General features: G+C 39.6%; 4 protein-coding genes across 27 annotated transcripts; 3 read left to right on the top strand and 1 right to left on the bottom strand.

The window, feature by feature from the left end:
• The first annotated feature begins 39,294 nt into the window (after window positions 1-39,294).
• trim63a (tripartite motif containing 63a) lies at window positions 39,295-40,897 on the top strand. The gene has a single exon (XM_056233593.1). The coding sequence runs from the start codon at window positions 39,407-39,409 to the stop codon at window positions 40,442-40,444; it is 1,038 nt and encodes a 345-aa protein (XP_056089568.1). The 5' UTR covers window positions 39,295-39,406; the 3' UTR covers window positions 40,445-40,897.
• A 7,645-nt stretch (window positions 40,898-48,542) lies between these two features.
• Window positions 48,543-71,786, top strand: mlpha (melanophilin a). Of its 3 annotated transcripts, XM_056233588.1 has the most exons (15): window positions 48,543-48,612; window positions 49,311-49,452; window positions 61,035-61,256; window positions 61,390-61,502; window positions 63,084-63,125; window positions 63,301-63,362; window positions 66,146-66,235; window positions 66,322-66,436; window positions 67,428-67,624; window positions 69,035-69,118; window positions 69,239-69,457; window positions 70,318-70,488; window positions 70,640-70,798; window positions 70,998-71,069; window positions 71,172-71,786. In XM_056233588.1, exons 2-15 carry the CDS (start codon window positions 49,343-49,345, stop codon window positions 71,235-71,237), a joined length of 1,722 nt encoding a protein of 573 aa, XP_056089563.1. In that variant the 5' UTR covers window positions 48,543-48,612; window positions 49,311-49,342; the 3' UTR covers window positions 71,238-71,786. The 3 variants fall into 3 exon arrangements, with proteins under 3 accessions (XP_056089563.1, XP_056089564.1, XP_056089565.1); XM_056233589.1 differs by lacking the exon at window positions 70,318-70,488; XM_056233590.1 differs by lacking the exons at window positions 70,318-70,488; window positions 71,172-71,786 and having other exon boundaries at window positions 70,998-71,081.
• On the bottom strand, window positions 59,155-60,302 carry LOC130069612 (uncharacterized). Its single transcript, XM_056233595.1, has 3 exons — window positions 60,202-60,302; window positions 59,596-59,923; window positions 59,155-59,516 (listed from the first exon to the last, which is right to left on the bottom strand). Exons 1-3 carry the CDS (start codon window positions 60,243-60,245, stop codon window positions 59,199-59,201), a joined length of 690 nt encoding a protein of 229 aa, XP_056089570.1. The 5' UTR covers window positions 60,246-60,302; the 3' UTR covers window positions 59,155-59,198.
• Window positions 71,787-84,862: 13,076 nt separating the features above from the next.
• lrrfip1b (leucine rich repeat (in FLII) interacting protein 1b) lies at window positions 84,863-135,149 on the top strand. Of its 22 annotated transcripts, XR_008803782.1 has the most exons (22): window positions 84,864-85,475; window positions 109,955-110,041; window positions 112,142-112,189; window positions 112,694-112,738; window positions 113,739-113,789; window positions 121,223-121,288; window positions 123,655-123,699; window positions 124,429-124,494; window positions 125,497-125,574; window positions 126,246-126,275; window positions 126,400-126,525; window positions 126,608-126,778; window positions 127,616-127,708; window positions 127,861-127,953; window positions 128,223-128,315; window positions 128,465-128,609; window positions 131,041-131,090; window positions 131,524-131,641; window positions 131,755-131,834; window positions 132,041-132,145; window positions 133,249-134,446; window positions 134,965-135,149. XR_008803782.1 is itself a non-coding variant. In XM_056233564.1 (21 exons), exons 1-21 carry the CDS (start codon window positions 85,386-85,388, stop codon window positions 133,357-133,359), a joined length of 1,791 nt encoding a protein of 596 aa, XP_056089539.1. In that variant the 5' UTR covers window positions 84,864-85,385; the 3' UTR covers window positions 133,360-135,149. The 22 variants fall into 22 exon arrangements, 21 of the variants coding, with proteins under 21 accessions (XP_056089553.1, XP_056089539.1, XP_056089542.1 ...); XM_056233564.1 differs by having other exon boundaries at window positions 133,249-135,149; XM_056233567.1 differs by lacking the exon at window positions 112,142-112,189 and having other exon boundaries at window positions 133,249-135,149.
• Window positions 135,150-143,358: the final 8,209 nt, after the last annotated feature.

The following is a 143,358-nucleotide window of genomic DNA, read 5'->3' as shown; positions in this document are numbered from 1 at the left end:
TTTAAGATTAATATCATGTATTAGAACTTCTCATGATACCGCCACACATTTTCCTTTCTTTTTGCATTCTTCTTAATACAATCATACATTACGTCAGAGAGAGGATTCACTGGTAATGCTGAAAAGCTCACATATTAACTTGGAACCATTCATCGGCCAAACTTTACACACATCCTCATCCGTAAATAACACTCTGTCAACTGCAAAACCCTCAGATTTCTGCTTTCACAAGCATCACAGTTATTTAAGGAGACAGGTTTAAAGTTCATATGATACTACTTATACTATTGTGTCCTTCCTGGTCTCTTACTCACTAACTGAACACTATCTTAAAGGACAAACTATTTCAAGACAGAAAGAAAAATAGGTGAAAGTTTCATACTTAATGACGCATGTAACACATTTAGTTTCTTACATATCCTCTTACAACGCTCTCTCTTGTTCAGTGTCACACAGCATTAAGGAAACATTATACCGCCAAATCTCCTATAAGGCCAGTTAAACTGGCTTATTCAGGTTCAACGGTTCTTCATTGGCATGCCACCTTTCTTAAAATCTTCTCTTACTATTCTAGTCCGCATTGTAAGAGGGGGGATGGGGGCCTTTGTCTCGATTCCACTTTGTTATCTGGGATTGTTTGTGTCCCATCAGGTTTAGCAACAGCTCAGGCTGGCTTATCAGCATTTGGCTATATGGTGAGACTCATGTTTAGAGCTGTGGGCAATTGTGATTCCATTCTGGCTATCCAGCCTCTGCCAAGTGTGCAGGATTGTATGCAATGCCATTGAGAATCGCTCTTCGCTAACTCGTTGGCACAGTGAGAGGCAGTGTGATAAGGGGACAGAGAGAGAAACAGTGTGAAAAGTGTGGGCACATTCAATTCAAAACACCATGGCATGTGAATGAAGAACAGGGTTTTGACCTTGACCTATTGCAGTCATTGCAGACTGCTTAGGAAAACTTAATAAAAGTCCACAGGGCAGGGCCACAAAAATGCTAAAGGCCCAGATATAATCACGGCGAAGTTCTTTTTCATTCTTTTTTTAGCGATAAAAAGAAGTTACAAAGAAATACCTTTGAAGCGGTATACTGTTAGCGAACATCCCGACATCCCCACGCTGCTGGAGGCGGTGTTTATATGAATATGTAAATATACGTGCTGTGCACTTTCCTCTCAATAACTAAATAAACACACAACGAAAATGACAGTGGTGAGAAAAGAGTGGTAAAGAAAGCATCTGATCATATATCGCTTTAAAGCATTTCTGCAGTATTAAACATGAAAAAACAGTGTCAGTGTCGCTTCCAATTAGAATGACAACTTTTCTACTTTAAAGCAGCTCTCCAGTGTGTTCATATCTGACCTCCACGTATGGAGAGAAGATGGAATGAACTGGAGAACATTTCCACGTCAAAGAAAGTGGAGCTTCAGAGAACACCTATTATGTAAACGCCATCGACCAATGGTATTTCAAAGGTGTTTACCAGACTTTTCTGGAAAGTCCGCTTTGGCAAGCTGTTTTGAACTCCCAAAACGAACTCCAAACAAAGTTTGTTTTGGCCTGATTTTATTAGAAATAACGTCACACCAGTTCTGTCAGGTCCATTAAGTCAAGAACACACAGACAAAATAATTAAGAATTATTTGAATAGATTGCAAACAGGTTGATGTTCCTGAATTGAAATTTGGCGGTATGGCTCTGTTCAGGGAGTCCTCTGACCTTTCATGAGCACCATGAAATAGCAGAGAGTCAGAGGACAGCAGCAGCAGCATTAGGGAACGCTCACACAGTTTTAGACTGTGAGAGCTAAAATATCCCCCTGTGAACAGAGCAGCAACATGACATAGCAAATGCCACGTTATGCATAAGGAGGAGCTGGGGAGGTGGCGGGCAGCAGAAGCGAGCAGCGAGCCAGCAGAAGCGAGCAGCGAGCCAGCAGAAGCGAGCAGCGAGCCAGCAGAAGCGAGCAGCGAGCATGTATGAGCAAGGTGAATGAGCTTTAAATAGGGCGCCTTGTTTGAGCTTTGGCCATTGAACAGCGAGGGGAGTTAACCAGCTAATGCAGCTCAGCTGGAGCAGATCAGCTGACGGGACAGTGTTGATAGCAAATAGCATAAGCAGCTGCTTGACTACCTGGCCTGCCAGAACTGACGCTGACGCTCAATTTCATTCTATGATTTAGCTTGAAGTATATCAGGGCTTAATGCTAACCAGTAAGCCTTTATGAAGAATTAGTGTTCTAAAATGTTTGAGTGATCTGTTTACAAGACAATAAAATTAACATTCCATTCCATTTCCACATCTAACACTGTAGCTACAGTAGATGCATGCTAACCTTAAAGGGATAGTTCACACAAAAATGAAAATTCTGTCATCATTTACTCATCCTCATGTTGTTCCAACTCTGTATGAATTTCTTTCTTCTGCTGAACTCAAAAGAAGATATTTTGAAGACTATGGGTATAACCAAACAGTTCCATAGTATGGGAAAAAAATTCTTTGGAAGTCAATGGGCCCCATCAACTGTTTTCTGTTTCCTTTCTCGACATTCCTCAATGAGGGTGAGTAAATGATGAAGGAATTTTCATTTTTGGGTGAACTATTCCTTTTAAACCTGCTAGCTTACCACAACATTCTTGCTATGCTAATGAATGCATTTACTGATGGACTGTTGAACCTGGTAATGAGTGACCTTGTACTAGAGACAGGACCTGCAGACTGATTCTCTAAGGAGACTACACCTCAGATCAGGTGTAAGAAATCTGTTGCCCCAAGCAATCTGTGGACATTCAACACCAAATCCCAGCACCTGGACATCTCATTCTCTCTCTTTCCTCCACTCTCGATCTTGGTTTCTATTTTTTTCCTGTTCTTCTCATGTTTAAGATCTGCCTACAGCTATGAAATGCCGCAATATCCCATCACATTCTGAAGCCCTGTTTCATTTTAGAAGACAATCGTTGACCTTTGGGATCCCACATAAAGCTTCTTGTGTTAACTTTGCATTTCAAGATTGGTATATATGTGATTTATTATGCAAATATGATCAATGCTGTAATATGAAAAATAATCATGCAATTATTGTTTTGTGTTCCCAAATTTTGTGGCACCAGTGTTGTTTTACTATTATTTATATACTATTATTGTATTTTTTAATATTTTGAATTAGCCTTTATTATGTTTTCAGTTTTCGATTTTAGTCATTTTCCTAATATTTATATTTAACTTTAATTTATTTTTATTTCAGTTTTAGTCATTTTAGTACTTCAACAAACTTTATTTCAGTTTCTAATTTTCAGTTTCAGTTTTTTTAGGTCTAAATTTTCCATCAAATATTTATATTTTATTTTATTTTAGCTTCAATTAGCCTACTGAAAATCATTTGTAATATTTTTAGAGTCAGCTTTAATTAACAATAACATCACTGTGTAGCACAAGTTCACATGTGTGTTATTGTTAACAAAAACAAAAATGAAATCTAAAACAAAAACTAAGTTAAAACATTTTTGTTCATTAAAACCTATAAAGCACTTAAAAAAGGATAGATGCTACGTCCCAATTCGCATACTATCCGTCCTAAACAGTATTCAAATTAGTGTGTCCCAAATCGTAGTATGTTGAAATACTGTAAGTATTCCAAAGATACCCGGATGGTCTACTTTTTCCTGTTAGAATTTGAAGTGCAAAACCATGCACACTCTAATTGCTATTGCCCACAACCCATTGCGAGTTAGATGAGGACTCGATTAGAACTACAAACACAAATAAAAAGTGTTAAAAAACTACAAACATGACGGATGTGAAAGTTTGACAGTTAAGTAGAGCGGTTTAGATAAAGGGGTTTGAGTGATTAATAATCAGTATCTAATCTGACGAAAATATATTTATTCAATGTTATCCAAATTATATTTAATCTGCAACACCATTGTGAACTTTTGTAAATATGCGTTTGGTCATTAACTTTTAAATGCATCATTATGCAAATTGCGAACACATGAGGAGAGGCAGATCAACATGCTATCATATTTCTCTCTGAAACAGGAGGAAATTAAATTAAATTTAATGTAGAGGATTTTAATAAGATGATTGACATGGCAGTTTAAACGGTGACAGGGTTTTTATTCTGTTGTCACCATTGTCCTGTGCATGGGTTACCAGTACCAAGTCCAAGCCTATTAATTTACACCCACAATGTAATACAAAATTTAGCATTTTAATCAACAGTACATTTTTTGTTAACCTTTTACCACGTCTTGGAATATCGGAATAATACCGTGAGTTCAGTATCGTGAATCGGTGATATGTATCAAATCGTGACATGAGGGTCTCGTTTCACCCCTATGACGAAGTATGTCCCAAAGCTTGCCTACTATTCTGCAACGCACTCAAAAGTATGCACCTTTTCTTTACAAATACAGTAGGGCATAGTATAAGTAGGCGAATTGGGACACAGTGAGAGTAAATCTAACAAACACTAAACTAAACTGAAAGAACAAACTAAAAATAATCTCTTAAATAAAACTGCAATAATCATTATATTATCGATTTGTTGTGGTCATGAATGTGCTCTACCAGGCTTGTAATGGAGTAGAAACACACTGGGATCTAAAAGGAAACTGTTAATCACACCAATGGCATAAAGGTATAAGTGAAAAGTGTGCTTGCATAAAATGCATTCCCACAAGAATTCAGTAGAACAACATTTGGTTAAACTGCATTCTGGGGTAATTCAAACAACTCTAGCCAGTTGGCACAATCTTGAAAGCTATTATTGCTTGAAAGTATGTAAGTCAGCTAAGCTCATTCAAAGCTATTGAAATAGCTTGAATAGGTTATTAAAATAACCAAATGCCAAAGCACAAACACATGCCATGTGATATGTTTTGCTTTATGGTTGTTTTTACAGTATTGGCTGACACATTCAGAGTAATGATGATTTACGTGATTGATGTGTTCCTTAAAACTCTACAGGAAAACGTATCCCTCACTTTCCACAAAAGTGAGCTCAAATGAAAAGTGTGTTCTTTCAAAAGACGAATGAATGCAAGACCTTCAGTGGCTGTACAGACCTCACCTGAGTGCTGAGAGACGGGTGGACTAACCTGGGAGGTCTGTGGTCAGGCCCAGGCTGGGTTTACTAAAGGCAGGTGTTGGATTAGTGAGGCAGGGAGCCCACACATTCCTTCGCAAGAGACGCTGAGGGTCAACTTTAAGACATGCTCCACAGCACACAAACGGCCCCATCCTCCATCCTACACGCTGAGACCCAGACTAAACGACTCCGTGGCACTGGGGTGAGAGCACATACACGTGCTCTCATGCACACACACACACACACACACACACACACACACACACACACACACACACACACACACACACACACACACACACACACACACACACACACACACACACACACACACACACACACACACACACACACACACACACACACACACACACACACACACACACACACACACACACACACACACACACACACACACACACACACACACACACACACACACACACACACACACACTTCGAGAGACAGAGCAGGGCAGAAAAAGAAACCGAGGGAGAAGACACAGACATATTTCTTTTCGCTGTCTGTTTTATTTGCTCAACGAAGTGCAAATAAATAGCTATGTCAAAGCACATTCCATGAGTTTTTATTTGTCAGTCAAGCTCCCAGTCTTTGTACTAAATAAGACTGCAAATAATCAGTTTATGTGATCAATGATGTGTTGTAATACGAATAATTTTTTTGTTTTGTGTTCTTATTGCCTCCTTGGCACATAACTTGCTTTGCATCTGTGTTATTTTAGTATTGTTTTGCAATTAGTACTTTTGTATTATTATTTTGAATTCGTCTTTATTTTTGTTAAAAATATTTATTGCTCAGTTGCTTTTCCTAAACTCATGACACTTATTTGCGATTCTTATGTATCAACAGTGTCTCAGATGTTTCTCCCAAAATTCCGTAGAAGAAATAAAAGTAGAGACAAATGAGACCTGAGAAATATCTGAGCAAAATCAAGTCAAAATTGAGAATGCGGTGGAAGAAACATAGAATTGTTTTTTATTGTTTGCTGTAATCTATTTCAAGATTACATAATATTTTATTGCTCAGAGGTTGCTCTTTCTAAGCTCAGAGTGGAGATTCTCAAATATTTCTTATTTTAGTATCAACAGTGTCTCGGATGTTTTTCCAAACATTCCTTAAGAGAAATAAAAGTAGAGACAAATGAGACGAGAAATATCTGAGGAAAAATGTGTCAAAAGTGAGAATGTTGTGGAAAAACAAACCATCTCTATTGTCTTGATGTAATCCCTTTCAAGAGGAACATTTTAACATTTTCAAAGTTGACAAAACTGAGAGTCCAAAATGAGAATGGGCTGTGATAAACATGGGGTGTCTCTTAATTGTCTTGCTGTAATCTCTTTAAAGACTGTAACTCAGAGGTTGCTCTTTCGTTTATTCTTTCTTTCTTTTTTTAAATTACAAATCAAAATAAAAAATGAAACTTCTATCTCAAATGTTTCTCCTAGACAGAAATTAGGTTACATTAACATCAAATGGAGACTTTTGCTTGAGTCTCCTGCTTCTCACACGTGTCTCCTGAGATACTATCTAACACTCTCACAATGGTCTCCTTTAAAGTTTTATCAGAGACCTCTACAACATCACACAATGTGCACAGATTTTTCTCCTGGTGATTTCACATTTGTTACCTCTAAAGTTTCAGAATAGACCTCAACAACATAACATACTGTTTAGATTTTTCTTCTGAAGACTCTAGCAAAAGCATATTAAGATACTTCCAGCTCAAATTGTTGGTTTGGAATGGTTGCGTTGAGTGAGGGATTGGCTGGCGGCCTCACCGTGCCGGTGCTCCTCTTTTAAGCTCAGTTTCATCAGGCAGCTCGGCTGTGCGGTGGCAGGAACACATCTATCAGGGTAGAAAGGAGTGCAGTGGGAGGCGACATGAGGTTCTCTCTTGCTCTTTCCTTGATGGATAAGGAAGAGTTTTAAAAGGAATCCACAATCCTGACATCACCTTCATCACTATTATTATTAAACAAGTTTATTATGGCTGAGGAGTTTTGCACTCAGACATCTGTTTCATACATAAGGCCTTTTACTGGTTGGAAAGTTCAGTCTGAGATTAAACGAGGGTATGTATAAAAGTTTGGAATAATGTTTTTGAAAAAAGTCTCTTATGCTCACCAATGCTGCATTTATTTAATCAAAATTACAGTAAAAACAGCAATATTGTGAAATATTATTACAATTTAAAAGAAGTGTTTTCTTTTCGAATATATTTTATGAATATATTTAGGCTAAATGTATTTTATTATTTTATTCGATCCTTTAGAAATCATTCTAATATGCTCATTTGGTGCTCAGTTATTATCAATAATGATTGGTGCTCAATTATAATTATCAATGTTAAATACTGCTGCCTAATTTTTTTGTGGTAACAGTGAACTTTTTTCAGGATTCTTTGATGAATAGAAAGTTCCCCGAACAGCATTGATTTGAAATATAAATCTTTTGTAACATTATACATGCCTTTTTTATGTAAATTTTGATCAATCAATGCATATTTGCTAAATAAAAGTATTAATAAAAAAAAACTTTTGAATGGTAGATATTACGGTTTACATTAAAATTTCTGAAGGATAATGTGACACTGAAGACTGGAGTAATGATGCTGAAAATTTAGCTTTGCCATCACAGGAATGAATTGCATTTTAAAATATATTCAAATAAAAAACGGTACTTTATTATTTTTTGCACTGTTGATCAAATAAATACAGACTTGGTGAGCATACGATCTTTCAAACATCTAAAAAAAATCTATTCTAAACTTGACTCTCTTTTGTCGGAAAGCAACATATTTGAAGAGTGTCTGTAGATAAGAATGTCAGTAAGAATGTCAACATTTGCAATCCTATAGAGTTGCATTGAAAAGGTCTGAATTGAGACCCAGACACTCCACAAATGCTATTATCTGAAAATCCTTCTCTATATAGTTACTTCTCAATACAATTATCATATTTCACCCTGCAGTCAGATGTGTGGTATGCTTGACACTGTTACTAAGGGAAACTGGTTAAATAGACAGAACGGCCTACACCCTACAGGGCATTTTATAGGTGGCCTGTAATATAAGAGCAAATGGAGCCTTTGAGGAGAAGGCAATGAGACTTGTTTATTCAGTGGAGTCTTTTCAGGAGGCCACAGATGGCCATAAAGCAAGAAAGAAGAGAGAAGTGCTCTCATCACCTGCTGCAGTGTTATTTTGTGTGGGAGTGAGTGTAAAGGAGAGAGAAAGAAAGACAGATATACAGAGAAAGAGGGAGAGAGAGAGAGAGCGGTTCTACTCTGAATATATACAGTTATTGATGGCTATTAAACATGACACAAGCTGACAGAAAAGCTAAGAGAGAATAATTAGAGAAAAGACGTGCAGGAGACAGAAAATGAGAAAGAAAAGGAAGCAAATGAGAACTGAAATTAAGAGAGAACTGAACAAAGAAATGTGTCGATCAAAACAGCTTGTAAATTGGGAAAATTGGGGAGACGCAGAGAGACAGAGACATTGAGATAAAGAACCCAAGAGAAAGAGAGAGAGAGCAGGGGACAACTAAAATGTGTGACAGAAAGAGAGTGATGTATGGGGGTCTGAAACACGTCACTCCACACTCCTCTTGTTCGGGGAAGCTCAATACATCAGGATTTAACCCCAGGCCTCCCCCTTTTGTGGGCTGCTGTCAAACAGAGACAAATATGCAAACATGATATGAGCCCACTGATACTGTCACCGCCTAACAAATAAGTCTTTCACCAAACCGGCTGCATGTTGACAGAGCACCGCTGAGATGTTCACATTTCCTGAGGAATAAGACAGGGGTCTGGGGATACGACAAAAGCCTTCTTTTAATCAAGGATCATTTGTGCCCTCTATACAGTGCCAGACAAGAATTATCTGGAAAATAAGAATCCAGCACAAACAGAATGCATGATTAAGACATCTCAGTGAATTTTGTATTATTCATTGAGTTTTATTCTATACAGCAGTCTATATTACTGTATTTCTTTACTCACTCAAAAGCATGTCTATCTATCTATCTATCTATCTATCTATCTATCTATCTATCTATCTATCTATCTATCTATCTATCTATCTATCTATCTATCTATCTATCTATCTATCTATCTATCTATCTATCTATCTGTCTATCTATCATCTATCTATCTATCTATCTATCTATCTATCTATCTATCTATCTATCTATCTATCTATCTATCTATCTATCTATCTATCTATCTATCTATCTATCCATCCATCCATCCATCCATCCATCCATCCATCCATCCATCCATCCATCCATCCATCCATCCATCCATCCATCCATCCATCCATCCATCCATCCATCCATCCATCCATCCATCCATCCATCCATCAAAATTATTTTAGTCTCTTAAACTCACCAAACATGCAGTTCTTTCAACAAAACTACAGTAAAACAGTAACATTGTGAAATATTTTTACAATTTAAAACAACTGTAATCTATTTTAATATATATATTTTAATATTTTTAAGTGTTTTATGTATTTCTGTGATGACAAAGTTGTATTTTCAGCAGCCATTACTCCAGTCTTCAGTGTCACATGATCCATCAGAATCACGACACGTATTATAATATGCTGATTTGATGCTCAAGTAACATTTCTTGGTAAAACTTTACAATAAGGTTTCATTAGTTAACATTAGTTACAGTTTTTCTCAGTCGCTTTGGTACATTTAGATCAGAATTGAAATTCTCAAAATTACCTGTTCAATCTTCACATCATCGTGTCACTTGTGCACATCAAAAAAGCAGTTTCTCATTTCTTTGAACAAGTTGCAAATGCTTTGGTACATCCATGCAAATGATTATGTACAATTATCTGCTGTTTCATTATCAATTGCTTATGTTGTCACAGTCTTCGTCTGCACCTGTCTGTCTTAGTCATCTTCACTACACTTCCCAGAATCCTCCTCGTCTCCACACCTGTATTCACTCCCTCACTTACCAGCCTGTCCCTCGTTATCATCATCAGTGTCACCTGTTTTCACCTTGTTATGTTTGATTCATGCTTGTATTTAGTTTGCTTCTGTTCAGTCTGTCCTTGTCGGGCGTTGTAGATGTTTTGGTGTTGCGTGAGTTATACTGCCTGTTTGTACCTGCCTGAAGTTTTATTTGTTAGTAAAAGTATTTGCATTGGAGCTCTTGCCTTTTGTCGTCTTCTGCCTGCTCCACACCGTGACAGAACGACCGACCAAACAAAAGATGGACTCGGCGGGCCATACCCTAACAGACTACCTCATCAGGATCCTGTTTGAGAGAGGTCTCCGCATCACCATCACCCCAGTGATGCCTCCAACCATCTTCGCCACGCCGTCCATTTTCACCCCGGATCCAGCTGAGCCCGCTGATCCTGCGCCAGAGCCCGCTGATCCTGCGCCAGAGCCCGCTGATCCTGCGCCAGAGCCCGCTGATCCTGCGCCAGAGCCCGCTGATCCTGCGCCAGAGCCCGCTGATCCTGCGCCAGAGCCCGCTGATCCTGCGCCAGAGCCCGCTGATCCTGCGCCAGAGCCCGCTGATCCTGCGCCAGAGCCCGCTGATCCTGCGCCAGAGCCCGCTGATCCTGCGCCAGAGCCCGCTGATCCTGCGCCAGAGCCCGCTGATCCTGCGCCAGAGCCCGCTGATCCTGCGCCAGAGCCCGCTGATCCTGCGCCAGAGCCCGCTGATCCTGCGCCAGAGCCCGCTGATCCTGCGCCAGAGCCCGCTGATCCTGCGCCAGAGCCCGCTGATCCTGCGCCAGAGCCCGCTGATCCTGCGCCAGAGCCCGCTGATCCTGCGCCAGAGCCCGCTGATCCTGCGCCAGAGCCCGCTGATCCTGCGCCAGAGCCCGCTGATCCTGCGCCAGAGCCCGCTGATCCTGCGCCAGAGCCCGCTGATCCTGCGCCAGAGCCCGCTGATCCTGCGCCAGAGCCCGCTGATCCTGCGCCAGAGCCCGCTGATCCTGCGCCAGAGCCCGCTGATCCTGCGCCAGAGCCCGCTGATCCTGCGCCAGAGCCCGCTGATCCTGCGCCAGAGCCCGCTGATCCTGCGCCAGAGCCCGCTGATCCTGCGCCAGAGCCCGCTGATCCTGCGCCAGAGCCCGCTGATCCTGCGCCAGAGCCCGCTGATCCTGCGCCAGAGCCCGCTGATCCTGCGCCAGAGCCCGCTGATCCTGCGCCAGAGCCCGCTGATCCTGCGCCAGAGCCCGCTGATCCTGCGCCAGAGCCCGCTGATCCTGCGCCAGAGCCCGCTGATCCTGCGCCAGAGCCCGCTGATCCTGCGCCAGAGCCCGCTGATCCTGCGCCAGAGCCCGCTGATCCTGCGCCAGAGCCCGCTGATCCTGCGCCAGAGCCCGCTGATCCTGCGCCAGAGCCCGCTGATCCTGCGCCAGAGCCCGCTGATCCTGCGCCAGAGCCCGCTGATCCTGCGCCAGAGCCCGCTGATCCTGCGCCAGAGCCCGCTGATCCTGCGCCAGAGCCCGCTGATCCTGCGCCAGAGCCCGCTGATCCTGCGCCAGAGCCCGCTGATCCTGCGCCAGAGACGATTCACGTCCAGCCTGCCCAGCCTGAGATGATTCATGTCATGCCTGCTCAGCCTGAGACAGATCCGTCCTGCATCAAGCCTTCGCCGCTGGTCCCGTCCAGCCCAGAGCTTCCTTTGCCGCTGGTTCCGTCCAGCCCAGAGACCCCTTCGCCGCTGGTTCCGTCCAGCCCAGAGACCCCTTCGCCGCTGGTTCCGTCCAGCCCAGAGACCCCTTCGCCGCTGGTTCCGTCCAGCCCAGAGACCCCTTCGCCGCTGGTTCCGTCCAGCCCAGAGACCCCTTCGCCGCTGGTTCCGTCCAGCCCAGAGACCCCTTCGCCGCTGGTTCCGTCCAGCCCAGAGACCCCTTCACCGCTGGTTCCGTCCAGCCCAGAGACCCCTTCACCGCTGGTTCCGTCCAGCCCAGAGACCCCTTCACCGCTGGTTCCGTCCAGCCCAGAGACCCCTTCACCGCTGGTTCTGTCCAGCCCAGAGACTAGTAATGACTCTGTCACTCTCCCCATTAAATTTTTTGGGGGGGGCCATAGGGCTCCGCCATGGCCGCCCGAAGGGCCTCCACCCCCATGGCCGCCCGAAGGGTCCGCACCGCCATGGCCGCCCGAAGGGCCTCCATCGCCATGGCCGCCCGAAGGGTCCGCACCGCCATGGCCGCCCGAAGGGTCCGCACCGCCATGGCCGCCCGAAGGGTCCGCACCGCCATGGCCGCCCGAAGGGTCTCCACCGCCCTGGCCACGCCCATGTCCTGCTCCGCCCTGGCCACGTCCTGCTCCGCCCTGGCCGCCTTCACGTCCTGCTCCGCCCTGGCCGCCTGCACGTCCTGCCCCGCCCTGGCCGCCTGCTCTTCCTGATCCGCCCTGGAGGCTTCCCGTCCCAGTTTGGCCACTCTGGCCAGCCTTCAGGGCGCCCGCCCGCCCCCCCACCCCATTGATGTTCTACGGCGAGGTCGCGCCTTGTTGAAGGGGGGCGTTCTGTCACAGTCTTCGTCTGCACCTGTCTGTCTTAGTCATCTTCACTACACTTCCCAGAATCCTCCTCGTCTCCACACCTGTATTCACTCCCTCACTTACCAGCCTGTCCCTCGTTATCATCATCAGTGTCACCTGTTTTCACCTTGTTATGTTTGATTCATGCTTGTATTTAGTTTGCTTCTGTTCAGTCTGTCCTTGTCGGTCGTTGTAGATGTTTTGGTGTTGCGTGAGTTATACTGCCTGTTTGTACCTGCCTGAAGTTTTATTTGTTAGTAAAAGTATTTGCATTGGAGCTCTTGCCTTTTGTCGTCTTCTGCCTGCTCCACACCGTGACATATGTCATGTTGATCAAAATGTATTATAATGGGTCTCTGTTGAATCGTCTCACCCCCCACAACATTTAGGCATTAGTTCATAGCATAAGTCTTTACATGCAAAATGGTTGAACAAGTTGTCTTAATCAAGCATATTTCTATACATTTCATTTAGACTTTTTTTCTAAATCTGTCCTGTTCACATTTATACATTCACATTTTTTTCTTTGTGCTTTGCAGTGCTGTCTTTTCCTTTCTGTATTTCAATGACATGGTTTGTAAACAAATTACAGTACAAACAGTAAAATAAGTCATATTTATTTTGCAAAATGTGCAAAATAAAATTTGTGATTCACATTTCACAAAATGTGAATCTTGTCCAGTCTCATGCAATCAAACTCCCACATACGCTAAGGTGTGTAACCTACAAAGCAATTTGACTTATCCGTACACAATGACACAAGGACTTGTCATTCTGATGGCACTGACATGTTCATTGACACAGATATTTACTTTTGAGAGATGAACTAAGGATTTTGAGCAAGAGACATGAATCCATGGTGTTTTGCTATTTGTACGCATTGTTTTGAGAAATGCTCTTACTGTTTTACAAAGGTCATGGATGATTCGAGAAATGTACCAAAGCAGCTGAGAAAAACTGTAACTAACGTTAACAAAGATGTACAAATACAGTAACAAATGCATTGCTCATGGTTAGTTCATGTTAGTTAATACATAAACTAATGTTATTGTAAAGTGTTACCCATTTCTTATTATCACAGTTGAAAATGGTTGTCCTGTATAATATTTTTTTTGTTTTTTGGAAAATGTGATATATTTGATCAGGACTCTTTTTACATTTTATCAGGGAAATTCTAAAGAACAGCATTTATTTGAAATATATTTTTTTGTAACAATGTAAATGTCTTTACTATCCCTTATGATAAATTGAATACATCCTTGCTGAAAATTATTAACTTAAAAAAAAATTGTACTGACCCCGAACTTTTGAACAGTAGTGCATACATTATTTTTGGACTGTACTTTTTTCTGGGCGGAAGCAAAGACAGACTAGCAAGATTTCTCCCTTAATTCTTTTCTCCACACCAACCGTAAGAATCCACTTAATCATTCTCAAATGAGTGAGCAATACTTCACTAAATCTCTTCAGTGCTGAAGCCCTGCCAAAACATCTAACGCTTGATTAGTTCTTTTCCTTACTTCTCCCTCATACCCCACAGCACAAATTCATTACTTATGTTCACAATCTAAATATATCACTCCATCTCTGCTGTTAGATGGAGCTGGATTAGATTTGATTATAATAGCCTACCATGCCCCTCTTTTGGCAGCAGTCTGCGGTCCATTGAGAGGGAGATCAAAGGTGCCTGGTAGCCAGAGCCAAAAAAGTGCCAGATAGTGAGGAGAGGGAGGCCCCATGCTTAATCTCATACACTGAGGGAAAGTGACCTGCATTCGCTTTCTCTCTGAACCTTCCATACATGTTCGCCTGGGGTTTGCCACAGGGAGATTGCTGGGCATTGTGTTCTGACTGCTGAGAAACAGAGAGCTCCTTCACCACTCTTCTGCAAGTCATCACAATCCACTCTGACTTTCTCTCATGTCTTCTAAATGCTGGAAAATGAACTGTGAGGCACCCGGCCTCCGCTTCCACTCGAGTGCTGTGAAAGAGACTTGAACCAGATCAAAAGTCTGAACCTCGGTCATTCCCACTGCTGTGACCACAATGAATTTACAGCTGTCTCTTTACCACACAATCCTTTGAAGGACAGGTATACTCTCAAGAGGCTCTCGAACATGTGGGCGAAGTGGTTGTTTCATGTCTCAAACCATGAAAACACTGTGACTCATTGGAACAGGCTCAAATGTGATGAACTGAGACATGACATGTTAACATAAGGGAAAATCATTAAAGCGCAAAAGCTTCTGGATCAAATGGCTGTGATTCTGACGATGACGTGTTGATGTGAATGAAATGTTTTCCACTGCAGGAACGACTTCCTTGAATTGTGCTACGGTTATACAATTAAGTGAAATACGCAACTCTCCACAGAACACTGACCCAGGGCAACCTAAAGCAATTTAACATATAGACGGCCAAAAACAGGGATATATAAAACATTTAAAGAAATTCAAGACTGTGTTTTGATTGCAATTGAACTGCAGACCACAACATATATTGACCTTGGCAATCTCTCTAGATATTTATGGAGTAAATTGCTCTTTAAGACACAGACAGTTTATTGGTCTAAACGATTTTATAAAAAAAAAGAAAATAAATAAAAATCACACAGTATTTATTGCACAGCAGACTCCAGGCTGGACATAATCATCTTTCTTTTTCTGGACCGGGAATAATCGAGTGAACAAAAGGTTCTGACATGGGTGTAACACCTACAGTTAAGATGTAAATGCAAAGTAAAATGAAAGTCAGGCAAGAGCTAATCCAGATGTAAAATAATCTAGACATGTTATTAGGGTCTTACACGGTGAAGTCATACATTCATTCAGTCTAGTTATGAATAGAGCCAATATTGGCATTTATTGCCATTACAAATTCAATCAACTGATTCATTCACATTCAAATAGTAACCAGAAACCATGATTCCTTAAAATACATCTTGTAATACTGTATTATTTGCCACTCCAAGAGGTTTTATCTTGCTATATATAATGACATCAAAATGCCCATGTTAAAACCTGTTAACTGTCACCCCCCTTTTTTTTTGCATAGACATAAAAATCACTATCCAAACTTAAATGGTTGTTATTCAGGAATGCTTTGGAATATAGACCTATGGCTGGTCTTGTTTTAAAGAAGACATTTTCCAGATTATTGTAGAAGTCTAGAAATTATAAAAAATGAAACAGAAAAAAAGTTATATAAGTTTGAGTTTATGAAATTGTGTAATGTAAAAATATAATGATTAATATTTTATATAAAATATATATATTACAAAACATATTTTACTCTAAAACTGCAAGAAAATTAAAGATAAAAATCTGAACAAGTTGTATTCCAAATTTTAGGTTGATATCTCAAAAAATGAGCTTTCAGTAAGATTTTATTCGGGCACAGTACCCAACTTTTTCACTAGGTGAACACCAGACTCCATTACTGCCCATATAAGAGCGCCTCCATTTTCATATGTTTTGAGTGATCTGAACCATGTATTTCCATAATTTTCATACAATTTATGAAGTAGACATCCTATTCAGAAGTAGTATGGGTGGTTTGGCAGTATTTGATTTGAATTAAACCTCTAATAAATGCATAAAGACTACGTTATAGCGTTATAGCTCGCAGCCGCATGACAAATCGAGAATCCATACATTTTTCTTTATATTTAAAACATTTTCAGACCTTTTTTTTCTAATAAAATGGAATTGGTGTTATCTTTTGAACTCATGGCATGAAAACAAACTGAGGTTTCTACCAATCTTTCATGATTTTTCATGTTTATTGTTATTTCAAAATAAAGGCCTAAATACTCCTAATGAATATGAAATATTCTTGTTGCAAATTGATAAATTTCTGCTCCTCTGTAATTTATTTTAGACAACAGCCACCAAATATGAAAACTAGAGATTTTAAGCTTTCAAATGATATATAGTTTGGCAATATTACTTTAGGTTTTTACTAAGATATTATTGTTTTAAACATGCAATGGCAAATGGCAGGTAAATAGATGTTGATCATTTCTTGTAAAACACCCAGAAAAATAAAAATAAAAAATCAAATAAAAAAACTCATTTTATATTGAACTGAATTTAATAAACTGTCATTGATTTAAGTAAATATTTATATATATATATATATATATATATATATATATATATATATATATATATATATATATATATATATATATATATATATTTTTTTTTTTGGTAATTCAGATGTACTGAACTGATAAGCACATTAAATAAATAGTAATATTTTGTAGTATTTTTATATTGTAGTATTTTATTTAAGACATTATCCCAGACACTTACGGCTTCACTTCCTCAAGTGACAAAACATTTTGTGTGGACAACTTGTGTAACTTGTAAAATATGTTTTTTTTTGTTGCATAATGTCCCTTATGAAAGCTAACACATATGTTATAACTTCTGTGGGAAATTGGTGCTGATAAGTGTTTTCCCATTTTAATATCTTTAATTTAATTTCTAATCTTATCTGCAAAAGATTGTTTTGTGTACTGGTCTGGGAACAGAAAGATCGTGGATCAAATTACAGTTGTAGCAGAGATTGGTGCTACCCTAATAACTACATTCCTCAATGACAAATTCAATGAATTCTCTCAAGTTCATTATTTTGGTCCAAAGTTCAAGTCAACCAGGAAAGTGCTTCCGTCAGCTCTGAATTTATGAGATAAAGAATTGTAGAGTATCTTACAGTTCTATTAATGTAGTGTTGTTATGTTTCATATTTCTAAACTGGTACTTTTTACCATGTGGGATATTCCAGTTAGACTTTTCTTCCTTATTTCATAACCTGTAAATCAAAGAAACCAGATTGTACAAATGATGAAGATTAAACAAGGTTATTTTTCCCAACGCAATATTCCATAAATTGCTCTCACTCATCTGTTATCATGGGCTGTAATTAATAACTCTTTGCTAATGGGGTCTTAGTCAGACCCATTCGTAACTGTCTGCTTTACCCACCAGCCCTTGCAGTGCTGTGAATCTATAAAAAGCATTTGACTTCAGGCCATGCAAACCCCATTCATCTTCACACCCACACAGACTTAGGCCTACGTATTCTATGGCATAACCTGTCCATCTCTCATCAGAAAGGAACCTGATACAGCATTGCATTTACTGAAACAACATCCCTCCCTGCGTCTCTGGGTCCAATTGCTGCACTTGCCAAAGATGATGCTGAACGACATAGCCATTTATGTAACCAAAAACACTTTTCCTAATGACACTGTAGAATATAAACATTCTCTGCTGGTTTCAGTCACACTAACCTGTCAGTTTCAGCCAAACACATTTAGCTCTATGTGTGCATTTGTGTCAGGTAGAATATGGGTTTACAGCCTGTGGATGTCTCTCAACAGTTACGATGTTTGAAGTTTTACTAGAGGTTCCTTCCTTGGTGTTCCTTCCTCTGGTAAGGTTCCAGAATTGGGTAAATATTAGGCCAAGGAGATGAAAAAGACCAGAGGCCACTTGGAACACACAAAATGGGGCCAGATCCTGGGATAAAGGCAGCTTAGCTGTCAGTATATAGAATCCTGACCTTCATTCTCTCCTCTGACATCTACTACATAGACTTCAGGCAACAAGGATGTGGAGTCCATTTCAAATAAACTCTGAGGGTGCTTTAATACTTTTGATGGACAGAGACACAGAAAACTGTCAATCATGGATGCTTTATCTGCTTCCCAAAATAAAAAGATGACCAAAACAAAACTTAAGCAGACGGAGTCCAGTTCCTTCTCTTCTGTTTTTCGAAATAGTTTTATAATACAGTTTTATTTTGCTGTGTCAATGATGGTATATTAATTCACAGTATCATTAGTTTATCACTAAGAAATAAGCATAAAAATAAATTATACAGTAATGTTTTATTTTTAGTGTAAAATGAATGAATGAATGAATCTAACCATGTTCACTGTATCTCACCATGACAGTCATTATTTAGGAATTCAAATGTGTCTCAATTTATTTTGGCAGTTTGGGTCTAAAGTGACCCCATTAACACCTCATGCACATTGGCTGATCCAGAGCAATGCTATAATTGAGCTTCAAACAGGATGAAAAAGAAATCAAAATAAATTCTCGTTGATATCGGATTTATCCAAGTTTTCCGGAGCTTGTATCTAACCCAGGTTTTCACCATGGTCAGATCACCAAATATGGATGTTAAAACCTGAGACTTCATTTAGTCTGATTTAAGTATACCTCAATACAACCTCAATAGGTTTTCTGGTAGTAACCCAGACAAAGAATGCAACATTACAAAATATTCAATTTCCTTGAGTAATGGAAATATTCAGTCTGTCATCACATGTACCATCTCAGGCGTATCAGAGAGTCTGCACTTCATAATAGAATTGACAGCATTAAATCACTGAAAAGACTCACAAGAGATCTTACATCATACTGTTGGCCAATCATTTTGTCTAAGCCTAGTTTGACAGCCAATTAATCTGTAAAGCGAGGGAGGGTTAATATTCTAATAAAATGTAATTCTATTGAAACATTAGCCAAGTGGATACAGTTTGGAAGATGTTTCTCTCCCGTTATGCTTTCCTCTAGGGCATTATTCATTTGAGGTCAAGGAAGAATTTTGTGGTACATGGAACAAAATAACATAGAGATCCATAGTGAAGATATGGTGAAATGCACACTTGTTTTTAAGCATTAAATCTTCTGTAGATTCAAGACGGAATGTTGGTTTGAGGACATTTGTGGATCACTTCTTCTGCAATCAGTAGTCTCACAAGAGTCCATATCCTTTTTGAAAGTTTGTTGGTTAATAGCTACATTCGGTTAGGGGGAAGAGTGAGGGAAGGGTCAAAGATCTCATTTCCCCCCATTGATTAATAGTTTGATTATGTGCTAAGGTGCATGCAGTATGTGCATGCATAATTGACCTGGCTTTGTTTCACAGTGCCATAAAGAGATTCCTGTCTGCTGATTGCATGAACACCATTACGGACTGTACACGTTTGTGTAATCATTGCTCACAAGAGAGCCGAGGCCTACAGTTTCAGGTAACTTTTTTCTTGTCCAAAACATGCATCGAGACAGTTCACTTAAAGGGATCCACATCCAAAATTAAAACTTTCGTCAACACACCTTCATGTCCTTCCAAACTTGGATGACTTTTTTTCTTCACAACATAACAGAATATTTTTTTATATCTGAGTGATATTGCCAAAAGTTTCTGCGTGAAACTTGCATGGATCTCTTCTTTCAGGGCTTTGCCTGGAAAACAATTTGGTTTAAGGGCAAACAAATAAATAAAGTCAAAGGAAGATTTGTTCCACTCCAAGTTTGGCTCGCTTTGTGGTTAACAGCCTTCCATGACTGTGGAAATATTCTTAATCCTATTATTATATGAACCTTGTGTAATAAAATGTAAACAAATATGCTGCCTTTGTATTTGGGACAGTGATATCATGGTTACATTCAGGGATAATTATCTCCTGTGGAATAAAGCCATTATGTGCCGTAATACAGATGGCCTTAATTCCCCTCTGTTTAGAATACCACAGACAGAGACAGATAATAGCAAACAAGTCCGGGCCTCTCTATAAAACTAGGACTTAATGAAGGCCCAGAACTCCTGTCTTTCAGACTAATGTGAGGGAGATAAACAAGGTGAAAATGCTGTGCTTCACTCCGTGGCGGCGTGTACTGGAAAAAGTGGCGTGTTTTAGACTTGAGGAAGGGATGTGGATGCATAAATACTCTCCGGTCCTTCTCCCCCACTGACCAGAAGACCATTGCCACGTCTTTGAGCAGATAAGAATCAGCAAACATATGGGCTGAGACTCAATCAGAGAGATCATAAAGCACTTCCTCACTATTATATCTAGAGTCTGGCTTTGTCCTCCCCCGACACAGTTCAAAGAGACTTGGATAGAGAAAAGACACTTCACAAATAAGCACATCTTGAGGAGAGTTTGCTTGAGGTGCATACCAGCAAAAAACCCTTGAACTATGGCTTTGGTCCACCGTCTGTGCGCTGACCTGCAGAATATGGTTTAATTGCAGCACTGTTGACCCTGCACTGACCCACTTCATTCTCAGATATAAAACATCCCAATTAGAAGAGCTACAACCTTGGAATTATCAGGGGAGGCTTTATGGTGAATAATTAAACCTCAAGCACAGTGCAGTGGTGCAGATGTTTTCGATGAAGATTAATTAGATTGGCACACCATTAATTATGTTTTGGTTGAAAGCTTCATTCTTTTACCTCATGAAATTTCCTAAAATGTTCCCAGTAGTAGCATAAGAACAATAAGTTGATGCAGTGGATTTCTTATTTTTATTTAAAAAAACAAAACAAAACATTTTTAACCCGTAAGGCACTTATCCAATTCAGTTTCGAGACATCATTAATAAATACAAGGAGACAAGCTGAGGAAATGGTGAAGTTATATTTAGTTATGCTGTGTACTGGGAATGGGAAATAAGGCACAACGCCCTCATTTTGATCTTGTGACTTAACAAATGAAACTTATGAAAGGGATTTAGTTAAAGCTGCTGTCCGTAGCTTTTTTTGGGTTAAAAATTATCCAAAATACATATTTGATAAAATACATAACCAGCCAGTGTTCAAAACTATCTGCTTGCCTTAGCTCGATGCAAAACGGTAAGCTTGTAATAATGTTTTTAATTTTAGTGGTACTGGTGGATTTCCGCGGGAGATTCGAGCATGTCTTTGCGTCATTACGTCACATCTGTACACATAAAGAAGGAGTCTCGGCTAGTATAAGCTATATTGCGTGTGAGGATGTTGGAGGTAGAGATTTATAGCCTTTTCTCACAGCACTTGATATAATTAAACTTATCAATTTGATGGCGGATCCAGAAAGGTTCAAACAACGATCATCATCAGTGACAACTAGAGACTCACCCGCTGTAACATGCAAAAGACTTCGTTCGGACTTCGGAGTGGCTACAGAAAAAAAGAGACTGCAACCGGACCCATGCGAAAACAAGGATAATATCGGAAGGACATTACATGATGTAGTCACGCAATGCTTGCTGACGTTGTTAACATTAACAATTAGAGAACATAGTATAGCTACTTTGCACGGTTTTGCGTGAAATGATAACTTATAAGCAATTGTTAGATTTAATCAGCGCGATTTACTGCAATGTCAGAACCAGAACAAAAGTGAATGTTTCTTACTAGTTCAGATGACATTTCCCGGTGAAAATTCTTATGTTGGTCATACTTCCAAAAAGAATAATCTGTGATTCTGAATGACAATATCCACATCGGCGCGGTGACTGACAGCTGCACACTCTCCTCAAACACTGTGTTCATCCGCGCTGTGCCGTGTCGAGGGTGTTGAACTACAACCCACGTAAAGTTGATAATTCCGCGAATGACTGCAATTGCAGATTTCGAACAGAGATGGCGACAAAGAGGAAAAATGCCGGACTGCAGCTTTAAGAGAGAGGAATTTTACCACCTGAAAGAGGTTATCTTTGGCATGGACTCTTCTTAAAACAACATCTCACCGACGCTCAATCTGAGATGGGAGCTCTTGGATTAGAAGCAAGCTTAAAGACAAAAGAAAAGCAAATAAACGTGAAGCATATTTGTCTCATACCTATTTTGACCTGTATTGTGGCTAGCTGGACCTGTTCCAGATTCAATTAGAGATTAACTGGGTCCCTAAGCCTCTGCCATGGATCCCTGAATCCATCTAAGGGAGCTGACCAGGGTAAAGCAACATAGAGGTCGAGCTACACTCTGGGTAATTTTATGGCTATTTGGGGAAAATCAAACTCTACAGCTGTCCCTCAGAGCAGAGCTCATGTTCTTTTAGACAGCCATGGGAAAAGTACACTGGTGGATAATCCGAACCACACTTTGATAAACCATATGATTGTTATAAATTAAAAACATCACTATATTTCAGTTGTTAGAGTTCCTTGAGTTAAATTTCAAGCATCAAAATCAAAACAGACTAATCTCTTTTCTTCATCTAAAATATTTCACTGTAGAGCAAAATACTATTTATGGAATTTAATATGGAAAAGTATGGAATAGAAAAAAATTTGGCGTTTGTAGTGTTCTGATCCAACCCTGATCACAGTCCAACAGCACTTCACTTTTTGTACCCCTTTCAACATAAAGTCTTTACTAGTAAATTACCTATAAAGAGATTATGCATGAACCTTTTCAAAAATACCAGTAAATCAGTTCTGGCAATTTCCTGGCATAGTGTGTGAACAAAGAATGAAGATTACATTCATGAACATGTACGAGGCTAGAAAGCTCTGACGTAAGAACTTTACTTTGGGCCAATCATAAAGCTCTGTCAGAGGTGTTTACTGTAAGCTCTGCTGCATTTAATTGTTTTCTATGTAAATATGCGCTAAACATCTGACCATTGCGCTGTTTCTCATGTTTTTAAGAAACGAGTACTGTGTGATCATCCCCTTATGCCTGTCCCTCAGAAGTAAAAAAAAAAACAACAACAAAAAAACAACAAAAAAAAATATAGCTGCGAGCAGCGATTACGGGCCCAAGCCGGTGGCACCGCAACCCCGGTGCCTTTAGTTACCTAAAGGCACCGGGGTGGCGGTACCACCGGCTTTGGCCCTTCATCGCTGCTCGCAGCTATATTTATATATATATATATATATATATATATATAAAGCCGGTGGCACCGCCACCCTGGTGCCTTTAGGGTTATTGTGCACGACGTGCAAAAACGTAACCCTGCTTTGACTGTCGAAAAGAAGTGTGCTGTAGAGCTTGTATCAGTGTGGGCTCTGCAAAAGTGTGCATTGAGGGCACATGTCAACCACAAAGTATGCGAGAGCAACCTTCTGAAAGGTCAGGTCTACATCCAGGTCTACATCTGCCGTGTGTTTACATCATAGTAGTGAAGTTTGAAGCAATCAGGTGATTTCAAAGCTTTTTGAAAGTGACAGACTTCCTGCTGCCAGTTGGTGGCGCTATAACCGGGGTGGCGGTGCTGCCGGCTTTGGCCCTTTCACGCTGCTCGCAGCTTTATTTATATATATATATACACACACACACACACACATATATATATATATATATATATATACATAAATATATATATATTGTTTTTTTAAGAGACAAGACAGAATATTACTTGCCTGATCTGATTAGAAAAATAGTGTTTGTGTGTGTGTGTGTGTGTGTGTGGCGTAATTGAACAATGTAGACATAAAGACATACTCCGTCCTTTTGTTCATACAGGACATTATTCAAACTGCAAAGTGTTTACTTATATTTGTGTACACTCGCAATAAAACACAACATTGTGCTTTTGTCAAACTATAAACTCTTGTCAAACTGTAAACTACAACTGTCACCCAACCAAAATCTCTTACACACACACACACACACACAGTTTAAAAGCAAAAAATATCAAACAATCCTATTTAAAAACAGTCTGTGGGAGCCATCTTTTGGACATTCATCATATCGCATTGGTTTTCATTTCTTGTCATCAAACAGAGCCCTAATCTGTTTATTTTTTCAGTTACACATTCTACATTGATTAAAAAAGAAAAATCAAAGGTGTTTTTATTTTATACAGAAATAAATAATCTATCATTCAGATGAGAATAAAGTTAGTGTTAGTTCAAATTTTAAGGAAAACAAATATATGATCTGAAATATAGCACATTCATGTAAAATTCATTTAGGTTCGATTACCAAACATACAATCTTAATGTAATTTTTAAGCAAACAATACATTTAAAATATATGGGTTGTATGACTATTTTTGAATATAAAAAGATATATATCCAAAAAGACAAGGTCTAAAGTTTAACAAGGGTTAAACTCTTATCACTGTAACAGACACAATCACACACACAATCACACACACACACACAAGTCAAATCACTTACATTTTAGATGCAATATTGACTTTTTTTCTGTTTCAGCAGCGAAAATAGTTAAACAAAGATCACAGCAGAACCATCGCGCATCTCACAGCAACGCGTTCTCATTACTGAATGATTCAGCATTTTGAACGAATCGGTTGACTCAAAGATTCAATGACCAATCAATCCATAAACATCTATCTCATAAGTGTTTACTTATATTTGTGAACAATCGCAATAAAACACAACATTGTGCTTTTGTCAAACTGTAAACTACAACTGTCACCCAACCAAAATCTCTTTTTTATTTTATACAGAAATAAATAATCTATCATTCAGATGAGAATAAAGTTAGTGTTAGGTCAAATTTTAAGGAAAACTCTGAAATATAGCACATTCATTTAAAATTCATTCAGGTTCAATTACCAAACATACAAATCTTAATGTAATTTAAAGCAAACAATACATTTAAAATATATGGGTTGTATGCCTATTTTTTTTTATATAAAAAGATATATATCCAAAAAGTAACAGACACAATCATACACACACACACACACACACACACACACACACACACACACACACACACACACACACACACACACACACACACACACACACACAGACACACACACAAGTCAAATCACTTACATTTTATATGCAATATTGACTTTTTTCTGTTTCAGCAGTGAAACTAGTTAAACAAAGATCACAGCAGAACCATCGAGCATCTCACAGCAACGTGTTTTCTCATTACTGAATGATTCAGCATTTTGAACGAATCGGTTGACTCAAAGATTCAATGACCAATCCATAATCTGTCTCATTCATGAATGACTCAGCCGTTCGAACGAATCGTTCGAACAAATGAATCAATGACTCGCTCATTAAGACGGTCGCCTGGCGACACCTAATGACGGCTTAGTGATATGTTTAAAAGTATCATTCTTTCAAACGATTGTTAATTAACTCATATTTGAAACATAAGCTATATATATATATATACACACATATATACACACAAAAATAAAATAAAAACACATTTGAAGCGTGTTTGCTTACTAAATTGTGAGCAGAACGAAAGTTGCAGCAAATATCAGCAACAGGAGTCAAATTTCATTAATCACGAGAGTGAAGAGCTGACTGAAAAGATGATGACGGAATAGGCTATTTTATGTAAAAGCGCCTATTTAAGCGAATCTATCATTGTACTCTTTTGTTGTTGTGTTTTCCGTGAAAAATAATAGACTATTGAACTCACAATTCAAGCAATTGGCCCCCGATATTGCACTAATTTTAAAGTGACACTAAAAAGTATGCGGCTGCAGTGGCATTCATTACGGTGCGCGTCCATGGCGACAAGCGAGCAAAACAGAGCGAACGTTTTTTCATTTCTACTTCCATAGGAATTCATTCGAGCGCACTGTGAGCGCCACCACTATAAATGTCCTTACTTTACTTTCACTTTTAACTTAGCGATATAAAAGCCCCCGGTGTTACACGTCAAATAACCGGTGAGAAAAAATTCTCGGAGTCACATAGCAGCTACCTATATTTAAATACAACAGGCCTACCTGATTTTGAACACAAGAGGGCAGTATAGCCCTATGTATTATTTGATATATTTATTTTTTAACTGAATAGTGCATCCTGGCTGTTTTTAAACTTGTACATTATTCTTAAATTGAAAACAAGAATAAAATGGGTTTAGTTCTGATATTTGTATAATTTTATCTAGAAATAAATGGTGTATAATTAAATTTTTAGAAGATATGAGGCTTTTAGTGTTTATTTTTTTTTACATGACTTTAATCCCTCGCCATAGCAAAACAATTAGAGATATTCAATAGATATTCACAATTATGCTTCTTTAATGTATTTTCATCATGTTGAAAAAGTTTGGTGGGAATAAAATAAACCACTTAAGAGGAGTGGGTAAAAATGTAGAGCCTGGTTTTGCAAAACATCCACATTAAGACCAAAATAGCCCACTTCCTGTTGGGCTGGCTTAAAGTTGTTTGGCCCGATGAGATCTATATGTGTACAGAGTTTCATAATATTACATGCAAGTGTGTTTGATTTATGGACCAAATTTTCTGACCAAGTTAATTTAATTAATAAACTAATTATATAAAACTATTTTCAATGCACTACAATTCAACTGGTTATATGCCTTTACTTATTAATACAACTTATTTAAAAAATACAAGGCGTAAGACATTTTTTTTTCTTTTTTAATGCAGGCCAAACCACACAGCAGTCAAATGGTTAATCTAGCCCCCCTCCCCCTCCCCACACTCACAGACACACACACACACACATAGACGTAGGCTCAGAGAGAGAGAGACATAAAATGACAATTTTCAAACCAAAATATCTGACTTCCTGTTGGTTGGAGCTATTGAGTGTAAATTAGAAAGTTGTCTGGCTGGAGGAGAACAATACACATACCGATTTTTATTACTGTAGATAAAATCAATCCCCCCACTTTTGACAAAAGGTGGCGCTACTGAGCCCCTCACCACGCCCGTTTCTGAAACTCTGCACATGTCTACTGTCTAATAAATGTGATGTGTCTGTCGGGTTTCATGCAATTTCAAGTATGTTAAGAGTCTCAAAAGCATCAACAAAGAATAATAAAGTTTGATGCGTTGCCACGGCAACAGTATCTAAGATATCAATAATCCTTTCTCAGGTCTACATCTGCCGTGTGTCTACATTATACACATAAAGTTTGAAGCAAATTGGGTAAAAATAAGAGGGTGATTTCAAAGCCTTTAGGAAGTGACACACTTCCTGCTGCCAGTTGGTGGCGCTATAACTTTGACTCACAATAGTCACATCCATGTGATCGGACTCTTACAGCGAACACACTGCTGAAGTTTCATCAAGATCAGTTAATGTATGCAGAAGTTATAACACACTTCCTGTTTCCTTTATTCGCCATAAATTCGTTTCCTCACCACGGCCAAACCGTTCGAGATATCAAAAATCCCCTGGCAACTTTTCATCCTCAATGTCTTGACTTCATGCTGACCGAGTTTCGTGGCGATTGGTTGAATTCTCTAGGAGGAGTATATCGAATTCCAGGGGCATACGCTTCCAAACAAACCATAATAGCCGACTTCCTGTTGGGCTGGGGTAAAAAGTAAAAGTACAAAGGATATATGAATCGATGAGATCTATATGTGTACCGAGTTTCATATTATTACATTCAAGCGTGTTTGATTTATGGACCAAGTTTTCGGACCCTGTTCCAGGGGGCGCTGTCGAGCCCCCCTGCCACGCCCGGGTACCAGCTTCAGCCCGGCCCTGATGGCCGCGGGTTCTGACCCGTGTGCAAAGTTTCAAGAGTTTTTGAGCATGTTAAGGGCCCCAAAAGTGCGCTGAGAGTCTCAAAAGTATCCAAAAAGAATATTAAAGTTTGATGCGTTGTCACGGCAACAGCATCTAAGATATCAACAATCCTTTCACAGGTCTACATCTGGCGTGTGTCTACATTATACACATCAAGTTTGAAGCAAATCGGGTAAAGCCTGTTTGATTTATGGACCAAGTTTTCGGACCCCGTTCCAGGGGGCGCTGTCGAGCCCCCCTGCCACGCCCGGGTACCAGCTTCAGCCCGGCCCTGATGGCCGCGGTTTCTGACCCGTGTGCAAAGTTTCAAGAGTTTTTGAGCATGTTAAGGGCCCCAAAAGTGCGCTAAGAATCTCAAAAGTATCCAAAAAGAATATTAAAGTTTGATGCGTTGTCACGGCAACAGCATCTAAGATATCAACAATCCTTTCACAGGTCTACATCTGGCTTGTGTCTACATTATACACATCAAGTTTGAAGCAAATAGGGTAAAGCGTGTTGGATATATGGACCAAATTGTCTGACCCGTTCAAGGGGGCGCTGTCGAGCCCCCCTGCCACGCCCGGGTACCAGCTTCAGCCTGGCCCTGATGGCCGCGGGTTTTGTCCCGTGTGCAAAGTTTCAAGAGTTTTCGAGCACGTTAAGAACCCCAAAAGTGCCCGAAAGCATAAAAAAGCATGAAAAAGCTTAAAAAAAGGAATATTAATGTTTGATGCATTGCCATGGCAACAGTATCTAAGATATCAATAATCCTTTCACAGGTCTACATCTGGCGTGTGTCTACATTATGCACATGAAGTTTGAAGCAAATCGGGTAAAAATAAGAGGGTGATTTAAAAGCATTTTGAAAGTGACACACTTCCTGCTGCCAGTTGGTGGCGCTATAACTTTGACTCACAATAGTCACATCCATGTGATCGGGCTCTTACAACGAACACACTGCTGAAGTTTCATCAAGATTAGTTAATGTATGCAGTAGTTATAACACACTTCCTGTTTCACGTTTCTCGCCATAATTTCGTTTACTCGCCACGGCCAAACCGTTCGAGATATCAAAAATCCCCTGGCAATTTTTCATCCTCAGTGTCTTGACTTCATGCTGACCGAGTTTCGTGCCGTGTGTTTGAATTCTCTAGGAGGAGTATTTCACATTCCATTGCATGTGTTTTCCAAACAACCCTTAATAGCCGACTTCCTGTTGGGCTGGGGTAAAAAGTAAGAGCATGAAGTATATATGAACCGATGAGATCTATATGTGTACTGAGTTTCATATTATTACATGCAAGCGTGTTTGATTTATGGACCAAGTGTTCAAACCACGTTCCAGGGGGCGCTGTCGAGCCCCCCTGCCACGCCCGGGTACCAGCTTCAGCCCGGCCCTGATGGCCACGGGTTCTGAGATGTGTGCAAAGTTTCAAGAGTTTTCGAGCACGTTAAGGCCCCCAAAAGTGCCCAAAAGGTAGTAAAATAATAATAATAATAATAATAATAATAATAATAATAAATAATAATCCTTAGGAAAACAATAGGGCCTTCGCCTTTTCAAGGCTTGGGCCCTAACTAAAATGAAACTAAAGTGCTTTCTCTCATGGTGGATGAAGAACGCGGCTCAGCGTTTAAAGGTCATATCCGATGATTGACATTAGAGAGCTTTCCGGTATTTTGGTACCGATGTGTGAATGGTGTCTTACTGGGAAAAAAGACAGAACGATGTTGCTAGTGTGAACAGCACATTTGTGCATTTTAAGGTATTTTTATGGTAATTTACCAGGACTGCTGTGTGAAAGGGAATACTGTCTTTGTGAGTGAGTGAGTGAGTCAAGACATTGAATAGTTGTCTACTGCATAGTCTAATGTGCACATTGAGGGTGCATAACTGTCACAAATGGGGTTAACATTAGCACCACAAATCAGAAATGGTACACCCTGTGGCGCGTGTCAAACTCCGCTCCTACAGGGGTCACTGTCCTGCACAGTTTAGCTTCAACCAGCTCCAAAACACCTGCTTAGAGGTTTAATACTGAAGACCTTGATTAGCTGGTTCAGGTGTGTTTGATTAGGGTTGGAGTTATGGTGCGTTCAAGTCCTCCTGGGAAGTTCGTACGTACGAGGTGGGAAGTCGTGTTTACGACGGCAGTGCGTTCAAGTCACTTTCGTCGGAGTAAGATGGCGGAGTACTTTCTCTTAATTAATTACACAAAAATACAGTAAGGTTCTTAAACTCTTGTTCTAGAAAATGAAGAACAAATAAATTGGCATCAGATGTACTCTGTTTTTTAATGTTTTTAATTAATTTACGAAGCCACTGCCAACTTTATCGTTACATGTTGCATTGTTATATTATAATGCAATCATATTCTGTGCAAGCGATTAGCTTAACTGCGCTGTAAATAGAAAACCTTGACAATATCACTGCATAATATTTAAGTATTGTGGTATTCCGCCATGTTTCTCAGTGACACGCCCACAACTCGGAAAGATCGGGGCTCAGAGAAAATACCGAGCTCCCAACTGGTATTTACGACATTGTGGTGGCGTTCAAGTGCATTCAACTCGTAAATACGATCTATATACGAGATGACTTGAACGCACCATTAAACTCTGCAGGACAGTGGCCCTTCAGGAACTAAGTTTGACACCCCGTAAGGTCTTTTGGATTTCAAAGGGATGAGCATGTCATGGCCAATATGGTTTTGTACTTCTTCATTCTTCTCTCAAGGGTAAACAAGTTCAAAATAACTGAGCAACAGTATAGGCCTACTGTTTGCGGACATTCCAACCACCACCATGCTGCTGTGTGCGGTGTTTAGATGAGTATTTAAATATGCTGTGGGTAATACTTTCAGCGTGGGATTTGCTAGATTATATTTTTATTTGTATTTTTTCTTATTTGATTGGTTTGTGTGTGTGTTTTTGCTGCTGTAACACCTTCATTTCCCTTTCAGGGATTAATAAAGTCGTGTTGTATTGTAATAACACAAAATACAAATGATTAAAATGACAAAAAAAGCAGTCCTGAAAGCATTTGATCATGGATGTGAATGTTTGTACTAGCTCTGCATTTCAATTCGTGTCGGACTGAGTGAAGAAATGAACCTGATTTCCACGTCAAAGAACGTGGTGCCCCAGTGCATACCCACCTATCATGTAATCGTCATGGACCAATAGCAGTTTGACAGTGTTTAACAGCTGGTGTTTATTTCTAAAACTCGTATGGCCATGTTCATGAAAATGAACACTTTTTACAAGTCAGAATAGAAGTTACAGTAACATGACGTGACATGAACGTAAGTTTCATTTGGAACTATTTTTATTGGCAGAGCAAAATTAGACAGCATAACTGGCAATATTCTGTATTAAATGTATGATCCTCATTAAGTTCTTGTTTATGGACATAAATGATTGCTAAAGCAATATAACACTCACAATATAGCCTTAGTGGTCTGAATATAACAACAGTTATAATTACCTGCGATAAAATGCCGCTGTAATCACAATCATTCTCATAGTAACAACAGATCTTGTGCTCATGTAATATTGCTAATTTATATTCAGTTGTAAATGTTATGCTTTTTTGATAACAGGCCAAATTACACTGATCAATCTTGTAAAGGAATTAAGTTTTAATGTGTCTGGGTTGTGAAAAATGTGTTTTGCAAAAGCATGGCTAAGCTCCAAATGCTCTTGATCTGATGAAGACCACATATCTCACAAGGCTGTGTGACATAACTCTGGTTTCCAGTGACATCATAAACCAATAATGTCTGTCACTACAGCACCTCTTTGTATCAGAAAAAGCCCAAAACCTTTTAAAAGTTAAGTCACACCACCACCAAATGTCACAGAGAATGTATTAAGGCTCCAAATGAAACCAAGAAAAAGAAAAGAAGACCACTAGGAGCCCTTAATCCATCTAGCAAATACTTCTAAGAACAATAGTAAGCCCAAAGCCAAGCAGATACTGTTAGAGTGTACCGTCACAGGATTGTGTACACTACATCAATGTATACCTCATCCTGGACATTAAATATGGTAAAAGACCTGGAAATTTGCATTAGGTAGGCAAACAGAACTTTTATTTACAATACAATGGTGTTTGGTGAATAATGCCTTTAGCCCAAGATACTGCATGCAAGAATAATCTTTTGTTTACACCGGTGTGCCTTTCTCTTGCTGAGGGGGCACAGAAACTTCAGTAATCTGCATTTAATCTGACCACATCTTCCTGTTTGGAAAGACAGTCTTCCACTCTCCCATTCTGTGGTGAATGATGTTGGTGGATATGATCTTTCTCTTTCTTATCCTCCCTCACTGTCCTCTTCGTTCGACCCATTTCCTCTTCCACATATAGAAATTCCTTTAACTCTATTGGCCATTTCTAAATGATTATGTTCTGCTGTTATCGTATACTCGATTAAAAAAAGTCAAGCACCACTTTGTGGGACTGTGGGAAAGAAACTATTCTCAGACTGAAATATCTGTTTTTTTATTGTGGCAGTGCTGCTTAGGGTTAGACTTAAATACAGCCTGTATGTTTATTAATAATTTAACAATTTGAATGAAGTAATAGACTCAAATGTATACTCATTGTGTCCTTCTGTTTTTACTTTTAATGTAAACCTTCTGGAAACTATTTTGGAAGTCAGAAATGAAGAAATGACTGGCACTTTGAAATCACACTCCACCCATGACCTCAAAAAAAAAAAAAAAAAAAAAAAAAAAACTATTTTAGGTACATGCTGGGCGAATATGTCGAAACTAGCCACATCTGTATGGATGCCAGCATCCAAACAAAGCCTGTCTATGGTCACTCCTAATGCTGGTGTTAAAATGGGCAGTGGGCTTCTAAAACAGAGGTTAGGGATCAAACATAGGGAAATTATGGCAACGAACAATACCACCCTGCTCCTTCATTTTCTCACGCACTTCAACTGGGCGCACTGCAGCTAAACAGAGACACGGCTCAACTGGGAATTCCTGCCTCATTGTCCTTGGCAATCTTTTCAGTAAAGAAACCCTTTAGTTGAACAAATAAACATGAAAAAAAGTCTCAGAGATCAAAGTTTTTGATATGAGGACTTGACCATCAGGTACTGTGTAATTGGATGGAAAGCATATGCCCCAATGCAGGGGGTTTCAAACTTGGGACCACCAAATAGGTCGGTGCCCTTATGAGGGACCTCTTTCTTAAGATATACAAGTTGTTATATATTTTACATATACTGTATAACCGGTCACTGGTATTGATACAAAATCCTGTTTATACTGTGTATAGCAAGCGTTATTTAAGTTATTTGAAAAAAAAAACCCCCCAAAACATTAAATAAGTGACTTTTATATTATTATTGTACTTAAGCCAAAAGGAATTATTAAAATGACATCTGGAAACCATTTACTTTATAGTAAGTTAATGGCGTATCTGTTCAGTTTGTTTGCCTGCAAGCACCTGTGACAGATGACCGGACCACCAAGTGTATATGAAGCGAGGTTTGCTGCTGTGGCTCAAGAGAACCATGACTTTTTTACTTACACGAACAGTTTTGTCATCTTGCCATCACCTCTCCCTTCTATGACAAGACCCTGAAGTTGTTTTTCTGGATCGGGGACAACTACCACCACCCTATAGACAGACCTGCAACACCAGTGGCCGAGGGAACAGAAACATAGGACTGGCTGATAGACTTAAGTGAGGAGGTATTGATTCTCACCCTATCCCACCCAGTACCTGATTCATCATCGCTGTTTAAAGACAGCACGGAGAACTTTATAGGCTGCAATTTTTCTGTTAAGCCTTCATCATCGGTGCTTCCAGACAACATTAAGGACTACATGGAATGAGTTTAGGTTTCATGTTACCACCATCACCGCAAACTTCAGCCAGTCCTCTAGCCCAGTCACTGCCGGAGGTTTACAGCCCAGTGCAAGACGATCCTTCGGCTCTGCCTCCGGCCTCTGATCCCTTCGCTCCATCTCGGCCTGTAGACCTGTCAGCTCCGCCTTGGCTCCTCTCACCTTCGGCTCCACCAGAGACCATCGGCCTTGCGGCTCCACCGGGTTCCCTTGTCCCACCGGCTTCCCCTTGGTCAGTCATCACTCTACTTCCATCACAGACTTACAGGCTGCCCACCCCTATGGCTGCAGCAGGTTCCTCCTTCCCTTCGGCATCACCTCTGTCCTCTGTCACAACGGCTCCGCATCATCCCTCGGGTACTCTGGCTCCGCCTCCTACGCTCGTTGCCGCGGCATCGCCTGGGTCTCTAATGTCAGCGATGTCGCTCAGTTCCATCAGCCCTCCGTCTGCCCCCATGGATCCATCGGCCTCATCTCCTGCGGTCGTCCCTCAGATGTCGGCAGCCACACCAACATCTTGGCTCCTCCCTCCCTTGACTTCTCCGTGGGCTGTCGGCACTGGTGAGCTCTGGGTCTGTGCCATCGGACTACCTCCATCTTCACCACCAGGGGATTGTCGTCGTCCACTTTCCACAATCCCTTCAACACATCCTCTTGCCATCCCTTCGCCACCTCATCGGCCACCTCCAAAGCCCCCACCTTCCCTCCCTTGTCTGCTGTTGCGGCGCGAGGTCACGCCTTTTCGGAGGTGGCGTAATGTCACAGTTATGTTCAGTTTGTTTTATTTTTCATGGACATTCAGTTTGTTTTCATTAATCACATGTCTTCCTTTGTTTGATTTTTCCCGCCACTCTTTTGTTACCATGGTCACATCATTATGAGTTTTTTGTTTCACCTGTATAGCGTTAATTACCTTTAATAGTGTCAGTACTTAAGTTCCTCCTTTTCCTCTGTTTGTTGTCTGGTCACTCTTACATTTAATGTGTGTTGCTCTACCTGTTTGTCTGTTATTTTGGATTCTTATTATTAAAACTTCGTGTTGGAACTATCTTCTACATCTTCGTTTGTTTGCCTGTAACCACCGTGACAGTTTCATTTTTATGCTTTTATTATATAGTACTTTTAGGCCTGGTTTTACAGACAGGGCTTAGATTAAGCCAGGTTTAGGCCTAAGAATTTAAGTAGCTTTAAAAAACAAAAAAAACAAATACAGGTGTGCATCTTGAGACAAAACAATGGGACTGATATATTTTAAGATCTGTCAGTGCAAGTAGCTTTCAGTTAAAACAGCTCAAACATGCATTTTAGTCTGGCTTAAGCCTTGTCTGTGAAACTGGGGGTTATACATGTAAACTCAAAGAGAAACGCTTTCGGTTCATTTCTATTAATTTGTATAACACTTTTCACAATAAATATTGTTCCAAAGCAGCTTTAGAAGAAAGCATCTTACAAAGATAGAGCGTAAGTACAAACTATTCTTGACAGTATGTATATTGAAAGGTGTATTTTTTTTTACAAAAAAATATGCAGAATTTTTTTGCTGTTAACAAATTATTGTAAATAGAAAAAGGGATTTTTGTTTTTTATTATAAGTAATAAAAAAAAATAAAAAAAGTGATTGTAACTGCAAATACCAGATTTCTTCCAACCCAGTTTTATTCACTAAAAGACAAGTATAGACTTGAACACCTGCAGATTTTTATGTGGCCCACACTGGCATGTCTTGTCAGGGTCTTTTGCTTTCAACTCTATCTGGAAGAAACCTAACAGTTCTAGTCCCAGAAGGTTCTCATTAGTCTATATTCCAGCGGGAAGATTTGAGTATATAGGTGATGAAAGAAGCCTGCATGTGTTCCGTCTGCCTGTGGAAACCATAAGAACAATGATTAATCTAGACAGAGATTTATAGAGTGTACAACCAAGGTCCCTGTCTGGACATCTTCCCTCACACATTCCTCCATTCTGTGACTCCCGACACATGTCTTTTCTCAGGAGCACGAAAAAGTATAGCTTTAATTATTTTTTATCTCTGACAAATTTGTGGTCGTTCAGAGTGGAGGCGGTCAGAGACATAGTCGCATGGCACCAGAATAGTGTGATTTAAAGCATGTATAGGGCTCCAGTAAGTTTTCTCAGAACAACAATGAAGATTTTGACTTCAGAGAATTTGATGTACAATGTTAAAATGTGTCATATTTTTCTTTAACTTTATAAGATCAAATTGTAGCAGAATTTTGGGCTAAAAGTTCACTGATCAACAGCTGTCAGGAGGTGAGAGAAAATCTTAGCAGCAATAGGAAGCTGACCTTTGCTGACCTGGTCTGAACTTAGTGAGATAACACTTAACCCTCTCCTTGCCAAAATGAGTAGATCACCAGCTTTGAGAAACTGTCGGAATAACATAACCTAAACTGTACAATTTTCCATGAGTATTTTTCTATTTCATCACACTAAACAAGCAGCTTGTATCATATCACTCATATCAAGCAGCTCATTCAAGTAAAGAAACCATTAGAATAGCTTCTTGTTTTGGAATTATTTTTAGGTTTCATGTCTTGCCAGTTACGAGAAGGATCACATTACATTTTATAAGTGCGCTAGTTATTAATAATGTTTTTGCTGGCATTTCAATTTCTTAAAGCGTGGGAAAATTTCTATCAGCGTTGTTGTTGATTGTGCTATTGTACCTAACACACTGCTGTATTTATGGCCATTTGACATCCTCTGAGTGGCGGAAGTTAAACACACGGTCAAGAACAGGAATGTCGTCTGCACGCCACGTCGTATCTGACATGGCACGGAATTCTGCACAACAGCCTTACAGAGTGAATCACGTCAGCATTGGCTTGCTACAAGTCATTCAAATCATTGTGTCTCTCGTACACACAGCCACAATGAACTCGTATTGTAGACTTGTGGACACAAAGATGGTTCTGTTGATAGGGGTCAAACTGGCTCCAGTCAGGAAATGTACATTCATCTGTTATCTTTGATTGTGGACCCAAAACAAATAATTGGTCTCCAGTGATCACATACACTGTAGGAAACACTTTTGTTGGAGAGGCGACGCATTCTCACAGACATAAGAACTGCGTGCATTATGGTTGCGACTTTAAGTCTGCTCACTCACATAACATAGACTGAACCAATAACTTAAAATTTGAACTAAAGCAAAAGTGAAAAGAGCTTGAGACAGCTTGTAAATGAGGTGTTGAAAAAAATTGGTATATTCTGCCACCTAGTGGATACTTTTTAGTCTATAAAATACAGATAAAACTTAGTGCCTTTTCACATTACATTTTCACTAGTTTTTTTTATTTGTCAGCTAAATATGTTAGTAATAGTAACAAATGGATATTAATGTAAATTAAAACACATGAATGTATTTATACGTACATGTATATTTAAATATATATATATTCATATTTACTTTATATTTGATCTCTTTCCTCACATTGTGCTAATTGTATGGATTGTGATAACACAGATGTCTCTTTGAAGATTTTTTAGAATATCCCATGACAAGAAAATGATCTGGTGATTTGATCCAGCCTCTGTCATTTATACCTCACGTTGAACCAAGACAGTGTGTTCTAGGAACATGCTTCACTGCCAAAACACACACAAAATATTAAAACAACCCACAAACATCTATTTGAAGTCATTTGAACAGTATAAGTACATCTTTTAAAATTCACTTTTAAGAGTTGTGTCCATGAGTTGCATAAGTGCCTCTGCATGAGAATGCGTTGGGCTCCCACACTTGTTTATATTTACATGGATCATATACATGGTGACAGGGCCAACAAACTGTCCTCGATTACTTTTCATAAAGGTTACACAAAGCTCTAGATTTGGGATATCAGACTCAGTTACTGACCAATTTGCTGTCCTATTTACCTGATGCTCTTTGCATCTCAGCCAATTCCACCACTGATCATTGTGTTGTTCACTTATACAGACACTGCATAGCTTTATTTCTTGATATATAATATAGGTTGTATCTAAATATATACTATATAATATATATATATATCTCCACCAAATTATTTAAATTTTAAATGATCTTTTATTTAATTTCAGTTTAAGTTTTTGTATTTTTGTTTTGTTATGTGCTTTTGTCAATTTTATTAGTCATTTTAAAAAAATATTTCCTTTTAGATTTTTAGCTATTTTTATTTAAGTTTAAAATAATATTCTAACTTTTTATTTCAGGTAGTTGCCAAGATAATATTTCAAAGTTTTTCTTTTAGATTTTATTTAATGTTATCAATTAGCAAAAACAATTTTTAACAATGTTAGTTTTAATGAACAACAACAAGAACAAGAACAACAACCACAACAACACTGATTTGTTTACATGTTGTTTGCACCACAGGAATTTTGTTGGTCATTTCACATGATGTTGATTTGGTGGACAAAGGTTTTCAAATAATAATGCCAGGACACACTTAAGGACTAGCTGAAACATTCTAAGACTGAACTGAACACATTTACTGTTTCCAATGACTGGAGCAGATTTTAAACACAGACTGAACGCAACTGTCTCTGACTCGGTGAGTTTGGGCATGGTCAGTCTTAAGTATCAAATTACATTCATAATCGGCCTTACAGTCGTTAAATGTGTCCCCGGCTTAATAAGCAGTGAAGCATACAGTTGAAAATACATTGACCGCTTAGAATAATTAAACACTTAACATACTGTATACTGTACATGTTTTTGTCACTTGAAAACATCAAATTTTTCATTGATAATACATTTTGCTCCAAATAACCTTTGATGGGCACATACTGGTCTGAACATGTTGTTGCAGCGCATATGTGCGTGAGATGATTCTGCAACCAACATGACATAAATATGCTTTATGTACTGCAGTGTCCACCTGCTGTTTTGGAGCACATCTCCAGGAGGGGACAGTGACACCTTCAGCGTGATATTGCTTAAGATGACGAGGGGTGGCATGGCTGTCGACCATATGACTGTTTGTTTACAAATTCACTGTGCTGAGGTTGTGAAACACCCAGCCATGGGGGATGAGAGGCTTCAATGCCGTGGAAAATCTTGAACTGCCCATGCACACCGACCATCTGATCTCTCTTCCAGAAACATACAGACAAATGTTGGTGGCAAGCGGCCATAAGTACTGCATCAGGGGTGAAGGACAATGGAGCCTAAAACAGTTTGTGTGGTACACAACTCACCTCTTGCTCAATTGTCCTAAAAATCCCCCTGACCTGCCATGTTGTTGTGCAGTCAGGGAAGTTCTGGATGTCTACATGCCAACAGCTATCACATGGGTCTTGTTTGGCCTGACTTTGTGATTTGCCTACACATTTCTGCAGATGGAGAGCTTGGAAAGGGAGGGGGTCGTGTTGCTAAGTTTGGCATGTGACTTGTTCTTTAGTGGGTTGTGTTGGAGGGCAGCATGTTTTTTCGAATCAAGCCGCACAAACAAGTGGTGGGAGCAATCTTGTCACAGCCGCCTCACAGATCAAGTGTCACAGGCAGCTGGACAGTATATAAGCCCTGAGTGCGTTCTGCCTCGACAGATCAAATAAGCCTCAGTAAAGGAAGAAGCAAGCAGAAAAGCTCAAGCTCAACCAAAAGGCAAAGCAGTGAAGGTTATAAGGACTTTACCTCAAACAACAGAAATGGACATCAGAACGGGTCAAATAGTCCGGGCTCCGAGTCCCATGGAGAGCCTAGAGAAGCAGCTGAGCTGCCCCATCTGCCTGGACATGTTCACAAAGCCAGTTGTCATTCTACCATGCCAGCACAATCTGTGCCGCAGCTGCGCCAGTGACCTCTACGACTCCAAAAACCCATACCACTACTCTGGAGGTATCTTCAGATGCCCTACCTGCCGCTTTGAGGTGGTTCTGGACCGCCACGGTGTCTATGGTCTTCAGAGGAACCTTCTGGTGGAGAACATCATTGACATCTACAAGCAGCAGTTGGAGAAAGGAGGTAATGCCCTTGAACCCCCATTGAAATCCAAAGAAACAAAAGAGCCTATGTGCGAGGTACACGAAGAGGAAAAAATTAACATCTACTGCATAACCTGCCAGACACCCACCTGCTCCATGTGCAAGGTATTCGGTCAGCACAAGGACTGTGAGGTTTCCACTCTAAAAGTTGTTTATGAAGCACAGAAGTCCGAACTTAAAAATTCAATCGACCTTTTAGGCGCCAGCAACAGCTGCCTAAAGGCGATGTTAACGCAGATGGAGGAAAACAGCAAAATGGTGGAAGCAAACAGCCAAGTGCAGAAGCAGAAGCTTGGGGAGAAGTTTGACCTACTCTATGCCATCCTAGAAGACCGCAAGACCCAACTCCTAGAGAAGATCGCGCAAGAACAGGATGAGAAGGTGGCTGTGGTGCGATCTCTAGTTCAGCAGTACAGTGAACACCTGCAGGTCAGCATCAAGCTGATAGATAAAGCCTCCCAGACAATAGACAATTGCAGTACGGCAGAGTTCCTCATCGCAGCTAAGCAGCTTATCACTGAAGCCAAGGATACATCCAAGAACTCACAACTAGAGAGGCCAGAGCCAGGCTTTGAGAGTATGGACCACTTCACGCTCTTCACTGAAGACGCAGAGGCCATGCTTGCAAAACTGGACTTTGGAGTCAGTGGCGATGATGACGATGACGAGGAAGAGGAAGAGGAAGAGGAAGAGGAGGAATAAGCAATGATAGACTTTAGAAAAAAAAGACTTTGTAGGGAAAAAGAGATGACAGCAGATACAAACCTCAGTCATAAGGACAATAATCTGGCTGCTTTTGATAACTGTGAGACAAGGGAAGTGCAATCTTAAAGCAGTTTTAGTACAAATTGTACAAATTGCACCATTTGTAATGTCTTTTCCACTTGATTTTTGTACTTTTTTATTAATATGGATGTTAATATTGAATTATGCTTTTTTATATTTTTATTAGAATGTAGAAGTTTATGTTTTGTTTGCTAAATTAAAGCTAGATTATATGCTGTAGAATACAGCTTTGCCAACTTACTTTAGAGTGTCACGTGACATCCAAATGTTTGAATACTTGAAATAGTAAATGCACTTGAATGATGAACTGCAATGTAATGTCCATTTTCATTGGATAATTTGGTGGAAATAAAAGGACTTACAAAGAAAGTGTCACTTATTTAAATTATTCTTTTGTTGAAGTGCACACACCTTCAGATGACCTTAAAATTCTTAACATTTTACCCATTTTAACTGTGTGGCTATATCTGCATTCTCTCCAACCTACCCTTGTGAGGCATTGAGCTACACAGTTGGAGTGGGTGGTTATTTTAGCTTGGTGAGAATGAGAGAAGCCACATGACTCCAGGAATAGACTCACAGTAGGATTCAGGCCTCATGTTTCCAACCCTGACAATTACAGCTGCTGGTAGGCATGTTTGACAAAGTTATGGGCCAGAGGTTAACACTGACTCTTCTATCAACCACAGAAACAGTTGCTATGGCCCTAAAACAAACCCTAACAGAGGATTTGAATAACAATGCTGTACATGTCAAGCAACCAGCAAACAGCCATTAAAATGAATGCCATTTAAGGTTATATATAAGCTAATTTTTTATTTTTTATTTTTTTTAGAGAGCGAACAATACCTTATTTTATCAGGATTTGCAAAAACGATAGCGATTTTACAGAAACACCATCAACACTGGTCCTTGAAAAATAAAAGCACTGAGACTGGAGAGATAAACCATGTCAACACATCTAGACAGCATTTAGATGTTAAACGCAACAATTGTTTGTCAAACAGTCATTTAAATGACAAAGGCAATACTGCAAACATTTCCACATAACTCTTTTTTTGTTTGTTCTTTTTATTGTTTTAATGATTATTAAAAAGTAGTTGTACTCTACATTTAAATATTCAAACTTTAATTCATTTTAACTTTAATTCAATCAAAACTTGAATTTATTTGTCAAAATATTAAAAAAACATATTTTTCAATAAATGTTTTGTGTAACCAGTCAAACTAATCTAAACAGACATGTCATTCTTCTATGAACCCAGTGCCCTGTGGGCAAGATCCAGCATGCTGACCTACATTATGAGGACTGGCTTACCCCATTGGCTTACTCGGCACTTTAATATGTCCATTAACAAATTCAAACTCTAATCTTTAGAGTACTTTTTTGTAGAGACATGTAGAAAACAAAAACTAAAGAGAAAAATGTGGTATTGAACAAAAGAATCAGCTGTTTATGGGGTTGACCTGTTGATTTAAAATTCTCAAAGAATGTTGGTCTGAGCTGTTGTGAATAGTATCGTGCATGTCTGCCATGTATATTTATCTGTTTAGTTTGAGGCTCAGCTTTCCTGTTTCTAACATGCTGGAGCTGAAGGCCACACTGGCACGGGATGAAGTGTGTGCACGTGTGTATGAATACCTTTTTGGTCCAGAAACTATTTAAAGATGTTCCTCCTAGATTTGCCATAAAGAAATAATTAATTTATACAAATATCATTTTTAAGTACTATAATTATATTCTATTTATAATTGTATTTTATTGATTAAATTCTATTTCTAATTATAATCATTTTAAGCAATATAAAGATCCGCAGACAATACTTTAACTTCAGCGTGAAACATTTTTGCCCACATTAAAGTGATTTCTATTCTGGCTCGGTTTACAGCTTTCCTTTTACAGTGTCAGTCTCATACTTTTCCATTTAACCACATTTATTCTTGAGAAACTCTTTAGATCGGTTTAGATCCCACTTTACAGCTCATCGGTGAAACACTCAACCAGTGTGTGCAAAGATCCATTTGGTACATTTGAAAAGTCACTGAAAGCTCAGCAATGCTTCCGTAAATAAGAGCAGGACTTCCCCTAGCCATCACCCAAAGCAAGGGCAGTGCATGGGAGCTAATTTTAGAGTATTGAATCAGCCTGCCCATAGTCTAGACCCAATGCACTAAAGGGCAACTCTCATTCAACCTCCTACCCTATATCATGAATTAGGACACATATTTTACTTGAACCACAGCCCCAGAGATGGGCTTTTCTGTTGATCACTAAGGTAGAGACAGTTCTAGACCAGGGAATGCATTGTTTAGCTATTCAATTCCAGGAGAGAATCTGCTGTGTCATTTTGCAAAAGACATGAAACATTACTGAGGCATTGCAGAATGCATATCTAAGACTGCGCTGTGGTGTGTAAAACTATCCCAGATTCATTTTTAGCCACCTCAGACATTGCCTGTAGATGGGCGTACAGTAAATAGAAACTTTCACTCTGTCATCTTGCCATATGCCTCATAAGCTCTACTGTAATGTGGAAGTCAAAAGGTTGAACATGGCAGATGGCAAATTCTATCCTTGCAGTTTTCCAAATGTAAGAAATGCATTTATGTACAAGGAAAAGTGATGTTGTGCTGAATATCAACATGTCTGTCATTCGTCTTTTATACTGTACAAAAGTTCATTATACAAGTTATTCCTATACAGTAACTTATATTTTAGACAAAAACTGGCCAGTTAGTTTATATACTATAGGGTTGTCACGATACCAAAATTCCAGTAGTCAGTACCAATAACAGTACAATTTCAGTTCTCGGTAACAGTTACCATATCAAAAACGGTTGGAATCACTGTATTTTACTGTTTTAACTCTTTGAAAATATTTATTTTATTAAATGATGAGTTTATTATTTATATGTATGTAAATAATACATTTAGTCAGCATGTAGCCTTCAAATGTGTATTTGTAAACATACGTTAGAACAACACCAGGGTGAGTAAACGATGACCTAATTTTCAGTTTAGGGTGAAAAATTTCACCGTATCCCTTTAAATACAGTTGTAAATCCAGAAACATTGCAGTGTACTGAGCAGCATGAAAAACAAAATTGTATTCAAATTGTATGGGTTATAAACAAAAAACGATGAATCTCTTGTTCCCTTTCAGTCGGTCACGTTCAACGTCATGTTGGAACATCACCGACGTATTGGGATGTTACGACGTGACGTCTCCGTTCCCTCCTTCAGGGATCGAGGGTTACATATGAATGTGAATACATTTTTTTAATGTTAGAAGCAATGCAAAGTTAATGTAGCCGCAGTGAGAATTGCTAACTGTGAATTAAGAATTCGTTCCCATGTATTGTATTCGTTCCCGCATTTAATTAATTTGTTCCCGCATTTCTTTGTACTAATTTGTTCTCTAATTTTGATTTAAATCTAATGAATTACGATTTAGTAAAATGACGGAATATATTTGTATTCGTGTCCATGATATTGTGTCCACAGCGTGGAGATCAGAAAGGAAAGGAAGGGTCATGGGGGAAGGGTGACTATATCCTGACAGAAACCTCTCGACTGACCTACCACGAGCGACTTCCAGTTTTTCACGCCCCCAAGTCAGATCCAATCTGGCTGTGGCACGATGGGAAATGATGTCAATCAAATTCCATGAAAGCGGGGCAGTACAAATACCGTCCACTGCCTCTTCAGCCACATCTGCCTCCTCTTAGCTGGATGGCACCAGTATGATATCTGCTGGATCGGATTGCTCAAGTCCATGACCAAGGAGCGTAAAAGGCCCAAACCTTTCTCAAACTCCTCTGCTAGCTTGATCTGCGATCCCCATGACCTAAGCCTCTGCTATGCCTCGGCAACTGAGCCGCGAGGCGCAGACGTAATTCCTACATCCCTCGAGAATTTCCCTCGAAAAAATAATTTTGAGAATTTCTCACAATGAGCTCATTCAGAACCCCTGAGAACTGCATGCTCCTAGACAATAAACACACAGTACGTGTATGTCCTTAGGTGTCAAATATCTGGGTGCTGCCTGCACGTGCTAACTATACAAATGACCAACGCATTCTCATCCTTTGGCGTCATATAGGTGACGTCGAAATACTACGCATGGCACCCTTTAGCGTGAATATAACACGCGAAGTGATGGGTAGGTTTAGGTGTGGGGTAGGGTCTGCGTCTCATATTCACGCTAAAGGATGCCAGTCAACTTTATGACGCCTTGGGTTCGCGTGTTATATTCACGCTAAAGGGTGCCATGTGCGTAGTATTTCGACGTTTTGTCATATAGCGTCACCTATATGACGCCAAAGGATGAGAACGGGCTGAAATGACTGATGTGCACCAAGGGAGCTCTGCTTATGATGCTCCAATGAAATTAGACACAGGTCAAGGTCACGATGGCATCCCCATAGCTTCGATCCAAAGTGCAGTGTAGAGTTCCACTTTGAAAGAGAACAAGGATGCACAAACAAGAAATGCGAAGCACACCAAGAATGGACCATTTTAATGGACTGTGGTGATGCTTTTCCACAGTTATCAACATAGCAAATCTAGTGAAGTTTAATATTTTCATTGCTATAATATCACAATACTATATATTGTGTTAAATAAGCTTGGCAGTAAATGACAAAAAAACACTAACTTATGTTGCTGTGACTGTGAGGATGTTTCTAATACAAAGGCTGAGGGACTGAGATTTTTCTCTCTTCTGACTGCTGTAATGAATCTCTCTATATTTTTCCCTCTTTTGGACTGTCCTGGAAACGATATCACAGATTTTTTAATTTGCTTTTAGCTTTTAGCTTACAGCAAATGCAAATGAAAATACTACAATTATATTTGCTGTTGTCTCCCATTCCCCGCAGAAGTTTACCCAACTATGACGACTCCCGCTTTTGAGAACCCAATGTGAAAAGATGTCTTTCATTCGTATGATCCGAGCTTTCGAAGAAGCTACAGTGGCTAAAACGGGACAAACATCGTCGTCTGAGACAGCAGAGAATAGCCAGCGTAAACCAAGTTTCTGTACCACAGTCCATTATAAACCACATCATGGATAAAGTTTCAGGTGAGGATCAAGGGTCTAAATACATAATATAATAATAGTAACCAGCACATTCTCCCCACATAGCAAACCCATAATACAGCGAGGGAGAAAAACCACATGAAACTATGCAACTATATATTTTTTCTAACAGGGTAATAAAAGTTTAGCTGGCTAATATGAGCTGTTACTGTGGCTGAGCTGGTTAAAGCGTAAAGCCTTGTTTAAACTCGACGCGTCCGCATGAGCCCAAAGGTGCGTGCTGCAAAAATGACGTGATTGTAACAGCGCGCGCCTCCGCATCCCCTAGACACCACTTACTACACACAAAATAGGCTTTTTTTCTCTGATTTTGGAAACTCGATTGACTTAAAATGCTTCCAAGATCGACGGGTTGGTGATTCCTGTAACTGTTTTACGGTCAATGACAAGAGTAGCCCAACTAATCAGCTGTCTCACAAACTTAACCAGCACATTTATCCCCACATATAAGCCATAACACAGTGAGGGAGAAGAATTAAGTTACATGAAACAGTCCAACTTCATATTTACACCACTGACAAGGGAAAAGTCACTACTCACGGTGTTTATGGCTAGCTTCTTCTAGCTTCCTGTGGCTTCTCTTTCAAGGTAGTGACGAAACGCGCTCTGTAGCGCTGTTTGTTCGCGTTCGGCTACGGTAGAAACATGACGTCACAATATGGCGACCTTCATAGAAGGGGATTCCCGCGCCTATGTAGATATAAATGCCTCATTCTAAGGTAATAAAAACATTACGGTTTATTAAGTAAGTTCTTTATACACCACTGAACACATAGTTATGGATGTCATATTGCATTTCTGTTAATAGATACTCAAAAATGTTACACATTGCACCTTTAAAATAGAATTAAAACTGAGCGTATTTCTAAATGGCAAAATAGCACAAGTATCTCGAAGACATCTATTTGATGTCTACATTTACATGAGTGTTTGCTCATCTGCAATACGTCTCTAGGACGTTTCCTGTTAGATGTCATATAGACATTTAGAAGATATCTTTAAAATGTTTAAGATCTGGAATGAAAAGCAGTAAAACTGCTTTTTCTAAGACGTTTATCAGATGTTTTTACACAGCAGATGCTTTCTAGATTATCAGATCTTTGGCAGACATCTTACAGACGTAGCTGTACTATCTGGAGCAGCTTTTAGTGTAAAAACAGCAACATTGAAGTGCCATAAAAGGTGAAATACATTATACATGACATCCAATCAAATTACCTCATCTTTGCCATCAAAACTGACAGCACACACAAGCAAGGTGCATAAGGTTGCATGCAGAGTATTCTGCCTCAGCAAAGCGCGCTACATTACTGCCATTCTTTTCTCTACAATATATGTTTGTAAAAGTCAGGTTTTAGTACTTAATATCACGAAGAACAAAATAGACACAGACTGTGATATCGAAGACGATACAAAAACACCCTGTGTGAGTGAGTTCTTGTTTTTAATGTTGATAATACATTAATCAAGCAAGAATGCATGTTTTTGCGATTCCACACAATTGTGTGTGACTGTGTGATCAGTGTGACTGATTTTAACAGTTCCACAAACAAAAAGGTAGGTCATATACCGTGATGTGAATTTTAAACAGTATTGTCAATATTGTTAGCTGCATTTAGAACAAAATAATAGTTCCAACCAGAGCCGTTGAAAAACCTTACGACACTCACATAGACTTCCATAGGAATTTAATAATTGAGTAACGCATGTTGTGGAGCAACCAAGAGTTCCAGCTGTTACATGTTGGCATTCAGGCAGGCAAAAGAAGCAGGCTGAGAATCGGATCCATGCAGTTAGAGATTTATTAAAATAATCCTCAAGGTTGAAAACACAGGGAGCGGGCGAAAACAAGACAACCCAGGATACAATCAAACATTTAATGAACAAGCACAAGAGCTGTTTATACACAAGACAAGCTTAACATTGGTAATGAGAGGGTGTGGTTAATTGTCATGGGAAAACCTGAGGGTAACTATGGTAACCAACAAGAAGCAGCAGGGAAACATGAAGGGAACAATGCAACAAAGGATACAAGGAAACTTCAAAATAAGTGTCCAAGACAGACACTGGAAACACAGGCAGGAATCGTGACACAAACATTGAATCCCATTAATTTCAGTGTTTCTCAAGCACATTCGTTGGCAATCTAATTACAGCATTTTCTTATTTTACATTGTTACACATTATTTGACCTCTCAGGAATCTTTCCAGTGGTGGTATTTTATGTAGCGCTCTTTGGTTAGGCTAATGTTTATCTTTAGATAATAGATACTAGTTATACTATAATTGTAGTTAGATAATGTGAGCAATACTTCAATTGCGTATATATATACTTGTATATACTTCATACTATTTTTAACAGGTTTTAGTATTTCTGTACTCTTTCTCTCCCTGTAGGAGGTCGAATAAATTTCTAGGAAGACTGCCCATTCAAGGAATAACTTCCAGCGCCTCACTGTATATACTGTTTAACTAGAACTTGTTGTTACCTAGCATAACGATGTAAGCTGCAGAAAACAACAACAACAACAACAACAACAAAACACAGATAATGGTAGTGATACAAACAGTAAAAATTCCCAGTTCTGTTGGACTTCCTGTTGTATAAAAGTTTATTTATTTATTTATAACAGAACTAAAGAGGCTTTGCTCTGTCAATGTAAAATATAAACAAACAAAAAGTAAAACAAAAATGTTTAACCAACTGTTTATTATAGAAGAAATTGAACCAAAAAGAATCAATAAGATAAAAGCAAAGGATAAAATACAACCAATAATCTCTCTTCAAAAAACAGTTATTTTAATCTGCCAGGGGGGAAAAAACATTCATTTATATTTCAAGCATGGAAAGGGTGGAGCTTTCTCTGCATTTCATTTGAAAAACTAGACATGTGATTAAGACTGCCATACCTCTGACTATTCTCACATTATCTGCCTCATCCTGAGAGACTTGGCAAGAGCAGCTACGTGTCTGCATGCAAGGTAAACTAAATCTTCATCATCACTTATGGAACGAAGTGTAAAGTCTGATTTTTAATGGTTTAATAGGTAAATAATTTTAATAGGTTTAATATTTAGTCAATTCCTCTTGCTGCTATTAAGGCTAGCAATGTGAAGAGTTCATGCATGTTGTCACTGTGATTATACATTACTTTCTAACAATTGCAGCAGGTATCTGTCCGACTTGATTCATTTCCTGGGTTTAATTACTTATAACACTTTGGCTAAAATCATTATGATCACATCGTCGTGAATACTATCTGAGGAGACATGGCAATCAATTCACTATGAATTAGAATGGCACCAGTTCCACATTTACACACAGTAGGGGTGTATTTGGGCCATCATCGATATTTAATGAAATGCAGTAGTTAATGCCTCTTTCATAATGGAATTCACAAACTTGATCTGAATTACTGATGTTACAGATGTTTACAGAATAATCTACCCTAAATTATTTTGAAGATGTGTTAAGAGACCTTTTAAATGTACCTTTATTTAAAGTAGCTGCCTAGACTTGGGAATGAAAAGGGTCACACCCAGTGGATGGATTCGTGATTATAGCCCATATTGAAAACCTGTTATCTCTCTAGAGGATAAAGAGGTAGAATGATGAAAGAGTCGCATTATCCTTAGACTTCTTGTAGCCTTGTACTTAAGTAATTTTTCCTGTTATTTAGTAAAACATACAAAAACCAACTAAGCTCTGATTATGGATAAGAAGTTGGACCTGTCCAGACTATCAGAAGAGGAGGCCAAACATGTGTGGGACGTCATTCAGAGAGACTTCGTCCTCAGGAAGAAGGAAGAGGAGAGGCTTGGGTGAGAACTTTAAATTGCATGATTACTTAGGTTACCACTTATCCAGCTAACAAGGAATGTTATCAGAACCTTGGCTAACGTTCTGGCAAAGTTCTCTCAAAGTTATGAACAAAATTTCTTCCAGTATCATTAACATAATAGAATGGTTTTTTTTTTTCTGAAAGTTTTAGTTGGAAATTTGAAAACTTTTGTTAATGTTATTACTTGTTTCAGAGAACATTCAAAAGTAACTTTCCTTATTGCAAAATTATAAAATGGAACGTTCCCTTGCATAACAAAAAAACAACAACATTAAAACATTAAAAACTGTCCCTTTTTAAAATTCAGAGAACATTCAAAAATAACATTTTCTTAACTAAATGGCAATTTTAGTAAAATGTTCTTAAAACATATTTTTGTTAGCAAATCTTACATTTACATTGGCTAATTTGTTAACGTTTGTGATCTGTCAGTGGAGCCAACCAGCACATAGTGTATGAGAGGTCTATCCATAATGCATTATTTCTTCCATATTTCTCTATATATCGTAAACGCCAGAAAAAACAAGTTTATGAGAAAGGGCATGAAGTTTGAAAGGACACTGTTGTAAAGACATCATGATGATCATGGTACAGTCACAAGGCCTGATCACACTATTCCACTGGGTGGGAAAACATGATGCCCCAGAGCTCTATTCTCTATTCACAAGGAGGTCTCTGTTTGCCTATTGAATTCTTATTTGCTTGAGTTGGAAGATTATGTTCTTTTCTATTTCCTGGCAAGGACAGTTATTTAGTGTATGTCTTGAATTCAAATTGAATTCTTGATATGATTATTTTAGGACATCCATTATAGTGCTGAATTATTCTATTATCATGATAGTGAAAAATTCAGTGCAAGTTTGTGTGACTGTTTGGAAAGGATTCCATTTCAAATGTTAACTGACACTACTATACGAGTTTTTATATAAAAATAGACATGCACTGATATAACAATTCTGGAAGAGTTGATAATCTGATCATTATTTTAATGTTATGGTAATGTTGGATAAACAGTAATTCTATATTGTTTTGTTTAAATCATAAATGGAAAACTTTATTATATACTATACATGTAAAGTCAGTCATTTTTAAATGTTGCAAGTCAATTTAGGCATCGAAACATTATTTTTTAGCAAATATTATTTGTAGCAAATCACAAGGTGAATATTATTTTTTCACTGTACACATATCACATTAATAATTTATAATCCATGTTAAACATAATTTTTTGGCAAATCATTTGCTGATAAATATTTAACATGTTTTTTAAATTATTAGTGTGTGTATAGGCTGTGTACGGTGAAGGAGGAGCCACTTCTCATTAGCATAAGCTTGACAACATTGATAAACTTATCTTGAGGACCGTTAATAGGCAGGGTAACGTCTCAGGCTATGACTGTAACCCTAGTTCCCTGAGAAGGGAACGAGACGCTGCGTCGATTTGGGAATGCTCCTGTGTGATTGCGTCTGAAGCACGTATGCCAACTAGTCCAATGGTGAGAGTGAGCGTTACGGGTAGGTGACGTCATGACCAGGAAAGGATAAAAGCACATCCGGTCTGACCGGCGTTAGCTTCGATTTAGCCGAAGCAAGTCGATCACAGGGATGCAGGAAGTAAGGCAGGGCAACGCAGCGTCTCGTTCCCTTCTCAGGGAGCTAGGGTTAGAGTCGTAACCTGAGACGTTCCCTATAGAGGGAACTCGCGCTGCGTCGATGACACTTTGGGAACGATAATACCCAAACGCCGTACGTAAAATTGCCTGTATGAGAAACTTTTGGCAACTAAATCATAAGCACCTGAGACCCCGGGGCAGCGTCCAGGTCCAGGCTATAAAACCTCACAAATGTGAGTGGAAAAGACCAGCCCACCGCATCACACACCTCCTGTAGGGAAACCCCTGAAACTAAGGCTTGGAGGCCGCCATACTCCTAGTAGAATGAGCTCTGACCTCCAAAGGTGACGGATGGCCAGAGAACTCATAAGCAAGAGAAATAGCCTCGACTGTCCACTTGCTGATTGTCTGCTTAGAAGCTGGAAGACCTTTCTTAGGTGATCCAAAACAGACAAACAGCTGATCTGATTTTCTCCACGGGGCAGCTCTCTGGACATAAGTGTCAGAGAAGATTTAGCTTTTCCTGGTCCGGAGTCGTAAAAGGAGGAGGACAGAAAGCTTGCAACACAATGGGCCTCGATATATTGGTCGGAACTTTAGGGACGTAGACCTGTTTAGGATATAGAAATGCCTTGACCACCCGTGGTGCAAACTCAAAGCAGGTGTGAGAAACCGAAAGGGACTGAAGGTCTCCGAATCTCTTAAGGGACGAAATAGCCAGAAGGAAAATGGTCTTGAAGGTCAGAAACTTTTCTGAATCCGATTCGAGGGGCTCAAAGGGAGCCACAGATAAGCCCTCTAGGACTATAGCCAGTTCGCAAGCCGGACCCCGGGTTCGAGTTGCAGACCTCAGCCTCAGATTACCACAAAGGAAACGGATAATCAGGGGGTCTCTACAACGATGCATTACCCACAGGGGCGTGGTAAGCCGCTATGGCCGCCACATAAACCTTTAGCGTGGATGGAGATAACCCTGCTGAATAGCGATCTTGTAAGAACTCAAGCACTGTACCAACTCAGCAGTTAACCGGATCCCACTGACGCTAATGACACCAAGAAGTGAAAACTTTCCACTTCAGAGCGTAAAGTTTCCTCGTAGCTGGAGCTCTGGAGTTTAAGATGATCTCAGTTGAGAGACCAGCATCTATGAGTTGGGCCCCCTCAGAGGCCAAACCCACAGGTTCCAAATTTCTGGGTGGGGGTGAAGGATTGGGCCCCCTGCCTGAGACAGAAGGTCTCTACTGACCGGATTCTCCAAGAGAGAACCGTCGAGGAGATATATAAGGTCCCCAGGGGGGCTGTATGTGTGAGGGAAAACCAAAGTGGACAGTGCGTCGTGTGCTGAGACGCAAACAGATCCACTTCTGCTTGGCCGTAAACTTCCCATATATACTCCACCATCTCAGGGTGGAGTCTCCAATCCCTTGCACCCTGGGATATACACTACCCTCAGGGAGAGTATCTTCCCTAGGGACCATAGGAGGTTCTGGTGCGCCCGTTTGCATAGTGGATGCGACCGCAGATCCCCTGATGATTTATGTAAGAGACCACTGTGAAGCTGCTTTGATACAATCTGTATTGTAAAAAGCGCTTTATAAATTAAGGTGACTTGACTTGACTTGACCACCAATGTGTTGTCTGACCGGACAAGCACATGATGGCCCCTCAGGTCTGGGAGGAAATGCCTCAATGCATTGAAGACCGTGTGATAGATTTTTCCCCTACGCACCTGACTTAGGTTGAACCGAGTGTCCTGACACCTGCAAATATTATACTCAGTTGAGTTGCCTCTGAACGCGCGGGTTGACGCCTAAGCGCAACTATTCTTACCGCATAAATAAAATGCCCAAGAATTATAGTTACCTGACCGCAATTTAACCCCGCCTAAGAGTCTCACAAAGAGTCAAACGACGTCTCGCTCCCTATTGACACTATCACTCTGGAATAAGGTCTTTAGTGTCTAACCTGTAACTTGTTGCACTAACTAACTTGCTGCACAGCAATAATAATCTACAGACTTCAGACAATGCCTTCGAATATGCTTTAATCTAGACCAGAGGATGTCAGACAAATTTCAGAGAGAATCCCACCCGCAAAAGGTGGACCAACAGTTTTTATAGAATAGGATTATAGCGAAAATGACATGATACATTACATAATTTCCCTACAATTTGATTGGTTCTTCACAGGCAAACCCTTCTGTTACTAGGTAGAAGCAAACTCTGTTTTCTTGATTACTTCATTGTTAATCACAAGTTTTCAAACCTAGACATCTGTCTAGTTTAATTTCCCCTATTTGTTATTTATACATTCACACACTCAAAAGTCACAAGTTTTTGACCAAAGGGTTTGGAAACATTTAAGATTCAAAAATATAAGAATGTTGTTCCTGCAAGAAAAATAAATGTTAGATATGATTAATTAATAAATCCATCACAACCACCATCATCTCCAAGCCATTTATGTGCCACGAAAGATGATGACTACTCCAGAAACCCTGAGCTGAGCGGCCTTCCATTACAGCTCCCCAGCCAGTGAGGGAAGCATCTGTCGAGAGCACAACTCGATGGCAAAGAGCTCCTAACACTGGACCCTGGGATAGGAACCAAGGTTTACTCCATATAACCAAGGCGCGGAGACACCGCCGTGTGATCTTGATCATACGAAGTGGGTTTACCCTCGGGGAAAACCATCTGGTCCTGAGCCACCACTGCAAAGGTCTCATGTACAGCAGGCCAAAGGGTATCACATTGGACGCCGCTGCCATGAAGCCTAACAGTCTCTCGGACTGTTTCACAGTGCGTGACTGGCCTAGCTTTAACTCTTTCGTGGCTGTGAGGATAGCAGCTACACGAGCGGGAGATAGGACGGCTCGCATCGTGACTGAATCCCAAACCACACCAAGGAAAGTGGTTCTCTGTAGTGGAGAAACCCTAATCTTCTTGGCAATTAGTCTCAACCCCAATTTCTGCATGTGTGCGAGGACAGCATCTCAATGCCAAACCGCCAAACTGCTCTGATTCCGCCAGAATCAGCCAGTCGTCTATATAGTTCAGAATGAGTATGCCCTGCAGCCTGAGCGGGGCCAGAGCTGCATCTACGCACTTCGTGAACATGTGGGGTGATAGAGCTAGACCGAATGGAAGCACCCGATATTGGTATTCTTTGCCCCCGAAAGAAAACCTCAAGAACTTCCTGTGCTGAGGGAGGATGGAGACAAGGAAGTATGCGTCTTTTAGATCTATCGTGACAAACCAGTCCTCGGACCTGATTTGAGTCACAACCTGTTTGAGTGTCAGCATCTTGAACTTGAGTTTCTTGACTGTATGATTCAACTGATGAAGATCTAGTATAGGACGCAACCCTCCATCCTTTTTTGGAACGATGAAGTAGCGGCTGTAAAAACCCGATTCTCTGTCGGGTGAGTACACCTGCTCTATAGCTTCTTTCGCTAACAGAGCTTTCACCACTTGCACCATAACCAGAGCCTACTCGGGATGCACTAACGTGAGCAACTCCTTGTTGTAGCGTGACGGACGAGAACCGAACTGGATTCTGTATCCTCTTTCTACTATCTGCAGGACCCACTGAGATATGTTTGGCAGATTCTTCCATTCTGTCAGATAATCTACTAAGGGTACCAGCCTCTCAAGACTGGCCTCTGGTATAACTGGAACAGCCACTTCGGTGGCCTGAAGCATACTGGCAGGAACCGACAGAACTGACAGAACCTCAGAGGGTGCGAGTTTGACGCAGCGTCGAGTTGACACTGAGCCGTGTGCTTGCTGGAGCTCATGCCCAGCAGCCCCAGGGGGTTGGGTACGGAGAGGGAGATATTTCTTTAAATGCCTCAGATTGTCTTTTGGCATCCTGAAACCTCTCGACGACCGTATTCACAGAGTCACCATGATGGCGTTGAGGCGTTAACTGGGCATCTAATAAAAAGGCTCTGTCTTTGTCCTTTATTTCAGCCAGGTTTAGCCAAAGGTGCCTCTCAGTGGCCACCAGGGCTGCCATCTCCTTGGTGGCCCTGAGAGACAGATCTGTGGCCCGACGCAGATCTCGAACTTCGTCGGGTCCTACCCCCTCGCTCTTATCAAAATCCCCTAGCAGATCAGCCTGATATGCCTGTAACACTGACATTTTATGTAGGCATCTGTTTATGCTTTACCCACTAAATTAGATGTAGATTTGAGTGGCTTAGTGGGTAGCACTGAGGCCTTCGGGGACGATGCGGAACCAGGGGATAGCTAACTAGCGTCTGTTCAGCCCTGGGCATCGCCTCATATTCTTTCAGCCCCCTTATTGGAATATACATCTAGACGGCTCCCTGTGTAGATCGGGAAAAATTGAAGACCCCGTGATGGAGGTGATACATTTGATGACAGGAAGCGCTCATCTAGTTTACTTTTAGGACGAAAACCCCTTTTCTCGGTCGGCCACTCAATATTTAATTTAATCACCTCCACCAGCTCCTCATATGCTGCGGAAAGAGTTGGCGAATCCTCTTCCCTCTTATTGTCACTTTCAACACTCAATACATCTAGTTCCTTGGAACTAGAGCACTGAAGCATTGGGCTCTCTTCCCAGGTGGAAGAAGCCGCCGGGCGGGCTTCCGACACCGGTGAGAGAGCGCTGGATCCCTCGGGTAAGGGGAGAGAAAGGGCGGGGCCCGTCTCTAACCCCGCCGAGAGATCCATTTTTGCGATCCCCAAAAATGCCTTCTCTGTGCTGCCTCAGCAGCAGCGGGTCCGGATCCCTGAGGATTGCGAGACTGGCCAATTTCCTCAAAAAGTGACAGGCGAGAGCGGAGCGTGCGAAGCGGAAGCCTCTCACAATGCTGACAGTCAGCCCCCTCGAAGGCTGACATAGCATGCTCTGCTCCCAAACATATTACACATAAATCAGGTGTATCCCCACCCGTTAAATTGTGCGGGCAGGGAGAAGCACACAACTTTTGCCATGATATAGATAGAAATGCTTGTGACAAGACAACAATAAATAGACAGACAGTTTCGACATAGAGCGCTTGCTGAGGCACAGAAGCTAACGCCGGTCAGATCGGATGTGCTTTTATCCTTTCCTGGTCGTGACGTCACCCGCCCATGACGCTCACTCTCGCCATTGGACTAGTTGACATACGTGCTTCAGACGCAATCGTGCAGGGGCGTTCCCAAAGCATTTTCTACACAGCGCATCAGTTTGTTGTAATCATTGAGACCAGACCAAAAAAATCTTGGTTGAGGTACGCTTCCTTTTACAGTCCTGTTACCCATGTACTTACTATGTACTTATTCTTACTCATTTTTTTAATTGTGGTTGTCACAGAGCTGACCTCTGTTCCCTGTGTTCCCCTTGTTAGCCCTGTCTAGAATCACCGGAACACATACTTGGGTTTTTAAAATCTTTATTTACCTTGAGGTACCTGCAAAGTGAGAGATGGCTTCCACACACATTCACCCAAACACACACCTACAACAAGACTGTTGTGCGTCAGACTGGCCACCTGAGCACTAACCTCGTGGATAGTGATGTGACATTTGAACTGAGGCATCGGAGCTTGTGTCGAGAAAAAATGGGTGTGCCAGATGAAGCCCCGATTCGAGGCTTGTGTTGTTTACGTGAAAATCACGTGACTAATGACAAACGAGGCCTCGGTTTGTGTGAAAACGTCATCGGTTCAGTCTGAGTGTCGCTTCCGGATAAAGGGGGTTCGAAACTCGCCCCACCTTCTGGGTGTTGCAGGAGTAGTAGAAGCAGGTGTAGCAGTGTCAGAGAGTTAGAGAAATCTCATTGGCATTGTTGTTATTGTGTCATATATGTGTTAGGGCTGTATATTATTACATTATATCAGGTTAGAATACTTATAGTATATTGTTATTAATAATTATAGTAGCTATATTATAGTCTTGTTATATTAATTAGATAACATTATTTGGATTGCTTTGGATTTTTGGACCTGGAGTGGATTGCTTTGTTTTGGATTGCCCTTTTGGATTTGGGGGCTATACGGACATCATAAGTCTGCTCAGGTCATTGGTTCAGAATTAATTAATAATTACTTCTTTGTACAGTAGCTATAGGTGTCACTAGTGAGCAATGCTGAATGAAGCTTCGAGTAATGAACCTTTGGGTGAAGCAATGGGCTGTGAGGTCTCAGTGGTTCAGGAAGCCTCATTTTGCCATCACTATTCGTGGACATTTAAGCTTGTTACAAACTGTTGACTATCACCTGGATCAGCATACATGGTGGCGGCCATCTTGATTTGAGTAAAAGACTGGAATGGACTTTTGTCAGGCTTTTTGTACATGTGCTGTGTTGCCTCATGGGAGTGGGAGATACCAAGTATGGGGGAAATTGTTTGATGAAGGTGTTGGTGTATAATGGTTGATTGGTATAATAATAATTATACTTTTTATAATTAGTGTTGAACTGAAGTGTGTGCTGTGTATTTAAATGTGTGTGTTGAATGAAATTGGGTTATTTGACCTTTAACACATGTTCATGGTTTTTGACATTCCCCATGTTATGATTGCTGAGAAATGGTAGTAGCTACCCATGGGTATAAATGCTCACATAAGGAAGTGGTCAAGGGGAAAAAAAGGTTTTCTTTTGTGACTGGTGGTAGTGAGTGTAGTATCTGCAGAGTACTCTGATTGAATTGTAATACCTGCTCCAAGGTTATTGTTTTGTATATTGATTTAAAAAAAAAATGTTTTGGCACCTGTGAGCACCTGGCACTTTCCTGGCTTGGGAGAATTGAAAATTAAGTGAAACTGGCATTTAACGTCCTCCATGTGTTGATTCAAAGAACTCTAGACTGCATCTTTGACAGTGATGCTTCTAATTAAGTGATAAAAAAGCAGTTGCAAATGTTTTGAAGGGAGCATGAAATGGCTAAATGTCTTTTAAAAGGCATAAAAACAACTAATATATAGCAAAAACTGAATAGAGAATGTTGAACTGTCATTGAATGTTGAACTCAACTGCTCCCCTGTGAGTGAACTACACAGGGGAGCTGTAAATGTAAATGTTTCTCTTTGCAAGCTTTGGTTAGAGGTGGCTGAAATGCAACTTTATGGACAACTTGAGTTTTCTGCTCAAAAGTGGCTTTTTGTTATAGCTTCCCTTTTAATACAATTATTTTGATTTGATTGACAGAAACCTTTTTTTAATAAGCCTTAAATGACAGAGTTCTTCTCTGCTCTAAATCACTCACAAATCTTTTGACAGTTCGATGATCTCTAGTCAGTTTATGCAAAATATTAGTTGTTTTCATGCCTTTTGCAAGACATTGCACCATTTTTATATGCTCGTCATAAGAAATATCTTACTTCCTCATCATATTGCAGAACTGTGACTTGCTTAATGTGGAACAACCTCTTTAAAATAAAGTATAAAGAGGAACATCACCCAGTGAAACAAAGTAAAATTTCATTTTCATTTCATTAGAAATGTACTTGAGTTAAAGTAAAGGTTTACCCACATAATCATATCTCATTTTAACTCATTTAATCTTTTTTTTTACTTATTTTATTGTATTTTTTTATTTCTTATGAATTGTTTTATGATTGCTATTTTTTTCTTCTTCTGTAAAGCACTTTGAAATACCACAGTGTATGAAATGTCCTATACAAATACACTTGCCTTGCCACCCTGATAGTGGGGAAGGTTGCAACAACATCACTCATTGTACTTAACATTCACTTTCACATTTTAAGGACAAGTTGTAAATTCCAAAACAACTAATTTGTAGCAGAGACAATGATATCAACGCTTGAGATACATAACACACTTAAGTTACAGATGGTAAAAGCTAACAATATTACAATCATCCCTGTCTCAATGATCTCCCCTACATAGTTTTCATAAAACAAAACATCTCCTTGAATTTTGTTCTTCTACAACCTTACAATCAAAGATGAATAATCAAACATGAAATACAATCAAACATGAGTAAACAGAATATATGCCATGGATAACCATCAATAGGATTTCTGATTACTTTCAAGAGTGGCAAGTCATGCAAATATTTTATTTTTTTCATATTATATGGGATTCCTTTTTATACTGGTAGAAAAACTTCAGAACTACTTACCAGCCATCAACCACTCAAGATGAGTAAAAGAAATCATGCTCATTTCGCATCTGTTCACGGAATATATTATTGGCCTTCTCCACTTTTTCATATGTGTCCAGATGCTTGTCCAGCAGAGCTTTGTAGTGCTTCTCAGGGTGGCCGTCCATATTCTCCACCTTCCAATTGTAGTATGCATTATTTTGAGGTGTTTTGAGATTTTTACCCAGCCAGACCCAAAGTCTGGCGCAAGGCAGAAGACCCACAGCAAAGTCCAGTGGATCTTCCATTAGTTCTCTGTAGAACGACAGATACTTCGTCATAGCTGGAGTTTGCTGAATGGCAGGCGCATCCTGTGGAAATGAGAGTATAAAACACCTTCAATAAATTCAGAAACATTTGGAAAGTTTAGTCTTTGTTTTCTGTTCTTACCTTAAAAGAAAATCTTTCAAGCATTAAGTCAGTATATTTTTTATAACTTAAGTATCTGCCTTTTATGAAGTCCCTGAGGTCATCCGGCTGGATTTCTTTTTCACTCATTTCCTTCAACATTTTCGTCACAGTCAGTATGTAGTTGATGTCTTGCATGGTGAAGCTTATGTATCGCTCTGCCTGGAGACTGCCACTCTGCATTTGTTGTAGGAAGTCTACTCGGAGTGTCTCAAAGGCAATGACACTGTTGTTCTCCCAGAGAAATTCATAAACATCTTCCACAGATGTAATTTCCAAATCGTTACTGGGGCAGCTACAGAGTGTGTACCTGTTACATGCACAAACCATTACCAAACTGAATTATTTAACAACAGGGTTAATAAAGAGGTAATTGTTGTCAAACCAGAGAGTTCAATTCAATTTATCAGACATTTCTGATTAGCAAAAGGCCTGATAAAATCAAGGAATGGCCATTATATTAAGATACCCATTTGTTTTAGAAATTAAGTGTTTTTTTTAATTATTGGATTGTCCAAAGTATGGGTGTTAAATCAAAACTCAGTATTCATGCCAAAGTTGATGTATCATGTAAGTAAAAGACCTTACCTAAAATATAAGAAACTAAAACAAAGAAAGGCCACCGTCTTCATGTTTATCGGGTATTGATGTGCACGTCTCCAGCTCTCTTTAACTTCCTCAATCTCCAATCCAAGCACTACAGTTTCTGTTTCTGCAAAGAGCCAGTTTTACATATGGTCATTTATTGGATAATAAACATAGTTACGCCTACTGTTTTTTTATTTGTTAGTCAAAGCATGTTAAAGTTCCAAGGAACTTCTACAGAGGTAGAGTAGATTAACTGAGTAGATAAGTCTGCTGCTATGTCCAAACTTGAAACACAGGTACATTCCAGAGAAAAACATTTTAGAAGCCAAGATGGAAGATTTCCTTAGTAGGGGCTCAGATTCATTTGTTAATGGGTCATCGCTCATGCCCCAGAAAAAAGGAGACAGCGCACTTGGAATAAACTACGCATTTCTTAAGATGCTTTAAACTATTTAACAAACCTGTCTGTGATTTATACCAGTTATCTAAAATGATATAAAAAAACAAACACTTTCTTTGAAAAAATTAAATCTGAATGTGTACTGTATAAAATCCTAATGATATGTCACTTGCATAATAATTTGGAACACAGTGTATTGTGCATCCCTATGAACATTATGTGTCCTGCACAAGGATCAGAGTTTGTTTGTCAATGATTTATATTTAATTATTTTTAATGTTTTTAATTGAGGGCTAAGCCAAACCTGGCAAAAAAAAGAAAAAAAAAAGCAGCCCGATTCTCACCCCTCAAAGCCTGAGCTCAAAGCTTTAGTCATGTATGTCATTATGCTGAGACATTCTGAAAGGCTCTGTCTATTTATATTACATTGCAGGGAGCTTAAATCCAAGATTGAGAAGGAGGAAACAAAGAGGGAACTCCTGGGATCTCAGTCAAATCTGGCTGACTCTCACTGTATCCGCTGCCTGCAGCCCTTTAAGTTCCTGGTGAACAGTAAACGGCAGTGTATAGACTGCAAACTCTACACCTGCAAGACCTGCAGCCGCTACAACAAGAAAGAGCGTGGCTGGGTATGCGACCCCTGCCGCATGTCCAGGTTAGAACATTTTTTCTTTTCTCAGAGTTTAAAGCTTATACACTTAGTACACTTACTTCTATAAAGTAATGTGAATATTTAATCACTTATAAATAAAATCTATACATAGCACCTGTTTTTTTTTTTTATCCAGGGTCCTAAAAATTGGAACCTTGGGGTGGTACCATGACAATGTACACTCTCGCTTCAAGCGTTTTGGCAGTGCAAAAGTAATGAGGTCACTGTACAAGAGATTAAATGAAGATGGTGAGTGCTATTAAAAGCCCCCTGATAACCTTTATTGTGTACACATTGCTGTCACATCCTCATACTGGTTCAGTATCACCAGTCATTTTAAGTGCTTGTGCGAGCAAGGGAGTGTTAAGTAAGAGATAATGTACAGCTAGCCAGTTATCGCAAAATAAACCTTGGCATGGTGATTGGGCCTCAGAATAGAGGGCTCTTGTATCATCCTGAAGGGGTTTATTTTGCAACAATGACTGGCTGACTGTACATTATCCCACTTAGTACACAGCTACTCTCTAAATAAACAAATGTGTGGATATGAAATATTGATTTCAGTTTAACATATTGTATATAGAAATTTTAACTGTATAGTCGGTCACACTTTAGATTAGGGTCCAATTCTACGAATTCTGCCTCAATAAACTCCTAATTACTGCTTCGTAATAGTTAGTAAGGTAGTATAAGGTAAGGTATTGGGTAGTTAGTAAGGTGGTATTTGGGTAAGGTAAGGTATTGGGTAGTTAGTAACGTAGTATTTGGGTAAGGTGAGGTATAGTTAGTAAGGTAGTATTGTGTAAGGTAAGGTATTGGGTAGTTAGTAAGGTAGTATTTGGGTAAGGTAAGGTATTGGGTAGTTAGTAAGGTAGTATTGGGTAAGGTAAGGTATTGGGTAGTTAGTAAGGTAGTTTTGAGTAAGGTGTTGGATAGGAATTGGGTAGTATTAGGGGATGTAGAATATGGTCATGCAGAATAAGGCTTTACAAGTCCTAAACTAAAGTATTACCTTAATCAATACAATTTTATTTGTATAGGACGTTTAAAAACAACTGGAGTTGACCAAAGTGCTTTACAAGGCCAAGAAAACAAACAATAAGAAAGAAAACAAATGAAAAGATAAAAAAATAAATAAAAAATCACAATATATTAAAAGCTATTGAAAAAAATACGTTTTCAAAGTTGATTTAAAAATTGACAAAGTTTGTGCGGATCTGATGTAAGCCGGTAAACTATTCCATAGCTTAGGGCCGATGACTGCAAATGCACGATCACCCCTATTTTTAAGTCTAGTTCTAGGGACAGATAGTTAATTAGAGTCCCCCGATCTTATAGGTCACATCGGATAAAAGCACCTGCTAAATGAAGAAATGAAAAAAAAAAAAAAATTAGTATAACATAAATACTGTATGTAAAGCTTGTATATACTGATTTTCAGATGAACAACAGCAAGAGACAGCAAATAGTTAGACCATGTGTAATCGTTGTTATGTCTATGTGTATTAAGTTACCAAAAGGATTTGTTGATCTGTCTTTTGAATTCAAAGAACTCTGTCCAGAGACTGTCCCAGCAGTGCTGAGGCCACAACAGGGTCACATGCTGTGTCTGGGGCGCTGTATAACTTGTTGATGTTGTTTATAGCCTTGCGCGACAGGACATGTTAAACAGAAAAATTAGAAACCTTGGCTGAATGCACAAATGGAGGCTTAGATTCCACATATTGTAATCTGTCTGAGTGCCTGAGTTAAATAGTCCTTAAGGAATGTCAGATTTTCCCTTTGTGTTACACAAGACCAGCATTTACATTGTTGTCTTTATTTCTTTAGGGCAACGTGATGATGACACACAGAGCATGCCTGATGTGCGCAGTGAGTACAAAACACATTCATGGCGTTGTGAAGAAAACAGGAAGCATTATAGATGGTGTTGTCACAGAGTAGAGCTGAGGGCATTTGACCAAGCATTGTTGAAGGATCCATATTGAAACCATGGAATCCCTTTTGATTGTGCACCACTGTAATATATAATGTGTTTTATTCTTAGATGTGTGTAATGGTCATGATGAAGAAAATATGGATGCTGCTGAAGCTCAACGCTATAAGCAGGTAGATTAAATTGTTTGGTATTTTAATTCACATTTCAGTAGCATTTTTCAAGGCTTTCACAAGGTGAAATAAAGCATCATTTAAAAAAAAAAAACTATTTTTAACAACTTAGTAAATCACTGTTTTTGTGCTTAGTGTGTTAGTCTATTGGTACAGTTTTTGTGTAGGGAACCAATACCCTATGAAAGGCCATTTCTGCCACATAAAAAAAAAAAAAAAACTATTCCTATATGGTATATAACAATTATGACATCATACCCTGGTTTCACAGACAAGGCTTAACCTAGTGACATAAAATATGTCAGTGCCATTGTTTTGTATCTGCAAAACTTTGTAGATGTACACCAGTAATGTTTTTTTGTTTGTTTATAAAAGCTTCTAAAATATCCCAATTTAACTAAGGCCTGATCCTGGTTTAATTTAAAATGTCATAATTATGAGATGCTAAATTACAATTATGAGATAAATGGTAGATGTTATAAGAAACTAATTCATATTTGTGAGATAAAAGTCAAAAGACCAGGGGCCTCATGTACAAAGACTTGCGTTGAATTCATACTAAAACATTGCGTACGGACAAAGCTGTAAATGTGCGTGCGCACAAAAAAAAGCAGATGTATGAATCTCTGCGTACGAAGGATACCACGCATATTCTCTTTGTACATCCCAATTAACGTAAAATTGAGCGCACATGCACGAGCACAACGCCCCACCCAGTCTCCTCCCCCAATTAAATTAATTTAAATATGGTAATTAGTCCAATTTGTCAAAAGAAACCTGCAAGAACATGGCTAAAGCAAGCAAGAAACGAAATTTCACTGAAAATGTCTTCTATGTAAATATATAGTAAAGTGTAATTTATTCCTGTGATCAAAGCTGAATTTTCAGCATCATTTCTCCAGTCTTCAGTGTCACATGATCCTTCAGAAATCATTCTAATATGATGATTTGATGATCAAGAAACATTTTTGAGTATTATCAGTGCTTCTGCTTCATATTTTCGTGGAAACCGTGATATAGTATTTTCAGGATTCTTTAATGAATAAAAACTTAAATCAAACAGATATAGAAATCTTATAATAATCTTATGTAACATTATAAATGCATTTACTCTCACTTTTAAACAAATTCAATGTGTCCTTGCTGAATAAAAATTTTACTTTCTTTTTTTTTATCTTTACTGACCGAATTAATGAAGTTTATTTTTTATTCCTAGTTAAGCCAACACTGCCATTGCTAGACGGGTTGCATCAATTTGCACATGCTTTATATATGTTCTTACTTAATTGCATAATAGAATATTTTAATATGACTCGTGTGACAATAATATGTCAAATAATTTATCAATTACAAATTATAAGCAATATCTGACAGCTGGTGGTGCGATAGAACAATTCGTAGTGTAATGTTTGCCACTTCACTTTATTGCCTCTATGAGTCGCCAACGGACAAAAATCACGACAAATATACGTACGCCAGACATGAAGTTTACTTGGAGGAACGCACATTCTTACGTTAATTTCACTGTTAGTACATCTGGCCGTGAACGTGAAAGCTGACGTACGCCGTGTTTTTGTGCGTACGCAGTGTTGATACATGAGGCCCCTGAACTGGAACCAGAAGCGATGCGGTTGCCCACTTTAGTCAGTCTACTAACCATAAGTAACTTTGCAATTACATGGCCTGGTTTCACAAACAGGGTTTAGATTAAGACAGGATTAGGCTTTAGTACAATTAGGACATTTAAGTAGCTTTTCTAATGAGCCTTAGTAAAAAATCACAACTAGTGTGCATCTTGAGACAACTTATGGCACTGACATATTTTAAGATATGTTAGTTAGTAGCTTTCAGTTAAAACAGCTCAGTAATGAACTTTTGTGGGACTAGGCTTAATGGCTAGACGATGTCAACTAACTCGTTAATTTGCAACTTCATGTCAATTAAGTCTCATTAGAGTATCAGTAGACTGCTAGGTTAGTGTTAGTAGAATAAGTTAACATGTACTTGCAAAGCTATAGTCAGTAGACTGTCTGTTGGAGGACCATCATCACAATACAGTGTTTGCAGATATTGAGCAGACAGTCTATTAATACTCCAATGACTGGTAGATGACATGTAGTTACACGGTTCCTTACGTGGACTATTGAAATAGTGTTGCCAACGTTGAAATTATGATATACTACTTATGAGATAAAATGTTGGAATTGTGATACTCAAAATTATGACATATTAGGGAAAAATAATTAAGACAAAAACTTTTTAATGTCATAATTTTTACTTTTTACATCATAATTATGGTGTATCAAAGATTTTCTTTTATTGTGGCGGAAATGGCCTTCCTTACTATGACTTAAATAGTATATTCTTAGTATGCCACAATATATAGTCCTATATATTTTATGTAATATATATTTTACGTATTTTTATACTTAAATACATAAAAGGGGATTTCTGCCGCAGAGTTCGAGACAAACATATTTTAAGTCTACAACTTAATTATTGAAGATACTTTTTTTTTCATTCAAAATCCACTTTGTTCATAAATCTGAGGTGACACATTTAAATGGGCATGATGCTTCCGTTGCAGTTGAATGCCATTGCATTACTATACATTATTATACATTACTGTATATTTCATAAATCCCTGGGATTAATATTTTAGAATCATTATGTAAAAGCATTGGGAATATTTTAAATTGCGCAATTACGATAACAAAAGTATCTTAAACCAGTATTCTGTTCCTCATATTGTCTTCTATGAACTTGTTGTGACTTCCTCTCAGATGCGAAAGACCAAGCGTCTACTCTCTGTGCACCCCATGGATCTTGACATGGACGACTATGCCACTCACTCTCGCAGACAGTCTGTCCAGGTATTGATATGGTTCTCACTATTGTATCAACATCCACATTTGTAAGGGGTACTCAGGCATTATAAACACGTTTCTCTCTTCTTCAGTACATCCATGAAGAGAGAGGTCTGCGGAATGATCTAGAATACAATTCTGACATGTACCATCACCATCAGCATCGCATGAACCGCAGGAAAAGTCTCGACAGGATTTCACGCCCAGGTGAAGAAAGGACGTTCTTTCTCTTCCTCATTTCTTTCACAAATAGACACATTCACACAAACTGCTGCTGGATGGAGTAAAAAACTGATCACATATCAGGGACTTCAAGTAAAATCTGGCGTAGATTTCATCATAAAATAATTTGCAGATTCACAAAGTTTTCAGATTATACATAAAGAATATTAATGTTGTCTATGTCTATACAATATTATTAATTCTAAAATAATACTCTTAATCAGAGTCTCAGAATATACACAGAATGTACAGTATTTTCAAATATTTTAAGTAAATGTGTAACACAGGTAAGCTCAAAAACGAGGGAATGTTGGATCCATATGCAGGGAACAGAATGAGCTCATAAAAACATACAGCCATGTAGGACAAGACTCGACAAAGAACACAAGAAACACTTGGGTATAAATACTAGAGGAGCAATAGGAAAACAAGACACATGTGGGAGTGATTGCAGAACTAATCCACTAGTAAAACTACAAAGAACTACAAAACATGGCGAAGAACAGGAAGTAACATAAAAGTACAAACAAGACCAATGGAACACAGGCCAGGATCATGACTATTATGTTAAATCTTTTTTATGCAATATATTTACATTTTTTATGTATTTTAAATGTGTAGCTTATCCCACACATCATTTTTAAAGAAACCATATGTATGCAATTTTGCATGTTTCTACTGAATTTTTTATTTTTTTTTGTAATCCAGCATCTGTGGATCACTGACATAACATTTTTGAAAATAACATTTGTAATTATGTTGCGCATAATGTTGATCAAGTGATCAAGGTCAAGGTTAAGTGGGTTAAGAGGTTTAAGTATTACAAATCATATATTGTTTTTTGATATTGGTTCAGTTACGTGTTGTATAACATAGGATGCACTGCGTAGACAGTCACCAGGAGAACTTAGATGGAGTTTAGCATTAAACAGCATTAAGCAAATTAACTAATTTATCCTCTTCATTTTTGTTGTAGATGATGGACTGTATTCTGAACACAGAATGGTACGCGCTCGCTCTCTCTCTAAAATCAACTCTTCCGTGGCTCCGCGCCAGATCTACCTGGACACTTCAGAGGAGGAAGATATGTTTCGTTACCCTGTCTACCAGCTGCCCCCGCGACGCCGCAGTCGAGCATCATCTCAGGAAAACATTCAACAGGGACCACCACCGGTATGATAAAGAGACTTTTAAGAGGCATTTGAAATATAGTTATACTTAAAAGTGCATAAATGTTTCCAGATGGCATTGCAAAAAATGCACTATTCACAATTAGAGGAAGTATTCTAGGTTAGGGAGGTTACTGAGACAAAATTAGTTGTTTTCAGCTGGTCATGTGATTTCAACAAGGTGACTCCCATCAGGCTACTGATATGACCTGGTTCTTCACCTCATGAAAATAAAGAATTTTTTGTTCTTATATTTCCCTTGCTAAATAAAAACTTTAATTCAGCAAGGGCAAATTGAATTGATTAAAATGAGCAGTTAAGATTTTTACATTGTTAGACATTTTCTATTTCAAATAAATGCTGTTCTTTTGAACCTTCTATTCACCAAAGAATCCTGAAAACAATGCATCCATGGTTTCACACAAAAAATATTAAGCAGCACAACCATTTACAGCTGTGATAATAATAAGAAATATTATTTGAGCACAAAATCAGCACATTGATTTCTGAAGGATCATTTGCCACTAAGACAGTAATGGCTGCTGCAAATTCTGCTTTTGCCATTACAGGTGTTGTGATTTGGTTGTAGACAGCACTGAGCACAACGAAAGAAGATCCAAATGCAGTTTTATTGGTAACACAATCCAAAGTCGTTGTCCATTAAACAGGCAGAAGATCAGAGCACCGTAAATCAGTCCATTCCAATCAAACAAACCAATCCGGAGTGCAAGACAGGAACGAGAAAACCAGGACACAGGCAGATTTAAAAAAACAGGAACATAAACAGGGGAAAGACTCAGTAATGCTGTATAGAAAAGACTTTGCCACAATACAAACAACTGTACAGGCATAAATAGGCAAATAGACAAAGAGAGGCGATGAGGTGATGAGGAACAGCTTCACATGATTACATTGATGACAAACAAAGCACTGTGGGAAATTGAGTCCATGAAAGTGGTAGAGTGAGCGGTAAGAGTGCCCTCTGCTGGCGTTCAAGGGCACTCGCAGCTGGCAGGTGTGACAAATTACATTTTGTAATATATTAAAATGGAAACCTGTATTTTAAATTGTAATAATATTTCACAGTTTTATTTATTTATTCTGTATTTATGAGCATGAGACAGTAGCGTATCTTTTAAAAGTACTGTTTTTATTGCACCTTTTAACCAATCATTACTGTAGGTAAGATTAGTTTCAGTTACTTCCTGTTTGTCTGTATTTGTAGAAAGATTTATTTCAGATGTCACATAAAACAAGAAACTGTGTTTTCTTCCTATTTAAGCTGAGTTAGACAAAAGTATGGTTAGGAGTGAGTGGCTACCTTGTTCAAATCATCATTTGCTCAATCTGTATATTAAAGTCAACTTAACCAATGATTTTTTCCTCCTTTCTTTCACATGTTGCTGTGAGGTAGATCAATGAACTGAGCAAGAGAATGTCTGCCATTGAGAGTCTTTTGAATCGACTGGAAGAGAAAATGACTTCGCCTTCTGATCAGGTATGAATAAAGTCTCAAAACAGAAATGTAGCTCCAGTATTTCTTATTATTCTAAAAGGTTTCATGTAGGTCAATATCTCATGATTTTAATAAAAAAAACTACTCATTTTGCATGTTTAGCCTGTTCAGCCCACAGCTGGGCAGATGGACGAGGTGAAGCTTAGGCGAAAACTAGATGAGCTGTTGAGCGACAAGGCGCTTTCCTCTGATGAAGATGAGCCGAAGAGACCTCCTAAGTCCAGAGGGTCCACTGTGAGGGGGGACCAGGCACCGATGGCCCCCGTGTCCCAAGAACCCTTGAGCTCCTCCAGTGATGAAATGCCCACTGAAGCACAAAAGGTGAGTACACAGACAACACACATATCCATATAGAGTCCAAAAATCTATGGGAGATGCTGTCTTTGTCCAAGGTAAGGTTTTCCTGAGAAGCATCTCTGATAAAAAAAAAAAGCCTTACAATAATTTTTTATATAGAACAGCTAATGCAGATTCAAATGTCTCATTATCAGTCTATTAGTGGAATATGGTATTAAAAGTCACATAACTTTCCGCAGGTTTCCCATATTATCGGTAACATTGTAGAACGCTCGAAAAAAAGAAGAAAATTCTGTCATCACCCTCATGCCATTTCAAACCATAAGCCTTTGGTTAATCTTCGGAAAGCAAATTAAGATATTTTTGAATGAAAGCCGAGATGTTACTGTCTCTCCATTGAAAGTCCTGGTTACCAAAACTTAGAGGATCCAAAAAGCTCATAAGGCACCGTAAAAGGAATCCATATAAACTGAGCAGTTTAATCCAAGTCTTGTTAATTGTTTTATATGATGAAGGTTTGGTTACCTGGACTTTCAAGGGAGGGTTTCAGGTCTTATGAGGTTTGGAACGACATGAGGATGAATAAAATGATGACTGAATTAAAATGTTTGGGTTAACTATCTCCTAATAATCTTAAAATACTGAGTTTAGCTCTAGCATTTTTATTAGTATAGCCGAAGAAACATCTCAAAGACATTCGTAGTTCCCCTGAGTTATTTTAATAACTAATCCGTATCTTATCCAAAGACCATACGACACTTATGCCTCATTTAGCTATAATCTCAGCAATGCTAAAACCTCTCTACAGTATTTGTTTAGGGTTTTAATGCTGATGAGGCTTCTCTCCTCTCGGTTAATTACTGTTCCCTCTACATGGCTTTCAGAGATCCACCGCGGCGGCCCTATGCGACATCACAACTGAGATTCTAAGAACAATTAATGCCACTGAAAGCGCTATGAACGAGTTGGCCCACTCAAATCCTAATGACAGACTTCAGTTAGCGGGCACAGATGTTAAGCATGCCGATGATGCGTACAGGGAACTTGAGGAAAATGTAAGCTTATCCCTCTTATAGATACTGTTATGTTTGTTTGAAGGAGAGAGATTAGACTCTTCGACCAATCGGTTTTATATCACTCGATTTGTTAAGATTTGTTCAGAACTGAATTTTGCTGTAGTTTTTCTTTCTTTCTTCGTTACTGCAGGTGTACCTGACTGCAGGGAAGTCCTTTGATATGGCAAAAAAGTTGCAAATGATTGAACAGAATGCCAACAACAGCGGCCCGTTTATTGATTCAGAACTCTCTGAACTGGAGGACCAGGTTTCTTTGGCAGCCACTAAAGTTCAGAGCACAGAAAGTGAGGTGAGCTATACATTCCAAAAAATCTATCTATCTATCTATCTATCTATCTATCTATCTATCTATCTATCTATCTATCTATCTATCTATCTATCTATCTATCTATCTATCTATCTATCTATCTATCTATCTATCTATCTATCTATCTATCTATCTATCTATCTATCTATCTGTAGATATTAATTATTTATTTATCTATCAGGTCTCAGACATTGAGAACAAGATAGCTGCTCTAAGTGCTAAAGGATTATCAATTGATAAAGCCAAGAAAAAGGTGAACAGATAAAAAAGAACCTTGGTAAAATTATTATTTTTTAACTCATTGTCTTGCAGATTTGCAACTAATTAGATGTTTTTTGTTCATATTTTATTTCAGGCACTGAGTATACAACAAAAAAGGAAGTTTCCCCAAGACATTCCTTCAAACAGAGTACACTTCTGAGTGTAAACAGGACATTGCTTTAACTTCTGTTGCTCTGTATTAATCAGCCCTTAATCCATCAGTACATTTGCCGCTTATATCCATAATGTACATGCATTCAGTCCAGAGGATGTTTTGCAAATCATCAGAGGACAACACATACAAATATGCTGAGCCCTGAAGGATTAAACAGTATTTTTCCATCTATATAAAACCTTTAATTGTGTGAATTATGTTGTTTCAGAATGCATGACAATCATTATTGTGTTGTTTTTTTCAATGGTACAAACTGGATCACTTACTAGGCATAACATTTCTCTTATACACAAATGTTATTTAGGCCACTGTCAATGAGGTTATCACATATTGATAATGATAGTATGTGAAGATATCGGTGTCCATATTACTCTGTAATATCATGACTTATCTAAAATCCATGATCTTGACTTGGCACTAGTCAACTTTGTGTCTTTCGTGTAAATGATCAAGTGACTTCACTGAAAAAAAACAAAAACAATAATTACTTAATTTTTCTTTGGCAAGTTTTTGCACAAATATTTTTTAAGTAAATTTCACACGCATATTTTTAAGTAAATTCCACGTATGGAATTAAGTACACTACTTAACTAAGTTGAGTGAAAGTAACAAAGGAAATAAGTAATTTTAACTTTAATTTTAAGAGTAACATCTATTCAGTTGAAGTTTTCTTTGCAATACATTTCACTAAAACAATATAACATTAAATTAAACCACACTTTTAAAGTATATGCTTTACATAGAAATATCTTAGTAATAAATGCATTATATATTCTATACATTAGGAATTGTATGTCACGTGTCACGTGAACCTCAATACTTGGTAGACAATACACAATGACGGTAACATATGATGGATCGTTTTTGTGTTTGAATGTGTCATTTTGAGTGGAAAATAAACTCCAAATGTCACAAAATGGCTAATCCTAAAAATAACTAATCCTAACAACACAAGCAATATGAAACAGTGTAAATACAGCTGAAAACCAGTGAAAAATCAACCTCATTAATTATTCAGGGCCCAGTGCATGATGGGAACATGAGGAACAGAAAAGTTGAGTAATTTTACTTAATTTTCTAATGTTGATATGTACGCTTTAATTTCTACATGCTTGAATTGAGTACTAATATATAATTTACTTAGTTTTTAAATTCTTGCCTGAATTACATTTTGCATGTAAATTACATGAACAAATTAAAATGTTTCTCTAGTTTTTACTATCCCACAACTTTTTTTTTATCAGTGTTGATCAAACCCCAACTTTAACTAAAATCATTATTAGTTGAAATAAGGTAATTGTTCTAAAGACAAAAGATGTCAAGTATCCATGCCAAGAAAAATATGAATAATTGCTATTGCTTTTTCTTGCTTGCTTTGTTCCTCAAATTGCCTTTACAACTTTGAGATTTTAATAATAAAGGAAGGTATTCCAAAACATGTTTTTTTCTTTATTGCATTTTTTTTTTTTTTTTTTTTTTTTTTTGATAGGCCTACAGTAAACCTGTCACTTTATCTTTAAGTTATAAATGTTGATTTATTAGAAGTAGGCTTAACCTGGAAAATTAATTGTAAAATGGAATATATTTATTTTGTTTTCCCTGCTTGAAGAAAAAAAAGATATTAAATCATCCTCAACTGGTTTGCTGGTCGTAGTTCCAGCCTGGTCATGCTGGTCTGGTGACTAGTTTTGAAAGCATTTGGGCTAAACAACAGCGACCACCTTAAAGCAGTTAAGGCACTTCTAACAACAGTTTAGCAAATGCTTCATTATGTTAAGCATGAAGAAAGCTATCAATTAGCATTCTCATATAATCTCTCATTCAAGTACCTTCACTAGCTACTATCCTGAGCGAAAGTGAAAGGCAGCAGACAAGGAAAAGTTTGTTTCATACTGACAGGCTTGACAACGAGCAGGGGATAGCCTATGCTATACCGAGCCAAAGCTTGACCCCATAATTGCATTCGCATCCACTTGGTGTCCATTGAGGAGTGTGCTGCCCTCTAGTGGACATTTCAAGAAAGTTTTTTTTAATCGCTTTGGCTCAATTCTCAAATTAGAATTTTTTTCTCTCTCAAAAAATAGGTTCAGATCTCAGAACAATTAGTTTCTTGTTCACATCAGATTTTAATTTCTTATTGATTTACAGCTTTTCTCAGTCGATTTGGTGCATTTCTCACATCACTAACATTTGCACAACAGTTAAAGGTCCAGTGTGTGATTTTTAGCGACATCTAGCGGTTCGGTTGCGAGTTTACACTAAGGGCTCAGCCCACCGCTCACCCCCCTCCCTTTCGAAGAAGCTACGGTGGCTAAAACGGGACAAACATCGTCGTCTGAGACAGCAGAGAATAGCCAGAGTAAGCCAAGTTTCTAATCACAGTCCATTATAAACCACATCATGGATAAAATTTCAGGTGAGGATCAAGGGTCTTAATACATAATATAATAATAGTAATCAGCTGATTGTCTCACGAACGTAACCAGCACATTCTCCCTACATAGCAAACCCATAATACAGCGAGGGAGAAGAACCACATGAAAGTATGCAACTATATATTTTTTCTAACAGGGTAGTAAAAGTTTAGCTGGCTAATATGAGCTGTTACTGTGGCTGAGCTGGTTAAAGCGTAAAGCCTTGTTTAAACTCGACACGTCCGCATGACCCCAAAGGTGCGTGCGGCAAAAATGACGTGATTGTAACAGCGCGCGCGCCTCCTCATCCCCTAGACACACTTACTACACACACAATAGGCTTTTTTTTCTCTGATTTTGGAAACTCGATCGACTTAAAATGCTTCCAAGATCGACGGGTTGGTGATTCCTGTAACTGTTTTACGGTCAATGACAAGAGTACTAATCAGCTGTCTCACGAACTTAACCAACACATTTATCCCCACATAGCAAAGCCATAACACAGCGAGGGAGAAGAATTAAGTTACATGAAACAATCCAACTACATATTTACACCACTGACAAGGGAAAAGTTACTACTCACGGTGTTTATGGCTAGCTTCTTCTAGCTTCCTGTGGCTTCTCTTTCAAGGTAGTGACGAAACGCGCTCTGTAGCGCTGTTTGTTCGCGTTCGGCTACGGTAGAAACATGACGTCACAATATGGCGACCTTCATAGAAGGGGATTCCCGCGCCTATGTAGATATAAATGCCTCATTCTAAGGTAATAAAAACATTACGGTTTATTAAGTAAGTTCTTTATACACCACTGAACACATAGTTATGGATGTCATATAGCATTTCTGTTAATAAATACTCAAAAATGTTACACACTGCACCTTTAATGCAGTTCTCAAAACAATAAGTAGCTACAAACTGCTAAACCTAACCTGCAAAAGCGTGTCACTTGCTCAAAATGGATAGCTCATTCCTCAAAAGCAAGTATTCATGTCAATGAAAAAAGTGTCAGTGTCATCAAGATGAAAAGTCCTGACACCATTGTTTATGAACAAGATAGTTAAATGGCTTTGTCATGTTTTCATTATGACAGTTTACTCCGTAAATGTTTTCCAATGCAAAAAAGTCAGATCTTGGTGACACTACCTGAAAATGCTCAAGACAGCACTATATACTATTTGCACAGCCAAATTTTGAAAACTACAGTAAAGTTACACATTACTGTATTTAGTGAGGTAACCGAGTACAAGACACTGAATATGTATGTTTCACATTTTTACTGCATATGCTCTTTGCAATTCTAATTTGTTCACAGCATTGTGCAAAAGAAAAAATACACCTTTATATACAACAAACAAACTCCCTTTGGGTAGAGCTGTGCACAAATGTAAACAATATTGCAGTACATATTTGAACTGAACATACAACATACATACTGTAAATCATTAATGCACATCCCTTCTCATCAGTGAACGCTGAGGTTCACCTGAGAGAAATTGTTCAATTTAGGATAAAAAATTTTGTAAAATTTGCTTGACAGATTTTGTGTGTAAAAGATAGAGTGTGTAAAAATGAACAAGCAACTGAGAATGTTCAGTTGACATGTAACCCATTACTGCAAAAAAAAAAAGAAAAAGAAAAAGACCTGTGACAAATACAAATGTTCATTTTCTTTTTTTGTGTACAGTGTTGACTTTTCCCAGTCAATTTTTACCTAAAACATGAAATTTGAATATAACAAATATTTCCATGGTGAAAAAGCATCTAAACATTTTGACCAGGCTCACACGATGACATAAACACTTATTATGTTGGTGGCATTGGCCAATTTACTGACACAATAACTAAGTTCTGATGTTCCAGCAAACAGTTGTGACAATTGAGCTTATAGTTTAGAGAATGTTACGACTGTTTTGAAAAATGTGCCAAAACTATTGAGGAAAAATATCACATAGTCAGATATATAAACAGTGTAACAACTTTTTTCCCCCATTGGTAGCTTTGGAAACCACATAAAGTTATAGTTGTCTAATAAAGCCTCTTCTAATCTAACTGCCCTATAAAAAAACAGTATACTTGAAATATATTCCCTTTTCCAATAGTACATTGCAAATATAACAAAATTACTATCTTTAAATAGGCCTATATTAAAAGTATATTAGCATCACACTTTTACCTATTTTTTACAATACAATTTTTTAACACACTTTAAAATAATTGTAGCTATACTTTAGTAGGCTATATTTTCTAAACATATATTTTAGAAAAATATACTTGGAGTATATTTTATTTTTAAAATATAATATTAAGAGTAAGAGAGTAAGAGTACGTTTATTTTTAAAAGTGTATTTATTTGCACTTTATTAAAATATATTTTAGGTATATTTTAACTGTGTGCTATAAATGATCATTGTAACAATGCAACATATTATAAATATACAACAGTATTTTGTACAAAGTATAGATACGTATTATTTGTCTATTAATGTCAAATTGTTATTGAAAACAAAGTGTGCAATTTGTAGTAAAAACTTGTGGTCGGTGCTGATAGCCTTGTGGGCAAGCACGCCGATGTGTTTCGAGAGACCTGCGTTCGAGTCCTGCATGGCTTGTGGACCTTTCCCGATCCTGTCCCCTCTTTCTCTCTCTCCCACCTCACTTCCTGTCTAGCTACTGTCCTATCCTAATAAAAGGTGAAAACGCCAAAAATAAATCTTTTAAATATATATAAATACACTTATGCTGCTTGTATGTTTCGAAGAGACTCGTAATTAATTTGTAATGTAGGCTACTTGTAACACAAATAAAGTACACTTTACAGTTTTTCTCAGTCGCTTTGGTGCATTTCCCAAATCATCCTTAATATTTGCAAAGTATGTGCATTCTCAAAACAATCCGTACAAACAGCACCACACATTGGATTACCTGCAAAACCTGTAACTTACTCAAAATCTTTAGTTCATCTCTCAAAAGTATTTATGTCAATGAACATATATCAGTGCCATCAGAATGAAAAGTCCTTGTGTCATTGTTCACAAGAGAGTCAAAATGCTTAGTCATTTTGTCAATAAAACACTGCACTCTGTTAGTATTACCTGATGCAAACTATGGCAACAGATTGGATGACAGTTATTGAAATGTACAAAGCTGCACTTCTTCTATGCCATATATCCATTTCAAAAGTACAAATCTATACACTACTGCACATGAGTTATTGATCGAAAGAGACTGCATAGGATTCCCAGTTACACTTTTACAGTTTTTTTCAATTGTTAACATGCAATTTTGAAAACCAGGTTCTTTTTTTCAAAATATAATCAAATTATACAAACACCACACTCAATTTGCATAATTCCTAGATTGTTTGCAAAATGACATACTTCTGTCAAAAAATACATACTTCAGTCAAAACATATACACATATTTGTGGAAATGCTATTAGTTTTCATTTAACCAACACAGTCCTCAATGATCAGACGCCATTGCACCCAGTTTCAAACTACTGTGAAAAATAAAAAACACATTTATAAAAAAAAAAACTAATTTTAGGAAATAGCAAATAGAAAAACCACGGAACAGCAGAGAAAGTGGAGGCAGAAAAAGCCACAGGAAGCACCAGTGGCTGCCGAGTCCCCACAGAAAGCACCTGTGCCCACTGGGTTTCCACAGGGACCACCTGTGCCCAAGTCTCAAGATTGGCGAAAGCTAAATTTCTCTGAGCCTCTTAAGCAGGAGCGGCTGCAGCAGCAGAAGCCTCAAAATCCTTCTCTTCAGGGAACACTGCCTGACAACATATCAAAGAGGTCGAGGCTAAAGATCCCTGAGCCTCTGAGAGGGGAGCTGCTGCAGCAGAGGCCTCAAGCTTCTTCTCCTCAAGGAGCACCCATTCCTGACAAGACTTCAAAGAGGGAAAAACTAGAGGTCCATGAGCCACTGAGACGAGAGCTACTGCAGCGGAAGCCTGAAGCTTCTCTTCAGGGAACACTGCCTGACAATATCTCAAAGAGGCAAAGGCTAAAAATTCCCGAGCCTCTGAGACGGGAGCTGCTGCACTAAAAAAAATTACTCTTTAAACTAACTTAATAAAATGATGGACACTGGTTCCACACAATCAAATTATGTTGAATCTATGTAAGCTCCTTGTGTTGTGACAACACAACTGAATGAGAGAGAATCTAAGTGAAATAGTAATGTCCAAACAAATCAATGGAATTGCTTCCCTGTAACTTAAATCGGTTAAGTTTAGTGAACATGCTAGTTTTTTTTTAAACTGCACTGATAAATAAAAATATGTAGGATTTCTAGACTATAGCTAGCTATTAGCTAATAATAACTCTTATTAACATTTAAATGCTAAGATATGCAGTTTCAGAAAGCTTAAGACTTTGTGAATCAGTCCATATCCTAACCAAATGCTCCACTCTTCTCCACAATGTTAACCCACTAATTTAAATGGTTCTAATAATTGCAATGTAATTGAACATTAAACACAATTACACACTATAAAGTCTTTCCACTTTCCTAATTTTCTCAAAAACACATAAAATATCACTTAATTTCAACATTTATTCTCTCTTAATTCAGCTATATGCAAAGCATGCTGCATGAGAACTAACAAGCACTCCCCAGTTTCAGTTAATGCAACACAAATCATTCATGTAATCCAACCCAAACGGATTAAGTAAACTTTAATTTTACATATTTAAGCAGATTGAACACAATCAAATTAAGTTTGGACAAAATGTTTAGCAATTGTGTTGCTTAAGCTAATTTGAAGCAATTTGAACAATATTTTTTTTCATTGCAATATATTTAAAGCATTCCAGAAAAGACTTTCCGAAATACTAACAGAAATTAAAAACTTTGCCTTTAGATTAACTTTATATTTTCTCCGAGGCCATGCACACAAGCCATCTTCATCCAATACGTTGGAAATCGTCACATCCGGATTTTTTTGAATCACGAAATTAAACCCTTTACATTTAACGATTGATAATTAAGTATAGTGGAAAATTATATAGGTTAAGTTAATTAAACGCAATACAATAGTGTTTTGGTGGTAAAATAAATATGTGTGTTACTTGAACAAAAATATTTGGGTAAAAAGAACAGTGCCACAAAACCATTTTTTTGAGCAGCAGAGGCCTCAAGCGTCTTCTATTCAGGGAGCACCCGTGCCTGACACTGTAAGTCCCTTCCATCTCTTGTTTTTACTTATTCTCAGATGTATTTTTAAAAAATTAAACATTGACTTCAAATATGCTTTTATGTTTTCTAGGTCCTCTATTCAAATCCTTTTAGTATTTCAAAACTATAAAAGATATGTGTTTAGATTTAGTCTAACAAGCACTCGACATGATTATGTTTGTTTCTTTAACAGGACAATGTACAGTAGGTGTGTGTCAGCCACCTCCCCAAAATAAAATATGTGTGGAAATTGACAAGAAGGTGCCGCTGAATCCTAAAATGAGAAGCCAGAATCAGATATGCACTTCACACCTGGACCAGAGCAGCCTTCAGCCCAGGTCCCAGCTGAACCGGAAGAGAGCATTGGTAAGTTCCCTCCTTTTTTTCAGATTTAATAATGTAAACACTTTAATAATTTAATGACTAGTATCATATTCTTTTTAGTTTACATAACCCTCATATTGAAATTGTAGAAGGAACATGTATTAAGATATTCTCTAAGAATCACTCTTAAATCTGGTCAGCATGACATGATATGTCTGTTCCTTCAACTGGACAATGCAGGTGTGGACCAGTCACCTCTACAAAAAATGCAGCGCTTGGTAATCAAAGCCAAGGACCAGCAGTTGGAACCAGGCAGCTTAAAGAAAATGTGTTATGTAGCATATATATACATTTTTGTAACGTTTTAAATATTTAATATATATGTTATATTGTGTTGGTACATTTGATTTGAATGCATAATAAAAAGCAAACTCTGTTTTTGTTTATATATCCAAGACAACACACGTTAACACTAATGTTATATAAATGTGCACTTTAAGCCAAAATAGATCATTTTCATCTCCTGTCTCTGAGCTGATTAAATGTTAAAAAGAAGCTGCACACTAAGCCAAAGGACAACATTTTAACATCATATATGATTTATATTTTCTACAATTTATGGCTGAAGGCAATAGTTGTACAATGCTGTATTTTGACTATTTTGGTATACATTTTCTTGCATGAAGAGTCTGCATCCTAAACATAATCAGATAAAGGTTTGTTTTAAAAACATGTTTTTTTTTATGACAGAATTTAACTTTAAGATTTAAGCTTAGCTTTTACTTCTTGGGGTGCCTACCCCAAGACTTGTTTTACTTTACTTTTATTAGTGAGCCTTTTGTAAGAGAAGCCTTTTGGGGGAGTTTATGGACATCAGACACTCCAAGCACAGACACGAACACTCAGAGGAGAACTTTTAAGCTTTAGGCTAAATATTTTCTGAATAAATGATAAAATGTCATAGGCTACATGACGCCTATAGGCCTACCTCACACTATCAGTGAATCAGCGCAAAATAAACTCATAAAAAAGAATGAATGAATAAAGGATAACAAGAAACACATAGTACTAACGGGCAGCACCGATCGCTATAACACTAAATAGAGTTTACAGACATAACACTCTATACATTGGAAAACAATTAATGTGAACAGTCTACAATGATGGTGTGAATTTTATTTTATACCTGTAAAAGATGATATTAATATTTTGACTTTTCTGTCATAACTGACTTATTCGATTTCAACTCAAATTCAATTTAATATGTCAATGTCGACTTTTTGTCATAATCATGGCTAAGGCCCGGTTCCATGGGCGAGGCTAGCCCCTTTTTAGGGGTGCTTCAGGACCCCTAAAAAGGAGCTCAGTACCCCTAAAACTCTGAGTAAGAAATGTTGTTATTCTAAAATTTTTGTTCGTCTTTGACAAGGTTAAATAATGTCCAAAACATACTCCGTAGTTTGTGGTTTAAAATGTATGTTGTTGTGTTTTTATACCGCTGTAATACCTATCAACCTCCCTCATATCATTCACATGCAATCCAAATCACAATTCATCATATGCTCACCTGATGGTTCTTGATGTTGGGAAGTGAAATAGGATCCTCGGCGGTGTCCGTCCCAGCTCAGTCCCGGGTTCGTGTCATAGGGCTCTTTGCTCAGTATAAAATAGCTCAATTCACATAAAGATATTTTTAGGAAAAAATCACTCTGAGTCTGATTTTAAGAGGTTTTCGAATCACCAAACTTATGGTTTCGTTTTACTCAAAAATTTTCAGAATGATACAAAGACAATTAATTCAAAAACAGAAAAATAAAAGAAAAGCGTATATAGTCTTCACCTCGAAAAGTTGTGGCCCCGAAAAACAGGAAACATCATCTTTTATATGACTAAATTGGGGCCGTCTCTAAGCATTAGGGGAGGCAGTCCTAGTTCAGCAATAATTCCTTACAAGGTATGCAAAAAGCAGCAAACACTTACACCTTGTTGTTGAGCAAAAAGTCGTTAATCTTCTAAGACTCTACACATATGAGCTATGGCGCTATTCTACTGGTTTTTTCCCCACCTACAGGTGTGAAAACCACATCCTGCCTCTGGCCTCACAATGGCCTCCTAAAAAGCGTTACCTTATCTATACAGAAAGGTCACAGTTGCAACACCTGCTTAGCTTATGCGATGATAGCGCAAAAGAAAGACAATGCAAACTAAAAATAACACTTCAGACAGCAGGGCAAAGTTGCATCTCGAGAGATGCGACTTTCTCCTGCATATCTAACATCTCACATTTGGGACATTTAAGTTGACTCATTAACACAAACTTTTTTACAACATGCATCAGTTGTTTATTCAGTTGTTCCATTTTCCGAATTGTTGTTATCATCTTCCTGCTCTGCCATATCAGGTCGTGCTGCAGGGTCAATGGTCGACTTCTTCTTCCTTTTGTCCTTTTTCTTGGCTTTGTGCAGGGTTTTGGCATGGTCTTTCTGGAGCTGGGCAACTAAGAGATCGTCCATAAACATTTCATATTTATCAGTCCTTTTTGTTTTATATATAAATCCTCCAGGGAAGGCAATGTAAGACATTTATTAGAGAATTTCACATCTTCAATTATAGGCTGCCCAGGCTGTACATCAATGTGTTAACCCTTTGATGCGCAAGCTATGGATACCCCCTCTAATGCACAACATGGGTCTAAAAAGACCCGTATTCATTTCCTATGTTATTTCATGCATGGCTCGGCATTTTTTTGTTCCACCTTTTGAAATCACTTTATTTGAGCATTTTCTATTTCATGATCTATAAATTTCATGATTTATGAATATTCAAAATATCTTGTTTTCAATTATCACAAATTCATATTTTAATATTTCCTAGGTTTTGTGTAAATACATCAAGTTTACACACATGGGTCTAAAATGACCCATCTATGCAAACGTGATAAAACAAAAGAATAAAGAAAACTTTTTGTTAAAATAACCATTGTCACAGTTGTTTAGATCAACACATTTACTGTAACACTTGAAATATGTTTATTGGCCACTTTGTCACGCATAACACACATATAACTGATAACACTGAAATTGAACTGTAGTGTAGTGCAACTGTAGGGGGGATCTCCCCGCCACCAATGTGCAGCATCCACCCGGATGATGCGACAGCAGCCATAGTGCACCAGAACGCCACCACACGACAGCTTATGTGACCGATAGCATTGATTTATGACCACAAATAAAAATTAATATGGAGGTACTGCCCAGGTAAGGTTTCTGCCCAACAGCACCAATATAATACTTGTATATATAACTTTCCATCGCAACTTTTATTTTGTTGACCTAGCTAACATTATAACATAAAATATGTCGACCGCAAGCTAGCTAATAGTATTGGACATGTTTCTCTTTTGCACTAGTAATGGATTTCAAGGTCAAGGTAACCTTAGCCTAAACGTTCAAATTTTAGGCTATATCTAGATGTCTTTCACAAAATATCAAATATTTTCTGTGACAAAAAATGTATTAAATAAAACTTACATGCATGAAATATACAAAAGCAGCCGTGTTGAATTTTGAAATGTGTGGCAGGTGAATAGTTTTCTGCAGTAAATATATTTATACTATTTATAAATATCAAAGGTTCCTATATGGGTCATTTTTGACCCATGTGTGTAAAATTGATGTAGAAATACAAAAACCGTGTTTGTTTATAAAGTAAGAAAGGGAAAATAAAAATAATGATTTGTGGAAATCAAAAACAAGATATTTAATGAATACCTGGATTAATAAATGATAAAATATATTTATTTCAAATATTCAGCAAAGAAACATGAATACGGGTCTTTTTAGACCCATGTTGCGCATTAGAAGGGTAGTGAAACAAAAACGATTTTTATTCGAAAAGTAAGAAAGGAAAAATTTAAATAAGGATTTGTAATGATCTAAAACAAGTTAATTGAGGAATACCTGGAATACTGAATGATGAAATTAATTTCTTGCAAAGATATAGAAAATGAAAACTCAGTCGGGTCTATTTAGACCCATGTTGTGCATCAAAGGGTTAAGGATGAAAATGAAAAAAATCCCCTTCTCTTCTTCTACTTCTCCTCTGTACCTGCACCGCTCAGCACGACCGTCATCCAGCGTGAAACACACGCAGAGTTATGAGAACCCGTTATGTAGTGTTGTGAATCAACTAAGATGCTCCAAAGCTGTGTCTCACACTTCTTTCCTTTTAGCTAGAGTTGTTCTGATTCCGAAACCATATCGGTGAGTACTGGAGTCAGTATCCTGAATCCTGAATCACCATGGTACACCTATAATTAAGTGTTCATTTTCAGACTATTTTAGTCCAGCGGGTCGCCGCCGCTGTGGAGTAGCACAGGACCTGGGTGACTCGTCCCCGAGTGTTGTTCTTTGCTCGATTTTTAACAAAAAGGAAACATTCAAATCGCTTAAAACAGACGCGATAGGCCCTGTCCCAAATGGCACACTCCGGACTTGTGGACTTCCTCAGAGTCCACACTTCGGTGACGTCATGTAGTGCAGACCTATAGGGCCCTTAGCGCGAGTCCGCGAGGGCGCATTGAGAGGTATTTTTGGGACAGACTCGATCGCCACGTCGGAAACAGGAATACTTTGTTGTTATGGACAAGAGCTACAGGTTCGGGGAAATATGCTGCCTATAATTGTTGTTGTGTTTACATATGACTCAGTAAAGCCCTGACATTCTGTTCTATTTATTTAATGAATCATAATGCGATCGTATTATTCAGCTCGCTATTATTAGCCTATGTTTGAGACATCAACCACTGGTCGATGATCATAATGTTTGTATAAACTTGTCATATAAACCGTAATGATAATTACACTTAAATATTTTCTTCTCAGCCATGTTAACAATTGTCCGTGAGCAAAATCTCCTCCCATCCGTTGTCTGATTGGCCTTTCGCAAGGATTCCTGGGTAGTTAAAGTGCGTGGAGCCTGCATCTATGTGGGCTTCGCGGAAGACCGCTTCAAGGGTACAAAGGGGGCGCTGCTGAGCACACTTCAGAGCGTTAAAATGCTAAATGGGACGGCCTACGGACTCGTAGACTCGGCGAGCACGCGCAATTTAAGTCCACGAGACCGAAAGTCCGCATGAAGTGTGCCATTTGGGACAGGGCCATAGCTAATTCGAACGAGTGATGTTCGACGGCGGCATCCATCTTTGTAATGTAGGCTACAAAATCTGTTTCAAAATCCCAGAGCTGTCGTCATCGTGTAAAGCCCGCCCCAACGTTTCTGATTGGTGACTCGATTTCGAAGGATTGGAAATGGGTTTGAATAAATTTCAGAGCAAATCTAAATTTGCCGGAAGTTGTCTGGGTTTTCCCAGGCTAGAAATCTTTATTTTAGTGTGTAAACAATCGTAAAAAACTGTACTAGTGGTCTAAAAAAAAAAAAAAAAAAAAAAATTACAATATTATTGCACAATAGATAGATAGATAGATAGATAGATAGATAGATAGATAGATAGATAGATAGACAGATAGATAAAAATGGCACGTGAATCATATTCAACAATACTATTCTGAAAATATTTTGCGAACTGGTGCTAGATGAAAGAAGACTGAAATAATTAAAATGCAAAGGTCAGGTCCCGCCCACATGCCCCGCCCACCTTTCGCGCTGCGTCCAGCACAGCCTGAAATCAGACCGTGTGCCATTGGGCTGCTTTATATTCTCATCCTCATAGGGCCGCTCATCATCCTGGTTCGCTTTGTCCTAGAAACAAATGCAGCTCTGGACCGACAACTTTATTCTTCATTCGTTTGGTTGTACGTTACACCGAACGAACGTAGGAAAGGACTATTAAGGGATGACCGGTTATTCACAGGAGTGTAGATGGTCTATCGTGTTCATGGCGTATCAGCAAACTGTCATCTTCCGTCCTATCCGTGATGTTTTTACATATCGATGTGTCGTTTGAATGTGCAACAGGCTCCCGCCATATATTCATGCGGTTTATGGAGACGATGGGTCATCAAAGGGAGGATGCATCCTAGTGCCCTACATTTTTTTTGCTTGTGGTTACATTATAGCTATTTATTAATGTTGTTCACTTACGACCATGACTCTTTGAATAGTGATCTTTGATCTGCACACAACTGAACAGCACTTCAGTTTGGCGAAGTCATTTTTGACGAGGTTTGTGCCAGAGTATAAGGGAGTTTAAAATGGCAACTCAAGTTACGGGGAGGAAAAGAATTCCCAACCGGGAGAAACTATCGGCGGAGGATGATGCGCTCAGTCAAATAGCTCGAGAGGTAAGACAGACGAACTGCATTTCACGTGGTACTGTAGCTCTATCATTCTGCGCAAAATGTCGTCCTTTTACAAGTGCTGGAGTTCTTCAAATTTAGTCTGAACTGAAATCCCCAACGACCTTGCTGAATTATGAAAGGGTTTTGTCGGTTGTGCTGTGCGCTGTCCCTTTTTTCCGCATGCAGTACGGAAAAATGAGCACGGATACGATGACGCTTGTCCTTTCATAATGTGAATGGGAAACATTGCACCCCTCCCCTCCCAATTATTAGGGTCTTGTGAATGACAAAAACACATTATTCGTCGCAGTCCGAATCGAGGCATTGATGCTAGCATGACCTACATGATTGCACATCTTCAGTTAATAGCTAGATAAGCATTTCCCCTATACAAATAGCGCTAGTGCAGTTGAGCAACAGCATCATCATGTTTGGATACTTGCACAGCTGCGTGACGTCATGAAGCGAAGATCAAACGAAAATGCTGAGAGAAGGTCCCAGACTGCTGACGTCAGAAACTACTCTGATGCGGCACATCACACCCAGTAAATGGCCCAAATAACCTTAGCGATATATTTTAAAATACACCGAGCTCAAATCGTGCTTATCACTTAAATACTCTGATCCTGCATCGTCCTCCTGTCGTTTGGCTTTCAGTTTGACACAAGCAGAGGTTTATTTCTTTTCTCAAAGGAAAATGTGGGTTATAAATGCAGAAAATAAATGGTGCAGGTATTTAGTCAAGCTTGCTATTTCTTACTTAGGCTATACTCATCAAGTATTATCTAGCCTATTACATATTATAAACAGTTAATGAATGTTGTTATAATTAAGTCATCTTATTTCTAATGTTTCAAAAGATGTTCCATATTAAAAGTCAGTTATGTGTTTCATGAGTTCACACCTACAAATGCTTAGATAGAGTAAAAGAGTAGGCTATGCATATTTTGGCGTGCTGTCCGGGGGAGGGCTCCGAGCTCGGAATGTGTCCCGAACCCAGAGTGCCCCCCGTATCTCTCGTTAGGATAGTAACCAGGCGAGTGTGAGGACACAGGGTTGTGGAGGGATGCAGAAAAAAAAACTGTCTTGGAAAATAGGTGAGTCAGCTACGTATTCATACAGTAGGCCTCTAATGCTGATTGGATAGATCATTTGAACGTGCTCCTCTCGGACTTTGTTAATAAAACATAATTTAATGCCACTTAGTTCTTTACAAAAATATTCAGGTTTTCAGGTTCACCTAAAAACCTCTGTGACCTTTTGGATCAACTGACCACATCTGGAAAGCATTTCCTCACTGAAGAATCCACACATCTTTACAATTTTCCCCACCACGCTTCTTTCTTCTAATTGACCTTAACCTTACCTTGATGCTTAGCTGGTGCCCTTAATAGGAAAAATCTTTCGTTGTAGTATGGAAATGTATCAGGGATATTTAGTCTATGAAAATTAGCTCCAGTTAAGGGATGGAAAAAGTAATGATGCTTTGCATCATTTGCCCTCTGGTCCTTTTGTTCTTGTAAAACTCTGTACCCACCCTCTTTTAAACTTACCATCCCTCTAACAGGATGAATCAGTCCCCGTAGAGTAGAATAAACTCTACATCCGCAAATGTTTTTCCTTTCTTTTTGGTCCTCTTTCTCATTGAAACTGCACAATCAGGCATTGCCCAAGGCAGGGAGAATTGAGTTGAAGTTAAAGGAATAGTTATTACTTTCATTATTTTCACATCTTCATGCCATTCCAAACCCCTATGACTTTCCTTCTTCTGTTTAACACAAAAGTTGATTTTTTTTTTAACTAGCTGCTGTTTTCAATGTAATGAAAATAAATGACAAATGTTGCTAACAGGCTCAACAAAAATGTACCATAAAAGTATCGTTAATGTTGTCCATACGATTTGTGACTTTTATCAGGCAGAAATGTAAGTTGTCACACTGAAAACTTTATCCGCCCTGCCTGTCCAATTCATGAACAATTAAGTTATTATGCACGTGGTTTGTGCTTTCTGGAACTAAAATGATTGAATAACTATGCACTTAGTCTGATCTTTTCAGTGATTCATTTGATCCAGTTCACAAAATCTACTTACACATTCATGGATCATAGCCGATTTGTGCCACACGGGAGGAAAAAAATCTGAATTGTGTCACTTGAACCATGTAATGTAAATGCGGTGTTAGGCAGATCTGTTTAGGCATGAATTAGGTGTGCAGTCTGATAGAGTCATTATCACACTGTGCCACTCAGACAGCTATGTAGCACTTACAAGGTTCATCTGTGATAAGTATAATCAACATCTCTGCCATCTGAGCTATTTTTATACAGCATTAGGGAACAGCAAAACTCTGTAGAAACTTGATCACTTTTCTTTCCTATGTTTGTTCGCAGATGCATTTTGGATTAGGGTGTAGACTTTGTTTCAATGTGGCGCTAGTTAGTTCTTGCCATGACGGCCATGTGAAAGTCTTATAAAGTCTTTCCCACCCATTTTATAGTTCATGCAATGTTTTTATTTAGCCTAAACAATGCTTGTTGAGAATTTATTTGTTAGAAGACTAGTTTCGAAAGTTAAGATTAATAAGTTAACATTTAATACACAACACTAAGATTAACAGTTCATGTTTCAGATACAGATGTGGTTAAAAACATTCTATGTGTAATTATGATTTGTGAATTGACTTCATTACCCAAGATGCATTGAGCAATGGTGAAGGTTTATGTTGGTGACTTTTGGCAACGGCCATCTTGTGAACGATTTGCTGAACAAGCTCGCTGTATTTACTTTGTTTCCTTTTTATTAAACGTCTAAATCGAAGCAACGTCTCGCTTCGTTATTCCCAGTTGATAAGACGAAAAATGTACAACAATGCTTGTTATATTGTCCTAATAGATTCTTCTCAGCATGTTTCTGAGCTTAAACTGCTCACTCTGTTTTATTGTACAGTGATGGTTTGGTCTGCTCATCACTTTACAGGCAGTAAAAATGGTACGAACTAGGGTCGGAGGCATTGCCATGTTCACTGTCAGTCCTAATCAGATTTTTGTGCATATCCGATTGGAATCCGATAATATTTAACAAGTGTGAATGGCAAAAAATCATATGAAATGCGTTAATATGTTAGACGTTGTTTTAGGAAATGTGCTGAAAGTCACTGTAGAAACAAGGTTGTGTTGTTGCAAAGTGCCGGTCGAGCAGAAATAATGGAGACATGTTTTGATACGGCGTAGATGACAATAAAGCCGTGTATACCAGCCTGCTACATTTCTGCTGTTGCATCAGAAGAGGTAGTAGTCCCGCGTGATGGCTGTACCGTCATGTTGTAGATAAGACCACATCTGTATTGCAAATCCCTCCACGTTGATGTTGTTGTTGTTTTTGGAGTATGCCTACCAAGGCAATGTCATAAAAACCAAAGCAGATATTCCGGAAAACCAAAGTGCACCACAGGACACACAGTCTGAACAGTTGCCAAACACAGTGAGGACAGTCAATAATTTAGATTCCAATCGGATACACAAATAATCGGATTTGGACTGACAGTATGAACATAGCCTAAGGTCCTTTATTGGGCCCAGGGGATAGGGGTCCACCCATAAAAGTTGATAGCTGATGCCTCAATTAAACAAAACAGCCAGTGCAGAAACAAAACTTTTTTTCTGGAAATTTACTGTACAATTACCTGAATGTCAATATTGTTTTTATTGACATTCCCCAAAAATCATTACATTAATATATATATATATTTTTTAATTATGAGCCCCTATAAATTAATTCTGATGTTTCTTTTTGGTACTCATTATTATGGATCCAGCAGAATGGAGAGAAATTGAGAATTAAGTGAATGCAATCTGAACTCTATGACCGACCTCTTTCCAAGTGAAATATCTTTACTGTGTCTTAGTTGCACAGAAGCAGGAATCACATCTCATGATCCAAATTTAACATCTACCTCAGTCACAGCATGTGGAGTCCATTGGAACTTTGGACTCCATTCACATTCGACTCTTTTTCCACTTACTGCCCTTGTATTTTCCAACTGCTGAGACAGGAAGCAGAAAGCCTTTAAGGCTGTACGTCTTAGGCTTTGTTCCAAATGGCACTCTTGATATGTACTTATGTTGCAGACCTGCCATGGCTCGTGTGCCTGTGAGACAGTAGAACATCCCATTGGATATTTTAGGGATTTCGTGACCGCCCACTTTGCAGAAGCACTAATGCAGGCTCCAGCAAAACTTTGGTGACGTTATTTTGCATAAACTGTCCAGTAAAGTGTGGATTTTGAAGTAGACCGCAAAGGTTTAGCATGACATTTGGGACCTTGTGAAGGCTTTTGACAGTTATTAATGCAAAAAGGTTGTGATTTTAACTCTTACACATATGCGACTAAATGATGTCTATCATTAGCTACTGGCTAAGAAGTAGTTTAACATAGATATGTTTTCACGTGCCTACACTCAAACACTGACTGAGTGTTTGAGAGTTTCTCTCTCTGTCTCCATGTCTTTACAGCACCGTGAGTGAACTTTTCCTATTCACAGCGTATTTGACACACTCCTGGCTCGGCTGCGAGTGCTCTGTGTTTCTCTCACACACAAGCAAAGAGAGAGAAAGCAAGAGAGTCTTATATACCACATACTAATGCACAACTACATAATATTCTTTCTTTTTTCATGTCAAAAAGTAAAATCAAAAATTGTCATAATTTGTTCAGAATTATTCAGCCTTTAAAGTCACCATGAAATCAAAATTGGAAGTTTTTTGGCTTTTGGTATGAATATGTTAGCCATTACTGTTATCTATAAGCTAGTGTGACTGTGCTCAAAAACAATGACAGTCTCTCTCAAAACAGGAAGTCTTTCACTTCCGCCAATATGGATCAATGATGTCACACGAACCTCCGTAGGGCACACAGTCAGCTCCGGTCCAGAGACATGATATCTCAGAGCGGATCGTATGCACGAGTCCGTGCAGACCACAAAACAAACCCATTTGAATTCTGCACAGAATGCTGTATTTTAAAGCGATATGGATGCGATTAGGAGTAGAAACGGTTGGAGATTAGGAGGAAACTGCGGCTTTACCGAGTACAATGGCTCTGGCCGAGCTGTGATATAAACTAAATGCTATTGACTATTTAAAAAAAGGGGGAGAAGCTGTTAGATATGTCCCACCCTGTCTTCCTGTTTCAGTGGAAATTACAGGTGTGTTCGACATCGGCTGCGGCTGGATGCAACCGATAGGCGAGGGTTGCCGCGTGCAAGGCGGGGAGGAACTGAAAACGGAGACGTGAAGTCGGAGACTTTCTGCTTCCCGTAGTGACCGCTCACGTGGTGTTTGCATACTTTACCACAGCTGAAGTAAAATAAATGCAATATTTGTCAAATACACAGACGTTTCAAATACGTTTCCATTTTTCCATTCCAAACGTATGTTTGTACAAGAATAAAGTTCAACTTAAAGGGTTAGTTCACCCAAAAATGAAAATTATGTCATTAATGACTCACCCTCATGTCGTTCCAAGCCTGTAAGCCCTCCGTTCATCTTCGGAACACAGTTTAAGATATTTTAGATTTAGTCTGAGAGTTTTCTGTCCCTCCATTGAAAATGTATGTACGGTATACAGTGTTTCCTCTAGGATTTTTTCCAGCCGTGGTGGCAGGCCCATTTCGCCAGGGGGAGGGGGCGTGGCTCATGAGTGATATTCCCATTGGCCACGCCCCCTTATCTCAGGTGTTTAAACCTCCCCTAAGCATTATAACATGAAAGGCGCCAATAAGAGCGGCAAAGCGATTATGCGCATCCCGTGCGCAGAATGATGCACTTGAAGCAACGCGAAGTCACAGCGTGCAGCGCTTCGCATTAAAAAGTTCGGTAACACTTTACTTGAAGGGGTGTGCATAAGCCTGACATGACACCTTCATAACCATGACATGACATATGTCATGAATATGAAGTAGGGTTTATGCATGTTTATGACAACTGTCATTAAGTGTCTTTCGCTCAATAATGGCATTTTGAATGCAAATATGACATTGTTTAAGATGTCTTTGTTATGACATCTTGACATAAACCATAACCTGTCAGTGTCTTTGTCATGACAACTTGACATTAAATTAAGTTAAACTGTCATGTGGTTGGTTTTGACACTGGCTGTCATGAGGCCATTATAACTGTGTCATGAATATATTTCGTGACCTCAACTACAGTGGTACAAATTGAATTTGTCATTAAACAGTTATAATGGCTTCATGACATCCAATGTCAAAACCAACCACCTGACAGTTTAATGTAATGTAAACCAATAAAGCTAAGTGGTTTCTTAAGTTTGATAATTAATCTGCTAGGTCATGTTTATGACAGGTTGTGTTGTCTTAGTAATGTCAAGTTGTCATGACAACGACACTGACAGGTTATTATGTATTTGCTTATGTCAAGGTGTCATAACAAAGACATTTCAAACAATGTCATATTTGCATTAAAAATGTCATAACTGAGCGAATGACACTTAATGACAATTGTCATAAACATGCATACAACTTCCTTCATATTCATAACATGTGTCATGTCATGATTATGAAGGTGTCATGTCAATCTTATGCACACCCCTTCAAGTAAAGTGTTACCGAACAATTCATAGTGCTCTCTACTCTAGTGCCCGTAGTAACAGACACCCGGGAGAAAGGAATATGATTTAGAAAGCACTAGAAACTCCAGCTAGATAAAGTAATTTTATGCAAACTATAGACCTTTATCTACAAATAAAGTATAATAATGGGAACATTGATATTAAAGAGAGTGTCGTCGTGTTACTGTCGTAACTGAACGCGACACGCTGTTTGAATGCTGAATGGAGAATGACTGAGGAGAGATGAGTTTCCATTAACTTTAACTTAACGACTTAAATATACATTTTTACCTCACATTATGCTATTGAATGACTTTAGAAGTCTTGGAATATAGTGCGATAGTGCGAACATTGTAAAGCTTTATGGTGATTTACAATGTTTTTTATGCCTTTAGTGGGGCTTAACAATAACACATACAATATCGGACCGAGAAGCTGCAGCCGTGGCGGGATGATTTTATGTGTCGCGGCCAGCCACGGCAGAATGAATGTTGTGGAAACACTGGTATACTGTCCTTGTCCAGAAAGGAAATAAAGACATCATCAAAGTAGTCCATGTGACATCAGTGGGTTAGTTAGAATGTTTTGAAGCATCGAAAATATATTTTGGTCCAAAAATAACAAAAACTACGACTTTATTCAGCATTGTATTCTCTTCCGGTTCTGTTGTCAGTCCGCATTCACGAGTCCGCAGTGACGCTGATGACGTAAGACGCTGCTGACGTGTATCTGGTGCGTCCGTGTATTCGGGTTCAAATAAATATGGCTGGGCAAAAAAAAATGCAAGTCTTCCTCTGTGTCGAAATCCTTAGACATGTTTGCGAAGATTGTTTTATTTACAGCGTGCGTCTCCCTCAGACTGTAAATAAAGCTTGGGCGCACTGATAACACGTCAGCAGCGTCTTACGTCATCAGCATCACTGAACGCGCATTGACAACAGAACCGGAAGAGAATACAATGCTGAATAAAGTCGTAGTTTTTGTTATTTTTGGATCAAAATGTATTTTCGATGCTTCAAAATAATCTAACTAACACACTGATGTCACATGGACTACTTTGATGATGTCTTTATTTCCTTTCTGGACAAGGACAGTATACCGTACATACATTTTCAATGGAGGGACAGAAAGCTCTCGGACTAAATCTAAAATATCTTAAACTGTGTTCCGAAGATGAACGGAGGTCTTACAGGCTTGGAAGGACATGAGGGTGAGTCATTAATGACATAATTTATTATTTTTATCAGTTTTATTGTGATGAACATGACACAATATAACATCGCGACTACATGAAAATTGCTTTTACTGTTATAAAAAACTTATTTGTGAACATTAGTGGAACTGAAGGTGTTCGAATAAACACGAAACACACGTGATCGTTGTCATTTAGTGGATTCGGCTAATCGTGGAACAGCTGTATTGTCATCAGAGCTTGTGCAGCCGCTCTTGAGAAGCTGCACAGAATGTATCTACCGGCTGCCTTAGAATCGCTCTCGCGGTACTTTGATGGCATACATCACAGTCACGTGGCGTATGCGCTGTCTCAAGTCGGACACAATTTCTAACCGGCATGTCCTGCTTCAAGTCAGCCGCCAATCGGTGTTCGCTGGCAGCGCTGTATGAAGTTGAACAAGCCTCACGTCAACACATTGAATAATGCAGTGTTTCAAGTGGCGGGAATAATGCGCAAGCAGCAATCTTATTGGCTAGCGCTCATCGTGTTTTGAACGAATGCAGACAACATTATTCACGAGTCCAGCAGCATATCAGACCTTTTATATCGTAGAATTAGTAATAGTAGTAGTATTTTATTAGGGTTATTGTTCGTTTTTTACAGAAACACTGAATTACCAATAATGTCAAGCATTGCTTCCTGCCCATAAGAAAATGACTAGCAAATGGCAATTTTATTACCAAGGTGTGCATAGAGGGTTGGTTTGTGGAGGGAAAGGTGTGGTTTTTAGCTCATGAGGTGAAGATAATTTAGCTGACCTAGTAGTAGAAGTGTATTTAGCCCCTGCCCCACTGCAGCAACAGATTGGCCAGCCACCACCCACTGACCTGCATTCTTTAAGCCTCTCCACAACATCCTGTGTTAATCACCCCTCTAGGAGCTTCAATACTGTGCATCATTTTGGCCGCTTTCATTCAACTCCTCAGACAACTAAAATGTATTCCCTTTCAGGGCTCCCGATGACAGTTTCCAGTGTAAAGTGCCAGGAATGCAGAGGCAGTTATTCTGTTAGTCATGCAGGGTCATATATCAGCATATTCTGCTCTCTGTGGTGCAGTGGAAGGCAAAGCTGATGTTGTAGGCCATTGCGAGTGTGCATGTTAGGGGGGTTGCAGTAAGCTTGCGATTAAGTTGCTGGGTAGACCGAGGTGAGGAGCAGACAGGAAGTGATGTGTTATGGGCATGCATTACGCTCTAAAAGCAGATTAGTCTGGAGCTACTCTCTATGGCCGTCTAATCTTCTGCACTGTCACCTAGAAAACAAAAACAACTGATTCCCTATTATTGTGTTTTACATTTACTTAGAATCACTGTTAAACCAGTTTATCTGGCCAGTATCACATAATTGCTTAATCTTTGTTTATTTGCACACTCTGTGTTGTTTCAGTACCTAATTAACCAACATAAATATGCAAATTAGGTAATGCCACAAATAAGCCAACAACTTTAGTGCCAAACAACATTTTCCATCTTGCAGGCCATTTCTGAATGCTTAGTTGTGGAGGATCCAGCAGACTACCATGTTAAACTAGCATGCTACACTATACTACGATCCAGGCTCTGTAAAATGCTAAAAGTGTTGGTCAATTAATGCATGTCTGTACTGCCATAATACTCATCAACATCAATTTATGAACTGGTGAAATTTTTTTTTATGTAAACCAATATTTATCTTCTAAAATATTTACTGGTGGCTTTATATAAGCAATAATTAGGTAAATGACATGATGGTTATTTAAAAAAAAAATATTTTATCTTACTAAAAAATATTTTAAAAATGCAATTCATTCAAAAAAGAAAACCTTATGAATATTCCATGTACAATTTTTTTTCCCCACACACACATTTGTGATCTGGGTGAATTGTGAGTCAGCATACTTGATATTCAAATTACCCCTCCGCAAATCTGTGGAGGAGGAGGAACGCTCTTGTTGTTTGTTCCATCAGTCCCTATGCAAAGTTCATTTTGCACTCTTGCTCTGAGCCACATATGTTAAATATGGCTGTGAGGTGCAGGCTTGTTTGCTTTGGAGGCTATTACTATGTGTGCATGGTTCTAAAGACACCCAGAGTGTAAGTTAAAATTTGCTGGGCCAGAACCACATTTGCCTATACTTCGTTTCTGTCATGTGGAATGCATATTAAACTTAATAAATGTTTCCATGCTAGAAGTTCCATACAATAGATCAAGAATATATTAAGGCTAGGTGATTTTGTTATTGGATTGTCTAATTGAAAGAGAGTCTATTCTGAGCTGGTCTGCCCTAGAGCGGATTGTGAGGTGAAGTTAATTCACATGGGCCTGCCAAAGCATGAGTTTGATCTCAGATATTTAGGCGTTCCACTGCAGCAATTTGAATCAATTTAACCTCTCTCCCTCCTTGGATCTCAGTGATGGTTGGAAGAGATTTGCACATGCAAATATATACGCACAAACAAGGACACCATCGCAAGCACAGTCTATAGTTTATGCCAAGTACAGACTCTACTTGTAAGTGCAAGTAGTTGAATCATTATTGCCTATGCTTAATCTATGAAGATTAAACTCTTCTGGATACTAATTATGTGGTTGAATTATGATAGACATTTTGCTTCACAAAGCAACACATTTTAAGCTGCAATGTGTCAGATGTAGAATCAGGGCTCAATACTGCACAAACCATTTTAGAACCAAATGAATCTTTAGTTACAGAATCAATGGAGAAATTTAATGTTCATACACTACTGATCCTGATTGTACTTGTGCCAGATAAATATTGATGCTGTGTAAGAAAATTGTTGCCTATTTGGGGGAAAAAAAGAGTTGTATTACAGTCTTCATTTTGAATCATGGTTTAATGAGGGAGTCGTTAACTGAGGGAGTCAGCTGTTCCTCAGTAATAGCTCTGAATATTTCACTGGCCAAGTGAGTTTGATTCATACCGCTTACTTAAGTGAGTTTCTCATTAATAAAGAACCAGTTCTCACGAATCACTTGTCCGTGAAAGTCATTGTTATATGTTTACTCACTTTAAAGATGTAACTGACTAATATATATAATATATATATGTGTGTGTGTGTGTGATGCGATCTGGGAAAACCCATCACATGGTGAAATTTTACCTATTACAGCCTATTTTACATATTAGATATTACATTTATATTATTTTACCTGATACCATAGCTGGTTTGAAGCCCTTTCCAAATCATTTTTAATATCTTTCATCGTTTGTCGGTGACAAAAGTTATGATTTTCAGGAACGGAATTTTGAGAAAAACATGGTTTATTTAACAGTCACCATCCTGCTAGCGGGACGCTTGCCGCTCTTTTATTTATTGCCTTTTTCAAATCAAATATTTTAGTAATCATCATAAATTAGGTATCATTCGGAAGCTTACGAACTCGAAATTCATCCGTTTTGAAATTGGACATTGTGTTATCATGGAAACAGTACTCTAAATTATTTTAGCATTCTCCTCCCTAGTGGGCGGTGTCAGTGTTCATGTTACTATTTTATTATGAAAAACTTTTCTATTCTTGCAAAACACATATCGTCGGAAAGGTCTGAATCTCAATGTTCCATATTTTGTGAAGGAAGTGATTTGGACAGAAATGTATTAATTTGTTACAGGAGAATGCATCAAAACAAAATTCAATGGAATGTGGGTGACACCAGCTATTTTTATAACAAAATCTCATAGGAACTTACATTTTACAAGTATCACAAGTAAAAGTCACTTGCTGTGGTAAAAGACTTAGTCAAAGTACTTACTTTTGTAACAGATACAAAATGATTACTTTGACCCCAAGGAACACGCACTACTTACAAACATTTGAACATTAAGTGTATATCTGTGTATTATTACATTCAATGTATTTCACTTAGGCCATGCTTAAAAATATTCTTGTTTGCCGTAACCCGACCGACCCTGTCAAATTAGGACCGACCCAATTATTTATTTTTTTCCCCTTTTAGTCCGACCGACTTGCCGGTTGTAAACTTGCATTAAGACCGACCGATTTTTTTTTTACTCTTCAAACAACTAATACAAATGCAATAAAATAATATACATTTATTATAGTAAGTATTGTGAATATAAATTGCGTAGGCTACGTTCTTTCTTTTAAATAAAAACCCGTGGCGTCATCTATTATGATTATGTTTACACCATTGGTTTACGCATGTCACACTATGGCCTGTGCGTTCGCTTCGTTTCATTCACTGTCAATGGTTCGCGCTCGGTGATGATGGCTGCGGCGCGGCTGCTTGTGAAATACGTCTGTATGAGCCTACATTTAGTCGCTCATTATTCGAAATTCTTAATGGTCAAATAGGGAATCGATGTTAACGGCCTTTTCTCGGAGCCCGTCCAGCTCGTCATGACATGCCCACCGCGAACGCGCGTCACACAGCAACTGCAGGCTCTGACAAACAAACACACATAAGTGTGGGAAGCCAAACACACCGAAAGGGGGACGAAACGGCGCGGTGTGTTACAGAGTTCGCGCTGCGCTGACTTGTAATCTGCGTGGCTCAATGGACCGAGACGCGCGAGCGCGACAGACTCGACAGCGCAGGAGAAGTGTTTGCTTGCGCCAGCCAATGGTCAGAGCGGCGCGAATTAATCTCACCAGCGCCGCGCTGACCAATAAAACAGCACATCCCATACCGAAATGTACTAAATTGCACAAAAGAAAATCGACCATTCCATAATATGTCAGGACTACTTAATCGGCCTATAGTTTCCTACAATGCGCCTAGCTATTTGACCACACTGATTTCCGTTAATAATAGCAGATGTTTATGGGTCAAATCTCTCACTCTCTCCCTGCAACTTTTTGTTACCCTCCTTTCCTGCCCCTAGACCAGAAAGGGGGCTTGTAACAGTATGGGTCAAATGTAAACGAATGGTGCCAAACGCGCTGTTTTATTGGTCGGCGCGGCGCTGGTGAGATTAGTCATTTTAATTTATTTGTTTCCCTCTGAAAATCCACTTTCATTGAAATCTAGTGGCTCCTTTTTTTCTTTTGATTCTGCCTATTTTTTTCCAAATGAATGCAGCTGGAATTAATGCAATAAATATGTTTTTTTTTTTACAAAGATTTCAAATTGTTTGTGGTCTATAACCTGTATCAGAATGAGGTTCGCAATGGTGCGCCCGAAGGCATGGGGGTTGAAGACCCAGTCAGTGACGTCACGATATGCAAATTTGTTTAAATTCATACCGACCTAATCACCATGACCAAAATTATCCTTTTTTTTTTACATTGAATCTTGAAAAAAAAATATATAGACCTACCTACCGACCCTTTTTTTTTTTTTTTTTGCTGTTACTGCAAACCAAAATATTTTTAAGGATGGCCTTATTTAACTAATTTTCTGTTTGTATAAGAGCCTTATTATAAGTTACATACTCTATTAAAGGGGTCATGAACTGGCTTTTTAAAAAATTTTATATTGTTGTCTGAGGTCAACTTATGACGTTCGCTTGGTTTTTTTACATTCAAAAACATCAAAATGAATAAGTAATAGGCTATTTTCTACCCTAGTTTTGAGCCTAGCTCAAAAACGCTCGGTTTTTATGGGCGTCTCGCATTGAAGACTTGGAAGTAAACGCCCACTGCTGTGAGTGGATAACAGTTTTGCATATTATAATGAGTTTCGTGTAATGCGCGAATTGGTGGGCGGGGCTAAACCATCCGTGTTGAAGTAGGCGTTGATCTTCTGCGGGGGTGGTGTTTTATCCTCTTTGTCGTCATAGTTCCCCACTTTGAAAAACGTACTGGTTACTAACTCAAGACACAACGCGCTTACAGATAGCACGTGTAAATCCCCCACGCGTTTCAGTGCGATCAGAAAAACAGCTTTGAGCAACAGGTATTTCAGGTCCGCTGTGTCCAGGGGTTCAAAGGGGAATGCTTTCAGGGCCTCTAGGACCAGTGAAAGGTCCCACATAGGAACCGGGGGGGGGGTATCAGCTATCATTTCCAGACAGTTTATATGGAAGAGTTTTTCCCGGTCTGACCACAGGCCGAAGACTGGTCTGCCCTCGAGGATGGCGCCCCAACCTGAGTTGGACGCGTCCGTCGAGATGACCTTCCTGTATGAGACCGCCCCCATAATCACTCCCCTCTGGTACCAGTCGGCCGCTGACCAGGGCTGCAGAGCTGTGACACAGCTCTGAGTCACTCTGATCCGCTCGCGACAGCTAAGGGTAGAATGGACTCCGGGCTCTGGTCGCCGCGCTGTGCAGGCTCGAGAGACTGAACCGGAGGAGCGGGCGCAGCGCTTGTGAGCGGGCACGAGACTTACGTTTATATTGTTGCTCATGTGGGACTGTGCACTGTGGTGCGCGCGCGGCTTTGTGTGAGAAGTGCATAGCAGTAAGCGTGAGCGCTTGCGAGCGGGCACGTGACTTACTTTTAAAGCCTGTTTGGACAGAGGCTGCACTGTTTGAAGTGCGCGACTTGGCCGTGTGACAGAGCGGGCACGTGGGCACATCTGCTATGGGCAACACTCGAGCAGAATTTGCCTGCTTCATGAGAGTAGGCTCTATGTGGGACACGGGAAGTGTTGTGTTTACATGTAGGGGTGAACACTGGGTTGTGGGCACTTTTACTACACATAAAACACCTTCGGCATGAGCCGGATAACCAGATAACCTGCTCTTTATAAGATTTCTCTGGGTCGCCATAAAAACGGCGTTTGTGTGCAGGCGAGCGGGTTGTGTAACCGACACGTTGACTGCTAAATGATCCACTGTAGTAGCCTGAGATGAGGGGACTGACAGGGCTAGAAGATTCGACGGTGGTCCGGCCGCGGCGAGACACAACCGTCTTTTTCCTCCCGATGGTGCTAGGAGGGCTTCGCGTGCTCAGGTTTCAACGTGATCTTCGGCCGGGGCCCTCGTGGGAGGTGCAGCCTGCTGCGGTTAGCTGAGCGCGATCTAGGGCGGCCGCCCTGTCGCTGCGAAAAGTGGCTGTTCTGTCTGGGCTGAGCTGGGCGCTGCGTGGCGGATCGTGCAGGCGGCTGGTCACGTGAGCGACCTGCAGCGGAGCTAGCGCGACGCGGCAGGAACAGGTTCATAGCTTGCGACGTTTTCTGCACCTCAGAAAAATGGTCGACGATTCCGTTCACTGCTGGGCCGAAGAGACAGGAGTGTGAGAGAGGGCCGTCGAGGAAAACGGATCTCTCAGACTCTCTCATGTCAGCTAGCGTCAGCCAAAGGTGCCTCTCAGTTACAGTTAACGAGGCCATGCATCTGCCCAGGGCCTGGGCCGCAGACTTAGTAGCGCGAAGGGAGAGATCCGTCGCGCTCCTCAGGTCCGTAACGACAGCTGGGTCCTGGCCTTTCTCGTCCCACTCACGGAGGAGATCGGCTTGGAGAATTTGCAGAACAGCCATTGAGTGCAGGGCGGAAGCTGCTTGTCCGGCGGCGGCGTATGCGCGACCGACAAGGGCAGATGTGGTCCTGCAGGCTTTAGATGGCAGGGCAGACTCTGAACGCCATCTCGCGGAGGGCGGGCAACGGTGCGCTGCGACAGCTTCCTCGACCTTAGGAATAGAGCTGTATCCCTTCTCGGCGGCGCCGTCCACTTGGGAGAGCGACGCGGAAACAGAGGAATGAAGCCTCGCGGAGAAAGGGGCATTCCACGATTTAGCCAGTTCCGAGTGCAGCTCAGGGAGGAAGGGCGCGGGCCTGGAAGCCGGCGCTTGATGGCGGCGACTCTGAAGAAAGCAGCCATCAAGCCTGTTGGGGGCGGGCTCCTGAGGCGGTGACCACTCGAGCCCGAGGCGGTCAACGGCCTGCGAAAGGAGGCGCATCAGTTCGGCTTCCGCTCCAGCACGTGTTCTCCCAGACTCCTGAATAGAAGAGGAGGCGGAGCAGCTATCTCCTGCGGCGGGTCCATCCGCGTTGTCCTCAGACTCGACGGCAGGGCGGGCCGTAGCCGGCGGCTGCGCGTTGGTGAGAAGAGGCGGGGAGGGCGTCGGCGAGGCTCGAGGGAGGGACTCAGGCGAGCGCTTCGCGGCGGCAGACTCCGGCGGCCTTTGTGAACGGCGCTTCTTTTTCCTGCGCGGTCCAGCAAAGGGCGGAGAGATAGCTTCGTCCTGGAGGGCTTCGAGTCGAGCCCGCAGGGTCGACATCGGAAGCTCCTCACAGTGCTCACATCCTCCCGAAGAGAGGGCAAGAGCAGCATGTTCAGAGAGCGCATATAACGTGGCGGTCTCCGACGCTAAGCGGGGCTCTGCACGAGCCGCAAATGGACCGAGGCATCTTTAAAAAGACGCTCGTGCTCTTTTAGATGCTCGGTTGCAATAAGAAAAAGGATACGATGCCGGATAGCGTAGCTCGCTTCGGAAGGCTGAAGGTGGCGAAGACGGCCGGCAGCTTCTCAAGGTCCAGCGATGCATGCAGCTTCGCTGAAGAGATGAAAATCAGAGAATCAGCCTCCGAGCCCCGCTTATATACGCTAAGCCACGCCCATTCTGGCGGGCTAGGACGCTCGCGCCCTCGATTGGACGTGACATCACGTCGGGCTCACAGGTAGGCTGTGCAGTTCCCGCAGAGCAGCCTATGAGCGCGCTAGAATGCCCGCTCTAGGTCTGCTAGCTGATACTGCGTTGACAACATATACAAAATTAAGGATAATTTTTGGCTTCAATATCTCGAGAAGATGAATCTTTCCCGTAGCGTAAGCTAAACTTACGCAATACGAGAGAACCTCTCGTAAGAGAACGAGTCGTTTGCTGAGCCTGGTGTCAATACAAGCTTTTATTGGACTAACAAGGACGTTTTCAGTTCTGAAACTTACAGGATATTCTTATAATATGATGACCTCTTAGATGTCAAAAGCTCAAGGAAAATTTTATTTCTCAGTTCATCACCCCTTTAACAAGAAAAAAATCCTCTAAAAATATATGTCTATAAAATATTTAAGATCTATTCATATTAAAATCCAATTATTCTAACATTATTATATTATCTGAACCACAGCTAGTCACATTTATTGTCGAAATTAAACTGTAAAATGTATACACTCAATATACTAATTACAACTGCAAAAAAAAAGACTAAACGTAGGGACATATTCAGACATATTAACATTAACTATAGATCCAACTCTTGGGAATTCAAGTTTAGAATACAGTTAAATAAATATTAAATTTCAGACACCTACAGTTCAATTCCATAACCTTGACCCTGACCCCGACGGTATTTCACAGGTGGTTGAATGACTTCATCTTCAGACTCACTTGATTCACTATTATTTAATGAAACCATCATTGTGTTTGCAAGTACATACAAACTCTTGGGCATCTCATCTTGAACTGCAGCTGGTATAGGTGGTAGTACCTGTGCTACATCTTCAATAATGGGATGAACATCATCTGAAATAAAAAAGGAAGAATCATAGACTATATTAAATGTTTTCAAAAATGTCTAAACTAGACATGCACTCCTAGAACCCTGACAATGCTCCACCCAAGTTGGCTATTTCACCTGCACAGTACGCCTAAGACCTGTAAAAACTTGTAGGACTATAACAACAAACTTGCAATATTATATGCGAGTTCACAGAGTTGATCTCTTTCCTGGCTCTGAAATAATCTAGTTCCTTATGGTTCCATAGGGAGGCCTGTGGGGTCCTGACACAGCTGAGGAGGAAAGGAACATCTGTCAGATTCTGCCACGCTCATGCTTGATCTAGGACAGGCACTCTGTCTTCTCCTGACAGAACCTCAAATCCCTCTAATAGCAGTGACTAGTAGCCTGTTTTTACAGAGCGGTATTTAACGAAACCAGAAACTGAACATTAAAGCTCAAAATATAGCTCCCCCAGTGTAGGAATCCAGCCAAAGAAGAAAAACGCAGATTGCAGTGACTGTATTTCTTTCTTCTCTTTGGTAGAGTGTATTTGCAAGAAGATTTAGTGCTTTAGAAATCATTCATGTATGACAGCTGCGACAATCAGTGAAGCTGGAGCCTTTCATAATTAAAGAAGCTTAATATTGCTTTAGTAGTAATAATGTTATTTCACTACGATTTAGTTCTGCACTAATACATGAAACCAACAAAAATCACTGGTCTAAAGTGGAGAATGTACACAAGTCTGGTATGACTGATAAGGCACCAGTTTACCGCATACACATGTGTCTCATGCTGAGTCACTGATCAAAGGGTTTTAACCTGTGGAGATACTGGCATGTGCATGTGTTTAAACTGTACATTATTGGTGCCGTATTTCAGTAGACATTATGGCTATCGTTTCTCAAACTGTGGTTGGGAATTGTTTCTTTATTAATATTGTCCATTAGTATCTTCAGCCTAATATTGTTGCTTAACATACACTTGTTGACTAGCTGGGTTGTTCATTTTCTTTTACAAAATATGCTCATCATGATAATCACTGTGTCCACCTGGATTATTAACATAACTATACTATGGTAAAACTGAAAATGCACAAAAAATAAATAAAATGACAAAAAGATTCTGAAAGGTTACTTCACAATATGGAGATCACATATTAGTGCATGGCTCTCTGGAACTCGATTTTGGTTGGGCACAATCCAGCAGTCTGATATTTCATAATATTTATTATCGTCCATGGAAACAGTGCATATCAGACCACTTATCTATAGGTAAAGGCCTTTACACACCAGCACAAATGTTTGGCACAAAAATTGCTGCAAATTTTGCATGAGATTTGTCAGTTTGAACCAGTGCGAATAAACGGCAGATGGTCTGAAAAAAAATGCAAATTCACTCTCTGACAGTAGGTGGATCTGTCATTCAGATTTCTGTATTCTCTATAGTGTTTATTAAATAACACCAAATAAAATAATGCATATGCAAGATAGCCGGTTGCAGATTCTTTATCTGCCATTCACTGTCGCTTAGCTAAATAATCTGTTCATTAGTGCCACAAGGCATGTGCTGCATCCAAATAGGTCTACTTACATACTACATTATGGGCGAAAAACAGCATGTGAGCCGAGTAGCATGTACGAATCCATTGTATTTATAAAATAGTAAAGGCAAAAAGTACCCTAATTACCTACTTCCAGCGGGATTCTGAAGTGTGGACACCCAACTGACACCGTAGGTCACATGTCAATTTTATTCATACTACACACATTCATACTAGGCTATAGAACATACTTTTTTAACAGTTGTGATTCGTGAAGTAAGTTTCACACCAACTGTAGTAACTATTAATCATTATGCGATTTTGAATGCAGCAAATTTGTTTATCCCTGGACATGTCATGTGACCAAAAACACGAATGTAATTGGTTTGGCAGTTTTCTTAACAGTGCGATGCAAAAGAGATTAGAACACTTCTCAATAAAAAAATCTGTCACATTGACACTATGCAAATGTTAACTGCATGTAGGCCTGAGTAGATGTATTAACAGTCGTTCATTCAAATTAAAACGTTTATCACTTTGCATCATACATTTGTCTTGATGTGAACTGGCCTTAACTGAAACAGATGCTACACTGCGTATTCTTTCTTCTTTAATAGAAACACAACTGGTGCCATTTTATGTATCAGTTATTGATGGTGGTGAAAATGACCTCAGATGACTTCATTATATATTAATGTTACTGTAATATTGTTGCAGTGTTTGTCTTGTTGTTATGCAGTTTTGTACATTGTAACTTTTTTCCTGGCGGAAGCTAGGATAATATACATGTACAATTATACAGTTTATATTTGAACAGTTTTCCATTATGCCTCTGATAGTCAGTAGTGTGTGAGTTGCTCTGCTGAGCAGTGTGAAGTGAACTCCATCTCCCTGCATGCTGTTGACAGGCCAGTGGACGTGGTTGGCAGGATCTAGGCCAGAGGCTTGTCTGAAGCCCCTTATTCAATGAGTTGTGACTTGCTTAGACAAAGGAAACAGAGCTGCTTTCTAACTGTCTGTTTGTGTCGCCTCTGCAAGCTTGTTATGCTGTCCACTTTCAGAGATTTAGCCAGACTTCATACAGTGCAATAGCCTATGCTGTCTGGATATATTGCATGCACAACAAAACACTTGCTCTTCCGGAGCTTATAAAATAAAAAAAATATTCTATGCTACTTTTATAAACAATTTTGTGGTAAAACAAAAAGGTAGCACAATGGAATTAATTTCATTCAACAGAGACTGCTGTTTTCACACAAAGGTTTGATTGCCTCATTTGAACTTCCCCTTGCCACCACTGATCTCTATTCACATTGTAATTTACACATTATACATTATATTATGCAGTGCTGGGTAGTAACTGATTACAGGTAATCTGGATTTAAAAGAATAGTAATCAGATTAAAAAAAGTAAGTAATTGTAATTAGATTATATTACATTATAAAATGCTTGTAATCAGACTACAGGTCATTTTGTATTGATTACTTGTTATTCTCACAATGGCAGTAAATTATTCATAATTTATTGATTCCACTTCTTTGTGAAAATTCTCCTTTCTATAAAATTTTCTGTCCACACTCACACCCCAAACTGCCATATCTAGTTACTTATTAAAAAAATGAAAGTAATTTGCATTTTTGCGAATATGGGTGTGTGTAATTTGGGAACCAAGGGCCAATAAAATATGTTCCCGTGGTGGCTATGTATGTAGGAAATATATATATAAAAAAATAAAAAAAACACTCTTGGTTGAATAACTTTCTCTTTATTAAACTGAATGCTAACAAAGATGGTATAAAATAAACTATTCATTTAAATAAAATATTGTTTTAATTACATATATGATTCGATCTAACTCTGACAGTTTTATGTAATGTTTCATAATAATCTTTTAGTGTAAAATTTGTTAAATTCACTTTTTACTAATGATGCACCATTTTTTCCCCCCACCGAAAAACTGTAAGCGAAATTAAAGATTAAATACAATTACAAATGTAACATGCCTATATAATACATTACTTTGGGCTGGGCGATATGGCCAAAAAGTTGTCACAATAAAATCTTCCATATCAGTTTATATCAATAATTATCACGATAATTATCACAATTGTCACATCTGCCAGATGGAGTACCCATGATTTCCACCAGAGAGCACTCCTCCCTAGTCAATTGCTATCAGATCATGTACTTCATTTGCGATAACTCATTGCCTGGACTCATGATGTTGTGATTATGTTCAGCTGTGTCTCATTATCTTGTTAAACTCTGCCTAAATAAGCCCTGTATTTTCACTTTGTGAACGTTGCATACTTTCCTTGATAGCACATGTATATCACGTCTATTTGTTGTGTGTGTTTACATCTGTTTGTTCATCTGCAATAATACGTCAATAGGACTTTTCCCATCAGATGTCAAATAGATATTTAGAAAATGTCTTTAAGACGTTTATGATTTAGAATGTATGTAAAATTGACATCTTAAAGACATCTATCAGATGTTAGTAAACAGCAGATGGCTTTTGCGAGTTCTTGTAGGTGTCATAGGCCTACCGCATTTCTGAGCGCTCTCTTCCTGATGTGTCATGGTTTTTGAGCTTCTCCTCTTTGCCTGTGTTTTTCTGCCCTGTTGTCTTTTTGGATTATCTGCCCTGTGTTTTGACCTAGTGGTGGGAGAAACGAAGCTTTTCAAAGCTTCGATTCAATTGAACCAATTGCTTTGGGAAATCATTCACTGTTTCGAAGCGCCACACGGTGGTGACGCCTGCTTTTCAGAACAGTGGAAATGCAACAAAATGCAGGCCAAACATGCATAAAAACACATTTTATAAACACACTGCAAATGTTTTATTTTAAGTAAAATCTATCAAATGCAATTCACTTATCATCTAATAAGATTAATTATCAAGTGTCTATGATATGCAGTCTTTCATTGATTTGTAGTGCTTTTTTTGTTTGTTCTATTGATGGCTCAGCTAAACAGGCCAATAAGAAACTATAAACTACTATTATTCCTTTTAATCATACTAATGTCTCATTAAAATGTCTACAACTGTATAAAACTGACCAGAGATCAGTGAATCCGCAGTAGCCCCGCAGACCCCTTAAGACACAGCCCCTCCTCATTTGCATAATGAGGTAGAAATGCATACAGAAATGTAAAAACGACAGGCAGAAATAAATAGCATTGAAGAAATAAATAGGGTAAAAAAATACAAAGGAAGAATAAAACAGACAAAAATATTATAACATGCACATAAATAAATACTTAAAAAAATAAGTAATTAATAAATACAGTTCAAGATTATAACGGACAATAAATAAATAAGGTAATTATTACAAAGGTAAATAAATAAAGAAGCTAATTAAAAGAGGTATATACATTTATGTCTCACTGTATAATTTAATTTCTACCTACATTTATTTGTTTATTGTATTTTTTGGGGCAATTAATTGTATGCTTATTTATTTATTGAGCATTTATTTATTTCTGTATTTATTTTTAAATATGGTAGAGTTGGTCCTCCATATTTTTGCTATCAGTGTGATAACTTTTTATCTCAAACTTTTTTTTTTCTCTCAGATCATTTATTTTCTCACATGTAATAAAGACACATTAATAGCTCCATACTGTTCTGTCTCTGTCTGACAATGATGGAGAGACTCAAGAAGAAGTGACAACATGTAGAATGCAACAGGATGTTTCTGAATGGTTAGTTGATGAATTTATGTTGCTGACGTGGAGTTAACTATCTTCAAGTCATTTATTAGCATATTCTGTCATGATAATCTATAACATTGCTCATGGAACCGTTGTAAGATGCATACAGAGTGAAATGCTATTGCATTTGTGTTACGTACTGTATTGCATGTGAAAAGACGGATGCGACAACTTGAGGAGACTCACAAATGTGCTGTACTACAACAACTCTTCCTCTTCTCAACATGGACTGTGTTCCCCCATGGACGGGGTTTATGTAAATTTTAGGGTTAGTGATGTCACTAACCCGGGAGGAATGTCGTGTAGTCAAGTCAAGTCATCATTTATATAGCGCTTTTAACAATGTAGATTGTTTCAAAGCAGCTTTACAGAGATAAACACACAATTTACGGTAACAGAGATTGTTTTGGCTTTATAGCGATTTTTGAATAATGTTATTTCCAGCTAAAGGTAGTTTTGATTGATTCACTTCCAGCAAAATTATCATTTGTTATTACATTAGGGGCCACTAAGACGACGGCGTTCTCTCTAAACAGACTTTAAACACGAACCTGTGACCTGATGGCGTTCACATGCGTTCACACGTAATTTACCTACAAACCATGCCTAAACAAACTACTTGTCTTGCCTATACATTAGATAAAGAATTTTGTTTTATTTTATCACTTCGGGTTACGCGAACCAGATTTTCAACAACGCTTTATCTGTAGAGTGGGAAAGGGATCCTCCAGCCGTTTGTTGTAGTCCTTAAAAAACAATTTCTTTAAAAGCAAATATCTTCCTTTGCTTTGAACTTTGAGTGTTAGTACTTTGCAGATGTCATTAATGCTCAAACAGCAACATTACACACTAATTAAAGTTTGAAAAGTGAAATCATAATCAACCCCCACTTTAATACATTTAATACATGTCTACATTAATAATAATAAAATTCGATTTGAATATCCCACATGTCTGCCACAATACCATGGTGCAGTTAGTGTTACTTCAGTAATCCACGGTAAATGATGGCGATTTGTTGAATGAAAAGCCTTGTGACTGTATTGTTGTGCACAGTGTTTCTCCTGTTTGTCAGTTCTGTTTCATCTGGCTTTAGTTTAAACCACTGAGACATTGGTTTAAACCAAAGTGTGAGGACCAAAAAATGCTATTTGTATGGTGACAGATAGTAAGCATTTACAATGATGTACATCAGTTGGGTTGTTGAGCAGCATTTCTTTCTCAGTTATGCTGTGGGTTTCACTTGTTGACCGGAAATGGCAGCTTGGAGGCAGTGAGTGGGATATTCCTTCCTGGCACAGTTTGTGTGTGTGCGTGTTTTACTGGTAACTTTAGTTCACAATCGGTGTTTGTGTTTACAATATCACAATCTATGTTTGTGTTTACAGCTTATTACAATCTATTAATTATTCTTTTTATGGTTATATAACAGTTGATTATATTTTTCCTTGACTATCATGTTGATTTTGTTGTTATGTTTCAAACATTTTCTTTATAGGTAGAACAGTCATTTCTAATGGGTCTTAATCGTGGTTATGGTGCTACTGATTGGTACTCATTTCTATGGGACTTCCACCCCCTCAAGTCAATGATGAGATTAAAACTATAATGGATTAATCACTGAAAGTCTGTGAATAGCTTAATTAGATTACATTCCAAGAACTCTCAACTTCAATTTTAGCATTTGCTCTGCATAAAACTCAAGCAGAAAAGGGTTTTCTCTGTCATACAAATGTCCCTTCTCACTCACACTGGTAAATAGTCTTGACTTTCATTTGTATTGAATAAATGTGATTAGTGTTTTCTCTATTGGGCAGTTCTGACTCTGAATCTCTCTCTCTCTCTCTCTCTCTCTCTCTCTCTCTCTCTCTCTCTCTCTCTCTCTCTCTCTCTCTCTCTCTCTCTCTCTCTCTCTCTCTCTCTCTCTCTCTCTCTCTCTCTCTCTCTCTCTCTCTCTCTCTCTCTCTCTCTCTCTCTCTCTCTCTCTCTCTCTCTCTCTCTTTCTACCAGGCGGAGGCAAGACTGGCAGCTAAACGGGCAGCCCGGGCAGAAGCTCGAGAAATCCGGATGAAGGAATTGGAGAGGCAACAGAAAGAGGTCAGGAGATAATCTGTTTGGCAGACTGTTACAGTTCTACTTTCTTCTTAGGCTATAACAAATAGCCTGTTGTATGGTTCTACATAGAATTTCACACTAGCTTTAAGCAGATACATACAAGCAAAAGTACAATTACTAAATTCTAATTTAGTAAATATCTTGTATCATTAAATAATACTAAATAATTGTCGCAGAATAATCGCTCAATATATTGTGCCTAATGCCTGCAACCCTGTAGATATATTCAGAACAACATCACTCTTGCTTGTGTGAAATCTTTTAAATGAACACTTACCTGATAATGTTCCAGTGGAAATGTTAAGAAGTTAATATTGAGAACTTAAATTTTAAAGGCAATATTGACATTTTTGTTTTTGTTTTTGCTCCGCCAATGAAAAAAACTAAAAAAGCCTAAGCAGAATCAACTGTTTCATGTCTCCTTCACCACACAGTTGCAACGTATAGTAATTGTTTAGTGGATGAATCAGTGCTTTTGAACGAGTCAGCTTAGTGAATGATTCATTCACTCACTCGTAATAAGGTTATAATGTAGCCTGCAGATAGGGTTTGAAAATTTCCACCACTAATACACAACAAAAAAAAAAAAAAAAAAAAAAAAAAGTGGAGTGAAATGGTTCTCCGGGACGAAAGATGTGTGAATTCTCTTTAATTCTCATAAACCACCTATACATTAAAGTACAGTACCACTCTCAGAATTAAACTGGAGCAGAAACATATTCATGATTTAAACATCTTAAAGTTGTGACGCAGAGATTTCTTTTTAATAAATATTCCTTTTTCTTGCATAAAGGTTTTGCTTAGCATATAGAAAAAAGGGGGGATGCGTTTGATCATGGATCCTAGTCTGTTTGTGTGTTTGTGTGTGTGTGTGTGTGTGTGTGTGTGCTGGTGTTAGCCTTTGCTAGTCTGTATTAGTAAACTAAAGATGTGATATGTAGTGCCGAGTACGACTTATGAGGTGAGTGTGTGAATGTTATTACTTGTTTTCACATACATTGGAGGTATATCCTTTATTTAGTAAATGTATTGTCATGTGACTTTTTTGGTGTTTTAAGAGATCATATTTCAGAATAGCTTCTTTGATAATTTTTAGCATAAAAGTACAAATATTTGGGGTTGTCGTTTAGAGTGTTCTCTGCTATTGTGTGTGTTTAAATATACTGTAAATTGGACCGATAATACATCACTGTTCAAAAGGTTGGGGTCAGTAACGTTTTTTAATTGAAAAAGTCTCTTATGCTCACCAAGACTGCATTTATTTAATGAAAAATACAATGAAACAGTAATAATTTGTAAAATTTCCGGATTCAGTACTATTTCCTGAAACAGAAAATATTATTACAATTTAAAAGAATGAGCATTTTTTTATAATTAATATAATTAAAAATGTATTCCTGTGATGGCAAAGCTGAATTTTCAGCAGCCATTACTACAGTCTTCAGTGTCACATGATCCTTCAGAAAACATTTTAATATACTGATAACTGAAACAGTTCTTCTTATTATTAATCAATTTATTATTATTATTATTATTAAAGCTGAAAAAGTTCAGTGCATCGTGATCAATTGCTAAATTTAAATGTGATCCCCTAGGATATTGTTAATTTGTTGGCATTTTGATTTTTAGAAGGCTTTTGAGAATGTTTTGGGTTGTGTAAATGGTGTGCAGGTTATAAAAATTACAGATTTTTATTCTTTATACCAGCTCTATCCTGATTTATTTACAAATGATCCCTATAGTCTCATTTAAGCTCTTTAAATCTTTCTCTTACTGTCTCACTTTCTTTCTTTCTTTCTCTTCATCCTGGTCTCCCTGCTGTTTAATTAGATATATCAAGCGCAAAAGGTAAGATCTGTCCCTCTAACAGTCCTCATATTTGATCATTAGAAATGCAACCTGTAGTATTTTGCATTGTTTTATTAACATCAGGTTATAAAAATACAGCTAAAGCTTGAGGAAGAAATAAACAAGACCAGTCTCAAACCAAGTTCTCTTGCAAACCTGTTTTTAACATCCTCCTATACTTTCATTATAACCCTTCCTCATTTGATCGTCTTGCTCTCCTCCTCTCTGCACCAGAAATACTATGGGCTGGACAACAAATGGGGCCATATTGAACAGTGGATGGTATGACCTGTTATTATACCACACTGCTGCATGCAATAGACCGCCAAATATAGAATTCGAATTAGAAATAGGTCCCACACAGCACATGTCCCGAATGCAGTTAATCAAACCCTAACTATCACAATGTATCCTTCAGAGAATGAAATGTGATTGGTTGGTGTTGCATGTCTCTCAGGCAGTCTGTGTCTGATCCTCATTTCACAGGCTTTACTGGAGCAGTGGGGGGCAGGAGGCCCATCTGACATGTTAGGGCTTAGTAGAGGTGGTCATAACATACAGCAGGATTATAGGGCGGTCGCGTGACCCACATCTTAAAGCACTCAACCCTCCCCTCCCACCCCTCCAGACACCCTGTCTGAGCCCTGTAATAAACCGTGATATGACAGACAGCGTAATCTCTCAGTGCATGCTTTGTTGTTCAGTTTTTGCAGTGTTTGATAGTCATGTGACCTTTTGACCTAAAACTTCCTGCTTTCTGTCCTATTTTCCCGCTCTGCTTTTCAGGAGGACAGTGAGCGGTATTCCCGCCACTCTCGGAGACATACTTCGGTCTGTATCTCTCCATCTGCTTTTTGTCCTACACGATTATTCCGTTTTTTAATATTTCCTTAGTCCCATTTCCCCCCTTTTTCCCCTTCTTCCGCATTTGGTCCTCTTCTTCATCACTCACTTCCTACATTTTATTTTTGCTAAAGGCCTGTAGTGTGTTCTTAACAGATGTCAGATGTACTTCACCCAAAAATGAAAATCACTTAATCAAATTTATGATGTTAAAAAACAATATTTCATGCTAATTTCCATGTGGTTACAGTGAACAGGGACCGAAGCTTTCAAGCTCATCATAAAACTGTCATACCTGTCATAAAAAAGTGTCATAAAAATAGTCCATACAACTCTTCCAATATAAAAACTTTGTGTGAAAAACAATGTAGGCTAACACACACACACACACACACGCATGCACGCACGCACATACACACACACACACACACACACACACACATTTACCATCTAAATGGTTACATATAGTTTTTTTCATGGAAGCTTATTTCTGCCACAGTAATTGCAACTTTTTATCCCAAAATTCTGACCTTTCTTCTTGCAATTGCAAGTTTATATCTCACAATTCTGACATTATTTCTTGCAAGAAATAAAGTAAAAATTGCGAATTATAAACTCGGAACTGTAAGAAATAAAGTCAGAATTGTGAGATATAAACTTGGAATTGTTAGGGGGAAAAAGTCAGAATTAGAGTTATAAAGTACAAAATGTGAGATAAACTTGCAAGTCGCAATAACCTTTTTTTTTGTGGTGTAAACAAGCTTCCATAGTTTTTATATAGCCTATAGCTAGTTATGAATACTATAACCCTAAAATATGTAGGTACACACAAAATGTTAATTATATTTTTCTTTTAATAATTCATTGATAAGAAATGTTATTATGCATTTAATTCTATCCTTTTGTGACCCACATTTGCTATAGAAATACACTGGTTTACCCAAAGCACAGTTCTAAACTCCCTGTTTTCTTTGTCTTCCTGTCTCAGATATCAGATGATGAGGAGCGGATGTCTGTTGGCAGTCGGGGGAGTTTGAGGGTTAGTATACCTGTGATTCCTCCTATAAAGCTTTTCATTTGGATGATACAAAATGCTAAAAAAAAAACTGGAGATTTTACACCAGTTCCTACTGTTTAACACACAATTTGAAGAGTGGTAGTTTACTTTCTCTTAATTTTAATCTTATGTCACTTAAATAAAAACAGATATTCAGGACTTACACTACTGGTCAAAAGTTTGGAATCATTTTAATTAAGAATTTTTTTATTTTGTTTTATGATGATGCTTACCAAGACTGCATTAACCCTCTGGGGTCCTTCGGCCCAAATGGACCCGAAGCATTTAAATTTTTTTTTTTTTTTAATCATAGCTTTATCGGAATGGTCCGAAATTTGGTGACTTTGTTGGTACTTGGTATATGAACACCCCAAAAAAAATTGGGGACAGGATTTGAATAGTCTAAGTGGTTGTAAAAAAAATAGTCACACTCAGGACCTTCTGGTCCAAATGGACCCGCATAGGAAATGAATGGGAAATTGGAAAAAATGTGAAAATACAGAGTTTTTTTGTGCGTACAATCTACAAATCAGCCACGATCCAGAAAAAAAGCACACAACAGTGAAGGGGTGAATCTATAAAACATCAAGAGTGCAACACAGACACATCCACACACACACACACACACACACACACACACACACACACACACACACACACACACACACACACACACACACACACACACACACACACACACACACACACACACAAACACACTTTTATACACATACACACTAATAAATTCAGATTACATATGGGTTTTGAATTTTTTAAATGCTCAGTTTGTCCACCAGATGGCATCCATCTCATTTCAAAAATTGCTTTCATGAGGCCTAGGCTTGACTCTAAAATGAAATACAGCTTTAAATAAAAAAAAAAAAAAAAAAAAAAAAAAAAAAAATTATATTATATTCAATGGGGAAAAAATGGGTCATAATTATTGCATTAATGTTAATTATAAATCATTTTTATTTTTGAAATTATCTCAAAACACCAAAAAAGAAAAGAAAAAATATTATAAAAAACAAGTAAAAAAAAAAAAAAAAGATGATTTTTTTTAAATAAATATTAATCCCACCCTTCCGGCCCATTTGGACCCGAGTGTCCTGAGTGTGACTCTGAAATGAAGGACCCCAGAGGGTTAAAAAAACAGCAATATGGTGAAATACTATTACAGTTTAAAATCATTTAAATTTAATTTAAATATATTTATAAATATCATTTTAATTCATGTGGTGGCAAAGCTGAATTTTACGCATCAGTCTTTAGTGTCACATGATCCATCAGAAATAAGCCTAATTTGTTATTAACTCATATCTATGGTCAATAATGGTTCTTATTATTATCAATGTTGAAAACGTCTCGGGTTACGTATGTAACCCTTGTTCCCTGAGAAAGGGAACGAGACACTGCGTCGGTGACGACACTAGGGGAACGCCCTTCAGCGTAGCACGTCTGAATTTATGAATGAAACCGAATCCAATCCTATTGGCGTTGCGTGATGACGTAGCGTGTGACGGCATAAGCGGATGTGTACAAAAGCACGCCGGCACACAGAAAATGTCAGCTTTTGCTATGAAGCAAGTGCTCCAAGCAGGGTGAGGTGTGGCGAACCGACGCAGTGTCTCGTTCCCTTTCTCAGGGAACAAGGGTTACATACGTAACCCGAGACGTTCCCTTTCGAGGGAACTCGAACTGCGTCGGTGACGACACTAGGGGAACGAGATACCCACTATGCCACAACGAACCCCGCTCATCCTAGTGTGAAGCTGTCTTCAGGCACAACTTAGGACGAAAGCACTCGTGCACCGGGTGTAGAGGGAAGGTCCAGACTGTAAAACCTCATGAATGTGTGCGGAGTGGCCCAGCCAGCCGCCTCACATATGTCATGGATAGAAACCCCTGAAAGGAGGGCTCTAGAGGACGCCATGCCTCTGGTGGAGTGAGCCCTCACGGCCATAGGTGAAGGCAAATTGCGCACCTGATAGGCCAGGGAAATAGTCTGAACGATCCAGTTGCTGATGGTCTGCTTAGAGGCGGGAAGCCCCTTCTTGGGAGACCCAAAACACACCAGCAACTGGTCCGACTTCCGCCATGAGGAGGACTTCTGGATGTAATACTGAAGTGCTCTGACAGGGCAGAGCAGATGAAGTCTCTCCTCATCCGCCGTCACATGAGGCGGAGGATGAAATGCCTGCAGAACCAAAGGCCGTGCCACATTAGATGGCACCTTGGGCAAATAGCCAGGCCTGGGGTGAAGGATGGCCTTAATGTTGCCGGGAGCAAACTCCAAGCACTCATTGGAAATAGAGAGCGCCTGGAGATCTCCTACCCTCCTCAGAGAAGTAATAGCCAACAAAAAGACCACCTTGAAGGTCAGGTTCTTGGCCTCAGCCGACTCCAATGGTTCGAAGGGGGCCTCGGCCAGCCCTTCGAGCACCACTGCCAGGTCCCAAGAGGGAACCCTGGTGCGAGTCGCAGGTCTCATCCTCCAGGCTCCACGGAGGAAACGTACGACCAGGTGATGCCTCCCCAGAGGACCATCACTCAGAGGAGCGTGGAAAGCCGCAATGGCAGCCACATAAACCTTGAGTGTGGACGGGGTAAGCCCGGCAGAAAAGCGGTCTTGGAGAAACTCCAGTACTGAAGCCACTGGGCAGTTAACTGGGTCCAAATCACGCTCTCTGCACCAAATGGAAAATACATTCCACTTAAGGCCGTATAATTTCCTCGTGGAGGGAGCTCTGGAAGTTAGTATAGTCTCAACTACTTCTGCTGACAGGCCGGCTTCTGGGTACTGTGCCCCCTCAGGGGCCAGACCCACAGTTTCCACAGCTCGGGCCGAGGGTGGAGAACTGAGCCCCCCGCCTGAGACAACAGGTCCCTCCTCAGAGGGATCTGCCATGGCGGGCCTGCCAGAAGCAAGATGATGTCCGAGAACCATACTCGGGCCGGCCAAAACGGGGCTACTAATAGTAGGCTGACTCCGTCCTGACGGACCCTTTCCAGAACTGCTGGGAGCAGAGCGATTGGGGGAAAGGCGTACAGACGCAGCCTCGGCCACGTCTGCACAATGGCATCCAACCCCAGCGGGGCTGGATGTGTGAGGGAGAACCACAGTGGACAGTGTGTCGTCTCTCGAGACGCAAATAGGTCCACTTCCACTGGGCCAAACCTCTCGCATACTAACTCCACCACCTCGGGGTGGAGTCTCCATTCCCCGGGCCTCAGCCCCTGCCTCGACAGCATGTCTGCTCCCTGGTTCTGGTCCCCCGGGACATACATCGCCCTGAGAGACGACAGTCTCCGCTGGGACCACAGGAGGATCTGATGCGCCAGTCTGCACAGAGGGCGCGACCTCAGACCCCCCTGATGATTTAAGTAAGATACCACCGACATGTTGTCGGATCTTACTAGGACATGGCGACCATGGAGGTCTGGCAGAAAGCTCCTCAGAGCCCGGAACACCGCCAACATTTCTAGGCAATTTATGTGCCAAGAGGAATGTTGGTCCTGCCAGAGACCTCTCGTAAAACGGCCGTCCATGACCGCGCCCCAGCCCGTGAGGGAGGCGTCTGTCGAAATAGATATCCGGTGACACGACGCTCCCAGCCTGGGACCCTGGGACAAGAACCAAGGCTTCTTCCAAATTGATAGGGAACGAAGGCATCTGCGCGTAACCCTTATCAAGCGGAATGGATTTCCCCTCGGGGAAAACCCCTTGGCTCTTAACCACCACTGCAGGGCTCTCATGTGCAGCAGGCCAGAAGGTATCACGCTGGACGCTGCTGCCATTAGACCCAACACTCTCTGAAAGTGTTTGACAGTGACGGCCTGGCCTAGCTTTATCCTGGACACTGAGGTCAGGATAGACTCGATCCGAGCAGGAGACAATTGTGCCTGCATCGTGACTGAGTCCCACACCACTCCCAGGAACGTGGTTCTCTGGGCTGGTGTCAACACGCTCTTCTTCGTGTTGAGTCTCAACCCCAGGCTCTGGATGTGGGCGAGGACGACATCTCGATGCCGAATCGCCAGCTCTCTCGACTGTGCCAGTATTAACCAGTCGTCGATGTAATTGAGCACCCTGATGCCCTCGAGCCTCAGGGGTGCTAGAGCTGCATCCATACACTTGGTAAAGGTGCGAGGGGAGAGTGCTAGGCCGAACGGAAGAACCCGATATTGGTAAGCTTCGCCCCCGAAAGCAAACCTCAGGAACTTCCTGTGAGATGGAAGGATGGAGATGTGGAAGTAGGCGTCTTTTAGATCTATCGTGACAAACCAATCCTCGGATTGGATTTGATTCACGATAATGGGAATAGTGAGCATTTTGAACCTGAATCTCCTCAGAGACCGATTCAGATGCCTCAGATCTAAAATTGGACGCAACCCTCCATCCTTCTTTGGAACTATGAAGTACCGGCTGTAGAACCCGGACTCTCTGACTAGTGGGGGAACACGCTCTATGGCCCCTTTTTCTAGCAGCGAGTTGACTTCCTGTCCCAACACCAGACCCTGCTCTGGGCGCACTAACGTCCAGACCACCCCGTTGAATTTCGGTGGGCGGACCTGGAACTGTAGTCTGTACCCAATTTCCACAGTGCGCAGGACCCATGGAGAAATATTCGTGAGGTTTTGCCATGCCTCTGCGAAATTCACCAAGGGAACCAGCCCCTCGGGGCTGGTGTCCAGTGTTTTGTGTAAGCCCTTGGCGGCACCCTGAAGCGGAAGACCGGCAGGGGAAAACCGACAACGACCCACAGTGTGCGAGCGCGAACGCTGTCTGACTGCAAGCCTTTGGGGCAGAAAAGACAGCGTGTGCTCGCTGGAAGCTGGCGCGTCCCGATGCGTCAGAGACGGCGGGATACTGACGCCAGCTTCCTGAGGGCCCGACGAGAGAGGGGACCTCGGTCGCTCTCTCTCGGGGGGGGCGGCCCTTGGAGGTCCCACAGGAGTTAGGACCTCTTTCCCTTCGCCTTCCTGGACTGGATGACGGTCCTCAGATCCGTCCTTCCAGCAGGCTGTGGGTGAGAGCGCTGCCTAGGGTCCCAAGCTGCTTGAGGGGGACCTCTAGAAGCGACACTCCCTCTTTGGCCCTGGCGATAGGAGCTGGATGACGGCTGTGGCTGTTTTGACCCTCTAGCAGCCGACTTCCTAGACCTCGACCGGCGAGGGAGATATTGCCTAAACGCTTCACTCTGCTTTTTAGTGTCCTGAAATCTGTCGACGACAGCATTAACCGCCTCGCCGAACAGACCAGAGGTACAAATGGGTGCATCAAGAAGAAAAGCCCTGTCCTTCTCCTTGATGCCAGAGAGATTAAGCCACAGATGCCTCTCCGTGGTTACCAGAGCTGACATGGAGCGGCCGATGGCGCGGGCCGTCTCCTTGGTAACCCGGAGAGACAAGTCTGTGGCTTTACGAAGCTCGGCAACATCCTCCCTAGTAGGACCCTCGCCCTGGTCCATGTCTTTTAAGAGGTCGGCCTGGTACGCCTGCAGAATGGCCATCGTGTGCAGGCTCGCACCAGCCCGACCTGCCGCCATATAGGCTCTGCCCACCAACGCAGATGTAGTGCGACATGGCTTGGAGGGCTACGCCGGCGTCTTAAGGGACGATGCAAGATCGGGTGAGAGGTAACTGGCTAAAGCTTCCTCAACCCGAGGCATCGTTCCATAACCATTCTCTCTAACCCCCATAATGTCACTATAGTTCAACATCGGGGGGTTAGACAGGCGCGCTGAAAAGGGCCTGTTCCAGGATTTACACAACTCGTTGTGTAAATCCGGGAAGAATGGTAGAGACCGCCGTGGAGGATGTGCACGGTGCTGCAGGAAGCGCTCGTCGAGTTTACTTCTGACTCGCTCTTCCTGCCTCTCCTGTGGCCAACTAATATGTAGTTTAGTCACAGCCCGTGTCACCACCTCCAAAAGCTCATTATAGCTGGGCGCAGTTTGTGTGTGTGTGTGTGCTTCATGCAGATCCCCCTCCACAATGCTGAGCACATCTAATTCCTCGGAATCAGACAGCTGCAGCACTGGGTCTACATCCCGAACGGGAGAAGCCGCGGAGCGGGCTCCCGAACGGGGGATAGGGGAATCTGAGCTTTCAGATGAGGATTGGGAAAGTGCCTCGGCAGTCCCGACCCCCTCTGAAAGCTCCCTTTGCGAACCCCACGATCTAAGTCGCCGCATCGCCTCGGCAGATGCGGGACCTGAACCGCGGGGAGCGCGCATCTGGCCATCCTCAGAAAATAAAGCCAGACGGGAACGCAGCACTCTCATAGAAAGAGAATCACAGTGGCCGCAAGCAGCCCCCTCGAGAGCTGCTTGGGCGTGCTGCATTCCTAAGCAAGCCACACACATCTCGTGTGTGTCCCCAGCCGTGATAAAGCGAGGGCACGGGAATACACAATTTTTAAACTGCTCACTCATTCTCAAAATAGATCAGAACTGAGACAAACAACACCAAATAGGACAAACTGATTTCAACACAACACAGAGCGCTTGCTGAATAGCAAAAAGCTGACATTTTCTGTGTGCCGGCGTGCTTTTGTACACATCCGCTTATGCGTCACACGCTACGTCATCACGCAACGCCAATAGGATTGGATTCGGTTTCATTCATAAATTCAGACGTGCTACGCTGAAGGGCGTTCCCCTAGTGTCGTCACCGACGCAGTTCGAGTTCCCTCGAAAGGGAACAGTTTTTTTCTGCTTAATATTTTTGTTGAAACCATGATACACTTTTCCAGGATTATTTGATGAACAGAAACATCAAAAGTACAGCATTTATTTAAAATAGAAAGCTTTTAGTAACATTTTGCCTCATTTTTAAATGTGTCCTTGCAGAATAAAAGTCTTTCCCAAACTTTATGGGAAGTTATATACAGTTTCCACAAAAATATTAAGCAGCAAAAAATGTTTGCAACAATAACAATGATAAGAAATGTTTCTTTAGCGGCAAATCAGCATATACAAATGATTTCTGAAGGATCATGTGACACTGAAGACTTGAATAATGATTCTGAAAATTCAGCTTTGCCATCATAGGACTAAACACTACATAAACACATTTTAAAATATATTAAAATAGAAAAGTATTTTAAATTGTAAAACATAACAAAATCGCAATTAGCCTATTCTAAACTTTTGAGCGGTAGTGTAAGCAAACATCAGTGAAATGCAAAGAGAAACAATGTTAGTAAAATAGCTGATGAAATTGGTAACAGAATAATGAATCCAGACTCTGTGCGACTGCCGTTTGCACACAGAGTCCTTTCACTGCTTGTTCCCTCTTTCATTCATTCTTCATCACACTTGTGCAACAATCTGTCACCTCAGCTATTTTCATGGGGCTTTTTTTATTTCTCATTCTCACATTGTTCTTTTGTCCTCCTCTGCTTACCGTAGGGTAACCACACAGATCTCTGCAGCAGCACCAGCAGTCTGCCTTCAGCCAGACTACAAAATGGACGGGTCTGTCCCTCTCACAATCCCTAGCAATCCCTCTTTATTCCTGCCTTTAAAATTAGTTCCCTTCCTCATTGTTTTATCTTATAACCCTTTCTTCATTTTGCCCACTCCTCTTTCCTCGTTCATCTCACAGGGACACTTTTTTTCAAACAACTGTCAGTCGACCACAACTGTTCCAAATTGATAGACTTTGTAATCAAAACTATTCAACTTTCATTGCAAATAAGGTTTATTGGCAAAATTCACAGACTTACAGCTGTTTTCAATTAACAAATCAAACAAAAGTAATTGAAATAGTTCAACACAACAAATGTTTCAAGTGGTTTCCCCAAATTCAACTGAAAATGCAACTTTTAATGACTTCTGCAGTCTTAAAATTATTCAACCCTTTCATGGCAAGCATCTTTTGTATGTAGTAGAACACCCTTTTGCTGATATGTACCTGCTGCAAACAAGATGTATAACCAGACATCAGCTTCTGGCAGCGTTTCTGAGGAATCTTAGTCCATTCCTCATGAGAAATGGCCTCCAGTTCAGTAATATTCTTGGGTTTGCGTGCTGCGACCACCTTCTTCAAATCCCACCAGAGATTTTCTATGGGGTTTAAATCAGGTGACTTTGATGGCCACTGTAGAATCTTCCAGGACTTCTTCTCTTAACTTTTTGGACCATTATTTTGACTTAGCCATATTTCTAACATGCAGTCAAAAGTAACACACAACAACAAACCTAGCCAGTTCAGGTATTTCATGTGTTCTAGCTCAAGCAAACCTGCTGCAACTAATGAGGCCTTCATTAGTTGCATCAGATGTGCTTGAGACAACACCTGTTTTGCTGATTTGTGATGTTGTGGGGGATTCTATTCAGGGGGTTGAATAATTTTGGATCTGCAGAAGTCATTAAAAGTTGCATTTTCATTTCAATTTGGGGAAGCCACTTCCCAACAGCTATTTCAATTAGCGTACTTTGGTTTGATTTGTTCACTGCAAACACCCGAAAGTCTGTAAATGTTGCCAAAAAATCTGAATTGCAATGGGGGTTGAATAATTTTAATTAAAACTATATTGACTTTTTGAGATTAAAAAATCAATTTAAGTGATTGTATAAGCAACTCTAGAATCCAAAGGACTGAAATTTTGATTTTAACTTAACTAAACAAAAACATTTTGCTGTATATTGCGGTACATTCTTAAGTACTACATTACCCACAATAGCACTGTGAAATCCACCAATCAGAGAAGTCGTTGTTACTAAAACTAGCACTGCATCTTAAGGTGCGACCACATTAGCAAAACTTCTATGAAATTTTGTGAACTAAAAAAGTCCATTATTAATAGTGTAGCGATGTATGAAGCATCGCTCAGCCAGAACTTACTTTGACAATTTTGAACCCAATGCAATGGAAATGTTTCGCCCTCAAGCACATGGTTTCCTATCAAAATTATTTTTATTTTGGTCACAAACTTTTTCCAAACATCTGTAAATGTGTCTGCACCTTAATTTCTGCCTTAAAAAGTAGTCAAGGTTAGAATTAGTAAATTCCAAATTTTCCCCCTGTGGTGAAAATCAAGTTTTTAATTTTGTTTATATGTCTATGTGGTGTTTTAAATATGCTTTAAGACAAACCAAGTGCCAATTCATAAGTCAACACAATTGCTGAGTATTTTCTCCTTAAAACGGCAGTGTACCAAAGACAGTCTCAAAAACGCCGTTTGAAATCTCTGGTGTTTTTGACGTCACAAACTACCTTGTAACCAATTACGTCAACCTGTGGATCTCTGAGCTGTGAGTGAGTGGAGGCAGGGCTAATTTGCATATTCATAGAACCGCGTATACTAAATGAGGCAAGGGTGTATAGATACATTCAAGCTATTTTAAGCCATGAATATTTTTTTTCAAGGAAAAAACTTGTAAAATGTAATTTTGGTGATCAAAGATGAGTTTTAAGGGATACAATTATTAACTACAGGCCAGATTATATACAGTACTATTTCTGGTATAAGTTTGAATTCCATTATTTTGATTGAATGTAGCTAAATGCTAATTCTTACATGCAAATGCAAACAGTAAAATGCACATTTTACTTTCTATTTTAAACGCCTAATGAGAAAATGAATGGAAAAAAAATACTTTCGTAACAAAGAAAGCTGCAAAAGTAAGCTGTCGTTTTTTTTGGTCTATACAAACTTGTTTTAAGATGTGGTGCTGTATTGCTGGTAGGATGTTGCAGGAAGTTGTTTGATAAAATCTGATATTTATTTATTTAGGGGAGAGATTTTTTTTTTTTTTTTTACTTGAAGAATGTATAATATTTAAATGAAATGTTATGAGCATATATTTTTCTTCCTCCCCTCTCTGTCTGTTTTTAGCCCTCTGCGCTTTTTAGTGAACCCCCCCGTTCAAGAAGTCACAGGGTTTGTTTCCAGTTGTCATCTGCATGCAACCTGACATGCAGATTGTTCGTTAACTCTGTTTCATCTTGGTGAATACATGACACACATTGTAATGAACTTAAAGATATAGTTAATCCAAAAATGACAATGATTATGTTGTCTTCGTAACCAATATGAATTTTTTTTGTGTGGAACACAAAAGGAGTGATCTAATAGAGTGTTCAATGAATGATGACATTAATTTTCATTTCTGGGTAAACTATCTCATTTACGGACTTGTTGTGTGTGTTCAATCCCTCATTTGAGCAGATACCTGCATGCAGTGTAGTAAACTGATTCTCAGAATCTTGTGTTGACAAGTTTAAGGCTTCCATAGCCTCTTACTCAGACATCTAACGCAGAAATCAATTCTTTATTTAGTTATCCATAAGTGCTCAGAATACATCAGAGTGCATTAGAGTTGATGGCTAATGTGTTAACTTTCTGTAAACACACAAAGAAGCTTTCTTTGAACTCCTCTGTATGTCATGAGCATTTCCTCCTCATAATGTGTTTAAAGTACATCTTCTCTGGTTGTTATAGCAGCCCTGTTTGATCACATTTCCTGATTGGTAACCATCTTGGATACATAAAGCGGCCATTTAATGGTGTTTATTTTAACTGTTTGTTGTGTTCTCCATGGTTATGTCTGAGAGATATGGAGTCTGTGAGGTGAATGTAGTATGGTGAAGTGTTCTTTTCTGTCTGCAGGGATCACTGCATGAAGAGAGTTCATTCTCTGGCCCTAGGCGTTTCAGTGGCTCCAGTGCTAGAGGCGTAAGGCCCAGTTTTTACCTATCCCTCTGAAAAGGGCATGACCTGATACCCAATTCCAGGCTGGGCTTGTTGAGCTTCTTGCATGGTTCTGTTTTCAGACCACAGGCTTGACTAGGTGTTGTCTGTGTCTGTTTATGTCATGGGCTTCTCTGAGGAAAGTTTGGGAGTCTCCACCCTACTGTTTTTCCCACTCTTGTTGTGCATGGCAGTAGAGTGGGACTGTTGGTGTATGTATGTATGTATGTATGTATGTAAAGCATGCATTTGACGGTTAATCATCTTGGATCGAATATCTTTTTGTCTTTTGTGTGTGGTCGAAATATGGTTGTTTAATAGTCAGACTGATTGACTCTGCATTGCACAGATACCTGCTAATGCTGTGTGTCAGTGTGTTTTTTTTTTTTACCCACAATATGGGTATGGTTTTACACTACTGTTTAAAAGATTGTCCCCCCAAATTAAAAAAATTGATCAAAAGTGACAGTAATTGATACATTTAGTACATTTATATTACTACAGAAGACCTCTGTTTCAAATAAATGCTGCTTTTAATTAATCATTAATTAACATTGATAATAATAAGAATGGTTACTTTAGTACCAAATCAGCATTTTAGAATAATTTCTGAAGGATTGTGTGACTGGAGATTGGAGTGCTGGCTGCTGAAAATTGGATCACAGGAATAAATCACATTTTATTAAAATAGGACCAGTTATTTTAAATTGTAATAATATTTCACAATATTAATGTTTTTTGCTATATTTTTGGTCAAATAAAGGCATTATTGGTGAGCAAAAGAGACTTTCAAAAACATTAGTAAAAACGTACTAGCCCCAAACTTTTGAACAGTAGTGTTAATGGTACTGTGTCATTTTTTTAAACTTTATACTTAGAGTTCCCATATTTTCCCTCTAATGCTCAAAACTAACTCTCTTTCTGCTAACATCTGCTCCTCTGTCCATCTTATTCTGCTTTTTTCTCTATACCTGCTTTTCTGGTCAGCCTTCAGACTACAATGGCTTTCTGGGCTCCAGTTCCAGGGCTTCATCTAGGGCAAGTTCAGCCCGTGCCAGTCCAGTGGTGAGCTTCCCATTTCTATCACTGACCAAGCTTTAGTACTGCAGTTTCACTTTCAAGGTCAAGTCTGTCATCTCTGTAACACATGAAGATCCATGGCAAAAAACTGACCTGTTCTCCTGTTCCTTTGCATATCCTGTTCCTCACTCTGGAATATTCAGTAGGCTATTGTGTGGAATTCACGAGTTTACATGTTAATGAAATCAGATGTAATATTATAATGCGTATTTGGCTTGCTGTCCGGGGGGAGGGCTCCGAGCTCAGAATTCGGCCCGACCCCAGAGTACTCCCCCCATAACCTTAGAGATCATAGGTAACTATGAGCGGACCCAGCCGAATGTGGGGTGAAGGGGTGGTGGTGGGATGCTGAGAAATTAGTCATGAGACAGGAGGTAAGGGAAGGCTTTATTTATACTGGCTTCTTCTTGCGCTGATTGGATGATTACCTGAACATGCTCCTCCCGAACTTTGTTTACATAAAACTTCATTTAGCATTAATCTTGTTTGTGTCTTGCTCCCTCTAGTGAGTAAAGCATGGAACATATCTATAGATGCCCCAATTCTGATGCATTACTGTTTTAAATAAGTATTTCTCATTTAATGTGGATTTGTATAAAGAGTCTGCATGATTTTACATTGTAGCTTCTGCTGAACACGTTTCATTTTTCATACAGGTGGAGGAAAGGTCAGATTTCCTGGAAAAGGTCAGTAGAATAATTTGTTGAATGTTGAATAGATGCACAAACACAATTTTGAATCCATCACAGTGAATAATACCGCAACAAAGTGATCCACCAGACAAAGTAAATATTTAAACTACATCCTCAGGGTTCCAGGACAGCCTCCACCCTCTCGGCTGCCACTCTAGCATCTCTGGGTGGAGGGTTATCACGAAGAGGAAGCTGTGATACCTCGCTTTCAGCTGACACTGAGGCCTCCATACGGGAAATGAAGGTAGTTTTGGTATGTTCATAATACTAAATTATAATGGCCATGATCTATATGTAAATATCTTCATTTTGTTGTCTACTCTCAGGACTCTCTGGTAGAGGTAGAGGAGAAGTACCGTAAGGCCATGGTGTCCAACGCTCAGCTGGACAATGAGAAGACAAACCTGATGTATCAGGTGGACACACTGAGAGACACTCTGATGGAGCTAGAGGAACTTCTGTGTGAGACACGCAGAGAGAGTGAGGAAAAAAACAGGGTAAGGCCTATCAAATGATGAAATCAGTTTTTTGATAAAGAGGGTTTCAATACAAAATCCTGTAGAATAATTGACCCTTTTACAAATATATAATTGTTGTTTTCAAAACAAAATATGAAATTTACATTTTCTGACATAACCCCAAATTTAGAGTAATCCATGAAGTGTAATGAATTTTTTTTTTTTTGACAAAACTACTATGGTGAGACAAAATCTTAGAATGCATACAGATCAAAGAATTAGAGTATTGAAACAAAAATGTTATTTTTTTCTCAGCCTATGACCAAGGAATATATAAATAACATTGCAGAGGCTCACATAGTACACAATTGTACATACAAGAGGAATGAATGGAATATCAAGGAAGTAAATTATTATTATTATACTGGAAAACATCTAAAAATCAAACTCTGTTGGGTCAATTTGACCCCCTTTGGGCATTTTGGGTTAAGTCTGATCATAACTAAACTACTATATGTGGCAATGTTGCATGCTATAGTATAATCAGTTGTATTGAAGTGGTTTTGCAATATGGACATGGTTAGCAGAGAAGTTGTTATCTCTGGTAAACATTTAGTGTGAGTTATCAATCAGGCACACAGCAATATCAACACTCAATATACAGTACACAGACTGTTAATATGCAAATATTACTGACATGCACTCAATCATGCAGATGGTCATTTTAAAAGTCATAATTTGGTTGTCCTTTAAGAAATACTACCATTCAAATAACTGACAGTACGGCTGCTAGTAACCAGGAATATACTGCAAATTTACAATGAATTCTTCAGTACATACTTTAAGGATGGGCATTTTTGACTGTAATGTTTTTAGGAGTGCGAGCGAGAACGTCATGCCCACAATGTCCTAAAGATCCAGTTTGAGGAGATGAAGGAAACACTGAAGCAGAGTGAAGAGTTGTTGACGGTGAGCATCACCAGTAAATGATGGGGCAGTCTTCTGGCTCTTCGTCTTCCTAACATAGATGGATTCTGTTTTTCTTCTCTCATATTTTCCTCTTAATTTTCTTCTATCTACCCATCTATTTTCCTCTGCTTGCCCTCATGGCCGGGGCTCAGGAATCCCAACAGTCTCGTGGGAAGCAGGCGGACTATATTAGAGAGATCTCTGACCTGCAAGAAACATTGGAATGGAAAGATAAAAAGATCCTGGTACAATTACTTTCATGGCCATGTTTCTTTAATCATATCACATCAAAACAATCATCTCTTTTAGGTTTTAACACTTAATAATCACTTAATAATTTCAGAATTCCCTAAATTCTCCTTAGCTTGTGTAACTTATTAACTTAACTTCGTTAAGGACAGAATACTTAATACTGTCACATGTCCCTTGTAGTCTTTCCTAACCTTACAGCTTTCCTTTACTCTTTTGTTCTTCCCTTTCCTGACTTTTCACTTTTGCGGATGGCGTCATTTAGGCCTTAGAGAGGCAAAAGGAATATTCAGACATTATCCATGATGAACGGGAGGCACTCAGTGATGAGGTTTGCCGGCTTAAGGATGCTCTAAAGGTAGAGTAGAAGCAATATTGGCAATCACAGAGATACAGAAGTAGAGATATAGAAGTCATTATATGTAGCATCATTATTTTGAATTCTAAGGACCATAACAACATAATGGAAAAAATGGGATGTTGACATCAGATTGTATTCTTGCTCAGAAACATGGCATTGTGCTGGGATCTGAGGTGACGGCCAATGGGCAGGTAGCAGACGGGGTGATTGATGGGCGTGCTGATTCGGATACAGCTTCCCGATTGAATCAAGACTCTCACACGCCCCTCATGACTGGAGACAGCATGTTAGGTAAGAAAAACGGTTTCCAGTATTTTTTAACTCACAATCTAAACAAATCAGCTATTGCAGAAGATTTACTTGTTGTAATCAACAAATGTTCACAATTTTGCTTTTATGGTATTTTCTTAATGGATATTGCATTAAGAAATCATTCAAAATATGTTAAGGATTAGAGATTCAACAAAACTATGATGAAGACCAAAACGGTGGGAGGAAATCATTTTGGTGTCATTCCTGTGTCAATTTGTTAAATGAGGAAACGTTGACTGTATAACCCAACCCCAAACCCCCCCCCCCCCCAAAAAAAAGAAAAAAAGAAGTAAAAACAGAAAGAAGTACAAGCTCTGAGGCACATAAACTGGACTATTTTCTATCAGATGCGATCTGAAAACCAGCATGAAGACCAGTGATTTGAAGTTGTCAAAACCCATTATTGCAGTCAATTACAGTAGCCTATAAGGAATGTAGTCAGCTGATAATACAACTGAGAGCGAAGGCCAAGCAAAGACTTGTCCATCTGAGAATGAAGTCAGCACATTTAGTGCACAAATGGTAACAAACTCTTATAAATATGTAGTTCAGTCATGAAACTCTAGATGGCACAGGCTGATTGGTCCTTTACATGCATTCTGCAAGCCATCACACTGTTATCACATGGCACAAGACGATTGGAGCCTGCTGATTCTGCAGTGAGTGAGATTGCTTGTTCAACACTTAAATAGTCTGGTTTGGTGTTCGCTGTTGGGCAGCAAGCTATCAGAGTTCCTCTGAAATCCTCCACCTCCCTCAGCTCCACCTGCTTAGATTTGCTTCAGGATTTATGTATTAATACAGCTGCATATAAATAAAGATGGATTCCTACTCTCAATATATATAAAAAAACACAATTCCAAGTCTACTGGTTGCAGATTTGACACCTCACAGGTAAAGTGCACTCCAGTTAATGTTGAAGAACCTGTAATTATAATCAAACAAAACATGTCAGAGGATAAAGGAGACATTGATTCAAGTGCAGAAACTTGTTTCACTATAAACCATTTAAACCTGAGAATCAGATAATTTCGGAAATTACAGTATATGAACCACAGACCAGACCAGCAGAGAACATTAACTGAATAGAAATCAATGCTGCCATGAATACCTCTCAAGATCTCATGTTTGAACCCACAGACTCTAACGAAGTGGATATATTTAATACCACAGGAGACAATGGTGCACAATCCAGGGACCAGCGAGAGACAGAGGCTGAGCCAGAGTTGCAGTGTGTGGAGGACACGTATAGCATGCCAGTAGAGCACAAGGGCATAGCTTTCCTTCTCGATAGTTGTGAGGAAGCAGTTGCTGGTTTAAATATGCATAGCAGTGAACCTCCAAAAGAAATAATATTCGATGTGAGAGGACTGAGTATAGAAAATGAAACACAGACATTCTTTAAGACAAAGTTTAAAATTAAGAAGATCTTCAACTGCTGTGTGTCATGATTTTTCACAGATTCTTCTTATTCTTTTTTGATTTTCTGATGTTTGTGACAATGTCCTTTTGATTTTATTTTTCATTGAGAAATTATACTTGTGGTGTAATTTTGCATATGTACTTTAAATCTTTAATGTAAATGAGAATGATCCAGACATGTTTTGGGCATGCAAAAGCTGTACATTTCTTTAAATATTCTGAAAAGCTTGATTTTTGAAAACAAATTCCCCAAGAGAAACGTGAATACATTGTGATATGGATAAAAATCCAAATGCATGGACAATTAGATGCATTGCATTTTTGAAGAATATGTACTTCTCCATGTGTGCCAATCATTATCATCATTATCATCATCATCATTGAAATCACTTGTCACCACAAATAAAAAGCAAATACCAAAAATGTTTTATACATAATAATATTCACATCAGTGTATATACAATGTGTATAGTAATAATAATAATAATAACAACACCATATATACATTTTCTATTTTATACACAATATCACAATAATTCATATTAAATAAAAATAGTATTTTTTTTTAATGTTAACTTTTTTATTAATTATATGATATGCTGATTATTATTAATGACTTTTGGGAATATTGCTGGGAAAAAATTTTAAATGAAGATAATTTGACATACAAGAGGAATAAAGCTTTTAATAGACTTTACACAACTGGCTTTAGAAGTAAATATATTTTTTGTTTTCTTTCCTTATTCCTTATCACCCCAACAATCTATTTTGCAATCGAGTCATGCATTTTTGGTCATGTTAAATGCACATTAATTGCATTTTTTATAATTCATTGTATAATTCATTGTAAAATGTTAACAGTTCCAATTTGTATACTATGTGCTACAAAATAAATTATATTAGTGCCTACATCGACTCGTTGTGTATCTTACATTCGATTCTGTATGAGGTTCATGTTCTAGTATATATTTTTGTTTGAATTTTTCAGAGATCAGATTAAGGAAGCTGGTGGAAGAGAGAGAGAGCTTGCTCGACCAGGTGAGTTTTGTCATCTTATGCTTTTCAAGTGATTCATTGTTTTCTGTATAATTGATATTGTGGGAGAGCATCTTATGAAATGCCTGTCATAAGGACTTTGTTAGCATGACTGTGGCACGTCCTGATTTAGACGTGGCAGTTATATTTTGTTGATCCTGGAACAACAAAACTTTTCCGAAAATTGTATCACAACCATATCCTTACCTATAACTTCTCCCTAAAATCAGAGGGAAGTGATAGGTGAATAACACTGATGTAGAAGTACCTAACCCTGGCTGTAAGCCTAAATTTGACATAAACTTTAAATTTGTCCCTCAGATCTTATTAGTTGATTAGAATTTTGTTCCAGGATCAACAAAGATGTTGATCCAGGATCATGTTGCACTTGGTGAAATCAGGTTCTGCTGTGCTGTGTGTGTGTGTGTTTTTGCAGGTACGGAAGCTTAAAGCCACTGCAGAGCAGAAACAGAAGAATGGGACAGAAGAAATGGGAAGCACTGATGAGGATGACCTTCAGAATGGTCTGGACCCTCATATCCTAGATCTGCAGAGTAAGATACACCTTTAAATTTCAATCACTATCAGTCTTGATTTAGGCTGGTTTGTCATATGGAGTTATATGTTTTCATGTGACCTCAAAAATGTTTTGTTTTTTTTTCTACAGGAGATGCTAACAGGCAGATAAGTGACCTGAAATTCAAGTTGGTCAAGTCTGTGCAAGAAGTCACAGCGCTTGAACAAAATGTAAGTCATGATTAACACTGACACAAGACTTTATTCCCAGAGGCACAACATAATCATGCTCTTGCATTCAATTTAATCATCAGTGGTTAATAATATTTTATTTTTAAGTTTTACTTCTCTTTATGCACTATTAATTTTCTTCTGATTGTGGTAACACCAGTTCCACAGTGTTTCATGCATAACCTGCAATCTCTGTCATGTGGCAGATAATTCGGCTGGAGGGTCAGGTGGGCCGCTATAAGATGTCTGCTGAGGCTGCGGAGAAAGTGGAAGATGAATTAAAAGTGGAGAAACGCAAGTTACAAAGAGAGGTACATTATTAAATGATTGGTGGGAAAATGCTAATATTTTGCAACAACTGCACTCTAAAAATGTCAATTATGATGTAGTAATTTTTTGGTGAAATATTCTTATAATTAAAAATATTGAGCACATTTTAAAGCTGTGAAATCAATGAAATATACCTTATGAATAGAGTACATGTAAGAAAAAAATAAAATAGATCTACATTTGGTGCCATGACTAATACAATTAATTAGACCTAACATGTTAAGTTAACGGACCAAAAAAAGAAATGTTGGGCGGGATTTGATTTTGTCCATTGAATATCGACTGGATCATTGTTGTTTGCTATTGCTGCAATAAAGTGATGTCCGGTTTTCGAAAAAAAACAAAAACATTTTTGAACAAAAAAAAAAAGTCTGAAACCGAGTCAGCTCAGATTTGCAAATTACTCAATTAAAAATCACTTTCGGACTTTCAAGGTGACTTAAATGTCTCCTGGCTCATCCTCAACCTGACCACATGCTCTACTCTTCACCGCAATAGTAACAACAAAACATCAATTTAACAGAAACTCCCATGAATCCAAACATAAAAGAACATCCACTAATTTCTCCTACTATATAAATTTTGTGCAAAACACAAAATAACACTAAATTCCGTCAATTACTCTCCTTATACAGTCCGTATCAAAGAATGCTTGGAAAATCAAATTTCCCTCTCTTTGCGCGTGATTGTCCAACTTACTCAATTTCTTAAGTTGCTGTTAAAGATGAGAGAATGTTGAGATGGAATGAGTATTAATAGTAGTTCTTGAAACTGATCAGTATAATTTCTTCATTCTCAAATATTTTGAATGAAATTTAACAAAAATATGAAGTATATCTTAAAAATATAATTTGTGTGTCAAATACTAATTTCTTTTCATAAAACTTAAATAAGAGATTTACATTATAGTCAAAATTAACTGTTGGATTTTCAGACATTTATTTTGGTATGTCCAACTCAACTAACAAGTGATATTCAGAGATTGTATTAATGTAGTATAGTTATTTATTATTGTGTGATATTTACAAAGCCACTGAATGTTTTTAGAGTGTGATGTAACAAATTCCTGCTGTGCTTATTCTAGCTGAGGTCTGCGCTTGACCGTATCGATGAGCTGGAAGCAAGCAACAGCCACCTGACGAAGAGACTAGAGAAGATGAAGGCCAATCGGAGTGCCCTACTGGCACAGCAGTGACGCCCGCCTGTGTCCCATTCCTATCACCCACTGGCACTGATGACTTGCCACCCATATAAAACTAAAATTTCTATCAAAATCAGATCAAATTAGCTCAATCATAATCTTGCTAATTCAGACTTCGAAAAGATAAGTAAGGCTAACAGGCATGAACATCAACCTTCATTTGTTTGCTAGTAGGATTCCAAGCGGAGGACACATCAAAAACAAATTCTTACTGAGGCTCATTAAAGTGACCTTTGGTTTGGATTAGCAGAATTCAGGCCCTCAATGAGCTCTCAATACTTTTTTGACTGGGTTACGGATCTCTGTGTCTGTGTCAGAGCAACACAACACAGGCAGAGCACATCTATGACAGCATGTTACTTTATGGTAGTATGTTGGTTCAGAGGGACATTGACTTAGCAGATCATGCACTTTATCTCTGCATCAGTGTTCAAGTGTGTTACTCGGACACTGTACATGGAACCATTTTGCATAATGAGGTAATGGAAATTGTGTAGTCCAGATATTAAATTAATGAATGTATGCTCTCATACAGAGACAGTTGTGCATTTTCTTGCAATGTTTTGTGCAGACAGGAACTTAACAACAGACATGTGCAGGATATGTGCAACATCACTTTGAACGTTTAATGGGGAATTGTTATAATGTCCATTTTATTTTACGCCAAATCTGTGTGCAAGTGTTGGTTCGTACTTAAATAAGGTGGACTAGCACTTTATGATGTTAGTAATTTTTGTTTACATGCTAATGTTGAGTAAACATCCTGAGAAACTTACATGTATATGAGGACATGGTTACAAAAAACTTTGATGCAATAACAATGCTAATATAACTTTATGGAGTTTATTTGGGTAAAAGCCAATATTGGAAGTATCTGAATCATTGTCCTTGAAAATGTTCTCAGTGGCAGCAATTATTTTTCTTTGTTGCTTTATTGAAGCACTCTTTTTTTCTCACATATCTTTTCAACTAAAGTGGGCCAAATTATGGAAATACTTTTTTGTTTCGTTTAATATGCAGGTTTTAGATCACCTACTCGCTTTCTGTGTATAAAAACAGAGGTCTTGGTCATTGTAATATGGTAAGTAGAAGTAGACAGTATAAGCACAGCTGATCATCAGAATACTGTTTCATATCCAGTTTAAACTCAGATCATACTGCAACAGCATATATCATCGGAGGGCTAAATGGACATTTGAGACGTCACCAGCCTTTATAGATACAATCTGTAACCTGAGTCTTGCTTTCGAAAACATGCTGAGTCAACACAATAAATGGGAGTGCAACTGTTTTTTTGAAGCCGGTCGTTGTAGCACTTTCACTAATGGTCTGTCACTTAAAGAGTGTATCATTAATCTCAATGAATTTGGGGTTTATAGAAATAAACATGGCTTTTTTAAGAAAAAGAAAAAGGAACTGTATTGCAATAATGCTTTTCAGAGTAACTGACCATTACATTTACACAACAAGTTCAGATGTACATCATTATGCTAACAGCTGTGACAATGAATGTCATGATGCTATATCCGCTGGATGATTGTTTGTGGCAAGAAGATGATCCTTTTTGCTGATTGTGAGCTTCAGTTGTATCCCTCCCAGGGTTCTGCAACCATTGGAGACAATGCACCACCTTGTTTACACACTCAGTGAACATACTGTCTCATAAGGACTGATATGCTGAACTTTTGAAATAACAGACAGAGACACACAAATTATATTGTTTACCTGTATTACACCTCTTCTGTAAGACATGGCATAGCAAGAAATAAACTCATGCAATAACACTGACATTTCAGGTTTTTATTTATTTCATTATTTTATTGCATTTTAAGTTTAATAAACGAGAATTACGAAATGAACCTGCTCCCTCAAAACATTGAAAACATGGAAGTGGTGTACATTTGAACAGCAGAGGGCACCCCTAAATTTTCAGCTGATAAATCGGTTCTGCATTTTGGTGTTAAAGATGTTAAAGGCAAATCTTTCAGTAACATGCCATGGTGAAGTCATATGGTTGGCAATAAAAATAATTTATATATATATATATATATATAGACCCAATTTCAGTTAGTAAACATGGTGACGTTTTTTGTGGGTGGAGCTTGTGGAGGCAGAACGATTCCCCTGGCCGCTTCACTAACGTTAGTTTGCAAGTTTTGTTAGCTTGTTTTTTAACAATGACTGGAGAAAATCCGATTTTATCTTAAAATAACTCCAGGACTGCGATTGTTATTAGCTAAAGTTAATTTTAACGGATGGAACCAGATTGGCCAACACGTAAATTATACGCTTACTCAATTATTGGATGATCTTGTAGTGAATGTGACATACATAATTGACCTTTGTTGTTAAGCGTAGTTCTATACACGGTTGGTTATAAACGCAGCACTTTGTTCTTAGCGTGTTTCTTCATGACTGTTCAGGGATCGCAGTCCCTTTAAATGCTCTGAATGTGTGATGACGTGGGATGCTTGTCAGCGCCATTTGTTTTCTGTGTTTACCTTCTAAAAATAAATGACGCACGCATTCGTGTGCTCAAAGTGAGAAGTTGTCACACTGGTGACCCCAACATTAGTCTGCTGGACGTATCCAGAGACAGAACACGACCATGACCGCGAACGCTGTCACCCTCAAACTCCCCGATCTCTGGGAATCGTCAGTATCTGCATGGTTCACCCAGACTGAAGCGCAGTTCGCGTTGCGTGAGATCACCGCGGATACAACAAAATAGTAAATGGTAAATGGACTGCATTTATATAGCGCTTTCACAGACCCAATGGCCACCAAAGCGCTTTACAATTTGCCTCACATTCACCCATTCACTCACTCATTCATACACCGACGGGCGACGGCAGCCATGCAAGGCGCCATCCAGCTCGTCGGGAGCAGCTGGGGTTAGGTGTCTTGCTCATGGACACCTCGACACTTGGTCAGGTGGAACCGAGGATTGAACCACCAACCTTCCGGTTTGTAGACAACCAACATGAACCACTGAGCCACTGCCGCCCCGTATAGTAATACGTTGTGTCGGCTCTTGGAAATTCAACGGCATCTAGGGTGGAAAGCCTTCTTACAAATCCTCCGGCAACTGAGAAGTATGCAGCACTCAAAGCCCACCTGTTGAAAGCGTTTGAACTGTCGGACGCTGAGAGAGCCAGCAGGCTTTTCTCACTTCAAGGACTGGGTGACAGCAAACAGTCCGAGCTCATGGACCGTATTCTGGATCTTTTGGGCGAGCACAGACGTGATTTTCTATTCATCCAGCTTTTCCTGCATCAGCTGCCTTCCCAAGTAAGAGCTGCATTAGCCAACACCACAATCACTGACTGTCGGAGACTGGCTGAAGAGGCTGATAAATTTTTGCTGGCGAGTCAGGGACATTGTGCGGCCACGCTTTTTCCTGCGCACACCGCTTCGGTGACGCGGGATGACTCCAAACTCATCGCTGCAACCACTTCTCGTCCGCAGCAGTATTCTGGCCCCCAACAGCCTTCAGGCTTGTGTTTCTACCATGCAAAGTTTGGAAGCAAGGCTACCAAATGCCGTTCACCATGCAGTTTCGGTGGTTCGGGAAACTCAGTAGTGGCCATGAGTGTCGGCCCCGTAGGCAGGCTGCTTTTCATCCGCGACAGCATCTCCGGACGCCATTTTCTGTGTGACACGGGAGCACAGAGGAGCGTCCTGCCTGCATCCCGTTTGGACATGGTGACCGACAGCCACGGCCCCCCTATGGAAGCTGCCAATGGTAGCCCAATCCGCACATATGGAACGGGGTACGTCAAATTGTGTTTCGGAGGACAGCAGTTCGGCTGGGACTTTGTTACAGCAAAGGTTGCCGTCCCCCTCCTCGGCGCTGATTTTTTGTGTGCATATGGACTGTTGGTGGATGTAAAGAACCGCCGTCTGATTGACGTCGTCACGTTTTGTTCTTATATGTGCACGCTCAGCGAGGCCGATTCCATACGACTGTCTAGCATGCTCTCAGCTTCCGGTGATTTCCACCCTCTACTTGCCAGTTTCCCAGGCCACTTTCTCTGCATCTGCCGTGAAGCATGGTGTGGAGCACTATCTCGCCACTACTGGTCCACCCGTCTACGTCCGCGCTCGGCGCCTCGACCCGACCAAGCTTGCCGTTGCAGAGGCTGAGTTTACAAACATGGAACGCCTGGGCATAGTCCGCCGATCCGACAGCCCGTGGGCATCACCCCTCCACATCGTCCCCAAACCTGACAGCGGCTGGTGCACGTGTAGCGACTACCGGCGGCTTAATGAGGCAACGGCACCTGACTAATACCCAGTCCCGAGCATACAGGATTTTTCAGCACACCTGGCTGGCAAGGTGATTTTTTCCAAGGTGGACCTCGTCCGGGGATTTCATCAGATGCCGGTACTCCCACTGGACATTCCCAAAACGGCAGTGATCACGCCGTTTGGTCTGTTTGAGTTCCTGCGCATGCCGTTCGGCCTTAAAAACGCCCCCCAATCTTTTTAGCGCCTCATGGACTCTGTTTTGCGGGACCTGCCTTTACTTTTTGTGTACTTGGATGACATCCTGGTAGCGAGTGCGTCCAGGTCTCAGCACCTGGCGGACCTCCGAACCCTTTTTGAGCGGCTTAGCCAACATGGATTAATTGTCAACCCCGCCAAGTGCCAGTTCGGTCTCTCCACCATTGGTCAACACACAACTGAAAAAAATGACAGGTACAGGTTAATGAACAACAATACATTGAAAGAAGTTACATTACATTTGGTTTAGATCAGGAACAGGTCCCAGGGACATCTGAAAGAAAGAAAGAAAGAAAGAAAGAAAGAAAGAAAGAAAGAAAGAAAGAAAGAAAGAAAGAAAGAAAGAAAGAAAGAAAGAAAGAAAGAAAGAAAGAAAGACAGGCATGAACAGACCGATGAGCATGACGAGGTGAGGTCTGCATATATCTGGAGAAAAAACCTATACAATTCAAATAAACAGAGCAACAATAATCTTAAAACAAGCAACATTATACATAAACCGCAAACTTTGGCATACTTTTACAGCACATGCAACCACAGACTGAAGCTGAGTGTGTTCAAGAACAGAGCACAGATGAAGTGCAGGTGGGATTCATGAACAAAATCAAACATAATTTTAAATCACAAAATATGTGTGTGTGTGTGTGTGTGTGTGTGTGTGTGTGCGTGTGTGTGTGTGTGCGTGTGTGTGTGTGTGTGTCACTCGTGCATTGTTGCATCATAAAGAGCCAGCTGGGTTTGTTAAGTAGGCCCAGAGCTGTACGCCAAAGTAATTAGTAGCGGGACCACCTATGAGGACGGGCATGCACTAGTAACACATAAAACAGAAACCTCCTCAATCATCCATCCTTCGAAGGATTAATCCATATGGAGTTGATTTCTTGCACATGGAATGAACCTAGTCCTAGACAGAAAGTCTTTAGTCTAGGAGTAGGTTTATTCTATGTACATGTTAACAAGTCTATATGGATTAACCCTTTGAAAGATATTATGATCTCGTTTGAATTGTGCCCTGAATTACACATATGATGTTTGTCAATTTAAAAGATACATTTTAAAGTCAAGAAAGTCGCAGTTTGATGTAAAACTGTTGAGGTATAAGACTGTGAAAATACATAATTACAAAGAGAACAAACCCAAAAGGCGCACATGTGACGTCATACCTTTTCTCTCAACTTTTCTCTTTTCTCTTTCAGCTAACATCTGTCATTTTTTCTATAGTCTAACGTTATAATCGTAATGTTACGCCGTCATGCCTGTGTTTTTTGTACTAGACTGCATACATATGAGCTTGGTGACGTACATAGTGCGATACGAGAGATGTAGTTCATTGAGCGATTTTCACATAAAACAAAATGTTACTCTTCTGTTTTATGACAAACTGCGACTTTCTTGACTTTCATAATTATCTTGTAGATTGACAAACATCATATGTGTAATTAAGGGCACAGTTCAGACGGAATAAAAAGATAAGTTGTCTCTCGCCATTGACCACCAGTCATATTTGTCCTGAAATAAAGCCCCATGAGCCGGAAGCGGAGGGGAGGGACTTAGGCTCTCTATACAATAGTTTTTAAATCAATAAACAATAAATCAATATTTTTTGTCAAATTATTGATTTATTTGGTAGGTAGCCATGTAATAAGCGGGATAATGTAGAGCGAGGCGGTTGTTATAGCAAATACAACCCCTTCAGGCTGATTCAAAACTGATCCGACTGATTCCTGATCAGCCTGTCGGGGTTGTATTCGCTATAACAACCGCCTCGCTCTACATTATCCCTTACACAGCACACACTGTCCACACAGCAAATAGCCATTACCTTCATTGGAACATGGCATACACAACTCTTTGGCACATTTAAGGCTGAATAGGTAGTAGCAGACAGTTGTCCAGCTTGTCCGCTCACTCACTCACACAACAAACTATTTACAAAAATGATTCCACTTACTAAACTACTACATTATTTACAGAAATAACTATTTACAAAAGTGATGCCATTAACTAAACTCAGTGATGGAGTACTCGAGTCCTGGACTCGGACTCGAGTCCGACTCGAGTCCTTATTCTCTGGACTCGAGTCCGACTCGAGACTCCATGCTCTGGACTCGTGACTCGACTTGGACTCGCGGACTGATGACTAGTACTTGGTCACGGACTCGAGATTCATAAAATCGGACTTGAGCATTCATCAAATGAATGACGTTGTTTCTGACTAAATAGGTTATAAAAATTTGATATAAGATGTTCCACTTTTCCTGTTTCGGGGCCCAAGACCGGCCGTGATCTATTTTTTCCCTCACAGACACTGCAACCACTCTTTTCCTGCGGAGTTACAACTGGTTATAGCACTGCATTTTCTGTTTTTTGCCGCAGTTACATTGGGATTTAGTTTGCATTTCAAAATTGTTTTTCTTTTACCATATTCGTCAAGAAGAATGCATTTCTTCTCCTCTGTCCAATTAGGCTTTCTTTTTTGTTTTCTTTATCCATTCCAGTTGACTGATCATCCAAAAATGTATTTAAACAATTAAATAAATATAATCGTGCCACAGCTAGTTGACAATGATTTGATAAGGTCAAAGGCAATTCTAGTGATATCATACACATTTCTAGCTGCAAGAAAGAGTGCCTGAAAAATGTTGCTTGATTTGGCTTAAGTGTAGGCCTATATAATTTCGACTCGGACTCGAACACGGGACTCGAGACTCGACTCGGACTTGAACTCAGGTAATGGTGACTCGACTTGGACTCAACTCGGACTCTTCTTTGGTGACTCGGACTTGGACTCGGACTCGAACACTGGGACTCGAGACTCGACTCAGACTCGACAGTTGGTGACCCGACTGCAACACTGACTAAACTACTACTCAACTACTTCTTCATTCATATCCAATGAACTACTTACATTTCAGGAGCAGCCAGCTACTCAAAATGAGGGGATCCACCTTGAACATCCTTTGGACTGCCCACACCAGCCTAGTGCAAGGGATATTGAGCCACTAACCCTACCTAATCGGACACTAAGGTTCCAGGACAGCTGGTACAAAACGTTCCCCTGGCCATACAGCCATAAAATAAAGGGGGTTTTGTGTATTCATTGCATGAATATCTTTGCGCAGAAAAACTCCATCTTGGCCAAAAGTGCTGAACCAACATTCATATCGGCAGGCTTCAGAAACTGGAGAAAGGGTAGGGAAGCTTTCAGTTGGCATGAGATCAGCAAGGCACACATTATAGCTGACAACACACATACGAATTTACAAAATTCTGTAAGAATGCAATTATGCAGCCCATCAGCAAGTGCTCAAGAGGCAGCCAGGTCTGCTCTCTTACAAATTGTAGGTGCTGTGAGATATCTCTACAAACAGGGCTTGGCTCTTAGAGGCAAATCCAATGAGGAGGGAAACTTCCAGACTTATCTCAGGGATAAGGCAGAGGATGACCCCAACCTGGCAAGCTGGCTGCAGAAGCATCACCCCTACACCAGCCCTGAAATACAAAATGAAATGTTGAGCATTATGGGAAACACCATGATAAGGGGGATTGCTGAAAAATTTCCTGCCTTACCTGTACTGCAGTACTCCCTCATAATGGATGGAACCCAGGAGATCAGTGGAACTGAGCAGATCTCAATCTGCCTCCGCTATGTTGACAAAGACCTGGAGCCAAGGGAGGAGTTTGTGGGGATGTACGAGGCCTCTTCCACAACTGGCGCACATCTTTGGAAAATTGCCTCCGATGTGCTGCTCCGCCTCAACCTCCCACTCTCGGGTCTTCGTGGCCAAACATATGACGGAACGGCAAACATGTCGGGGCACATATCTGGGATGCAAGCTTTGGTCCGTAGAGTACAGCCGCTTGCCATTTTCGTCCACTGTGGGCCGCATTGTGTGAACCTGGTCACTCAGGCAGTCTCCTCATCCGCACCAGTTGTGACCGATGCCCTCACATGGATCCATGACCTGGGTTCTTTGTTTGGCCAGTCTGGGAAGTTCAAGACCATCTTCAAACAGATAGCCATTAGGGGTGGAACGGTACACAGAAGTCACGGTTCGGTTCATACCTCGGTTCAGACATCACGGTTCGGTACGATTTCGGTACAATGGAGGGAAAAGCAAAACAAAAATGCAGAAGGCATTGTATTTTTTAAATAAGTTTTATTAATAAAGGCATAGAACGTACTCGGTTACTAACGTAACCTCGGTTCTCTCTAGAGAGGGAACGAGTACTGCGTAATAGCTTACGCTAGGGGAAAAACTCTTTTCCGCGAGATATTGAAGCCAAAAATTATCCTTTAATTTTTTATTAATGCAAAACGCTTTGCAGCAGCAAGCAAACATAGGCGAAACAGCTCGCGCGCCTATTGGTTGCTCTGCAGCAAATGCAGCAGCCTATCGAGAGAGACTCTGCGTGACGTAATGACCAATGGGGGCAATTCGCGCCCATATCGTCACGTCCCGCCAGAAGGGGCGTGGTCTCGCCCTATAAATATGCTCGTTAGGCTGATACAAGCTGGTTTTTATCGCTGAAGCGAACCAGAGCGTATTCCACGCACGGCAAGATACGCAGTACTCGTTCCCTCTCTAGAGAGAACCGAGGTTACGTTAGTAACCGAGTACGTTCTCTTACGAGAGTATCTCTCGTACTGCGTAATAGCTTACGCTAGGGGAACACAATGCAACACGCCGTGCGTAAAGGGATCCAACACCAAAGTCCCAGGGGCCGAAGCCCAGGGCTCATGTAGTGCATAATCACCATAAACTCACATAGAGTAAAGGAGAGAGGCTGGAAGCGTCATTCCCTATAAAAAAGCACCCAGCGGGGCTATTATATGACCATCAAACGCGCAGCCAGGGTGAAAGCATTCAGCCTGATCTGAGCGGCCATACGTGAGTCAACACTCATGGGGCTGCAGTAAACTCAGCATCTGGGCCGCAGAGCGGGGCAGATAGCACTGAATTTAGACCGCCAAAAGCTTAGCTTGTAAGGCGGGTACCTCCAGGTTATAGTATTTTATAAATGTAGACGGCGAGGCCCAGCCCGCGGCCGTACAGATATCTTGCAGGGAAACCCCGCTAGACCATGCCCACGAAGAGGCCACGCCTCTCGTGGAATGCGCCCTGACACCCAAGGGGCACTGTAAGCCCTTCGCAGAGTAAGCGAGCGCGATGGCATCCACTATCCATCTGGATAGGCTCTGTTTTGAGGCGGCGAGTCCCTTGGAACGCCCGCCGAACAAAACAAAAAGCTGCTCCGTCTGTCTGAAAACAGACGAGCGTGCCACATAAGCTCTCAATGCCCTGACGGGGCAGAGGAGACTTGCATCCTCCTCCTCACTGAGAACCGGAAGGGCAGACAGGGAAATGACCTGGGCCCTGAACGGCGTGTTGAGGGATTTCGGGACATACCCGTGTTTCGGTTTGAGAATGACCTTTGAGTCATTAGGCCCAAACTCCATACACGACGCGCTTACTGAAAGCGCCT

This window comes from Rhinichthys klamathensis, unplaced genomic scaffold (assembly GCF_029890125.1).
Source record: "Rhinichthys klamathensis goyatoka isolate OS25496 unplaced genomic scaffold, OSU_Roscu_1.1 h1tg000372l_1, whole genome shotgun sequence".
Classification (NCBI taxonomy): domain Eukaryota; kingdom Metazoa; phylum Chordata; class Actinopteri; order Cypriniformes; family Leuciscidae; genus Rhinichthys; species Rhinichthys klamathensis.
Note: the sequence above shows the minus strand (reverse complement) of the source record. Positions and strands in the feature narration are given on the sequence as shown.

Bases quoted from the DNA above. Each gene is read 5' to 3' on its own strand.
- LOC130069612 (XM_056233595.1), bottom strand. From the start codon at position 60,245: ATGAAGACGGTGGCCTTTCTTTGTTTTAGTTTCTTATATTTTAG. The intron at 59,924-60,201 runs GTAAGGTCTTTT...TGCATGTAACAG, and splicing joins TTTAGTTTCTTATATTTTAG to GTACACACTCTGTAGCTGCC. The intron at 59,517-59,595 runs GTAAGAACAGAA...TCATTTCCACAG, and splicing joins TTGAAAGATTTTCTTTTAAG to GATGCGCCTGCCATTCAGCA.
- mlpha (XM_056233588.1), top strand. From the start codon at position 49,343: ATGGATAAGAAGTTGGACCTGTCCAGACTATCAGAAGAGGAGGCCAAA. The intron at 69,458-70,317 runs GTGAGTACACAG...CATGGCTTTCAG, and splicing joins TGCCCACTGAAGCACAAAAG to AGATCCACCGCGGCGGCCCT. The intron at 70,799-70,997 runs GTGAGCTATACA...TTTATCTATCAG, and splicing joins TTCAGAGCACAGAAAGTGAG to GTCTCAGACATTGAGAACAA.
- trim63a (XM_056233593.1), top strand. From the start codon at position 39,407: ATGGACATCAGAACGGGTCAAATAGTCCGGGCTCCGAGTCCCATGGAG.
- lrrfip1b (XM_056233564.1), top strand. From the start codon at position 85,386: ATGGCAACTCAAGTTACGGGGAGGAAAAGAATTCCCAACCGGGAGAAA. The intron at 128,610-131,040 runs GTAAGAAAAACG...TGAATTTTTCAG, and splicing joins GACTGGAGACAGCATGTTAG to AGATCAGATTAAGGAAGCTG. The intron at 131,835-132,040 runs GTAAGTCATGAT...GTCATGTGGCAG, and splicing joins TCACAGCGCTTGAACAAAAT to ATAATTCGGCTGGAGGGTCA.